This window comes from Elaeis guineensis, chromosome 4, assembly GCF_000442705.2.
Source record: "Elaeis guineensis isolate ETL-2024a chromosome 4, EG11, whole genome shotgun sequence".
In the NCBI taxonomy this organism is placed as follows: domain Eukaryota; kingdom Viridiplantae; phylum Streptophyta; class Magnoliopsida; order Arecales; family Arecaceae; genus Elaeis; species Elaeis guineensis.
The window spans coordinates 16361930-16506108 of NC_025996.2; the positions used below are offsets into that span (position 1 = coordinate 16361930).

The window sequence follows — 144179 nt, forward strand, 5'->3', positions numbered from 1 at the left end:
GAAGAAAAAGATCGAGTATGTCGACCCCCACTGGGCGAAGGGCCACAGGGCGACAATAGGGGTGATTTGGCTGGCTGGTCGGTGTTGTATGTTGGCTTACCTCTGACACGGCTCACACCTCCGAACCAACTCAGCTGCATCCTTCCTCATAGTAGGCCAGTAGTAACCCTACCGTAGGACTTTGTAGGTCAAGGATTTGCCCCCCAAGTAATTTTCGCAGATCCCTTCATGTACTTCTCTGAGTGCATAGTCTGCGTCGGTTGGCCCCAGGCACTTCAGCAAGGGAAGGGAGAACGACCTTTTGTAGAGTCGGCCATCCATTATCACGTATTGGGAGGCCGACCATCGGAGCCATTTGGCCTCCGCGGGGTCTTCAGGGCTAGTTCCGTCGGTCAGGTACTGAACGATCGGATCCATCCAGCTTGGTTCGATCGCTAGTTGTAGCACCTCCTCGGCCCTGTCGATGCTTGGCTGCTCGAGATTCTCCACGAATGTCCGACCCAAAGCGTCGTAAGCTGAAGTCGTAAGCCTGGAGAGTGCATCGGCCCGAGCATTCTCCGACCTAAGAATGTGGGAGATCTCGAAATATTTGAGGCATGACACGAGATCTTTCACCTTCTGGAGATATCTTGCCATAGTCGGGTCTCACGCCTCGAATTCGCCCTTAACTTGCCCCACGATCAGCTGGGAGTCGGAGAAGACTCTGAGGCTGTCGATCCCAAGCTCCTTCACCATCCTCAAGCCAGCGAGGAGCGCCTCATACTTGGCTTGATTGTTGGAGGCTTTAAAATCGAATCGAAGGGCATACTCAGTGACCACCCCCTCTGAGTTGGTGAGCAGGAACCCAGCCCCGCTCCCTCGAGCATTGGAAGCTCCGTCGATGTGCAGCACCCAGGTAGATCCGGGGTCAGGCTCCGAGATTGCAACTTCTTCGGGGCTCCCGCCTTCCGATCCTTGGTCGGTTGTCGGGCACTCCACAATAAAGTCGGTCAGGACCTGGGCCTTCAAGGCAGGTCGCGGTCGGTACTGAATGTCGAACTCACTGAGCCTCATTGCCCATTTCGCCAATCATCCCGATGTGTCGGGGCGTCACAATATCGCCCTCAGGGGCTGGTCGGTGAGGACCACGATGGGGTGCGCTTGAAAATACGGACGGAGTCGTTGTGCAGACACGATCAGGACGAATATCATCTTCTCCGTCTTTGAGTATCGGGCTTCAGCACCATGGAGCACTTTGCTCATATAGTATATAGGTTGATGGATTCGACTCTCGTTTTCTTAAGCGAGCACCGAGCTTACCGCCTCAGGGAAAGTGGCCAAATAGAGGTACAGCGTCTCTCCGATTTTTGGCTTCACAAGCAGTGGCGGGGAGGCCAGGTACCTTTTTAGGTCCTCAAAGGCCCGCCGGCACTCATCCGACCAAGAGAAGTCCTTCACCTGTCTCAGGGTTTTGAAGAACGGGAGGCATCTTTCAGCCGACCGAGAGATGAATCGACTGAGTGCGATGATTCTTCCATTCAACTGCTAGACCTCCTTCTTGGTGTCCGGGTGCCGCATGTTGATGATTGCCTTTATTTTCTCAGGGTTAGCCTCGATTTCTCGTTGAGAAATGAAGAACCCAAGGAACTTCCCCGAAGTCACTCTGAAGGCGCACTTAGTCGGATTCAGCTTCATCTGGTGTTGTCGCAGAGTGCGAAAAGTTTCTTCAAGATCTTGAACATGATATGTAGTCTGCGCGCTCTTTACCAGCATATCATCCACATACACCTCCATGTTGCGCCCGATTTGATCTTTGAAGACCTTATTGACGAGTCGCTGGTAAGTGGCTCCGACGTTCTTCAGTCCGAAGGGCATTACTCTGTAGCAGTAAAGGCCCTTGGCGGCTACGAAGGCTGTGTGCTCCTCATCTTCGGACGCCATCTGGATCTGATTGTATCCGACAAAAGCATCCATGAAGCTGAGCAGTTGATGGCCGGACGTCGCATCTACCAGCTGATCGATTTTTGGGAGTGGGAAGCTGTCCTTCGGACAAGCGCAGTTCAGGTCGGTATAGTCGATGCAGATCCTCCAGCTCTCGTTGGCCTTTTTCACCATGACAACATTGGCGAGCCAATCGGGGTATGCAGTTTCTCTGATGAAGCCTGCCTCGAGTAGCTTATCCACTTCTTCGTCAATAGCCTTCTATCTTTCGGGAGCAAAAGATCGCTTCTTCTACCTCACCGACCTCATTGCTGGGTCGATGTTGAGTCGGTGAGTCATCATCTCCGGAGGGATGTCCGACATATCCGCTGCCGACCAAACGAATACGTCGGCATTGGCCTTCAGCAGCTCCACTAGCTGTCGTTGCTCGGGGTCGGATAATTGAGACCCGACCCAGACCACCCATTCGGGATTCTCCGTTATCGGGATGGGAGCAAGCTGTTTGGCCGGTTCACCCTGTTCTTCCTCTTCCCGTTGGTCCAACTTGTCGACCGTCAGGGAGCCCCTCAGTTCGTTGCTTTGAGCAGAGATCTGAAAGCTTCGTCGAGCGAGCTGTTGATCCCCGTGCATCTCTCCGACTCTATTTTTGGTTGGAAATCGAACCAGCAGATGATACGTCGAGACTATCGCCCTGAGGGCGTTTAGTCCGGGCCTTCCAAGTATGGCATTGCAGGTCGAAGGTACTTGGACGACTGCAAAGGTCAAGTGGACTGTGCTTTGTCGCGGTTCGGTTCCAGCTGTTACGGGCAAAGTAACTTCCCCTTCCACCGTGACAGCATCTCCAGCAAAACCTACCAGGGGTGTAGAGACTCTCTTGAGCCGGTCGGCCGACAGTCGCATTCGGGAGAAGATCGAGTAAAATAAAACATTCGTCGAACTTCCATTATCAACAAAGATCCTTCTTACATCATAATTTGCTATTGTTGCCGAGACAACAATAGCGTCGTCATAGGGAGTTTGGATACCCCGAACATCTTCGTCCATAAAAGTAATTACATCGTCTTGGCGCAGCTTCTTCGTCGGCTCCCCTCCAGCAGTCATCCCTGGACCCAGTCGTTTGGAGATCATGCTGATGACCCCGGCCGTGGGCTGGTTATTCGTCGCTTCTTCAGTCGGCTGGGGCCGTCGGTCGGGGATGGGTCGAGTCGACGGGTTCCTCCAAAATTTGCCGAGATACCCTCGGCGTATGAGGGCCTCGATCTCATCCTTAAGTTGGATGCACTGCTCGGTGTTGTGGCCATGGCCCTGATGAAATCGACAGTACTTTCACCGGTCGAGGCTCTTTGCCTTCAAAGGCGGGGGCCGTCGTAGATATTCTTCTCCTTCGATCTCCATCAAAATCTGCGCACGAGGAGTAGAGAGAGGGGTATAGGAATCATACCTGGGACGCGTTGGCCTCGGGCTCCACCGCCGAGGTGACCTCGGGCTCCGTCGTGGGGGTGAGACCTGTTTGTCGGTTGGGGCCTGCTAGGCTCGGCGGGGGCCCGACCCTTCCTTCGCTTCTCCTTCGGGCCCTTGGCCTCAGTCAGCTGCCGATCGGAAGCTCCTTCGTCCGTGCGTATGTACTTGTACGTGCGCTCCAGCAGTTCAGCGTATGTCCGGGGGAGAGCCTTGTCCAAGGAGTAGGTAGATCGGGACCTCTTTAGCCCCCTCTTCATGGCTGAGATGGTCAAGTCTTCGTTGAGGTCCCGGACCTCGAGCGTGGCCGCGTTGAATCACATCACGAAATGTCAGAGCATCTCATTTTCTCCCTGTTTGAGGAAAAAGAGGCTGTCCGAGGTTCGTGGCGGCTTCCGACTGGTGCTGAAGTGGGCCACGAAAGAGTGCTCAAGCTGCCCAAAGGAGTGAATACTTCCTGGGCGAAGGTCGGAGTACCAGACCCTAGCAGCTTTGCGAAGGGTGGTGGGGAAGCCGATACAGAGAAGAGCATCGGTCGCCCCTTGGATCGTCATGAGAGCCTTGTAGCTCTCTAAATGGTCAACTGGGTCGGTGGAGCCGTCGTAGGGCTCCACATGGGGCATCTTGAACCGACTAGGAATCGATTCGTCGAGGATGAGTCGGGAGAGAGGTTGGGCGGTCTGGAAGTCGACGTTGCTGCCCAAATGGAGGCATCGGCCAGCGCACCGTCCGACTCAGGAGTGGAGGGGGGCAACTATTGGGAGATACCGATCGATCGACCGACCGACCGACCGACCGACCGGACGCCATCACCGGCCGATTAACGGCCCTTTACCGACTGAGGATATGTCAGTCGGGCAGACCTTTCCCACTCTCCCGACCGACAGAACCAGAGAGTCCGATGGTCGACTCTCGCAACATGCCCGGCTGATTATCAGAGGAGCCCGAATCTTCGCCCGACGCCACACAAATGGCCACCGACCTAGGGTCGATCGACGTACAGCTGCCAGAGACTGTCAGCCCTGACAGCGACATGCGACACTGCCACCTAAGGGCATTATCCCGCCTAGGGCATTGTTAACCCTAGTGATTTGACAGCCCCACGGCGATGTGACACTTTCACGGTGACTCTAACAGTCTACAGTGAGTTGACAATTCCTCAATTGTCCGCGCCATTAATGACGGTGCCATACCACGCTCTACTATATATATCGGGGAAGGCAACAGTGCAGAGGCCTCCCGAAAAAGCAACAGGCTTGCTCCCTCTAACTCTCTCTTTCTCTCTCTCGATTACGCTCTCTGTCTTCATTTCACTGTTGCCCAGTCACCTCTCTGACTTGACCGTCGGAGGGTCTCCGCCGGAGTCACCACCGGTCTGTGTGGACTTCCTTTTTTGCAGGCGCTCGTTCCCGACGACCAGGCGACGAGGGGGTTGGTAGCAACAGATTGGCGTGCCAGGTAGGGGGCCAGGCCTAGTAGATACTAATGACAAAGACAAGAGCCCAACGATCGAGGGTCACAGGGTCGGCGAGGCGCTCTTTCTGTCGGGAAGAGGCCTCTCCGTCACCCTCCGCGGTGGAGCCCAGCTCTCCGCACCCCACGGTGACCACGGAGGCGCAGATCGCGGCAATCGTACGGCAGATGACCGTGCTGACGGACGTGGTCAAGAGCCTCCAGCAACAACCGACGGTGCGTCCGGTGCCCTCTAGGAGCAGCCACCGACGTCCGCGTCGATCTCCATCGTCTCCGTGCGAGCGCCTACCGCAGCGCTCCCACGGAGAGGAGGAGGGGCAGCCACGGCGCGATGCCCGTCAGTCCCAGCAGCTCTCTCCTTCCCTGCTGGAACGGGCGAGGAAGGAGAAGCGACCGCGGACGCTGTCCGCCTCCCTCTCAGAATCTTTCGGAGACTCCACTCCTGGGGTCTCCCAGCACCGACGGACGGACGATTACGAACGCAGGTTCGAGAAAATCGACCGTCACCTTGCGCAGTTGCAGGTGGACGGGCAGAAGTCTTCGAATGATGTCGACTTTCAGACCACCTAACCTCTCTCCCGACTCATTCTCGACGAACCGATCCTCGGTCGGTTCAAGATGCCGCACGTGGAGCCCTACGATGGCTCCACCGACTCAATCGACCACCTGGAGAGCTATAAAGCTCTCATGACGATTCAGGGGGCAACCGACGCTCTCTTTTGCATCGGCTTCCCCGCCACACTCCGCAAGGCTGCCAGGGCCTGGTACTCTGGTCTTCGATCGGGAAGTATCCACTCTTTCGGGCAGCTCGAGCACTCTTTCGTGGCTCACTTCAGCACCAGCCGGAAGCCGCCGCGAACGTCGGATAGCCTTTTCTCCCTCAAACAGGGAGAAAACGAGATGCTCCGACACTTCGTGGCATGATTCAATACGGCCACGCTTGAGGTCCGGGACCTCAACGAAGACATGGCTATCTCAGCCATGAAACGGGGGCTGAGGGCGTCCCGATTCACCTACTCCCTGGACAAGACCCTCCCCCGTACATATGCCGAATTGCTGGAGCGTGCGTACAAGTATATGCGCACAGACGAAGGGGCCTCCGACCGACGCTCAACCGAGTTCAAGGGTCCGAAGGAAAAATGAAGGAAGGGTCGGGACCCCGCTGAGCCCAGCAGGCCCCCGACCGATGGTCGGGTCTCGACACCACGACGGAACCAAAAGTTGCCCCGGTGGCAGACTCCAAGGCCGACACGCCCCAGGTATGATTCCTACACTCCTCTCTCCGCCCCCCGTGCACAGATTTTGATGGAGATCGAGGGGAAAGAATACCTACGACGGCCTCCGCCTCTGAAGGCAAAGGGCCTCGACCGACGGAAGTACTGCCGATTCCACCGGGGCCACGGCCACAATACCGAGCAATGCATCCAGCTTAAGGATGAGATCGAAGCTCTCATCCGCCGAGGGTATCTCGATAAATTTCGGAGGAACCCGCCGACTCAACCTGTGGCCGACTGACGACCCCAGCCGACTGAGAAAGCGACCACCAATCAGCCGACGGCCGGGGTCATCAATATGATTTCCAAACGACTTGGCTCGGGGACGTCTGCTAAGGGGGAGCCCACGAAGAAGCCGCGCCCGGACGACGTGATTACTTTTACAGAAGAAGACGCTCAGGGCATCCAAACTCCCCATGACGACGCTGTTGTTGTTTCGGCAACAATAGCAAACTATGATGTAAAAAGAATTTTTGTAGATAATGGAAGTTCGACAAATATTTTATTTTACTCGACCTTCTCCCGGATGCAACTATCAACCGACCGACTCAAGAGGGTCTCCACGCCCTTGATAGGCTTTGCCGGGGATGCCGTCACGATGGAAGGAGAAATTACCCTGCCTCTGACGGCCGGCACCGAACCACGGCAAAGCACGGTTCATTTGACTTTTGCGGTTGTCCAAGTGCCTTCGGCCTACAACGTCATACTTGGATGACCCGGACTTAACGCCCTCAAGGCAATCGTCTCGATGTACCATCTCCTCGTTCGATTTCCGACAAGGAATGGGGTCGGAGAGATGCGCGGAGACCAACAGCTCGCTCGTCGATGCTTCCAGATCTTCGCTCAGAACGACGAGTTGAGGGGTTCCCTGACGATCGACAAACTGGACCAGCGAGAGGAGGAAGAACGGGGCTCGCCGGCCGAGCAACTCGTGTCAATCCCGATTGCGGGAGACCCCGACCGAAAGGTATGGGTCGGGTCTCAATTACCCGACCCAGAACGGTGACGATTGACAAGGCTGCTAACGGCCAACGCCGACATATTTGCTTGATCGACAGCAGATATGTCGGGCATCCCCCCAGAGACAATAACCCACCGACTCAACATCGACCCGACGATGAGGCCGATGAGGCAGAAGAAAAGGTCCTTCGCTCCCGAAAGACAGAGGGCCATCGACGAGGAAGTGGACAAGCTGCTCGAGGCGGGCTTCATCAGAGAAGCCACGTATCCCGATTGGCTCGCCAATGTTGTCATGGTTAAGAAAGCCAACGGGAAGTGGAGGATTTGCATCGACTATACTGACCTAAATCGGACCTGTCTGAAAGATAGTTTTCCACTTCCAAAGATCGATCAGCTGGTGGATGCGACGTCCGGATTTCGACTGCTCAGCTTCATGGACGCCTTTGCCGGGTACAACCTGAAGCGAAAATTTAGTGCAGGGGCAAAATGGTAATTTTAAAACTTTTTCAAAATTACTATTTTACAGCAGAATTATTAATTAATCTCATTAATTAATACTAATTAAACCTACACTAGGATCTAAATATGATACAACAGCATGCATTTAAATTTGAAATTCAAAATTGAATCAGTAAACGTTTTACAGTACTGTGTTCAGAACACATCACCTTTTGTGGGTAGTCGATCACCATAATTTGATCACCGTCGGAGGGCTCTGATCATCACGTCGCAGCCATCCAACTGTCTGGCCTCTGCGGATCATCCACACGAAGCTCCCGTCTGATCAGCTCCTCACGAATGCTAGTTCATGATTTCACCCTTTTGATGGCAGATGTTGATCGAACTCCTTCGATCGATGTGTGCCGACTTCTCGGATGCTCCGGATTGTCTGCACAATTACTTGAGAGGCTGATGGATCTCTCTCTGAAATTTTGTGGACTCACGACACTCGTGGCACACCAATCTCACTTCCCGAACCCTAGGTAGAAATCCTAGGGTACACACCAAAAACCCTGCGCCCAATTTTCTCTCTTTTCTTTCTTTTTCTCTCGGAAGGTTTTGGACCTTCACCTTGCGTAGAAGCCTTCCTCATGCCCCAAAGTTTCTCTTCTAATTTTTCTACGCACGTCCCACCTTTCTCCTCTTTTTAAAACAACATCGAACGTGTCTTATCCGCGTGAGAGGATAAAGACAAGAGGTTACACATTTGAATTCAAATCAAATTTGAATTCAAACGAAAACCAACTTATCCCTATCCTTTTGGGCGTGAGAAGAGAAGGGGCGTGGCTCTTTGTGTGTGGAAAAAGTTTCACGAGAAACCTTTTCTCGTGTAAGTAATGTGGCGCACAAAATGGATAAGGATGAAAGGGCAAGTGATAAGTTATCCATTCAAATTCAAACATGCTTTGAATTTGAATGGCTAACTAATTAATTTATCCATCCATATGGCACACAAATGAGGACGTGGGGAAGGGTTTTACGTGAGAAAAATTTTATGAGAAGTTTTTTCTCGTGAATTCAAATGGGTGCAAGGAAGTTGGGTGACGCAGGAAATTTAAAACAAGGTGGTTTGATTCAAATTGAGCCAACCTAGTTTAAAATAGGTTGAGCACAATTAGACCAAATTAAACCCAACATAATTAGGCTTAATTAGGCTTAATAAAATCCTAATCAAATCAGGAATTAACTAAACCTAACCCCTGATCAAATCAGGGACTAAACCACCTTAGCGATTAGGTCAACATTTAACCTAATCGGGTCAATCCAAACTGAATCCAATTCAATTGGACTTGATCCAAAAATAATTACTCAATCAAATTGAGTTAATTAGTGATTAAATCACTAATTAAACCTCTCATAAATATTGAGTCCAAATCTGATGGGCAATCAGGCATCAGAGACCATCGATATGAAACCCTGATCAAAGAGTTCAAATTTCAAATTCAAAATTTGAAATTCAAAATTTTGACCCCGGTACCCAAAATGTGTGAAACTCATGATTAGAGAATCCTAATTCTCAATCATAGAGCCCCAGATAGATAAGACTCATAATCAGCCATCAGATCAGAAAGGAACCTCTAATGTGTGTGACCCCGCAGGTTCGAACCTAAGCCGGTAGCACAGGAACCAATTTCTGTACTAATCGAAGTGACCATCTAGCAATGGTACCCGACGATCGGATAGGTCGAATAATCGCAATCGCAACATTCAGAACCTACGTGAATATGGTTACCGTATAATTCATCCCTTTTGATCCCTGTGTTTAGGATGACTCAGGATTAAACTGTCAACCCTGATGATATCATCCGAATCGTGCTCAACTCAATTAGTCCTGTGACTCCTCACTAGGACTACCCTGGCCAAGGTTTTGCTAAATTGAAACACGACTGTACACAGCTCCTAAACTGGAGTGGTCAATCCCATCTTGACACACGCACCGACAAGTCAAGTACTTGACTACACCCAGCAACCTTCCATTACTGAATTAAAAATTCAGGTAGTCCAGTGCCTAAGTGCAGTGAGTTGCTTGCAAGTCACCGTGGCGGTCTCAGGTCGGAGGGATATTTATACCCATATCCCATAGGAGCAAATCTTGACAGCAGAAATAGCTCCGGAGTTGGTCACGTTCAGTGCAGATGTACCATTATATCTCACCTGTATGCCATACCAGTGTCTCCACACTCTTTGGTTATGAGGACAACCAACCCATATGGCACACAACGACCTATGCTCGATAAATATTATCGTCCTTGGTAACAACGTATCATTTGGTCGCGAACATGTTTAAGGACTAAACGACAAATCCTCCTTTGTCGAGTCTAAATAGTCCTAAGGACTTTACCACAACACAGGAGTTCATTAGAAGATGAAACATTTGTGATGAAAAAATACCAAAATAACTTTTATTTATTTATAATTCATGTACTAATACAAAAGGAGCACAACCGTCAACAGGCTGACGATTGGCTTTGGGACACTATTCCCAACACAACCAGATCCGGATGGCGCCTGAAGACGAGGAGCACACTGCCTTCGTGACCCCCAAGGGCCTCTACTGTTATCGAGTGATGCCCTTCGGGCTGAAGAATGCCGGCGCCACCTACCAACGACTTGTCAATAAGGTCTTTAAAGATCAGATCGGGCGCAACATGGAGGTATATGTGGACGACATGCTGGTGAAAAGTGCGCAGATTTCAGATCACGTTCAGGACCTCGAAGAGGCCTTCCGCACTCTACGTCAACATCGAATGAAGCTGAATCCGACTAAGTGCGCTTTCGGGGTAACCTCGGGAAAGTTTCTCGGATTCTTCATTTCTCAGCGAGGGATCGAGGCCAACCCTGAGAAAATAAAGGCGATCATCGACATGCGTTATCCGAACACCAAGAGGGAGGTCCAGCAGCTGAACGAAAAAATCGTCGCTCTCAGCCGGTTCATTTCTCGATCAGCTGAGAGGTGCCTCCCGTTTTTTAAAACTTTGCGGCAGGCGAAGGGTTTTTCTTGGTCGGATGAGTGCTAACGGGCCTTCGAAGATCTGAAGAAGTACTTGGCTTCCCCGCCGCTGCTCGTGAAACCGCAGGTCAGGGAGACCTTGTATCTCTATTTGGCCACCTCCTCTGAGGCGGTCAGTTCGGTGCTCGTCCGAGAAAATGAGAGCCGAACCTATTAGCCCATCTACTGTACCAGCAAAGTACTCCGCGGCACTGAAGCCCGATATTCAGAGATGAAAAAGATGATTTTTGCCTTGACCGTCTCCGCGCAACGACTCCGCCCATACTTCCAAGCTCATGCCATAGTGGTTCTCACCAACCAGCCCCTGAGGGCGATCTTGCGCCGACTGGACACATCGGGACGACTGGCGAAGTGGGCGATGAAGCTCAGTGAGTTCGACATACAGTACCGACTGCGGCCTGCCTTGAAGGCTCAGGTCCTGGCCGACTTCATCGTCGAGTGCCCGACCACCGACCAAGGGTCGGGAGCTGCGGACCCGGGAGGAGATGCGGTCTCCGAGCTAGACCCGGTCTCCACCTGGGTACTGCACATCGACGGAGCTTCAAATGCTCAGGAGAGCGGGGCTGGGTTCCTGCTCACCAACTCGGATGGGATGGTCACCGAGTACGCCCTCCGATTCGACTTCAAAGCCTCCAATAACCAAGCCGAGTACGAAGCACTCCTCGTCGGCTTGAGGATGGCGAGGGAACTGGGCGTCGACAGCCTCCAGGCGTTCTCCGATTCTCAGCTGATCGTGGGGCAGGTCAAAGGTGAATTCGAGGCGCGAGATCCGACCATGGCCAAATATCTCCAGAAAGTGAAGGACCTCGTAGCGCGCCTCAGGTATTTTGAAATTTTTCACATCCCTAGGTCGGAGAACGCCCGTGCCGACGCACTCTCCAGACTGGCAACTTCGACTTTCGACTCTTTGGGTCGGACGTTCGTGGAGAACCTCGAGCAGCCGAGTGTCGATCGGATCGAAGAAATACTGCAGCTGGCAGCTGAACCAAGCTGGATGGATCCGATTGTTCGGTTCCTGACTGACAGAATCAGTCCTGAAGATCCCACAGAGGCCAAGCGGCTCCGATGGTCGGCCTCCCAATATGTGATCATGGATGGCCGACTCTACAAAAGGTCGTCCTCCCTTTCCTTGCTTAGGTGCTTGGGACCGACCGATGCAGACTACGCTCTCCGAGAAGTGCACGAAGGGATCTGCGAAAATCACTTGGGAGGCAAGTCTCTGGCCTACAAAGTCCTGCGACAGGGTTACTATTGGCCCACCATGAGGAAGGACGCGGCTGAGTTGGTCCAGAGGTGCGAGCCTTGCCAGAAGTACGCTAACGTGCAACACCGACCGACCAGCCAAATCGCTCCCATTGTCGCTCCATGGCCTTTCGCTCAGTGGGGGGTCGACATTCTCGGTCCTTTCCCTCCAGCAACGGGTCAAAGAAAATTCATAGTTGTCGCCATCGACTACTTCACCAAGTGGGTGGAGGCCGAACCCCTGGCGCAGATTACCGAACGAAAGATGGAGGATTTTGTCCAAAAATTCATCATCTTCAGGTTCGGGTTGCCGCATACCATTATCACCGACAATGGACGGCAATTCGACAACCAAGACTTCAGGGATTTCTGCGCAAAATTTCACATCACGCACCGACTGACTTCAGTCGGGCACCCACAGTCCAACGACGAAGTCGAGGTGACCAACCGGACCATACTACACGGGCTCAAAACCCGATTAAATGAAGCCAAGGGCCTCTGGGTCGACGAGCTAGGCTCCGTTCTGTGGGCTTACCGAACGACCCCCCACGTACCGACAGGGGAGTCGCCTTTCGGTTTGGCCTATGGGACGGAGGCAATGATCCCACTTGAGATTGGACTGCCGTCTACGCTGGTCGAGCGGTATCAAGAGCCGGACAACTCCGATTGTCGGAGGGCCGACTTAGACCTCCTCCCCGAATTGCGAAACGAGGCTCAACTTCGCATGGCTTCATACCGACAGAAGGTGGCCCGGTATTACAACGCCAAAGTCAGACCAAAGCTCTTCAGGCCTGGTGACTTGGTCCTGAGAAGGGCGGAGGTCTCGAAGCCCCTGGACCAAGGGAAGCTGGCTCCGAACTGGGAAGGGCCCTACGTGGTAGCAGACACCTGTGGGCCAAGGGCTTACCGGCTAGAGACTTTGGAAGGAAAATCCATTCCCCAAACTTGGAACGCCGACAACCTGAAGTTGTATCGCCAATGAACTTTGTACTTGTTCATTTGGAATGCAAATCCAGTTTGAAATTTCGGAGTTTTAACTCTTCGACTGACGATCGACGCTCACCAAGGTCGAGCACCGACGTGCCGACTCGGACTTGGTATCCGCCTGAGACCGATGGCACCATCGTCGATGAAACATCAGACTCTTACAAAGATCGATGGACGGGAGTCACACCCCTTCGACGATCGATGAAACATCGGACTCTTACAAAGACCGATGGACGGGAGTCACACTCCCGCGACGATCGACGAAACATCGGACCCTTATAGGGATCGATATATCTATATTGACGGGAGTTGACACTCCTTCTACGGTCGTACTTTCGAGCCAGACGATCGGCTAACCTACCGACTGAGCCCCGACCAAGGAAAGGCGGAATGCCTACGCGACCGCCCTCGCGACCTACCGACCTAGCTACGGCCGGTCGAAGGATATTCGGCTTGCCACCGTCTATCGCACGATGCGACCTCAGTCGCGTCCATGACTCACCGACTGAGCTACAACCGGTCGGGAGATGTTCGGTTTACCACCGTATATCATGAGGCACAGTACGGATACCCGACACAAGGGTATCGGGATCCGACTTATCGGTGCTCCCCCAACTAAATGCGCCCGACGACATTCGACTGAACGCGTCGGAAGAGACCCGACTACCGAACCTTTATCCGGTGGTCGGTCGACTTCCGACTCAACGAATGCGCCCGACTCACGGACGGGGGAAGGACACCCGACTTACGACCTCGACCGTCGAAGGCCGATCCAAAGTCGAGACTTGTTCTACCTTCGTGCGGCGCGAGTTGCCGAACGTCCTAAACAACCTATACGAGTTGGCAACTTACGTGTTCAGATGCATTCTGCAACACATGAAAGAAAGAAAGACAGGCAGAAGGAAAAGAGTTTAAGTCCAAGACTGATTTCATTCAAGATCGAAAGAAGCTTACAAAGCCAGGCCGAAACCCAGTTACAAGTGTTCTAAGAAGAAAAAACAAAAAGGATAAAAGACGACGGGGCCGCGGTCATCCCTCCGAGTCAATCTCCTCGACCGATGGAAGGTCGGGGATGACCGGCGTGTCCACCGCGATCGACACTGGGTCGACGGCCGAAGCAGGATCGTCGGTCGGCAAGGGACTGGCAGTCGACGTCGGGTCACGAGTCGCAGCCGTCTCTCCTTCGGCAGCTTGTTTCTGGACGGCCTCTCCCGCCACGGCGATGCCTCCCGACGACGGGTCGGCCATCTCTTCCGTGACTTGGTCCTCGGTTTTTGGCGGGACGACACTGCTGAGGTCCAGCTCCGGGTGCAGGGCTTGGACCGCGTCCCGACCGTCCTCGTACCCCACCCGGTATGACGCGGAGCCAGACTCCAACATTTCCTCCCAGTACTGGTCGGTGGCGCGGAAGTCGTCCACCGCCCGACTTGCCGACTCCTTCGCCGACCTTGCTTCCTCTTCTGCCCGACCGAGAGAGTCCCTTGCTGACTCTGCTTCTGCCTTCGATATGTCGGCGTCGGCCTGGGCGATTGACAGATCCTCCTCGGCTTTGGCGAGCTTCTCCAGGCTGACCCGGAGCTGCTCGCGCTCGCCCTCGAGTTCGGCGGCGATGCCGTCACGCTCGCACCGTAGACGGTGCACGGTCCGACCCTTGCATTTGGCTTCTTTCCGGGCTGACTTGAGCTCGGACCCGAGACGAGAGACCTCATCCACCAGTTTCGCCTCCCGATCGGTCGACTGCTTCAGATGGTCGACCAGCATTGCCCGATCGGCTTTGGCCGCCGCCGCCCTGTCTTTCCAAGCCGCCCGGACATTCCCGAACCTCCGGTACCCGGCTTCGAGTTCGGACATGGTGTAGATCAGCTGCCGACGTAAGCGTTTCGTTAGGAAAGCAATGAAAATATTAAGGAAGGCAGAGGCGAAGCGGAACTTACCTCGACCATGGTCGGGTAGAACGAAGATAGCATCTCGGTCACTTGTCGAGACCTCAGCGCCTCTACGTCGGCTGGGAGGAGGATCCCCTGGCATAACCTCCTGGCCAGGTTGTGGTCGGCCAGCGCCGACGCACCTTCGGGGAACTGAGCGCTGGGCGGCACAGTGCGACTCCCCGACCTCGAGTCGTCCGCAGGGTCCATCGGGGCTTTCCCCCGATCGGCCACCCCGACCGACGGAACCGGCAGGGAGGGGATGCTCGAGTTTGATGCGGCACCCCCCGTTGCGGCTACGGATGGCGTCGGTTGATGTTCGGGTTCCCGAACATCATCCGGCGCCACACCTGCCGGCGAAACCGCCGATGTTCCTTCCACCGCTTCCTCCGCCGGCCTCTCCTCCGGTTGCGCTGGCCAAGCCGTGAGTGCTATCACCGGCTCCGACTGGTCGGTCGCCGATGCCTCGACGGTCGGCGTCGCTGTGGAAGGCTTCTTCGACGGACGCGAAGGTCCTGCCCCCGATGCCGGCCTCTTCCTCGCTGCGTACTGCCGGATCTCGGCGTCGGTCGGCCGCATCCTCGGAGGTGTCCCTGCGATACCGACAGAAGTATTAATCTCAGAACCGAAATAAAGGCCGAATGAAAAGAGAACCGAGGGATCAGGCGATACCTAGTCGGGGGACCAAGCTCAGGCCAGCGTCATAGAGAGCTTGTTCGGTGACAAGCTCCCTCTGCTTCGGGATTGATATGTCCTTGAGTCGGTGGAAGTCCTCCCGGTCGTCTGCCTCCATCCGACTGTTCTCGTTTGCTTCGGTTCGGAGCACGCCCCAGCGAGAAGGGAAGCCCCAGGGAGAAGAAGATGAGACGAAGAAAAACTGGTTCTTCCACCCGTGGATGGACGATGGAAGACCAGTGATGAAGGAAAGACCCTTCCGGGGGTTGAAGAGCCACCACCCTCGGGCCTTAGGGTGGGGTCGGAGCACAAAAAATGCCCGGAAGAACGAGATGCGAGGGTTGGTCGGCAGAAGCTGACACAACAAAGCGAAACTGATTATTAGTCGGATGGAGTTCGGCGCCAGTTGCGTCGGACAAAGTCCGTAATAATCCAGCAGATTCCGGACGAACTCCAGAATCGGAAGCCGAAGACCCGTGCGGAGATCTTCGACGTACAGCGCCAATTGGCCCGGCGGAGGGTTGTTAACCCGACCGCCGACCCCTGGGGCGGAAAGTTGAAACTGCTCCGGGATGCGATACTGATCCCGAAGCCGATCAACGTTCGGCTCCGAAAGCGAGGAAACCTCAACTTCCGAAGTCGACCGAGGGTCATCGGTCGGATTTTCCGACCGACCCCCCGAGATGGATTTCCGGCCATCGCACCAGAACCAAGGGAAAGGCGAGGCCGGAGAAGAAGAAGAAGAGGAAGAAGGAGAAGAAGAAGAAGAAAGAAGGGAAGGATCACGAACCCCAGGAGACCGGAAGGGGAGGCAACTGCCGGCGCCGACGGAGGAACCACTCGGACAGAGTCTCTGCAGCAAATTGTTTAGGGTGGGGCTTCGAGCGCAGGCGGCCCTATATATATAGGGCCGTTCAATGTCCAAGATGATCTCGCGCCGATCGAGGTCCCCCGAATGGGCGACACGTGGCAGCGTCCGGGCCCTCCATTTAACCCGATGGTCCGGCGCACCCATCTCGGGAAAGCCGCACCACCCTCATTTAATACGGAGGACGCCGGCCCCAACCGCCTCCGACACGTGGCAAGAGGACCGCGGTTCCGAATTTAATCGCCCGCGGCGATTCGCGTTCCCGATGGGACGCTTGGCAGCGCCCCGTGCTCCCAGAATCGGCGCTGGGCGGCGATTTGCGTTCTCCAAAAGGCGCCGGGCACCCGATCGCCTGACGCAAATCATCCGACACTCGACCGCCTGACGTAACATCTGACGCCGACAAGACGGGACGCCTGACACCGACGTAACGTCTGATGCCAGCGAATCGCTCGGCATTCATGAGACACCTGACATCGTATCGACTCGCGGTACGGTCGGGTTGTGGCATACGACGAATCCACTCCTTTTCGCCCAGCATTGCTGCCCAAACGGAGGCATCGGCCAGCGCACCGTCCGACTCAGGAGTGGAGGGGGGCAACTATTGGGAGATACCGACCGATCGACCGACCGACCGACCGACCGATCGATCGACCGTCCGACCGACCGATCGACCGTCCGACCGACCGACCGACCGACCGGACGCCATCACCGGCCGATTAACGGCCCTTTACCGACTGAGGATATGTCGGTCGGGCAGACCTTTCCCACTCTCCCGACCGACAGAACCAGAGAGTCCGATGGTCGACTCTCGCAACATGCCCGGCTGATTATCAGAGGAGCCCGAATCTTCGCCCGACGCCACACAAATGGCCACCGACCTAGGGTCGGTCGACTCCTCCGATCGACGTACAGCTGCCAGAGACTGTCAGCCCTAACAGCGACATGCGGCACTGCCACCTAAGGGCATTATCCCGCCTAGGACATTGTCAACCCTAGTGATTTGACAGCCCCACGGCGATGTGACACTTTCACGGCGACTCTGACAGTCTACAGTGAGTTGACAATTCCTCAATTGTCCGCGCCATTAATGACGGCGCCATACCACGCTCCACTATATATATCGGGAAAGGCAACAGTGCAGAGGCCCCCCGAAAAAGCAACAGGCTTGCTCCCTCTAACTCTCTCTCGATTGCGTTCTCTGTCTTCATTTCACTGTTGCCCAGTCACCTCTTTGACTTGACCGTCGGAGGGTCCCCGTCGGAGTCACCACCGGTCAGTGTGGACTTCTTTTTTTGCAGGCGCTCGTTTTCGGCGACCAGACGACGAGGGGGTTGGTAGCAACACGGAGCTAGAAAAGAAAGATCAAAGCAAGAAGGCAAAGAATTAGAACAGGATAAATCTCACCCAGGTGTTTGAAGTAGAAGTTGCTGTAGATAAAATACTGTAGCCCAACGAAAAAAACAGAGCAATTTCAGCATCAGTGGACCAGATTACAGATTGAAGGGAGTAGCTGCAGTCCAAATGAAGCACCACAGACACCAGCCTGGTATAAGAAAATTCAGAATCCAGATAAGAGAGGTGGATCTCCTTGGATGCTGCACTTGGGATTCTCTTCTTTTTCTCTTACATCTGTGTAACTCATGGCAGACCAGCGTACAGACCCAGTGTTAATACCAAATGTACGTAATAATTCTTCTCTTGGCGACGTGCATCGCAACAGAGGTTTTACAGAAGAGGGTTCACCATATCAAAAATGCTCAAGTAACTCAGATTTGTAACTCTAAAGTCACTCAGCTGGTGTGTTGTATTCTCATTGCTTCCTTTGAATTAGTTCTGCGAATTTTGCCATAAAATGAAACAAAGTGAATGGTAAAAGACAGCTGAGTGATGACCATAAAATCACTGGATGCTTCACCATTGTAAGAAGTGAATTCTGGAAAACAAGTACCTCTTAATTGGCATATCCCTTCAATTTTCCGGCTATAAAACCTTTCTGAGAATCTACTCAAGAGATGAACTGGGAATAGTGATCAAATTCTGTCCGATGTGCGCTGCACGTGCGCTAATGGGAAGCATGTAGAGTGGGTGGTAGATGAGAAATGAAGATGGGCATGTGATTAACATCAGATACAACTCACGAGTTCTTGACATACCGTGCGAGAAATCAAGAGATAATAAGGTTATAATGTAGTTTTGTTCTAGGATCTGGCTGTCCAGCTGACTTATGCCTTTTTAGAATTCATTAGGGCATTTTGTCTATTCTAATTAGAAGTTGCTTTTGACAAACTGGATATCATACTTTGATGTTTATATTGATTCTGGAACAATATTTGACTACTCCCTCACATTTTATGGTTGTTCATGTATGTGCGTCTGATTTTTTTTTTTTTTTTTTTTTTTTTTTTTGTGTGAGAGAGAGAGAGAGAGAGAAATAAGTGCTTTTTATTGTTCAGCTAGGAATTATTAACTAACTGAAATTTAATTAAAGTCCAACAGGACGTGAGTCTACAATGCATATGGCTTGTGATAGACAAGAATACGAGTGGAAGGTGCACTTTTTTTTTTTTTTTTGGTTGGGGGTGGGTGTGGAGGGGTGGTGGTGGGGTAGGGGATACGAAAGATTTGCTGTTAATTTTGCATTCCTTCCATGCATATCTGCAACTAAGGGTTTACTTAGGTCTTTCCACAGGTACACCCTGAAGAAATGGGGTGTGTTTGTCCGTCCAGCATGTAGTCTCCTAAAAGTCATCCAAGTTTTAGCTTAAATCCTGGTCTATAAGCCTATTGGTTTGCAGAAAGAAAAAAACTTAGACCCATTGGATTTGGATTGGGACAATCGAGTTGATACAAGCTCTGCTTATAAGCTGCCCAATCAACGAATCCAATAGAAAATTCAGCCCGGTTATGTTGGATTTTCCAACAGGCCCCAAGTATTTTAGTTACCTTTGGGTGGTTCCTAGGTAGTGGCAGTATGAGAATCACAACAATCATTAGTAACAGTTTTTGCCGATATTTTGGATGGAAATGGCTCGAGAATTTTTTGTTCAGTCTAGACACGGGAGCTTATTGCGGATAATATTACTTAAAGTCCGTTTGATTGAGATATATCAGATTATAGGATAATTTAATAATTTTTTAAAATTATTTATCTAAAAAAATAATTATGAAAAAAATAATTCTTATTATGTTTAATTAGTAAAAAAATTACTCCAAAAAATGACATTGAAAAAAAATTATTACATTTGATTGGAGATAAATTCACATAAAAATATAGCTAAATTTATAAATATATCTTTGAGCATAAAATAATTTTTTAATACTGAAATAGTATTATCATCTTCAATTATTTTTTGTATAATAACTATAATCACATAGTCCTTTACATAATACTATCTTCATCTTTAAGTTATTTATTGAATAAATTTGAAAAGACATCAGAATAAATTTAATAATTACATATGCAAGTTTATTAGAAATATTTTTATTAAATATAGATTAATATCATTTAAAACTTTATCAAGTATCCATCTTCTTATGATATTTATTTTTTTTTTTTTGAAAAATAAGCATGAGGTCAATCAAATTTTTTATTTTTTTATATTAAATATAATAATATGATATGTGGATCATTTTTTTCATATCAAATTACTTCCGATCAAACCAAACGGCTCGGAAACGTAGCAAATTACAAGCAACTTGTTCTTTCTCTGTACAGAAGTTTCTCTGACCAATGCATCAGTTGGTCATCATGAGCACAAAATTCAAGCATGGCTTCACCTGCTTTCATGAAAAGTGAGACCAGGAAACACCCAAGCAAAAATATCAAGTGCCTACTGCTCCTCAAAAAGGTCCCCTTGCAACCTTTCCAGCTTCTGGCTCCCATAAAAGAGTCTGGGAAAAGTAATCCATTGCTTAAGCCCAAGGTCATACATGAATCTATGTCCAGAAACTTGAATACTGATGTTGGTAGCAACTTCTCCCATCCTAAGAAGGTATGAAAATATGTGACATGTTTATGATTCTCGCTATATTGTACCCCACTACTACTTGTATGTATGGTTATTTAGAAAGCAACCACTTTTATTTTAATGATATTTCAGCGCATATATCATTCTTGGCGTGATCAACTGTATCATGTATTATGCTTGCATTGGCCTGCATATTAATCCCTCCAAATTTGGCTCATATTGGTTAAATTTTGCTTATGTTTTGCTTCTTTAATAAATTGTTTCCAACCACTGGATTTTCTCTATCATCACCCTTTTTAAGACATTTTGCTAATGTTGTAGATCGATGAAATATTCTATCATTGATATCAATTTGATGTTAAACTAAGGACTCTTCATGTGATCTTAATCTGTTCTTAACCAAAAGGGTACAGAAAATTTGTAGCTATAAGAGGTATAGTTTCTTTCATAAACATGATGAGACGAAGTTCTTGCAGTTGAACGATTGTTGATTGCCAGCTGATTAATAATATTGTTGCTGAGATATATACCCTGAATTATTGGTATTTTAGCTTCTCGCATTCATGGGTTCATTGTTGTATCTTTCCAAATAAATAGATGTGGCCTTGAATCTTGACATCAACTCAAGCCCTCAAATTATCCTTCAACAGTGGAGCATGGAATTGGCATTCAGCCATCAAGATAGTGTGACATAGCAATTGGAAGCTTTAAAACCATACTGATGTGAGATAGCTTAACATTCAAGATCTTGTATCTAGGGATAATAAATACATACATTCATGCATTTAAAAAAAAAAAGGGGATCACTTTTACATTTCAACAATGATCCTTTGTCTTTTCTGGATCATTACAAACTTGTTCTCCTGACTAATACTGTTGGGGGGTAATGCGTTGGTCACTATAAGCTAATAAAAGTTGGGGTCTCTGACTCTGTCCAATGTAATGTATCTAGAGTACTGTCTGAATTCTATTGATGACTGGTTTGAAAGTTCGCCAACCAGACGTTCCAAAAAAACATCTATAAGAAAAAAAGACTGAGATAATATTAAGATTATTGAAAGGAGGTATCTCACTATAGCCAGAGCTCGCCTTCGCCAACCATTTGGAGGAATCGATCCTCCTAGAGATTCGGCATCGTCTTGTCTGCTTCAGTCTCTGCAGCAAACATATCATCAGGAGATACGAACCCTTGGCTGCCTATTTCGGAGAACGATCAAGGATCGAACGAATGATCTCTGTCTAGAGCTCAGACTGAGGAACACCAAATAATTTTTCATGTGGACTTATTGCGCTCCATTGTCCAATCGCATCACTCCACCTATCAGTCGCATCACCATCCCTTCTACAGCTGCGTGCTGAGAGAATTTATGACCATTGTCAGAGACACTTAAACATCTCACACGATCCCATGTGATAGAATACGATCATAATGACCCTTTGTCTTCTCACCCTTGACTTTAATCTTTCATTTTTTGGAGAAGGGACCCTTGCTAAATTGCGGCACCGATCCCTGACTTGGCCATGAGTTTCGACACCTTGCTGATCCATACGTTAGCCAATCTTCTCCAAGATGGCACTCGGGCGCCAGGCATTGAGCCAAAGAAGACCTGACTATCTTCGAAGATTTTGAGTCAATCCTTATGCCTAATCAGTCTTTGAATCATACGCTATTATAATTTATCGTATATCGGGAGGCTGATCTTTTTTCGAACCTCACGTGATGGGCTAAACTGACCCTTAGGTCACGCCGAGCCCTGCTTGTCTAACCTCCCGCTGACCTTGAATGGTCTGCTCCGGAGGATCTTCTAGCCTTCTTTCTGGCCCCCAACCTCTACCATAGTCAACCAATGGATAGACTGATCCAGGCGAACCGATCGATCCCCTTAGCTAATAGCATCCGATGACAAGGATATTTGTAAGCTCTTAGGCTTCGGCGTGCTGGACAATAATCCTTCATCTAAAATATGGGTTAAGATGCTCCAATTATGGTTTTTGTCTACATGAGTCAAGTCAGAGTATACCCTTTCATGCCATTATCTCATTTGTGACCTATGCATTGAATAAACTCACATCATCTGACCTCCCCAGATTGATTGTATGCCGCACTGCTCTGTGTGATGGGATAGTTAGAATGACTTTCCACTCCTTCTCGTTTGACTTTAGTTTCCTCCATTAATGAAAGAACAGAGAGAACTCTCGGGAAATGTGCGAATAATGAGTCATCTGGGCATCAGGCTCGAGATCAGGAGAAGCTCAATTTTGGCGCTATCCTTGGGGATTCTGAGCCAATCCTTACTCCTAATCGAACTTTGGGTCCTTCACTATTATAACATATCACTCTAAGGGTAGCCCCTATCATACCGACCATTCGAATAGGACCCCCTAAAAAATTCTCCAATACCTACATTCACACTCATAAGCGAGTTCGGATCAACTAGCTAACCCCCCTCTAGGCTGGTGCTCTCCATCTAATAATAAGGACCTCATGACCTCCAGACTTCAACGTCAGAAGAGGGATCAGGCATCAGACAACAGAACTGGCTCAAGGATTAATAATGATTCTTGTCCAAATATGTCAAGTCAGAATATATTATCACTATTTCACTCGCCGCCCACGTGCGTACTAAGCTCATGTTACGTCACCTTCCTTACCAATTGTGCACCGACTAAAGGTCCATTTGTCAACTGACATAATCTGTACGGTCTATCATGTCACCAATTCTTCTATAAGTAAAGGTAAAGAGAAGACCCTAGGTACGCGCGCGTGTGCTTATCATACTTATGCCTTTTTGAGATTTTTCTCTCTTACCTCTGTTGTGTCAGATTCTTGACTTAATCGTCGGAGGATCTTCACCGAAATCAATTCTGGTCAAAACTTATTTTGTAGGAACGCCGCTCCGATAGTCCCCAGCCTACTCCAGTCATATCTGTACATAGTCGAAAATCTTCCGCAATACGTTAAACATTTTTACATATGTCTGAATTTGTATTATGTGTACATATATTACCAATACAAGTGCATTATCATGTAATATTTGCGTTAATTTGACAATAGGTTCATAATAATCTGATAAAGTTCAATAGGAAGATCATCTCTCCCAACCTTCTCGGTATGACACATTCCTTCTCTAGCTTACTGGAGTAGTGGAGCTAGTGTAACGCATGGGGGGTAGAAGGTCACAATCCACTGGGGTTCCTCCAGTGGATAGTGCATTGACCGCTTCTCATGCCAATCAATACATGGGAACTGGAAAAGTTAAAATGAGTTGCAACCTGAGTTAACTCAAGTGTGTATCATCCTAAATATCTCCAAAGCATACCTATTCAAAGCGTACCAAAGAAAAAGGCATAGCCATTGGACCTTCTATTATATTTATATAGGAAAAGACCATCAAGGTGAAAAAAATAAAGGGAAAGGTGTGCTTCTATTGGAGCAGCAAGTGTACTTGATATACCCATGGCATAAGCTGACCCAATCTCTCCACCAAATTATAAAATTTGTCCCAAAACAAACAGAAGTGCCGTAATAAAGCCAAGGAAGGGACTAGGAAGGTCCTAAAACTTCTTGTCGTTCATGATAACATGCCGATAAGGGCCCTGGAGCCACATGCTGACCTCCAGAGTTGCGGCTGCCATACCTACCAAGTCACAGGTTGATCCAATGATGTGGCGGGTCTGCATCCATGAGGAACTTGCTCGGCCCCAGCCAATAAAAATCCACGCCATCCTGAGGTATGCACCACCCAACGCTGTGCCCAAGATGACCAACGGCGCACCTTTTCGAGATATGGGGCCCCCTTATCCACGTAAGGTGTTTGCGTGGGTGTTTTTAACATGCTATTATAGCATGCTGGAGTGACACGAGAAGGTTTCACCCCAAAACCCACTTGTGGCCTTTCTTGCTGGCGGCTCAAAGGCTCCATCTTTTTTTTTTCGAGCTAGAACGTGGCACGCATCAACTAACCATCCGACTTTGCCTCTTCATCTGGCTCCTATGCTTCCATCCATGCCTCGAAGAAGATGGCATCTATTTTTATCAAAAAAAAAAAAAAAAGATGGCATCTATAGATATTGGATATCCTCCTTAATTTATCTTAACATGTACTTGTATCTTATTTATACCCACTTATAATTCTTTTTAATACGAAACGCTCTAAGACAGCCATGGAATTAACAAAATTAGAAAAATGTTTTTCGATTATATGGTCTCTGTTAAATAAGAAATGAAAGAAAACTAAAAAGAATTATCCTCTAACACGTGTATCGATTCTAATCCATTCTCCGGCTTCCGAGTTCCACCAACGTACCAAGTCAAAAAAAAAAACCGCTTCCATCATCTCGCACGTGCGAGGGGCCGTTACGTGGCATTTTCGTAGTTATTGAGTGAACCATGAGCAATTGCGGATGGCCCTCGCTTCAAACTCAGACGCCGTCCATAAATCCTTCCCCAATCTCGCTCCCGTCGCGTCGCTTCGCTAACGCGTGTGAGCGAGAGAGAGGAAAATAAAAAGAAGGGAGTGAGGGAAAGGGCTTTTTGTTTTCGACGTGTTCGCCCCGTAGACGCCCTTCGAACCGCCGGAAAATTCTTGGAGCCCCGCCGGAGGGATTCTTCGCCGCCGTACGTCGCCTGGAAGCCATGTCGGGGGCTCGCGGAGCTAGGGTTTGGTGCCCGGAGGGGAGCCTCCCGATGCCAATCGAGTCCATCGGGAAATGAGCCTGCGAATCGCCGTGGGATTTGGGGTCTGGACGCTCGACGGCCAAGATTTCGTCTCCGGATGGAGGGTGGCGGAAGCCTAGGCACTTTCTCTCCGGTACTTGTGCCTCTTTTTCATTTTTACCGCCTCACACTCTTCACTCCACTTGCTAGCTGTCTCACTATTTTTTCTGATTCGGTCGTTTAGCCCGGAAAGAAACTTAGGGTTTTTGATGTTCTCGATTTGAATGGTATGTGGCGGGAATCTTTACCCTTGCTTTCCTTTGAGGTCATCCGTTCCTGAAAGTTAGGGTTTTTTGTGAGAATTGTGCGATTTTGGCTGTTTATCGAGCTAAGGTGAACGCAGAGATCATCTCGGCTTAGGGTTATTCTGTATTGCTGGCAAATGTTTGGTTTCTGTTTCGTTTCATGAAAGGATTTAACTGATGGCATTACTGCTCTTTCTGTGGCTGCTTTTCCCTTCATTCGATCACTTTTCAGTTAGAAAATAGGGTTTACTAAGATGTGCTGTTAAGAGTTTCATTGTCTTGTGAGTCATAGTTTCCCATGATAAATAAAGTAATTCTGGCCATGCAGCAATCTTATTTTCTTTTATTGCAATGAATTTGTTATCGGATGGCTCCTTTTTTCCTTACCAACGCATGAATAAATTGTTTTTTGATATTTTGCCATTTTATGCAAGCGTATATTATCTGGTTTCGCAGGTTATCAGCATCTTAGTGTATTAGAGTGCGAGTATATTTAGGTCACTATAGTGAATGATTTCTGTTGAATCAAACAGTATACTGCGTGGGTTAATCGTAGATCTAGTTACTGGATGCATTATGGGCGATGATAACTGAGTCGATTGGTCGGTATCCTTTCATTCTATTTTATGTGCCCCTGGTGTATGATAACCATGGAATGATCAGTTACAACTAAGTTTCTGGTCCAAACTAGTCTCAACTATAACTCTAATTGCACTTGCATCCCCCGAGCTGAAAGTTAAAGTCCTCTGGGCTTTTTGTTGCTGAGCTGATCCAGATAATTCAATCTGGATCTGAGAGGGTAGGTTGCTAGGTTTTACAGAGCTTAATTAATTATAGTTGTTAAATGCGAGCAGTAGATGGATTAATGATTAAGCAGTTGTTCATCAGACATTTTGGTTTAAAATCTAGTGTATTTACTAACTAAAATACCAGCTGGTTTAGTCATGTACTGTCTCTTTATGATTAATATTTTACATTTCCTATGTGTGCATACTTTGATCAATTGAACCGTGTTAATATGGATGAGATCAGGTTAACAAGTTAGTTTCGAGGTTTATACAAGTACAACTAGTTGTCAGCAGTTTCACATGAACACATCAGTTCAGGGAGATCTGGGGATAACAATTTTCAATTTTTATCTGTCTAGTAAGTTTGAAATTTTTGTGTTTGAATGGATTCCAGCTGTTCCCCTCCAGTCCTATTTCAACCCCCTTAATACTTTTGTTGATCTTGAAAGTTATTGAAGTGGAAGAGATTTCACCAATCACTAGTTCTTCAGAAAGTGTGGGAACTTTAAGAGAGACTCATTTTCTTAATTCCCAATCACAACTACTTAACAATTTCCAGTGAATTAAAGTGAAATAGACATGATAAGGTTTTAGGGTGTAAACAAGTACCTGATACAACCAAATGTGCCACAACTGTAGGTACTTTTATCTGTAATCTTTTTGAGGACTCATTTGCACCCATATTTGAAAGGTGATGCTTGTATAACTTCGGATGCCTTCACCTTAGAAGCATCATTTCTTCACATTTTCTTTTCAATAATAAGTTATTCTGAGTAAGTGAGTGTAAATTATTGTTGATTGATTAGTTTTACTTGGTCATTGGCTATATATGGTACACACTGAAGTCCAATGTCTATGAACAGGACATGATTACTAAGTAATTACAAGGGTCATGAGGGGTGTCCTTACCATAAGAGGATGGTGATTGAGAAATTAGGGCATTGGTTCTGCATTGCATCAGCATTCTTGCTGGATATTAGCGCAAGGAGGTGGTTCAAATTCATTCATGACTGACTTTGAATTGGGATTTTAACTCTTAAACAAGAATTGAAACTTTAATTTAGGTTGTGTCTTTGTCAGCTGTTGGCCTTCAGCAAATACATTTAGTGGAAGGGATTAACTTCAGTACGAGGCTGATGAGCGATGAATATTTGAAAACCCTGGAAGCAGGAAATTATAAATCTTGAAAAAGAAAACAGATAAGGTAAAATATAACCAAAAAGCATGCATAAAACTAACTAGTTTGGTAGTGTGTGTCTGCTGTTTTAGAAATATCCAGTGCAACATCATAGATGATTCACTAACTTTTTGGAACATGGAACATAGATCTTGGAAAAATAACACTTAATGTTGTTTTTGGGCACCATGATTATAAGAAAAAAAATTTAAAAGGCCAGAAATGGTCTCTGGTAGGGGTGTAAAAATTTTTGATTAAACCGCCTAAACCCCGATCCGAACCAAACCAAATATGACGGTTTGGCGGTTAACTAGTTTGGTTCGGTTGAATAAAATACAAAAATCGATATTTCGGTTTGGTCATTGATTTATTGATTTATGTGATCTGTCGAAATCGAATCGAACCGACAAATCGAAATTAAAATGCCGTGTTATATTTATATATACACCTATATTACATGCTTCATATATTTATATATACACTTATGTTACATGTATATTCAAATTTGGGCTATGTACTTTATATGAATTAAGAATCTAAAATGTTGATTTAGCCCTATTTTAATCCAACTTGGACCAAATTTGACTTGATTATGCACCATAATAAAGAAACAAAAAATAGAATCCAAATCGACCAACCCGTTTAAACCGAAAAATCGTTCAAACCATTTAAATACTTGGAAAAGCGACATAAACAAACCGAATCGATATAAAACCGAACCAAAGAAACCGATTGTGTTTAGTCAAATATTTGATTTTGAGAGTCTCTTAAACTGAAATGTCGGTTTAGTTTGAAAAAATCACTTAAAACTGAATCAACTGAACCGTTTTCAGCTCTAGGCTTTGACAATGAGCCTCGATTGCTAAATTGGGTTGTTTCACTTTATGGAGTTAAAGCTATAACAGTTATAACATAAGGCTGGAAATGGGCTTGGGTCGGCCCAATGGGCTTCGGGCTGGTGCGACTGTGGGTTGGGCTTTGGGCTAGGTCCGAACAAAATCAGGCCGGTTTTGGGCTCAGAAATTGAGCCCATTTCATTTTCGGACCGGGCTTGGGCCTACCATTGGCCCGGCCCGAGCCCAGCCCGGGCTTAGGCCCGATTGCAAGCCCGAAATCAGGTCTGAGCCCAAGATACCCCCGCTCTTCATTTCCTTCGTTTTCCTTCTTCGTTTTTTTCCGAAAAGGGCACATTGCTGGGTTCACTCCGTTGGATGGTGAAGCGTCGGAGGGTGATCACCCATGGGTGGCGATTTTTCTTCGAGAGACTCCGTCGGAAGAGGGATGGCTTTTGGAGCCTCCTCGAGATGCCCCCGCTCTTCTTCTTCATGAGTGGGCCAGAGAAAGGCACAGCATGGAGTGGCCCAAGAGCGCCCGCCGCTCGATTGGCCCGAAAAGGAAGAAACACTACTCGAGCGGCCCTGACGCAGGCCCCCATTGCCATTGGAGAGCTGGAGAGGGAGGGCGGAGAAGGATCTAGAGCTTGTTATAAAAATAAAAAGATCTAGAGTTGCGAAAGTCGGTGACCTGTGATTGGGTGGCGACGGCAGCGGGAGCGTCATATACTGGGAGGGCCGGAGGAATTGGGAGAGACGGAGGAGCCGGAGATGGTCTTGAAGGCGGTCTCGACGGCGGCGGCGGCAAAGGCGGAGGACGAGGCGAATAAAGAGAGAGAGTGGGCGGGCTAGCCCAAACACATTCGTGCCTGGGCGCGGGACGGGCTTGGGCCTAGCTTTTTACACATTTATCGGGCCTAAGCCCGGCCCGAAGGCCAAAAAAAGTTTTTGGGCCTTGCTCGGATAGGGGTAGGGCCTGGCCTAGCCCGGCCCAGTTCCAGCCCTATTATAACATGTTGAAGTTATTGAGTTTCAATTTGTCTTAAAGTTTGTGCAGAATTTCTTTCTGTGGAGTTATGATTATTCAGTGTCAAAACATTTCAACTTTAGAACATATTTAAGAGCTTGTCTAGACTTATATATGGTGTTTTTGCATATGAATAAAACTGACAGGTTTCATCAGAATAATTTCAATTGCTTCTTATCTCAGTTTTATGCAAAGTTGTTTTAGTACCTCCACAGTTGATATGTAAGTATTGGTTTCCCTACCATTTTTAGAAGAATTTTAGCCTATGTTCCAAGTGATCATTGAGATCAACACATACTGGTTGGTTTCTGCAGAATCTAAACCCAACACTCTGTAAAGAGGATCTGGTGGTCCTAGTTCGTATTTCACAATTTTACTATTTACCTTGATTTTCAGCAGCATATCACTTTACAACATTAATTTTCACCACTCTTATGAACATTTATGTCTATGAATCAGTCGCGGACTTGGGAGAGAAATAAAAGGGATAATAAAGAGATGAATTGTGTCTCATGAATAGTCCATTGTCATGGAGCTATGCCTCTCTAGATGGTTGTAGGATAAGGGTGTTGTTGAAACTAATCTGGATGGTCAAATAAATAAGGTATAAAAACAGGTTGACCGTTAATTAAGGCCTCTTTTATGAATTTTGTATGTGCCGGTAAATATTTGCGTACTTAGGTGTTTTTAATGGTTTTACGGTCCTGTTTTGTATTCTCTCAGTTACTTCACTAACTTATACAAGTATATTTTTTAAAATCAAACATTTTGTTATATTGTTTCAGGCACAAAGGATTCCATTTTCTCATAGATTAGTACTGGTATAAATAGCTGGAATTATTTATATCTCTATAACTTCTATTGCAAAACTGTCACTGAATTTTCCAACTAGAAGGTTTTCCATAGCTGGTCAAACTAATTTGTGGAGTTACTCTATGTACTTTACTCAAAATATATACTTTTTAATTTGTTGCAGGGATATATCCATGGATTATGATGATAACGATTTTCAAAGCCAGAATTTTCAGTTAGTTGGAGAAGACAGCAACAAGTTTCCTCCAAGTTTGAGATCATTTGCTCTACCAAAATTTGATTTTGATGAACATCTCCAGGTCCATCTGAGGTTTGACAGTTTAGTTGAACCAGAGGTTTTACTTGGCATACAAGATCAAGAAAACAAGTGGATTGAGCACTTTTCACCAGGAAGTAGTGCAATAGAATTTAGTTCAAGTGCTGCTGAATCTTGCTCCATTTCTAGGCATAACAATGTCTGGTCTGAGGCTACATCGTCTGAATCTGTGGAGATGTTATTGAAATCTGTTGGAGAAGATGAGATGGTAAACAAAAGAGTTGACACTAAAGAGGCAGATGCACATGATCAATTGAATGGGCTAGATGATCAAATGGATCCCTTGATAAGACAAGATGATTCTGGCAATTCTCGCATGGGAGATATTGTACACTCAGATCTCACTATACAGCCTGATAAATCTACTAATATACTTCCAGGGCCAGGTGAGGATGCATTTAGGGGTCAGCCTCAGGTTGAAGGTATGTCTCAAACTTCCAAAGATGAAAAACCTGAAAAAGACTTGGATCTAATTTCATCTGTTGAGAAGTTTAGCTCTGATCGAAAGGTTGTTCCTGAGCAATGCACTGCTGATAAAACTTCTTCTGATGAAGTTATTAATGAGTTTTTTGAGGGTGTTCAGGATGATGATTCCTTGGATAATGCATTCATGAGGAAGAGTACACCTGATGATCATGGTTGTGCTACATGTGTGGGTACGAGAGCAAGTTCTGAATACAGGAATACTCAAGATGACCCTGCAGCGACTTCCATTGATAGATCTGGTATATGTTCTGGGAAGCAATCATTGTCAGAGCAAATAATGGGGGGAAACAAAGAGGTTGGCATGCTTGAGAAATCCAAAGGCTTGCAACCTGATAATCATCAGAAAGTATATGGTCAGATAACATGCAGAGATGGTAAAACGATTGATCAGCATTCTGAAGGCCGTGCACTCAACCATGATTTTTCCAGCATGAAGGATTCTTCATGTTCGGAGCCATCTATGGATTCTTTGGTGTATTTAAATGAAGAGTGCAATGAATCCGTGTTGTCTGAGAACTCTAATGGATTATTGGAAGCTATTGCTTACCAGGGTAAGGCCTTGAACAAAGACAATGGGACAGGTGATAAGGTTGTGAGACACATGAATGAAAAGTCTTCTTTAGCGGTGGTAGGAGATATGATAATTGAGAGGCATTCTCTTGAAGTCAGCAATGAAAATATTGCTAAGGTACCTCCTATAACAGAAGCATCTAAAAATGCAGGTCATGATGATGCTGAATTTCTTGCAAAATATGATGATCTTCATGCGAGTATTCTGCCCATTAACGCAAAAGTAGCTGATTCAGGAGAGGAAAGAGAACTATCTTCTTTCAAGGAAGTTATTGAAGAGAAACAAAACCTTGAATGTCAGTTATCTGACAAACACAACAATGATTCTCATGATTCCAAACCCACTGTTGTACAAAAGAGTGTAGAGGATAAAGATCTTAAAGATACTAATGAGAAATCAAATGTTACATTGAATGCTTCAGAAGATGCTTCTTTGGAAAAATCTCTTTTGCCTATTTTACAGCATGATACGGAAGTAAAGGTATTGTCTTCCACTCATGACAAATCAATTGAGATGAAGAAATCTGGTACTTCAGAGGCCAAGTTCGTTGATGACGATGTGATCCCTCCAGATATTTCTGTTATTGGAAAGGAATTCATAGCGCCATTTGTTGTTTCATGTGGTGCAAGCTCTAATACTGACACTTCTAATGTTACTGGGAGGGTAGAAGAGGCCTCATTTACAGCTCAGAATGCTGGTGGGGCAAAAGATGGTTCATCTGTCACGAAACTAATTCAGGATGAATCTGGTAAATTTTCTCTTAATTTTGAATTCCTTTTCTTTTCAATAATTGGTATGATTTTGGAGGCAAAATCCTTCTTATTGGACTGATATGGATGTTCTTTTGATCAGTCACCAATCCTGCTACGATAGGTGTCAAGTCAACTTCACTCAATGATTCAACTGTTGTCTGCCAGTCACGGCCTGAAGATGCTCTTGCTGTGGATGTGGTTGGAGAACAGAAAGATGCAGCACTGTCACCTTTACATGCATCAGAGCATATGCACTCAGTTGAGAAGGATGTGAACATCTCAGCATCAGTTACAAAGAGTAACTTAGATTCCCAGATATCAAGCGACCCAACTACAGTTGCTGATGCAGTTCTGGATGGCTCGTGCCCAATGAATGTTGTTCTGGATGAGTCAGGTAATCTTAACTGTTAATATTTTAAATATTATTAATCATGGATAATTTAGAAATTCAGTTTCTAAGATGATGGACCTCATTCATATTATTTATGGGGCAATTGCTGGTCTTGTCAATGTTGAAGCGTAACATAAATTTCTTTGTACCGCACGAGCATTTACAGTCTGATCCTGATGAGCCTAATCTGTATGTTCCATTATAAGGTGCTACTTGTTGTATTTAGGCAGTCTGTATTTCCTGTGAAAAGTTCTGTTTATGTAGAATATGAGGTCAAACTTGTGTTCTATAGTTAACCCAATTGCACATGGACATGCTCGCAAGTTTGAACAGGTTTTTGCTTTCCTCTTCTTTCCATATGAGGCAAAAAATGTGTCCAATTCATCGTTTTTTTTTTTTTCCCCTTAAAGAGAATGTGGAAACAATCTTGATTGATAGTGGCAGTGCCATGGGTAGGTAAAAGTAATGATGTTTCTGCTTGAAATCTTTTAAGGTCGGATCTGGTGGGTCTGTGGGAGTTCAGGGTGGATTAGCTGTCTTAGTTACTGTGGCAGGAAGTGTGATTCTGTGCTTCTTTTTCTTTTTCTCTCATTTAAGTGCTTGAATATTTACAATCTTGAAAATTTTGGTTGAATATCTGAATAATGGCTGTTGTTAAAACTATGTCGCTTTCTTTACAGAAGAAACCATTAAAAAAGATGAGAAGCAGCCGTTGCCTGTACCTCCATCTGCAGGAGAGTCCTCTCCTGCTATTTTTCAAAATGGACAGCAAAGTGATGAAGCCAATATAACTCCAGGAGGCGACTGTCATGGGCAGAATCTTGTTGTGGAAACCAACTGTGAGTTGTCTCTTCATTTTAAATGTTTTACAAATTGATAATCCTATTTTAATTGATTTTCCTCAGGTTGATGGGTGCTACTTCTTTGCACACTTTTCTTATCTCTAATACCAGTTTCTTGAAATTTAGGAATCAAAAGATGGCATGCATCGATTAATTTGTATTTATTGGTTGAGGAAAAACTAGAATTTATATCTTTGGGCAAATAATCGATGAAACATATCATGTAGGAAGACCATACATAGATGCGGTCTCTGCATTTCCTTGGGTGTGCTAGATTGCTCTACTTCCTAATTTCACATGACTTTCTGATTTCAAGTTCATATTGAGTGATACATAACAAGTCTGGAATGTAGAGGGCGATGGTTGTGCATGGCTGGGTTGCTGGCAATTTTTTATATTGTTTGGACCAGGTCATCAGCTAATGCTTTCAAACTTTTGGGCATCCTAGGCCAAGGCCTATCCCATGTGCATCCCTTTATGTGGTGCATCAAACGGAGATGCAGCCTATTTAATGAGGCCAATATTTATTGCAGCATATTTATTTACTATTGTATAATGGAAAGTCCTTGTGACTGCTGTGAACTTTGAACTCGTGTAATCATGTTAGAGAGAGTTTGTCAAGGAAAAGAATTTAAAAAAAGGAAAAAAATACTCTTGGGAAACTAAATTGGATCCTAAAATCCTAAAGAAATCCATTCTATGTCTTAATGGACTCTCTCTATAGATGGAAAAGAAACAATTGCGCTTATCTCTGAAGAAACCACCTACCATCTCAAGTGACTGTCCTCTCTCTTATCCTTTTTATTAGCTGTTCATTTTCACTTTCATGTGCATCAGACAGTCCCAATTCTGGTCAAATAAATGATATGTCTGTTTTTCATATGGTGTTTTGCTGGTTCCTTAGTATAGTTCGAGAAGAGCATTAGGATAGTTGGTCCGTTTGCCTTATTGCAGGTGATGCATCTGGTGCCCATGCAAACAAATCTCCCCATTCTACCTTGTCGACAAGCAATGTTGAATCCCGCTTATTGGAACCTGGAAGCAGTATTCAGGGTTCAGTTGAGCCAAGTTGTGGTTCACCCACAGTTATCAGTTGCACTGAACATTCTCAAGATGGAGTGGAATATCGAGAGGGCAGTAGAGGATTGTTGGAGCATACTGGTCCTACTTCAGGAAACCCACCTCATATATCTTCTGATGCAATGGTGAGTGCTGGTAAAGTCAAAGCCGGTGACTGTGATTCCAAGGAGTGTACTGCATCTGAAGATGATAGGAGCTTTAAATTTGAGGTTGGATCAGTAGCAGAGTTGTCTGAAAAGAACACCAGAAATAACTGGAAACCCTTTTCCAGTATGTCTCCTTCTGAACTTCCTCAGGTAACCGATCTCACTCTCTTTTGAGATAGTACAGAATCATTGTCATCATCATCTTCTTCTTCTTCTTCGTCTTCGTAAGTCCCTCAACTAAATGTGGTTTTTTTGCAATCCAATTACAAGGTTTCAAAAGATAATTCTCATCCTGGCCCTAAAGAATCTGAAGAAAAGAGTCCACATGGGACCATGACCAAAACAATTGGTGAAAATAAAAGTAAGCAAGTATCAAGCTCTGGAACCAGAAAAGCAAACACTTCAAAAAGGGCTGCTAAAGAAACGCCATCACCAAAAAAAGCAAAAGAAAGGGAAAGGAAAACATGCAGTACATCTCCTACTGGCAGTACAGGCATAAGCAGCAATATGCGGTTGGAGGAGATGCAACAACACCTCTGTGTTGAGAGCAGTAGTATGAAGGTGTCTTGTCCTCAGACTGTTCAGACATCTAATTTGCCTGACTTGAATACTTCACTTTCTACTGCAGCATTGTTTCACCAGCCTTTCACAGATCTACAACAAGTACAACTGCGTGCACAGATCTTTGTTTATGGATCTTTAATGTGAGTCCTAAGATCTGTTGTTTATTGTTATTATGTTTATCTATTTATTATCAATTTGTATTTTAATATGTTGCTGCAGTCAAGGTATTCCGCCAGATGAGGCTTGTATGATTTCGGCCTTTGGAGGAACTGGTAGGAACTTGGGCACAACCTAATTAATGCAACTTTTTTTGACTTTTTGAATATGTGCCTAAGCCTGTTTTGGATTGTTCTGATGGGTCATTATTGATGAACAAATAGATGGTGGAAGGAGCTTATGGGATGGAGTTTGGCGTGCTGCTGCAGAAAGGCTCCAGAAACAGAAATCACCTCTCAATAATTCTGAAACCCCTTTACATTCTTGTTCAGGTAATTATGTTTGAATTGATATTTGTTTTTGTTAACTAATGTCTAATTACTAGATGATTGGTTGAGGCAATTGACATTTGCAGGTGTCAGGGTTTCTGAGCAAGGGACGAGGTCCAGTCCACTTCAAAGCAAGGCCCTCTATACCCCTGCTAGCCGAAGTGGCACCAAGGTTGTTCCTTCAACTGTAGTAAATTCAACAATGTGTTTGCCATCACCTTTGTGGAGTACTTCTTCTCATGATGCACTACCTTCCAATGTGCAACGAGGCACTCATCTGGACTTCAATCAGGTTTTATCTCCCATGCATTCATACCAATCTTCCCAAATGAGGCACTATACAGGCAACACTACACCTTGGTTTTCTCAGAGTCCTCGTCCCGGTTCCTGGGTTGTTTCATCGCAAAGTTCAACTTTAGGAGCTAGCTCACAACATCCTGCAATACCTCTTGCTGAGACAATTCAAGTAACACCTGTCAAAGACTCATCTACACCCCGTGCCTCCAACATGCAGCTTGTGTCCCCTAATACTTTGCCGCCTACTCAGGCTCCCATTAGTGTTTCTGCGGCATCTGTTGTGCAGGCTGAAACCCAAAAGAAGTCGGCAATTCCTCCAAATACAAGGAACACATCTACTGCACAGAAGTCCAGAAAGAGAAAGAAGGGTTCAGCACTTGAAGAGATGGGCCCAGTCTTTTCAGTTTCTCAACCTCAAACTGAACCTGCTTCTGCTACTGTTGTTACTAAGCATCTACCAACTTCAGCAGGCTACCCTTTATCCACAAATTCTTCAACTAAAGCTGCCCCTGGTGGTCTTGTTTCAGCTACATCTACCATGGCCTATCCTACTCATTTCCAGATGGTTGGCAGTGGCAATGCTGAACAGAGGGTCATTCTGTCAGAGGAGACATGCAGTAGAATCGAGCAGTCAAAGCTGCAAGCAGAAGATGCCGCTGCTCATGCTGCTGCTGCAGTCCGGCACAGCCAAGGAATATGGAGTCAGTTAGCTACCCAAAAGAAATCTGGCTCAGTTTCAGAAGTTGAAGAGAAACTTGCCTCTGCAGCTGTTGCAGCTGCAGCAGCTGCTTCTGTTGCAAAAGCAGCTGCAGAAGCTGCTAAGGTTGCATCAGAGGCTGCTTTACAGGCTAAGATGATGGTAGAGGCAGCTCTGAGTTCTGGTAAAACAGGTCATCCTGGTCAAAATTCTGAGGCTGGCCTTGATGTCAGAAAGGATTTCGTGAAGCTAACTCCTGTTTCGATATTGAAGGGCAAGGACAAGGTCAATGGATCTAGTTCAATCATTTCTGTTGCACGAGAGGCTGCCAGAAGAAGGGTGGAAGCAGCTTCTGCTGCCACAAAGCGAGCAGAGAACCTGGATGCCATATTAAAAGCTGCAGAACTGGCTGCAGAGGCTGTTTCGCAAGCAGGAATAATTGTTGCAATGGGGGATCCCTTACCATTTACTATCAGTGAATTGGTGGAAGCTGGGCCTGAAAGTTATTGGAAAATCCAGCACATGGCTGTTGATAAACATGCAAAAGCAAATGGCTTGCACCAAGAGGAGAATTTGGATGCAGATGCACCTAATGATCATGATGCATCTGTTAAACAATCTACTGAGCAACCGTTAGGCCATAGAGAGACAGAGAGAAATACCAATGAAGAGGTGATTACTTCCCATAGTGAACAGGCCATACAGTTGGAGGAAAATAGCATAGGTATGTTGAACTTGCAGTTCTTTCAAAAAGTTGTGCTTATTGCAGATTGGATATCTGAAAATTTCTGATTTGGTTGGTATTTGGGCTTTTCTACCTGAATTAGGAATCACATCGGTAACTTTTCCAACTGATAGAGTTGAAACAGATTCTCTGGCAAGTAATCTTAAAGGAAATAGCATTCGGAAGGGATCTCTTGTAGAGGTATAAGCTTATTCCTGATGTCATTTTCTCTTCCAAGCTGCATCATTTGAAGTTTATAATGCCTTTATATGGAATGGGAACTTTCCGTCTTTGTAGCTTTTCCTGATTGGTGTTTTTTTCTTTACCTTGAAGGTGATGTTCTAAAAGTTGCTTTCTGCTAGTGGTTGGTGAAGGGACGGCATATATTTTTTGTGAATACATAAGTGGATCATATTAAAAAGGAATAGATCAATGGATATATTTGTGTATAACAAGCAATCAGAAATTTAAATTTCTTAGAAGAAAGAAAGGTAATTTGTTGGAAATACATATACATTTATTTGAGGACTTACGTTACTGTAACATGACATGTTTTTGTAAGAAGTAATAGGTATTTGCAGATGTGTACATATGATGTTTTACTTAATGAAGAAAATTAATTTTTTTGAAAAAAATAATAGACACATGGACTCAAGCCATTCATTTCAATATAATATAGATAAATATTCACCTTTTGTAGTCATCTGTCCAGAAACATGTTAAATAAGTCAAGTAGTTCAACTGGCAATTCTACTAAATGGTTAATAATATCAACGAGAAGCTGGAAATAGGTGATATGACTTTTAACTTGCCAGTTATAATTAAGTTCAGGTTTTAAGACATTTGCATGATAGATGAGGGTGTTATATAGCCTGCAATAGTTGACTAACCCTAGGCAGGTTGCTTTGGTGCATGCTAAGAAGCTAGGCCACTTGGGATGGACACCTAGGTGGTTGTACCCCATGTGGCATGGAGCACCTAAGACTGGGCTGCTTCTTGGTTGCTAGGGTTGTGGCTTCTATTTGTCCTTTCTTGTTTTCTCTTGGCTTTTCTGAACTCTGGTTTTGAGTCTTGCAACCTTTAGGAAAAACTGTTTCCTTGATTACTCTTGGTTCGTGTACTTTAGTCCCTGAAGTTTGAACAAGGACTACCTAATGCTTTTATTTTAATGTTTCAGGTTGTGGCTGATGAGGATGGTCTTAGAGGGGTTTGGTTTTCTGCACGGGTTCTTGATGTGAAAGACGGTAAAGCATTTGTCTGCTACAACGATCTTCTTCCTGATGAAGGTAAACTGCATTTTTTTAAATGGCACCAGATGCATCTTTGTTGAGGAGAAATCTCTTGACTGTCAGAACCCTCTTACTTTCTGACAATTTAATATTGGTTTCTTAATTCAAGCTACTCCATTTTGCATTTTGGTTATATAAGTGGTCTACCTTGACTACGTTCTTAGGGGTTTGTTGTTATGGGCAAACCACTTCTCTTTTATGCAGGCACTGGTCGGCTGGAGGAATGGATACCACTTGAGAGTGAAAACAATAATGCTCCTAGAATACGTGTTACTCATCCTATTGCTGCAGCAAAACCTGGAGGAACAAGGAAGCGGCGTAGGGAGGCTGTAGGAAATTATGCTTGGGCAGTTGGAGATAGGGTAGATGCATGGATACGGGATGGGTAAGATACTTTTTGTCTTTCTTCATTTTGCTTCATTTGATTAACTTAGACTTCAAGAGAGAAATCTTGCTACAAGATTATTGGAAGTTGGTCATCATGTCTTCATGTTCATAATTCTAAATTGTGGTTTCCTTAGCTTTCATTTTTTGAGATTTGAATATTTTTGTTCAGAAGTTACGTTCAGCCTTTTTCTTTAGTATAAATTTTGTGCATCTGACATGGGCCTGCTACCAATATCATATTTTTCTTCATGTTGACTTTTTTCATGTCGAAAGCATCTTGGAGAGTTCAAACGGTTGAATGAACTTATAACTGTGTAACCAATTGCTTAGTTCCCATTACTGCCAATACGATTTATAGTTTCTGTGCCTATCCTTCATCTTCTGCCTGAAGTTGCCTCTTCTAAGATTTTGGTGCCAATTTGAATGAGCTGATTCAGGTCGAATGCTGGTTGTAGAATGTCCTCAAACTTTAGTGTACTATATATTGATCCATGAGGACAACTCATTTAGTTGGAGAAGTCCTATTGTTAAAGTTACACTTTTTCCCCTTTCAAAGTTTGGCAATGCACTCTTCATTGTTTTGCAAAAAAATATCGGGTGACCAGTGCTTTCAATTTTGTTATTCCATCATAGAATCACTCAGACTTTTATTCGTTTTTCTTGTAGTGCCTAATTTGGGTTTGCACTCTTCATCTTGTTGGTGGTTTCTTTTCCTCTATTGAATCAGATAAATGGAAGTCTTCATTTAGTGAAGCAACCACACTGGTATTATATTTTCTAATACCTAATTTTTGTTTAATCGACCAAACAAATGCTACATGTTTTGGGTTGGCATTAAGAACTCTTAGCCATGGTTCACCAAACCATTCCAAATTGGGTAGTTCGGGGCATTCCAAGCCATATTGGCCACAATCGGGATGGTTCGTCCTTCCAAATAGGAAAAGAGGAAGAGAGAAAGTGAGGAAAAGAGAAAGAGAGGGGGGAGGGAAAAGGGGGATGATGTCATCAGAGGGTCGGTGGTGGCATGTCGAGGCTGTCGGAGGGCTGTAGAGGCTGCGGCTGTGTCGCCCGATAGGACGTTTAAGCGAGAGAGATATAGAGAGAGAGGGAGTGAGGGCATCAGAGGAAGACATAGCCGATAGAGGCCGTCGGAGGGTGTTGGGTGGCCGCTGTGGCCATCGGACGGCGGAAAAGGCACTGGCGGAGCCGCGAAATAGGGGCGACTGCCCTTGTACATCGCATTTTTTTTTGAAAACGATGAAGTAAAGTTGGCAAATTCACTGTCGGCTTCACTGGTTTAGGATTTTTTAAAAAAAATCAAAGAAATAGTGATGTTGCCAATGGATGTGCCAGCTTCACCGTGGTTGGGTTTTTTTAAAAAGATTTCAGAAAACAAGGGCGATCGTCCCTGTTCCACACTCACGGAGCCATGGGCTGTGATTTCGTCGTTCGACGGCTAGCCAGAGTCCCATCGATAGCCTTTTTGCTGGCTTTCCCTTTCTCTTTTTCAAGAAGTGGAGGCCTTGGCAGCCTTTCAAGCACACCCGCGTCCCCTCCAGCTGCTTTCTCCCTCCTTCCTCTCTTTCTCTCTTCCTCCTTCCTAGTTCCTTTCTTCGCTTCTATGTCGGTTCGTGCTGGTCTGGTCTAGTTTAGTATAGATCTGTACCGACTTGTACCGTCTGCCGCTGGCCGGCACGGGTGCGGGCACCGGTTCCACGGACCTTGCTCTTAGCCAATCATCTTCATTGATGGTCATTTTTTTGGTAAATCAAAACTTTCCAGTTATTTCTTTTTTCTTGACTATAGATTTTCCTAAATCTTACCTTTCAGTCTAATGTCTTTAAACAGAAATTCGATAATTTTGTTTGAATGCAAGATTCATGTGTATCTGTTTTCTCTGTTCATGTTTGCATGACGTTTATCTAATAAACATGTTATTTCTTATCAGATTATAATTGCCCTGACCTAATTTCTGTGTTTTCTTTTATTCTCAGTTGGTGGGAAGGGATTGTCTCTGAAAAGAGCCCAGGTGATGAAACAAAGTTGACCGTCCATTTTCCAGGTATGCCCCTTGAATGTGTAATCTGGATATCTTAATATGCTGGCATCTGCTTTACTTTTGTGACTAAGTGGGTGTCAGACATTGACATATAACCAATTTTTATATATCTTTTTTATGACTGCACATAAATTTCCGTTGGATAAAAAATATGAAACTTGCATATATGTCCTGCTAAAACCTGAAAAGTGCATCAATGCCCTCTTGTTTAGATGACATCCTCTTGATAAGTAATTTTATCACGCTGTATTATCATCTTATGTCCTCACGGACTTTTTTCTTGAAGTGCTATTTGCACAGTGCTCGGTGACATTATTTGCATGTCCAAAAAAAGGAAGATGCACATACATTATTGACGCAAAATTCTGACTATTCGCCTTGAAATTTTGAAATGAAAATGTATTCAGTTTTCAGATGAGCTAAATGGACCAGCTGAATTAATTTTTATCCTAGCTAAACTGAGGCTATAATGTCAAAACGAATGCAAAATGACAGAAAACGTATGTGTGCAAATTTTAGACCTCAGTGGGATATAGATGCATTATCAACTTCTTGAAGTGTAAACAAGCAAGAAAGTTTTTTGATTATAATTGTGATGCAATGTTTTTTTCCTACGAAAATATTAGTAAGCCATCTATTTAATTAAGTTATATTGATAAGCATCAAGAAATCATAAACTATTGGGTCGAAGGTTGCAAATCCATCAGTGTGGTTTGTTTGCAGAGAATCTAGATCTATCAAACATAATCTTGTACACCAGAAAGCAGCCTTTTTATCTTAGGATCTGATGCATCAGATCTGTTTGGCATTGTTTTTGGGCATTAGTGTGCTGTACATGGTTGTTGTGAAGTTGCCAGCCCAGATTTAGTGGGCCCAGGCAACTTTTCTGGTGCACATAATGGGTACCTTAAAGAATTTTCCTTTTAAGCTTGAAGTCTGACGATGTTAAGCATGAAAGGAATGGTACTATATCTTATCTTAAAAACCATTGAATACTCTTACAGGATATTAGGACATGCTACATCTCAAGATACTGGATTTAACTCAAAACTTTAAGAATTGATAAGCTAATAGTGAATAATATAGGCAATACCTATGATATTTAGAAAATAATTTATGTTAAAATCAGGCAATCCATGATCCTGCTTGTACAAGCAGGACCAGAAATCCTTGATCCTAATTGAGCACTTGGAGTGTTTTTGAAAGGGATTGGATGATCTTATTTCGCATTTACGATGCAAATCGTGGATCACTCTTATTTTGCATTTACGATCCAAATCGTGGATAGCTCTATCCATTGGATCACCCAGTCCACTTAAAGGCTGTTTGTGTAGCTCTATGAACTGACCCCAGAGCACCTTTCGAAATTATTGGTCATTCTTATTTTTAGTTGGATATTGTCCATATTGTAATTAGAATTTATTTCTCTAATTTTGATGACTTAGAGAAGTTTTGGACAGAGTTCTTTAATTATTTTCCTTTTCTTTTCTATTTGAATTAAAATCAGGGTGTAATAATTAGTCAGCTACCTCCTAATATGAAGAATTCTAATCCATATGAATATAAGATCTGGTTCATTCAATATAGACAAGTATTGTTCAGCTAATCATATAGTATCTAGGAGGCCATATAACAGAAGGAAAGGGAGTCCGTGGAACCTATTAAATGAAGAACTATATGTGGCTACAGGGAGTAAGATTGGACTGAGATTTGTTACGAAGAGGAATAGTAAATAACTTGCTGCAGGCCCCTTGTTCCTCTTTCTTATTCTTATATTTTGCTATTACCCCTTCCTCTTCAGCTCTCCCCAATTTTCTCATTTTAAGCAAACCCAACTTTGCTCTTTCTTTCGTGTGGTAGATGCTGTTGTTAAACAGCAGATTTTCATTGAGGACCCGTTTCGATATTTGGCTGAAAATCCTGTAGGATTCGTCGATTGGACTGTTCATTTTAAGCATGGTCTTGTAAAACTAAACACCACCTAGCCTAAATCCTGCAGGGAAAAAAAAAAAAGACCTCTATAAGTCTTTTTTTCTTGCTGCTGTCTGAAGGCTAGGATCTGGTCTGGGTCTGGATGAGCTCTTAGAAAATGCAAGCTAGATGCGCCAATAGGCCTGATTTTCTACAGGATTTTCAGCCTAATCCTGTAGGAATATCCAAACAGGCCAGGATAAACAGATTTATCTGCTTTCTTGTGATTTGTTAGTCACTTTTCAGTTTTTTATATTTTTCTTTTGCTTTTCAAGAAATCTTATAATCCACAAATCCATAATTCAATCTGATCCAAACCCCTCTATGTTGTATGTTCCATCCCAATCTTAACAATGATGATGCCTATGATCAAGTTCATGTGAAGGTTTTGCTCAGCTAATCATCGGAATTACATAAGCTATCTCCTTGATAAAATTTTGGTTCCATTTTTCAAGACATGTATGTAACTGCTGCAGCACCTTTTAATCTTGTTATTTCATGAAGATGTTAACCCGGGATTTATAATTAACTTAACAAGGTTAGTTAATTCGCAAGGTGGATCGAATTAGGAAGAACTTCATGAAAATTCCTCTCCTGCGATCAGCCCTCTGCTCGTCAAGAAATTATCTAGAAGGTTCTTTGATGATAATGTGATATACTAGTCCCTGGAACAGAACTTCAATTACCTATTGCGATCATGGTTACCATGAAGCCAATCTCGCAGCTAATTGGGATGTATGATGAGGGAATTTACAGCATGGAACTGGCTGCTTTCTAACTGATTTCCCGGTAACTTTCCGTGACATTGGAGATGTATAACCTGATTATATGCAATAATGAATCCATGTAATTGGAATGAAAGAAACATTTGGATAAAAGGGCAGAGTTGGATAGAATGCATGAATCTTCAACACAATTTTGCAGACCTTGGGGAAAGAAAGAAGATAAAATTTGTCAAATGGGTTTTCTGATGAATTATCTGCGGATAGAGTATTTTGATTGTTCATTCATGCCATCTAAACTATGGTGTCTGGAAATATGAATATTTGTAATTAAGTTGCTAGTATGGGTCACATGATGTATGGTGATGATTATGACCCATTGTAGGTTCATAGCTTTTAGTATTTTCTTCCATGCAGTTTTTTTAATTATTACAAAACAGCCACTTAGAACAAAGTTAAGCTTGTTTCATTATTGTCATTTTTTAAATAGCCTACCCATGCCTCTATTTTGGAAAACATTTGCAACATTCCCTACCCTGATCCCCCAAGTTGAATTGCATTGTGGCCCTTTTTTCTCCAAAGGAATTATTGATTGCATTTGTTTGCTTATATTGTAGCTGGAGGTGATTCATCAATTGTTAGAGCTTGGAATCTCCGGCCATCTCTCATTTGGAAGAACGGTGGATGGATGTTGTGGTCCCATGTCAGAGAAAGAAATACAGTTGAACCCTATGAGGTTTGCATATAGTTCTTTGATTTTTCTTGGAACTTTTGATGTCACAGGAAATTGTCTATGGGTAGTTATCTTTTTCACTGGTCTGATTTGTGTTATGATGACTATTAGGGTGATACTCCCTTTGAGAAACGGCAAAAGCTTGGCAGGCTTGAAGGCAAGATCGATTCAGGAATTGATGGCAGAGGAGTAGGGAATATGTCAATGGACGTGTGCAGTAATGATTCTAGGAAACCTGAAGATTCAAGATCACTAAATTTATCTGCAAAGGATAAAGTCTTTTCTGTTGGAAAGAATGATAAAGAGGAAAATAATTCTGATGCACTGAAAGTAAAACGGACTGGTCTGCAGAAAGTAGGATCAAGAGTGGTCTTTGGTGTACCTAAGCCCGGAAAGAAAAGAAAATTTATGGAAGTCAGCAAACATTATACTGTGGACAAGACTGAAAAGGCAAGTGAAGGAAATGATTCTATTAAATTTGCTAAGTATTTGATGCCACAAACATCCCGTGTATGGAGAACTACTACAAAAGTGGACAGCAAAGGAAAAAGGGCCAGTAACTCCAAGCCTAAGGGGCTTAAATCTGTAAAATCTCAAATCATTCAGCGTAGAGGTGCAGCTGAGGGGGATAGTTCATCCGTTACCACCATGCCTGCTTCAAATGGTGGAGAAAGTGGTCATGGTTCTATACCAAATGTGAAGGCTTCTTTTAATAATGAAGAGAACAATCTAGGAAAGAAAAACTTACCAGAAGCTGGTTCCTTGTCAGCTAGTATTGGAACAGCAGATGCTGCAGTATCAGAGTCTTCTGTGCCAGCGCCTGGTGTTCCATCATCTAAGAAGTCATCTGCTGCTGTTGAAGCCAGTATCGGAGGAAAAAGAAAGGTTACACCTGCTACAGATAAATTGACTGGAACTGAATTTAAGGTCTCTGGATATCCAGCTAAAATTATCCCAGATGCCACTGGACCTCGGAGATCCAACCGCAGAATCCAACCAACCTCAAGGGTAAGCTCTACTTAAATGATGATATGTTTGTTGAGTTTCTTTTTCTGTTTGTTTGAGAAGGTTTCTGGTAGTAGAATATTCTTATTCTTAATTGTTGCCCCTACCACTGATCGCAGATTGTTGATATTTTTACTGTGACTGTTCTGTTACCTTCTTTTTTCTTGCCCTTTGACTTTATGGGTGCTTAGACAGTTCTACAAGTTGCTGACATTTTTTGACTTATAATAGATGCTGTTTCATGTAATATTTTGTTGGTGTTTTCTCCAAGGAACGCTAAGCTATAGGTGACATTAGAAATGTTCTCTTGTTCAACATTTTCCTTGCAATTTTTAGGAATTACTGTGAATCACTATAGAGGCATTCTCTTCAATAGTGATAGGCTATCTATTTGAGAACAAGTTCCATTTTCTCTCTATTACTAATATGATTTGTTATCATCTTTTTATCCTTCTATTTTATGATTTTTTATAATGATCTTTGGACATACATTTTTTGCATTCTAGTTTATCTTATTTCCCCATTTTAATCTCTGCAACCATTTCAACAAAGCTCAGTGATACTTTTCCATACGTACTCATACAATACTCTTTGCCATTTATATCATTTTAATACAAGTGACTTTATTCTGATTAAATTATTTATCATTATTTGTGAAATATTAGATTAGGAGATTTTTGAACCGTATTAAGTTTACACTCTGAAACCATTCTTCTATTTCATAGCTTGAATTTTATTTGCACAGTAAGCCCATAATTTTTCTCCCTCTTTTGGCTCTGGCCTCTGTCAGTCTCATCCTATTGTCATTTATTTGATGTGATATCTTCTAGATTAATTCCCTTGGTCCATGTTTTGCTTGAATTCTTGCTTTATTGTGAATTATATCCCTAAAAAAAGCTTTGTAAAACAATGCATGAATTTGTTTTTCATCTTCTTGCTTTCTATGTCCAGAATTTTCTATGCTTGAAGTCAACTCGGTTACGAGAGGGTGAATCCAAGCTTTTTCTTTAAAAAAAAAAAAAAAAGGATTAAAAGGGGCTGTTTGTGAATATTGTTTTACATCTTGCTTTCTGTGTCCAGGATTAAAAGGGGCTTTTGTTGGAACTTTTGATTAAGTTGTGAGTTGTATCCAATTAAAACTGAAAGGAGCTTTGCATGAATATTGTTTTATATCTTCTTTTTTTCTATGTTCTGAATTTTTATGCTAGAATTCAACTCAGTTACTAGAGGGTTGTGTCCATTTTTTTCCACTAAGTAGAGCTTTTAATGAAGAATAGTTTATTTCTTGCTGTTTAGGCTCCAGTTGTCTATGCTTAAAATTAAAATTCTATCATGTTCATGTAACAGTTACTAGAGGGATTGCAGAGTTCTCTGATCATATCCAAGATTCCCAGTGTTTCACATGACAGGGGTGCCAGAGCCCAGCATAGAGGTGCATTGTCTTCTAGAGGTGACTGTTTTTCTCTGAATACTTTCTTTCTTCTTTCCCATGGGTTCAGGATTGAGTAATCTTTTAATTACTGAAACAGGGAATGCTCAGGGTTGAGAGGAAGGCTTTTTGATGCTGTTATTTGATCTATATACAAATCTTGTATGTCAGTGAAAGATTCATCAATCAAGATTTTTGTACATAAAATACCATTTTAGGACTGGAACCAGAAAGCTTTGTTCTTATATGTTTAGATGTAAAATGCTATAGTGAGCTTAACTTAACCTTAGCATTTTCTTTACCTTGAGCGGTGGGACTTTTCTGTCTTTTCATATTTGATTTGTCAATAGAACCAAAAGTTTCATGTATTGATCCCTAACACACCTGTTTAGAACCTATTTTATATTGCAGGATTCAGATGATGCAACAGAATAACAAAGTAGAACATTCTTCAGCTGTTTTGCTGATTTGTAGGCATGAATTGCTGGTATGTGCATGTGGCTTCTGCTTGATGTTATTTGTTTTCACTTCTGCTTGATGTTATCAGTTTGAGTAAATTAGAACTTGTTTGCTCGGCTACGCGCTCGTTGTATTCTGAGCTGTCATTACTTGCTTTTTTACTTTATTTTCTAACCTCAAAACTGGTGGTCGCTCTTCTGCTTAGCAACCAAAGATTCTAGGTCTGATTCTTGAGTGATGTAATCTGGATCCGGGTGGTTGTAATGAGGGCGGGCCTCCCACCCTTTCCCCCAAAAAAATGAACCTGATAAAAAATCAATAGTTATATGTGATTGCTTTGGTGTCTAACGCATGTTTTTCCTTTATTTAGTGTTATATTACATTTTCATATAAATCATGCTTTCTGCAGGATTTACATGTGAAGTCAGTGACGCTTGGATGCATGATTAAGGTCATCTCAATGGAATTTTATGGTGAAGAAATAGTAGGCCGACAATTTTTAGATTGAGGTATCACCTAAGAGGCAGAATTGTTGTATGAGGCTGCCTAAGCAATCTGTGGTGATAACAAATTAGTCTGAATAGTAGGTTCAGCGATGAAGATCCAATGTTAGCATAATCAACTGCTCTGTTTTCATGAGGTTAAGACAGGTTTTTTCTTTATGCCTTTGATATATTATTCATGTGGTATTTTTCATGCTGGAAGTATTTTTAACTGGTGGTTACCGCAACAATTGTGTTGACTGTTTCTCTGGATATTATATCGTGTGATGCGTGATTCATGTCATGAAGTTAGCTGGTCGGACTCTTCGCATGGGCTACCCATGTTCTTGTACCAATATACTGTAACAAAGGGAGAAAATGTAGCAGTTTGATGTGAAAAATATTTAGAGGACATTTAGAGGTATAAAATTAATGGAAGGTGCCAGCTTTTTATTTAAAAAAATTACCATCATACTACATTCATCCTGCTCGCTGTAGCAAAGCTTAGACGGAGTCCGGTGGTAGTAATAATCGTTGCCTCCTACCCGCGGTCAAGACGTTTGTACCAGCCAGATTCAAGGTCGGCAAAATAACCGTGTATGATGCTCAAGTGGTTGTAGGAAGCTGTTGAAACCTTCCTTCTCGGAGAATGTTTGTCATGTGAATAGAGATTTAAGAACCCGTTGAAACCTGCAGTCTGTGAGATTGTCCGTCATGCGGATAGAGGTACTTGAATCCATTTAACGTAATTTAGCAAATAAAAATTTGGAGGATATATTTTTGACTGCATCTCGGTTGTTTTCTCGTTTGTGATATTGTTCCCCAAATAAATTTTGATAACCAAGTTTTATTTGCATCAGAAATAATCTAGGTATATCGAGCGTCTGGTATTTGTTGCAATATAGGTTTCATCCTTCATCAATCAAACATAGATCATAACTATTTAATTGAAGTTTCTATTTCCCAGCTAGTTTAGTGGTTGCTCCAACCATGTGAAAGTAGCGGATATGGACATGCATCGATGATCCTTGAGTATCAGGTCGTTGATAGCAAATTTTTATGTTAGCCGTCAAAGCTACCAGGAGGGGAAAAAGGATCTTTATATGCTCTTCAATTTTGTGCGCCTTAATCTTTTGGCAATGAAGTTTGTGCGCTGGTGTGGTCTAAAAACAACGGGCCATGAAAATTGCTGAATGTCGCTACTCAATTCTCTCTTCTGATGAATGCTGATGCAGTGCTGATGAAACGGTAGGAACCAAATCACTTGATAACACCTATTCCTCATGGATTACACCAATCTCTGATCGCCACTAAGAACTTGTGAATCGTGTAATATTCGTCTAAAAACCAATAGAATAACATGCATCTCTTCGTGATTCTGACTAAATCTCCGGTTCATATGGGTCCAACAGGTCTTTGATTCTGCAGTCTTCAGCAAGCTTTGGGGGCTGTAAATCATTGGGGTGTGCATCAATGTGCTTGTGCTGTCAGGATGAAACCTAAGGTTTCAATGTCGATTGCTTGACACCAAAACAACAAAAGAAAAAAAAGAAAAAGAAAAAAAAAACGGGGGTTCATGACTTGGAGGGAATAGATGACATGACAATATGCAAGTTAGGCGACGTGGTCCCTTACCGTGCGGTTATGGGTGACGTGGTCCACCACATACCGGCACATAGATGTACGTGATACAAGTTAGTAATAAAAAAATATATATATAGGTAACATAAGAACAAATAACCATCGGGAATTAGTTACGAGAAAAACATAGGAGAGATTTATTTTGCTTATGCTCGAGGATTTGGCCGATCAAGGTCGGAGTTGCACATCGCCACCCTACTGCTCTCGTCTCCTATCTCTTTGGCACGCATCTCCATCTCCACTCGCCAGTCTTCTCATCCCAACACCACCGGATTACTATTATATAATACTCCACTCTTTCCTCCTCCGCCGCCTCTCGGTGCTGTTGTGAGAGAGACGCTTCCACGATGGCCAAAGACGCTGTCAGGGTTCTCGTCACCGGTGCTGCTGGTAACTGTCACCGATCCCTGCTTCCCCTCGATTATTGAATTCAATCTGTCGGTCCTATCGTTGTTCTCTTCGTTTCTTGGATGCTTGGGTTTCGAATCTGCCTGACTTGATGCCGATAGGGAGGTATCCCATAATGTGTATTCGCAAAACGAATATATATTATGAGTTCGTTCAAGGATTTTAAGGTGCTCCTGTGGTATAGAGATTTTGGCTTAGATTTGATGTCATGGCGTCTCTTTTCTTCTTCCAAAGGATTATTAGATGTGTCGTGAATCTTTTGATGAGTTGCAAGGACGCGGAGAAGCAACCCATCAAAGTATTGATCACCGGTGCCGCAGGCAAACTTCGAACCCTCGACCTTCTTTCGTGATCCTTCCATATCTCTCTTTCTTTCTTTCTGTTGTTGTTGGAAAGAATCGGAAAGAAGAATTCGTAAGCCTGACCCTTGGGATAGATGCGTGTTTTTATGCTGTTAGGCTCTATTTTACACTTTCATGTTTACTTAGATTTAAGGGTTGTAGAGGTCTTGAAAAAAACTGGCCAATTTATTGTGGAGGAATGTCTGGAAATTGCGACTTTGCTGATCCATTCGACTCTGTGTTCGGGTTTTAAAAGGGGTCCTAGTTTGTGGCTTGTATGACTGATTAGAGTCATTTTACAAAGCAGACTTGCAATTCTTTTTCCTATCCATGAAAGCATTTAGAGAGGAGGATTATTTCTGCACTCTCATGTTGGACCAGGTGTCTTTGTACTTCAGATGTAACCACAAACTAACAATATAACTTGTTACTGAGACGGTGAACTACTAACACTATGTATGCCCCCAATACCAAGTATCAATTCAGAATCGGTATAGGATGATATACACCGATATAGCAAATCTTGCTTTTTAAGTTATAAAGTCCCTTTTTTTTATGTAGTTGTTTCTCGTATGGTCTTGCAGCTCTCCGTATAAGATTCTTTGACAGCTTCATGCTAAGTAGCTAGTGTTTTTAAATATCAAATTTGTTGTTAATTTTTCTGATTCTGTTGTGATTGAATATGTTTACAATTCTTTTATAATCTCTTTGAATAGACAGCTCAAATTAGGTGATCTCTGTGTGTGTGGTGGATGTCTTTAATAGATCTTCCACCTTTTTTCTCAACACACTTCCAAACATGGGAAAGAGGCTCTTGGGATCTTGTGTAGATCATGGGCGACATGGAAAATAGTAAGATAGAGAGATAATTTGGGTGATAATGTTCATTGAGAGGAAGAAACTTTTTGTTGCTTTCAACATCATTTTCTAGAAAATGGTCAAAACCGAGTTTCAATTATGCTGTTGAACTGACATTTTGTGGTGCAATTTAAGGTGGGAGAAAATGTTTGTTGTATCTTAAATCTTTGCACTAGAACAGGGTGAAATGTACCGCACAGAGAGCTTCTATCCCAACATTACTCATCAGATGGGTAACTTCCATCATATTTTCTTTCTTTCTTTCCTTTTTTAAGAGCAATCTCTACCTTTTTTTCTTATTTATGCAAAAAGTAAGAAATAAGCAAACCTGTCTTTCCAATTGTAAGGACTAAGTACGACACTCTGCATGTGAATGAGATGAATGATGTCATCAGTTTCATGAATAGAAGCTAACATTTAACCAAGTTATTCTAGTAGGTAAATTGCACAAGTTCAATTTATCAATATGAAGCAACTTTTGTCCAAAAAAATTGAAGGCACTGACATCAGTCAATATCTACTTTGAAAATAATAGCTGATAGGTTGGCCATGATGTGATAAGAAATTGACATTATGTCTTTACATAATACAAAATATATGCCTTTATCTGAGTTTGAAAAGTTTTGATTTAAGAAAAAAATTCTGTCCTCGTTTTGATCATAGCAAGTGAATAGATACAATACTTGCTCGGAAAGACAATTACTAACAAAATAACTCCGGAGAGCATCCCTTTGCCAATAAACTTACAGTTACCACTGTTAAATGTATATCTCCTATTTGGATTCTATTTTACAGGACAGATAGGGTATGCTCTTGTCCCAATGATTGCTAGGGGGGTGATGTTGGGCCCTGATCAACCTGTAATTCTGCACATGCTTGACATTCCCCCTGCTGCGGAGGCTTTAAGTGGTGTGAAAATGGAGTTGATAGATGCTGCATTTCCTCTTCTTAAAGGTATACTATTACATCATTAGCAATTTTAGCTAAACTAAAAACAAATTATCTTGGTCGCGTCAGCAATATATATCTTTTGTTCAACAGGTGTTGTTGCTACCACTAATGTGGTAGAGGCTTGTACTGGTGTCAACATAGCTGTAATGGTAGGCGGGTTTCCTAGGAAAGAGGGGATGGAAAGGAAAGATGTCATGTCAAAAAATGTTTCTATTTACAAAGAACAAGCTTCAGCCTTGGAGAAGCATGCAGCTGCAAATTGCAAGGTGGTAATAATGTTTCAGAAAGTTCTCTCATTGTTCAAATATACTAGTGATAATCTTGTGGTAGAGCTTAAATGCATGGGCTTTTTTCACTCATTTAGTTAATTTTACCATGTCTTGTAAATTTCTTCAAAGTCATAGGATGCAAATGCTGTCATATGTTTTAATTTCATAAACATAGGGAATTCTTAATCATTCATCATGGTAACTCTACCTTGTGATGGAAATATAGAAGACTGTGTGCAATAACATCTATCTAGGTAGCAGGCTTGACCAAATCATCGGTTTTAGCAAAATCACATAGTTGTGTTAATTATAGGATTTTGGTTCATCTTGGTGGATCATGTTATTTGGATTGATGAACTGGCCTTTACGTTAGTGTACATCAAGACATGCAACTGTTTGGGGTATCATGTTTACCAGAGAAAATTTATCCCAAAATGGCTGGCATTTCTTAATGACTGGTCTTATCAGACATTAACGTGTAGGTGTTTCCTGGAAAGAAAACAGACAAGTATTTCCAGATATTAACATGGAAAGATGGGAGACTGCATGTAGATATGCCTTAGAAAACCCAGAAACCAGGCCTATGTATTTTAAATTATGAGTGCATTTTATAGCCTCACAATGTCATATACCCATGTCGCAAACTTGAACTTTTTTATTTTTTAGACTTGTTCTATATAAAAGAAATTCCAGATAAGAATTTGTTAAATACACTAGACAAACCCGTATAACACTAGGAAAAAAGCTACAAAGTTGAATCCTAGGTTGATTTGTATACTTCCCTCCATTATTTGTTGTGCCAATGATGCCATTTAAGTGTTTTTTATTCCTTTGAAGGGGTATGAGGCCATATAAGTTGAAATTACAAATTGTATAAGATGGTTCTTCAAATATCATGTTCACTCTCTGAAATATGCAAGTCATCTTTTCCAATCCTGCATGAAAATTCAACTCCAGGTTTTTTCCTCTTCTATTGTAACTATCAGCAAAGTTCTAAATAGCAAACATAGTATATGGGCAGCTAGGGTTTGCATAGAGTTAGGTCATAAGGCGGCATTTGGGTGAAAGAGGAGGCAAGGACAAGGCAATGAAGGCGGAGGGGAAGGAGGAGAGGTTGGTGTGGAGCATGAGGAGGAAAAGTGGAGGGGAGGGGAAGGAGGATGAGGAGGCAATGGAGAGGAAGGTGAGGAGGCAAGTTACTGCATAATGCATGACTAGCATGATCTGCCTAACCAGCATATCATAGAGGTAGCATATGTTAGCCTCTCAGGCATATTGCAGTTGCTTCAGCGACCTATATATGGGCCCCATGTAATTTCAAGTCCACCTAGGCTCTATGCAGGATAACCAGGGGCAGCATATGAAATATATGGCTGCACATGATGCTGTATAGATTCCTTTTTAAAATAATGGCTGCACATGAGTCAGATCTCAGTGGAAATGAAACAAGCCTATATGATCATTTTAAGATATTCATAGGGATCCTCTATCTCCATGTGTCCGATATGTGCCTGAATCTGTGTATACATACATGTATAAAGAAACAAAGAAATGTAATAACACACACTATCAACACACACACACCCCTGTTATGTTGCTTTCTAATTCTGACATGGATGCATAATTTAAACTCACAGGTGCTGGTTGTTGCTAACCCAGCTAACACCAATGCGCTGATCCTAAAAGAATTCGCACCGTCGATCCCTGCAAAGAATGTCACTTGCCTGACGCGGCTTGATCACAACCGAGCGCTTGGTCAAATCTCAGAGAGGCTAAATATGCAAGTTAGCGATGTGAAAAATGTCATCATATGGGGAAACCACTCTTCAACTCAATATCCTGATGTCAATCATGCAACCGTTACCACTCAAGCTGGAGAAAAATCAGTCAGAGAACTCATTGCCAATGATACATGGTAATACACCCACTTTCCTGGTAAATCAAGATTGAAACCTTTTCTTTGAGAAAAATTGGAAGCAAAAGTTGCCAAATTATCTTGTTATTACTAAAAGGCTTCTTGAATAGTTGAATGAAAAATACCTAATTTAAGTAATTATCAAGGCCATTAAAATCAAATTTACATTTCTACTGTAGCATGTACCATAATCAATTTATGGTAATGGCTATATCTGTTAGTGCTATTGCTGTAGTATTGCATTCACATTCTTGAAAGTGTTCTAATAGCAAAATGAAGTTGTTTTTTCAGAAAAAAAAATATTTTGTGGAAACTATCAACATATTCCGGACATCAGGCTACGTCATTCTTTAATCATTGATGCAATCTATGCTGCTGTAATATGCTGATTATAAGCTTCAATAATTTAAATGGCCTTTCCTATGGTTTCCCATGACTTCAAGAAAATTAATATTACTCCATAGAATGAAGACATAATAAAAATCCATTCTACAAAACCTTTGGACCAATCAAAAGGCAATTTTGGAAAAAAAGAAAAACAAACACTCTATGTCATTTATAAGTTCACTCATTGAGATTTGGTATATGCTCAGTATGTTTCAAATGGTTCAACAATTTTATCCTCAAACTCTATAACTTCTACAACTCTGGTGTTTTCACTTCAAAACCTTATGTATCTCTGAAATTTCTGAATGATTGTCCTGTAATGCTTTCCGTCAATGCCTATACATATAGGTATGATGTGATAATTTAAAGCAGTGCTCATTTTGCCCAGTATAACATAGAAGGTAACATTTATTTCTTTATTACTGCATATGTTTATTCTTGTAATAATTATTTAATGAGGTAGTTTATAAATGACTTGTGAATGTGTTTGGTTTAGAGATGTAGTATTTTTGTTTTGTTTGCTACATTTTTATTACTATTTCAAGCCTAATTTACTCAATTTAACGAATCCTTCTATAGATCAAACTGGCTAGTTGGCCAAGGCATTGATCATGTGAAACAATGAACACAGAAGAATGAAAATATCGGTGAGATGCTGTTGCCTGTAAGCAGGAAGAAAATGATGAACTAATCTTCCAGTTAGTAACTTGGACCTTCTGTAAGGTATAAAGTTTCAAGATTTTGACCAAGAATTATGAAGTGGGAGAGCAGAAAATGAGAGGGAAAAAACACATAGATGAATATATAAAATGTGTATATTTAGAAAATGAATAGGTTAGGCTAAATTATGCTAGAATGGAAGTTCCTGAATATTTGATAGAAAAGGTGCTAGACACGCCAGGTAAGGAGAAATTTACCTTGAACTAGAAATGTAGATAATATAAGTAATAATAAGCAAGCTGGGAAGTAATTGTAAATTTAACTTTTTGCGATAGATACGCATGAAATGTTCATCCATCCATCAAACATTCATCGGTAAACCATATCGTTTTCTCTTGAAATAATTATCACTTAGTAACCTTTTGTGGGAATTTCTCCTTCAATCCGTGTTGGATCTGGCCATCAATCCAATCAACAATTGAGGATATGAATTATGGGGTTTACCATCATGAAGGATTTTATTTCTTGGCATAATGATAAAGCAGATGGTCCATTCAATGCCAAGCTGGAAAATAATATGATGTTGCTGGTAAATCAAGCAAATATTGATATTTTCTTAGCTTTATTTGTGTTCACTACTATTGATGCTGGCAAGATAAACTGGTGTTGTGGCTTGGAAGTGTCTATCTTACAGGTAGACATTAATTTCTTTAAAATTGCATATGTTTTTGTGCTTTAGCATCCTAGTCCTTGTTTCAAACTCCCTTTCATTTTTTTCACATGTTTTATCTAACGCGTGTATCTATTTTATGTACCAGGTTGAATGGCGAGTTCATCACTATTGTGCAGCAGCGAGGCGCAGCTATCATTAAAGCACGTAAGCTGTCAAGTGCACTGTCTGCTGCCAGTGCTGCTTGTGATCACATATGCGATTGGGTTCTTGGTACTCCCAAGGTTTGGTCTGGTTGTAGATTTTTTTTTCTTTTTTTAATTCTATCAACTTTATGGTTGAACATTATAACAAGTTACATTGCTCTCCAGGGCACTTGGGTATCCATGGGAGTGTACTCAGATGGGTCCTATGGTATTCCTGCTGGCCTGATCTACTCCTTTCCTGTTACTTGTGAGAAAGGAGAATGGTCCATAGTGCAGGGTAAGTAGTACCAGATCATTGTCCTTCTGGAAATCTCTTTTCAGGTGCTGAGATATATATATATATATATATATATATATTATGCACATAGGCATCATCTTTATATTACAGTTGAACCAAATGAGTTAGAGCTAAATTTAGTGTTATTCAATGGGTTTTCAAAGCCTTGCATTCTGAATTTGAAATAGATTTGATGTTTTTCAGATCCCCTGAAGCTTATATCTAACATAGGTCAAGTTGTACCGTGTCATGGCTCCACTGATTAATATTATGAGTTGCAAAAATTCTTTCATTCTTTCTTTTCATTTACCTTCGATGGCAGGTCTTAAAATTGATGAATTTTCACGGGCAAAGATGGACGCCACAGCAAACGAGCTTATTGAAGAAAAATCTCTGGCCTACTCATGCCTTTCCTGATGTCTTGCACTCTTTTTGGTAAATGAATTGCAAAAAGAAGTTTTTAATAAAGCAAAATGAGTATGACAATAAGAACCATATTTGTGGTGAGCTATCAGTGAAACAACTGTTTATTTAAGTTTCAAAGATAATCAACAAGTCAGCTCTCTTCTTTTCGCATCATCTTGTTGGGCTAGTTTACTTTGTTGCCCAGCTACTCGTATATCATCAATTCATTGCTCCATATAGCACAAATGAGCAGCAAAAGGGTTCTCAGGTGCACCGTCCAAAAAAGAGCTACCGGAGTTTCTTTTCCTTTTTTTCTTCTTCCCTTTTTCTTTCTTTTTTTTTTTTTTTTAAAAAAAATTAAAGGTAAGGGGGCTTAAGTTTCTTTTTTTTGGTAGTCCTCGTTAGCAGAGTTTGCAATTATATACGTTATCAGAGTTTGCAGGAGATAATTGGTCGGGAAAAGGGGGGGGGGGGGGGGAAAATCAATCACTTGGACGATTGTAACAATCACAAACATAATTATCAGTTTGACGTATGTAACCTCGGAAGTTATCTAGAGCCCTACGGTCATGCCAATCATGTTGCTCAAGATACGTGAGTTGACACTGAAAATGCAAGACTTTCTGACTCTTATTGGTGTCTGTTTTGCACCCAGGCTCCACAGACAGGCTGCTCAAGATATGCAGTTTGTGCCTGACCAAGATATATTACCTAGAATCTCTTTGATGCTTGACGCAAGCTTCAGCAGATTCCAGTGCCTGAAAGAAAGCGGTTGGCCTGCTAGTAAATTCTCTTGGTGGCATGCGACCATCAGATGGAATCCCGGCTACCATCGTGGCAGAACATGGCTTGCCGCTCTGTGTAGTCCAAAATTACCTGAGGACCTCATCTGCTATGAATTTTTTAAAAAAATGACAATTTTCAATGCTATCTGCTTTCTCCAGGTAGATTATCCCACACCATTGTGAAAATCTTCAGAGGCAACACAGGAATCAGGAAAATTAAATCAAAGTTTGAGATCAATACGACACAGGATAGAACGAAAATAACCGTTTACCACACAGGAAGGATGGTAAATTAAGAAGGACGACCCAGATTAACCATTGGTAGGCCCTGTCACTTTAAGCTGGTGCTAACAATCATACAGATGGGCGTTCTTATATTACGGCCTTTCCATCTCCTAAAGACAATGGCAATTCGTGGAGTTGATAAACAGCTAAAGGTCCCATTTAGTTTCTGTACCATGAAGTAATCACGTAAGTGGTAATAATTCGGTGTCTACGTACCTAATAACAGACTGACCTCCTTTGAGGCTTTGACTAAAAGTAAAAGCATAAAGTAGCGAACAAAAGTAATTTCTATATATTACAATCAACCAAGCCAACTGCGGTCAATTCCTTCCCCTTGTGCAGATCTGAGTACAGTTTTATGCCAGTCTTCCTAAATCTGAGTTACCAATACAGCCATAAATTAACAACCCTAGCCTCCATAAAACTAGACAAGATCAGCCTAGGCGTAAGTGCTCCAGTTAGAAAATGATCAATCAATAAACAGGGCGAAGGTTGGTTGACTTAAGTTGACCAAGTCAATGTCAGCTAGGATGCAGGACACTTTAATGCATCCTTTTCCTTTCCCATGACTCACCTGGCCAGGAACTCTTCCATAGTATCCCCTCAAGATGTAACATCTTTAATTTTACCCTCAGCAGGTTGGGCAATTTGTTGTCTAAACTCCACTATTATCTAACTCAGGTACCTGATGAAGTCCTCCAGTGAGCTGTTCGGCAGGCTTCTTCGAATCCTCACCAAAGGGCTCGCCTGTTTTCTGGCAGATGCAAGAAGACGGAAATTCATAGAATTCAACTCGTCCCAGCCTCATCTCATCTGGTTCCCCCAAGAAGCCTCTCTGGCATGCCTCACCTTCTTTGCAAATGTCTCCCAATCCATATGCTTCTGTGCCTTAAACAGAGAACTAAGCTTCCTAGCATTTGGCCGAATAGTTCTTTTATGTCCCATGTACCTCCTGCAAATTCCAGCGTAGATCAATTGGAGATCAGTACTTTCCTGCAAATCTTAGGGAATCTGAGAGCATCTGAGAGAAGAAACGTGGAAAAAAAGGGATCCACAAACAAGTTCCTTTTGCTCCTTTTAGTTCACCATATGCATAGACAGGCAAGGATATCACCATAGGATGAAGCATGGTAGATGGAGATGCTTCCAGCACTTGTCTTTTGAAAGAGCAGTCAACTGCATCACCAGTAAGACCAGCTCAATCTTGTAGATCAAAATGTCGGGCAACGAGTGAGAGTAAAGGAAGCAAAAAGAAAAACATAAATGAAGGCAAGAGTCTTGTAAGGGTGATGTTAGGAGGGTAAGGATAAATGCCTAGAGAAAAGAAATTGAGAGACATGATGTTTGGACATGAACAGCATAGACTAGAGATAGCCCTCATGAGAGGCAGCAGCAAATGGTGATTGATCGAAGAGAGAAGAGAGTTAATAATGAAGAATTGATGGAAGTGTGAATAAATTATTTCAAGTCATGTCTCAAAGATGGAATTTAGGAAGAGGCAAGGGCAAAATAGGACACTTATAGCTAAACAAGTTTGCCAGGGATAATACTTATGCTTATCTTCCAAATGCAGGTTGGTTTCTCACACCGCAGCACAAAATGCAGCATCCTCCATATTATATGGGTTCCCACCATGTTGCTTCAACAGCAGCAGAGCCCATATCATAAGGATCACGATTATAGGTGCGAGAAATCTATGTGAGTAGTTGTATAAGGTGCATCTTTGAACTCTAGCATATCCTACAGGGTAGAAAACGAGTGCGGAATCATGACACCATATGTTGCCAATTTATGCTCTGGGATTTTGAGGTGCCAGAAAGGAAAACATAAAGCCTATGGGATCCAAAGATTCCAAACAAAAGCACAATGGCCAAGGGTTGACCCTCAGGGTTTCATGGAAGCCAGTATGATAGAAATGTTACTCATTATCAAGGAAAAATACACCGTCAAATTTGTGATTATCACTTTTCTTTTATATAAGCCCACTAAAACAACATCTAAAAACCAACTAGGTAAAATACTTGGCAAACCATGCCACATAATCTACGACCAAATTCAATCCAGAAATTGCAAAAAGCATCTTCTGTTTCAACTAATCTCAGGTTTGGTCCCATACCGAAATTTAAGCCGATAACTAACTCCTAAAACCCAAACTAGTTAAAACTCAAAATAGAAAATAGGACTTCAGATCAGCTTTAAAATGAATACTCAGGCACCTCGAATGAACAAAAATTGACAAAATTCTAATTCCAGTAGGAATCTTGATTTGCATCAGTTATCTTTGTACATACAGCATCAAGTGAAATGTACAGATGCAGATATTTCATACCAGGACTGGAGACAGAAGCACCCAAGATTGAGAAAATAAGTTAGCTTGCTGGTGGTACAACAGTAAACGTTAATGACAGAATGCACATCATAGGGCATCAATTACATATAGGACTCACTAATTGAACAAAGACAGTCAGGAACTTGGAGTAGAAATCTTGTGAAGTGGTAGTGAGTCAGCATGCACTTTACATGGATGAATTTTCAGAAACATTTCAAGAACTTTCTATGATTACCAGCAACCAAGGTTTTACTAGCAGTGTTATTCTGTTTTAGCAGACCCCTCCAACAATTCTTTACCATTATAACATTTATAAGAGCTGTGATTTACGCCATCATTGCGACTTGGAGTTTTTGGTCTTAAAATAATAATTATCACGAAAAAAAGTAATAGAAGTAACGGAAAATCGACATTATCGTCAAAATCACTGTTCACTTGTTAGAAATTCAGGTGGTTGAAGCTCCTTTTGGAGGAAAAGTGGTGAAAAATTTGAAAATTGACAATTATTACTTTATTGAGGAAGACAGTGCATGTGTCAAATAATAACCATTATTTCTGTTATATAATGGCAGTTATAATGCGATAGTGGTCACATAACGGCTGTTATTTATATAACCAGTAACCGATGCCCTTCAAAACCATTATAACAGCCATTGTAATGTTATGGTGGTCATTATTTCAAACCATGCCTTCCATGGTTACCAGGCCTCCAGATGAATTTATTTGCCTCTAGAAATATCCAGTACATCTACACAGAACATGGAAAGCAACAGACTTGAACATAAGAAAACCATAAAGCAACAAGAGGGGAAAATTATAGAAGTTACAACGTCATACCTGCGGCCAGCAAGCATCTTGGCCATGTTTCCATTATTGTTTGTGACAAACACATCGCTGTCATCACAGACAATGTAGTCAATGGCAGCAAGACGAGAAGAGAAGGGAAGAAATGGCTTCAAATCATCCCCAGCAGCATCTCCTTTGTGTAGAGGTTTGGAAAAAGATCTTTAAGGGCTGGAGGGTCTGTTCTCCACCATATATATCTCCAGATGCAATATACATGTATGTATCATTTTCAAAACCAAGAGCTCTTAGCATTAAACCAACTTCATGTGGAGTCAAAGGACATTTCCCTCGACTACGCTCATCCTCGGCACTCAGATCCTGCCAAAATGCCAGCTTCAATCATGTCATAAATCAAGAACAGTATCTGATACCTGCATATGTTTAGCAAATTGTGAATGCAGAACAATCAAATATATGCTAGAATTTATTGTTATAGAGCAAACTCAAGATTTCAAAGAGTATACAACAAGGTTCATGTTTTCGGTACCAGAAAACATGCCGGCCGGTGGCCGGTATGGGTCCGTACCGGACCAGACCGGCATGAACCGACACAGAGCAAAAGAATCGAATCGAGAGGAGGCAAAGAGAGAAAGAGAGAGAGATAGAGAGAGGAGGGGAAGAAAGAAAATGAGGGGAAGCCATCGGAGAGCCAGCTGGAGGGCAGAGAAGCCATCGAAGAGGCCGCTGGATGGCGCACCCGATGCCTGCAGCGTCCGAGTGTGAAACAGGGATGATCACCCTTGTTTCACGATTTTTTTTTTTGTAAAAAATATGGATTACGGTGAAGCCGGCAAATCCATTACTTAATTATTTTTAATTTTTTTTTTAAATTCTTAAAAAGTGAAGCCGACAAACCGATTGTCGGCTTCACTATTCATTGACTTTCTTAAAAAAAAACCGACGAGTGAACTGGGGCAGTTGCCCCTGTTCCGCCGCCATGACTCTGTCCGTGCATTTTCCGCCATCTGGTGGCTATGGCAACCATCTGGCGCCCTCCGATAGCTCCTTCCCCTCTCTTTTCCGCTCGTTTAAAAGTCCTATTGGATGACACCGAGCCATAGAGGCTTCCGCAGCCTTTCGACGGCCACAACGGTCGCTCCCCCTCTCTCTTTCTTTCTCACTCGTTTAAAAGTCCTATTGGACGACACCGAACGGCGAAGGCTTTCACGGCCTTTCGGCAGCCACAACAAGCCATCGCCGGCCCCCAGCGGTGTTGCACTCTCTTCCTCTCCTCCTTTCTCTCTCTTTTCCTCTTTTTTTCTCTCCCTCCGATGTACCGTTTTCCTCGACCGAACCATCTTGGTTCCCCGTTGGTCCGACTCGATTGGGGTGTACCAGCGGTTCGGGCTGGTATGAAATTCCATGGCTATACAATGCATATGTTTCGAAAGCACTAGCTTGCAGACTTAGGATGATGTGGACAAGGGGTTCAACATGCTTGGCATGTGTGGGTGCATTGGAAAGTGATTTGAACCAAGGCAGACATGTAATATACATTACCAATTACATTACTAATCGAGAACAATTCAATTGAGTTGTTCGATAGTGTTCTTAGACAATGATCTGCACCAGAATATCATGGCCCTGTGGCTTAAAAAGTAAAGGCATTATACTTGTATGTATTCAAAGAGTAATGCAATCTGCATGTTTCAAAAGCACAGCCTGGCAGCCTTGGGGACCTTGCAGACAAGGGGTTTAACATCCTTAACATATGGGTGAATTGGAAGGTGATTTGAGCCAAGGGACATGCATATACATATGCAATTACATTGCTAATCAAGAACAGTTCAATTGAATTATTCAAAAAAAATAGTGCTCTAAGACCACTAGCTGTAGCAGAATATTGAGGCTCTTTAGGCTTGATAAAAACAAAGGCATATGATGCATTTCAGTAAGCTATTGGCAGTATCATGACACAGATGTTTATCTAGTGACCCAGTATGTGACCAATGTCACTAAGAATTTTCTGATCAAAATCAAAATAAATCAAGATACCGCCAGAGAAATAAACATAACAGAAACCTTGATAGATAAGGAGAGCACAAAGAATAATTTACATGTGCAATAATAAAGTATGGAATCCACCCTTGAAAAATTTAAACAAAATAAATTCCAATCAAATAACTGAACATATAATAATTTTTTTTTACTCTAAGATGATAAGAAATATAACATAAACAGTAGTAAAATTACAGGTATGTTGTCCAACGCTTCCTTATTTCACCTAGCTCATAGCGTTCTTTCTCCCCACCACCATAATAACAACCAGAAAATGCAAGCATGTCTGGTTCAAACCTGCAGTGTCAATTGAAAACAAGACTCAGTGTAGCTAATAAGTGGAAAAAGAAAGACACCGGCATTTAGTCAATACATTAAGTAATAAAACAATTACTTTAATCAGGTCGGGAAGCAGCTACAAGACTCTTTTTATCTTCCATTATTTCAAGAAATAATCATAGCCAATACATGGAGTGTAACATAAGGTCTGGCACATGCACTTCACATAAGCCTTTCTTTCTGAGATGTGGATGCCCTGTGTTAGATAAGCTTATCTGTCAGCCTCTAAGCACTTTCTACAGGTCCAGCCCAGAGAAATGAGGCAAGGCAAGGCTAGAATAGCTTTGTTTAGCATTTTTCCCACAACTAATTGTTGTGGTACCTCAAAACAACAAAATCTACAATATTGGCTTTAATGTAGTCAAAACAGGGAGGGAAAAGTCAGAGTTGTCATAGTAAGAAGTTTGATGATTATTATTAAATTCAGTGAAGAAAATCTTCCAGTTGACTCAGACATATACCGTGGCCACCTTTTTAAACCATTGAGCTTGTCAGTTGTGGCAATTTCAACAAAGGGGACTTTCCAGATATTTGAGGAAACATGACTGCAGATCAAGGTGTCAATTGGACAATTATGTGCAAGGCACTATCTTTCGATTTCAAGAGAGAATGAACGAAAGGAAGAAAGAAAGATTAGAAGTGGCAAAGAGTAGAAATGGGACATACAAATGAAAATATTCTTATTTCATATTGCAGTGATGTTTGACATCAACTAAGAATACAGGGAAAGCCATATGTCCTTAAACATATCTCTAGCAGTTGATAATGCTCCATTTTAGTAGCAAAGAGAGAGTATGTACCTTAAGTGGACAGCAATAAATCGAGAACTCATCTCCCGCATTCTCTTTACCAAACTTTGACCAAGTACTTGGATAGGCCTTGTAAACCTTAGTGCATGATAATTCACACGGCAGCGTAACTTTTGCAGTTCATCATCAAGTCTGTTAGCAAGCCTGTAATCAAACTTCGTCAACTGCACAGCCTGCAATTTTATGAACTCTTTAAAGTTTAAATACGCTCACATTTCCCAATCATGTCAATGAAAAGTGTAGCAAAAAACAACATGCCAATTCTAGTCCAATATCTCATGAATAATATACCTGTTTTAAGCTACTTTGGTTTATAAAAATGACATGCAAGGTAATTTTAAGTCAATCAGCTTGCCCCACCAATTGTTGTAACAGCCACTTTTTATGCATCAATATCACATTAAGTTACTCTTTACAGTTAGCAAAGTCTTCTATAGTCAGGCTTTGGAAGTAAAGATGCAAGTAACTAACATTTTACATCTCTAGTATTAATTCAGTAATGTAGATTTCTAAAATTCCGATTTTATAATTCAGATGTAAAGTCTCAGGTCTCTCGACTAAGCACATAGTTGAGTTACTTGGCCTACTTACATGCCTCCGCAAGAGAATTGGCAGCACTTGGTACAGATAATATTCAGGAACTGATTTCCTTGGAGGGCGCATAGTATAAGGAGGTTTTTCCATTGATCTCATTACTTTATCCGGAATCCTCTTGACTATGGTGACATCTTTTGAAAGTGAGGAAATGAACCAGTCAACATCAAAAATGTTGGCAAAGTCACTGCAAAAGGAATTTTCATTAAATAAATGTAAATCAAATCTAGTAATGGAACCTGAAGCATCTCTTCATTAAATTTTCATGGATCTTAGTTTACCTGTCATCTTTCCAGAAAGAATGATGATCCAGCTCAGGAACCACTAAAGTGGCATTTAGAATCCACGCAACAACAACTGCATCTGTTATCTGAATATCAGAAAAGAAGAAATGAGAACCAATAAAAAGCATTGGCTGATAACCAGGGCTTGTTCCCTTTCCCCTTAGTAAATAAATGTACAAAGCCAAAGAAAAAGTATCATCTGCAAGATTTCATTCTAAATTTTGCCACTCATCCAGGGGTACAAGATGATTTAGATAAGTCCTCAAAGCTGTAAGCAGAACCAAGAAAAAACATTGGCTGACGACCAGGGATTGTTCCTTTTTCCCCTTCACATATAAAATGGCCCAGCCAAAGAAAAAAATGCATAATCTGTAGGATTTCATTCTAAATTTTGCTACTTATCCAGGGGTACAACATGACTTAGATGATTATGTACTTGAAGCATCTGGAAGGCCATTAAAACTATAATATATTAGCTAGCAATTTCTTTTAGGACCTAAGGCGGTAGGTCAATTGAATGAACCATGTCAAAGCAGAACTCCAAGAATCGAAACATATGGTAGCTTCCTTCAGGAAATTATCTCAACGATTTCCAATGTTTCAAAAGGCTGCAGAAGCATGTACCATCAACCAGCAAAGCATCAAAAAAAGGAGACAATATTAACTTGTAAAAGAACATTCTAAAAAGGGAAAAAACAAACCCCTGTCCTTTGTTGATTTAGTCCTCCACTTGTTGCTATTAATAAGTAACCATTAGACTTGCTTTCACGTACTGCAGCTAAAAGACAAGCACAGAAAAATATAATATCAGAATAGGCAGCATTCTTACACTAAAAAAAATGCCAAAAAGAAAGGAAAAAAAAAGTTTTTCCAGGAAGGATCAATATCATACAGTGGCCACAAATATCATAAACAAAGCAGCAGAACAAGAAGAATAATAGAGATATAAAAAGGTAGGGAAAAGATGCCAAGCCATTTGCTTCAAAATACGAGCCACATTGCATATAGTGATCATTAAGCAGAGAAAGGTGTGCTGAGGAGAACACAAAAAAAAGAAAGAAAAAAATGTAGACTTCGCCAAACCTTTCACTTCTTTCATCATTGACAAGAGGCATTCGCTTTATTAGAACATTCTCTTAAAACAAGAATGCTAGTAGCATATGTTTTGCATTAGCTAAATATTAAGACTCCTATAAAGCTAACTTGCATTAAAGTTCAAGTAGGGTTGACAAAATTTGATGACATCATAAACTGAACCAAAACTATCATGATTTGCATTCAGATCACGATACTAAGATATTGAGTTGGGTTTTTATTGGATGTTTTCATTACAGATACATGTGAATTGGATTCAGCTTTGATGCCATGAGTTGTCATGACAACAAAAAAACATGATGATTGAGTTGAACGGGATTTATAAGTTAATCATCTCATTTTTTGAGTTTAACCCTCCTAATTAAGGTTTGAAGTACCAAAATACAGGAGCATACTGGTCACATACCATCACCATACATACCATTGCATGCTCCTGTATTGACTCATGGTTCATTGATATGCCTAGGTATAGCACATGCTACATATCTTGGTATGCCCCTTATATGTCTCGGTAAGGGACATACCATACCACAACACAGTCAGTTCTTCGAACCTTTCTACTAACAGATTCTTTTCAGAGAAAAAAGGACTTTCTTTCAGTCTGCCCATATTGATTTGCTACAAGTCCTCCATGGTCCAGCCCCCTTCTACCAGCAAATGGAAACATTGTTAGCAATCATTCCAATGCTTCAGAACCTCTCTTTCCACTGTGGCCACAAACTTACTGCTCTATACACATCAACAGCTATAGACAGTCCACAAAGTGGTCTAGTAGGCTAAGTGCCTATTATTCACCAGTCATGGAAACAACATCTACAAAGATCCCCTCCGGAGCATTTCTAGTCCTAGCGTAACTAATTCTTTGTACATAGAAGATGAGGTAAGATTTGGTCTCTTTCTTTTATAACAAGTTAAAGAAAAGTGTAATAATTTGCTAGTGAAAAGAGAGTGTTGGGTTGGTTAGCTTGTATCAAGTTAGGCTGAGTTGGCTGATGTTAGGTTGGCTGATTTGGTCAGCTCTGGTCATTTCTCATAATTCTCAAGCTTGTTTTTACATTCTAGGTCAAATGAATTTGACTTCAGCTCAAGTTTGTAGTCTCCAAAGCATTAAATTTATGCAAAACAAATTCAATCTTGCCCAACCTATTGCCGCAGCTAATCTCCGCATCTGTAAGTTACATATTGCATCTAAATACATTAAATGTTATCTATAACAGCCTTAGATACAGCTACTTACAGGCAAGCCCTCAAGATTAATAAGAGGAATTGTTTTACAAATTACAATAACAACAACATTAGGTCTTGGCATTTTTCTTCCAACCCCTCAACATGTCATAATACGAAGGCTTGAAGTTTCAGTCAGAACCAGTCTGTTGCAGATGAGACCAATCCAAATTTGACTGAATTTTTTAGTTTCAGCTGGTTTTCGCAGAAACCAACCGAAACTAATATTTTCAATCTTCTTTCTATTTAACAGGTGTATGTGTTCCATGTTTTCTACTGTTCTCTAAAATTTGTTAGTATTATTAAATATCACATTCATCTAAGGTTCTAATGATCTAAATAATGTTATTTTTTGCTAAGTGTTTTTTAATTCTAGTGGGCAAAATATAAGATTGATGTATGTCTTTATTAATTAGAAAGTTTTATGCGTTTCTATGATTCTTTTTCTACTTAAACGAGTTTTCTGTCTTCTTCTCTTCTTTTAGAATAAAATTATATATTAAATAAAATAATAAAATAAAATGGATTTTTATCTGGGTGGATTTTTTTGTGCTTAAGTGGATCATCAAAATGGAATACAATGAAATATGCTAAATGGCTTCTTTGCTTATATAAGTTATCAAAATGAATAAAACAAAATATGCTTAAACTAGAGTGAAATGTGTGAGATTATAAAAACTAAAAAAGTGCAAAGAAGCTATAAATATCAGAGAAAGTATAGGATAATTATAAAAATTAGAGAAAATTATAACATATTTAATTCATTGAGCTTCAAAATAGTTTAGTATCAACATGAAAGCACCCAAACTACATAAATTATGGTCATAAACAACTTGAAACATCATGAAATGTAGCGAAATAACTTTTTTTGTTTTTTCTTATATTTTTGTTTTTCTATTTTTTGACAAAACTCGGAAACTTGGAGCAAAACTACCATAATAACAGAAATTGCTAATCTCTATCTAGAGGGCCAAAACCAATACTGGGTTTTAAAACCTTGCATAGTACATCACCACTGCATTATTTGAAATACGCAGATCATCTTCTTTTTCCTCAAAGCAAGTTTGTTTCTTTCACTCCATGGAGCCCACAGAACTGCAAATAATACAATTTTCGAACATGGTATCACCCATTAATGCAACAGGTCGTCATGACCCAGCCTCAGAGCTCACAAACTTTTACCACCAATAGAAAGATTCAGCAATTCACTAATTTGCTTCCTATGTTTAACATAAGTATCAAGAAATTATGCAGCTACAGAAACTTCAGAACAGTACATTATAATACAAAATGGAACCTCTTTAAATTGTTATTGTCTTAAAACAAGTCAGCTAATTATTTTGGTGCCTATTTCCCCTTTCAGAATAAAGAAATGATATAACATATACTATCTTCTCTTGCAGAATATGTTATGAATGTGTTAAAGACCTCAAAGGAATAAATTCTTAAGAAGAATTTGGGCAGCCAACCCAAAGAGATATGAAGCAGAGTTTTTAACTACAAAGATGATAAAACATCCAATGGCTACAGCATGTTTAATAACAACTTATGTGTCAGTTTCTAGGTAGCAATCATAAAAGAGCGGAAAGAAGTAGCATGAAAAAACATTGTTCTGGTGGAAATTTGAGAACTATTGGCACATCATATACACCAAAAATGTAGCTAATGCTGAGAACTCCTAAGAACAGATACACAGAAAGTATTTACGTTTGCCTGGAGGTAAAAACTAGGAGATTTGCTTGCAACCGAGTATGTGGGTATGAAGAAAATTGCCAGATGAACCGATAAAGAACTTACATCTGAAATGAGGGCCTCTATCACTACAACCATAGTACAGATCTGAATATTTTGACTTCCATATATCAATTGGCTCATTGCGGCCCTGCAAATAGCTTCAAATTAATGGCACTTAATCAATATGATTTAAATGAATAGAATACTGCAGTTCATCACAATAAGAATGTGCAATGGAATGAGGGCCTCTAGCACTACAACCATAGTAGAGATTTGAATATTTTGACTTCCATATATCAATTGGTTCATTGTGACCCTGCAAACAGATTCAAATTAATGACACAAGTTCAGTACTTGTGGAATGTTTAATTATTTGAATGTACCAACAAAAGTACCCAAAGTCATCTCATGTTCCCCTTCCAATTTATGGCAGGCATAATTATCCTGATCTTTCTTGTTTGTTCTTGAATCTTGAGTGATGAGGGTCAGCTTGATGCAGACCCTAGGTTTAAGTCTTGTTCGTCAAGCACAGTGGAGGATCAATATGATTTAAATGAATGGATATTACGGTTCACCACAATAAAAACTTACAATGGATATTGTTGGGAGCATGATCACCTAGTCTTAATAACCTGTTATGTAGAGGATTTACAACTTTTGGTATCCTCGTTGAACACTCTGGATCATTTCAGCCATCAACAGATTTCACAGAAATATACCAATGTGACCATGCTACAGAGGACTCCTAGGTCATAAGCAATTTTTTCTATAACATATTATAACTTCAATCAAAGTTACAGGAGACTGCCTGACTCTAAAAGCTTATTAGATGTCAGATAATGCAGTGGATTTTTAGTAGCTACGAAATAACTAACACTCATAAGGTTCATTAGATTGAATATAAAAACTAGAAAGGCAAGTCTACATGACATTGATGTATGTAAGCAAACTCTAATATAGATCGAGCTCCACTCAAGATCAGATGATAAAGATGGTGTGACCCAGATATCTCTAGAGTCAAATTTAATGCCAAAAAGAAAAAAAAAAAGCCTAGTTTCAACCAGCATAAGCCTGTATACAGCATATCTGATATAACAACATCATGTCCACTCATTCATGATAATTCTGTAACCACCTATCAGGAAAAAGAACAATTTTCAACAAATGATTGTAAAAATACAAAAAACTCTCTTCCTTTTAACTCCTGCACTCCAAAACTTTTTTCTTTGCTTTTTAGAAGGTAAAAAATATAATGAGCTTGCTAATTTTTTACATGCGCAGAGCTTATTAGTAATAAATAAGTAATTCCATGAGGCATATGGTCAACTAAATAACAAGCAGCAGAATTCCATATGATGTAATATGCATCTGACATGATCAAGTCATATCTTACGATTTAATAGATGACAGTCATTGAGCTTATCAGTGAATTTGCCTAGATCGCTGCCATTGATTACCATTCGTTCTTATCAGTGCACGTTGTTCTAAAATTTCATATATGACATGAGACATAACTAAGAGGACTCAATGACCGTGAACCTATGCCTCCTGAATAATAAATAGATCAATACTAGTAAATGTTTTTTATTAAGATCAAGAATAACAGCAGAAAAGGAAAAATCTAATAAAATTATGCCTGAAGCACTGAATTGTAAAAATAATGAGCAATAAATCTTCAGAAGGTAGTTCCTCATAGTACATATTATCAGATTGATGAATTATCGGAATTTTCCTTCTAAACTTTCATCAAATTTTATCTTGACCATAAACCAGTAAAAATTATCCAATATGAGGTAGCTTTTATAGCATGTTGCATCAAAGTTTAAGAACATTTCATGACCACCTTTCAATGACATGGCATTCTTGTAGGAGCATCATCTCTAGCAAGACCTCCTTTTAAAGAACTTCATTTTCATGTGCCAAAATCACTCAGAGTCTCAGACACTAACCAAGTTCGCACTGTTGTGATCTCATTAAGCTAATTCTCCATATGAGTCATGTCTAGCTATCATGCTTTCATGATCATATGAAGGGCCCTCATGGTGGCTCCATATCATAAAACTCCATTTTTGAAGTGCAAATGATAAATTTTAACATAATAGGGATGACCAGAAAATTTTAGAAGATCGAGGTCTTAACTCAAGAAGCAAGTGGTGGTCCTGTCAGCAATCTTTGGAAGCAAGCAGCACAAGCATATACATGAAAACATGTTTTATGTGAAGACCAATACTGAGTTAAAGACATTCATAAAGATGTTCACAGCCAATACTAGAGGAAGTGGTATCACCAAGCTCCCTTCCCGCAGCTTAGTAACCAATCACATTCACGAACCAAGGAACACCCCAATGCAACAACCTCCTGATTGATGTTACACGTGAAAAACAACAGAAAAGTAAACCGTCTTTATGGAAGAATGATGGTTAACAAGCCTCCAATGGCAAAACTCACCATGTAGGAATAATTGTCATTTAGTCCCCCACCAAGCATCATCATACAACAAAATACTGTATACTCGATGAAGATGGGGGAACATTTTTATTAAAAAAAACAAAAAGTTGCTTTTACTATGAACACCATATCGCAGGAAGTGAATAATCGTGCCCATTCACTCCCAATTAGAGCAAACAATAATAAAAATTTGCTTCTCTCTATAATCAACACAATTCCCTTGTGTCAAACAAGATATTAACACGATTAAGAGAATCTAAGCACACCTTACCATCGGAAGGTTCAACTACCCGAAAGTAACTAGGGCTCCGCTTCACAGTTCACACTCTTTATATCGAAACAAGTTGACGTCTTTTCAGAAAAAAGAAATAAAGTAGAGAAAGGGAAGAAGATATATAGATATAGCTAGTTATCTTTATTTTGTTCTTTCTTTCTTTGTTTTTCCCTCTTTTCCTCTTTTTCGGTATTAAAAAAAAAAAAGAAACAGAAACAAACAAACAAGAAAACAAAGAGCTACGCCTGGTCCTGTGTCAGGATTGACAGAAACTATTATAAGAACGTCGACAACAGTAATCTGGTACTCAATCAAAATCAACGCAGAAGAGCCAAAAATACAAGATGAATCTTTGCGGTTCTGGTGATAAGTACTCGTAAAGACGAATCTTTCCATTTCTGGTGAAAGAACTCGTACCCGCTTGGGTCGCCACCGTCCCCGGAGGCGCGACAACTCGAGGTCGGCCGCGATCTGGCCGATGAAGAGCGAGATGACGCCCAGGCGAAAAGCATCGACCCGCACAGAACCGAGCGGGGAATCGCCCTCTTCTTCCAGGACCAGCTAGCGCGGAGCCGCTTCTTGGGGGAAAACAAGAAGAAGCCACGGGGATCAAACCTTCTCACTGCCACACCCATCGCGATCAAGATCGGGATCGGGATCGCTCCCGGATCTCATAATAGCCCAAACGCAAACCCTAGCATCCTGGTAGCCTCGAAGCCCTCAGCATTAATGGCGCAGGCCAATCATCGATCGCTGGAGGGGAGGAGTGGTCTTATCAGCAATTGGAGATGGATGGGAATGTAATGGCGGACGGGAGCGTAACGGGAACGGCGTTGGGATCGTTGTGGGGCAACGTGGAGAAGAGAAAGAGGGAGGGAGCGGAGGGAAGGTTCTCTTCTCTGGTTTACATGGGGAACAGAGCAAAGTAGGAAAGCGGGCTTTTGGGAGTGCAATCAAACAACAGCGGGATTACGGGGGAGAGGTGACGTGGGGCATGGCATTGATGACGGGAACGGATATATTGTGGTCCCTCCTGGTTTCTTGGTCGTTTTGGGAAGCGAGATACGGCTTTATTTCCTCAAAGTAATATCCGAATGGGCTTTGCGCTTCTACCGGTACCGTCTCTTTTAAAATTTTATAAAGAATTTATTAGTTTCCAATTTACGATGGCCAGATATTGTCTCCTCGCCAACCTTCATACCACCGAAATGAGTTTCCATTTATTTTTTTTATTTATTCTTTACATGCAGATTTTTTACTGTGCATATACAGTGCAGTGCTGCATCAGATTGTATGATGTACGCTGCATATAGCATATAGCCGCATGCATCATCCATCATACGATGAATGATGCATGTGATGTATTGTACCATACGATATATCCTATATACAGCAAAAGATTTGTGGTTAGACATTATAATTAATTTATTTTTTAAAATTAATTATAAATTATTGATAATTAGCAACCAGACTACTCGTACAATAAACACGTCCAACGTTGTATGAATATGTCGATAAATATTCTATAAGAATAGATTTTTGAAATTCATACCAAAATAATAATGATTGTTCTATTGATGAATTTCCTCTAAACCCATCATCGAAATAGAATATGTCTTGATGTTGATTAGATTAGATAGGGTGAAAGAGTTCTATGAAATCCTGTCAAATTTGATAAGAAGTTGCGATAAGAGAAAAGACATATCAAGAAATTGAGAGCGGATAGCTAGGAGGCCCACTCTATTGGAAGTTTTTTTTTAAAATACTGAACTTTAATTTGTTAAAAATAATTTTACTTTTTATACTTTTTAATTTTACTTTTTGTCTGATTTAATTGTTGTATAATTTATTATTTCTCTTATGGAATTAAGTGAAGCTTTTTTTTTGGCAAACAAAAATCATATGGGGTCAGAACCATAAAATATCATATGGGGCAACCTTCGTGACGTGCCATAGTTCTCTTAATACTAATCTAAAAGCTAAAGATTTTTTATTAAGACATTATCTTTCTTCTTTATTTTAAGCCTATAGTGATGTATATTATATGACCATATGATACATGCTAAATATATAAGCAGATGATACATACTACAAGCTTTTTTCATACACATTCAGCAATAATCCAACATACACCTATAGCTAAATTGATACATAATTTATCGAACTTAATTTAACTAGTACAGAATATATGACTAGTTGATATATATCTCGCAAAATATTTATCTAATATCCCAAAACACATCTCTAGGCAAAACAATATACAGTTTTCAAAATATAGCATTTATTAATATACAGCATATGAGCAAATAATACATATTAGACAGCTTATTGATACATACTGTAAGTTTTTTTGATACACACCTAGTAACGATCCAATATATACCTATAGATAAATTGATACATATTTTATCGAACTTAGTATTATTGATATATAGTATATGGTCTGTTGATATGCATCTAACAAAATATTCATCCGATGTCCTAATATATATCTCTGGATAAAATAATATATAGTTTTCGTAAACTTTAAGATGCAAAGATCTTAGAAAAAAAGATATTTGAAAGAAAAAAAGATCTCGAGATGTGTATTAGGTCATTACTAGATGCGTACCAAAAAAACTACAGTATGTATCAATAAGTTATATAATATATATCATTTACTCATGTGTTGTGTGCTGATAAATGGTATATTTTGAAAACTATGTATCGCTTTATCTAGAAATATGTACTAGGATGTTAGATGAATATTTTGTCAAATGTATATGAAATAGTCATATACTGTGTACTAGTGAATATTAAATTTGATAAACTATGTATCAATTTAGTTGTAAGTATGTATTGGATCATTACTGGATATGTATCAAAAAACTTACAATATGTATCATATGATTATACATTTAGTATGTGTCATATGATCATATAGTATGTATCGCTATATGCTGAAAATGAGGAAGAAAAAATGCTTTAATGATTGGACTAATAACTCCATCAGTAGAAAATTTTTGATTTTTGGATTTATTTTTTAAGACTAATATTAAGAGAAATATGGCATATTATGAAGCCCATCCCATATGATATTTTATAGTGCCCACCTATATGATTTTGTTCCTTTTGGTCAACCAACACATAGCAATAGCACTTATATTCTAATAAGAAATTAAATAATCCACTCTCTTCTAACTACCAAAATTGAAAGGAAAACATGAAATTGCAAACTTTTTGCTCTCCTCCTGGTCAAAATATTTTTTTGTGTTTAGTATTAGTAAAATATGATAATTAGAGGTGATATTAGCAAATGTGGCTATTTTCACTGGTCAAAGAAAATTAAATCATGAATAGGAAAAATGGTTCCATTTGAAACCTTGAAAAGAATAAAAACCAGAAGATAAAGAAGGGAGGGGAACTTTAATACCATTATCAAATACCTATATAAATATATGTAAAGATTGTTGAAAGAGGCAAGGTGATGCTTGAAATTTTGTGAAGGGGATAAAGGAGAAAAAAATTGTGGGACTTATCTTTAGATGGTACTAAGCAGTTTAAATAAAACAAGTTGAAATAAGATTGTGCTCTATGCCCAAATATATGAGAAACATATTGGACAGAGGTAGATGAAATCTCAAAGCAAGTCATGAAATGAATGTATTGGGTAAAATTAAATTGATGAGCTATATTGAATATAATGTAAGTTGTATACTTGTTGTTGAGCTTTACGCAAAAACCAAACAAACAATAAATGCATATCAAAAAAGGAAAAGTATTATTTTCATCCTTTTAATATAACATGTTTAGCATCTTCTCTTCTGGACATGATTAGATCAAGGAAAATGGAGTAATTTCCTTAACCCATTAAACTTGAAGCTTTCAAGAAAATTATGGATAAAATAGAAGAGTCGATAAAAATAGGATATATATCCCATTTTGTTTTACTAATGAATAACGAATCGAGAAACATAGCCTATATTTATATTATGGAAATCTATCTCCACATAATTTGGATGATTCCTCCTCTATTTAAAAAAAGACATGGTTTTCCAAAATAAATATGACTAATGAAATAATCATAAAAAGTAAAATTTTTAGGGAGGTAGATCTCGATTTTTATGCTAATTTTATCTATAGGTGATCCACCTCACTCTTTATGGATTGAAAGATATGTATGGTCAAAATCTTTTTCAAAAACAAAAAGCTTTTGGTTTGATCAACTGATTTTGAGGCTCAAATCATTGGTTTGGACCCCGATCACTCTATATATCATATTTTTTAGGAGATAACACCTAGAGCTCAAATAGTTATTCGAAATTTTTTAAAAGCATCTCAATCGGATTATATGGTCAATTTATAATATGGGAAAGTTTAGATGCAATAATTCATTTTCACCATGTGGTGGATCTTGCTTACAGATCCTATCCAATCCTTATTGCAGTGGCCAAAATGGTTTATAGTGATCCTTCTGGATTAGGATTTTGATATCCTTCCATCATTATTTGTCAAAAATGAATTACCTGAATTTTATTAGGTTTGTATATCAAACTTTTATTTGATTTATATATCAATCTCCCAATTCTTTAAAATCACATACTAGTCCTTTTTTTTTGGTAAGAAAATCACATACTAGTCCTTAAAAAGCCAAGATCCATTATATATTTGAGATGTTGAATATAAATTATGTAGACCATTTATCTTTGAAGTGTCCTAGTTTATTGCTTTCTATTTCCTAAAATCTCCATGATCTATATTTTAATCCCTAAATTGTCTAGATTTTCATTTAATCTCTATTAGCATCCTCATAGCTGTAAGTTAAGCGTTTGAGAACAACTCAATTATATGGGATTGATCGAAATTCAGAAACTGCTAAAGAATTTGTCAAAAGTTTTATAGTTTAGATAAAAAAAAAAATCATAACCATAATTATAGTTATTTAGCCTTTCTTTGGTTACTTAAACATTACTTCATGGATTCTCATTGATCAAGTATTCATCTTTAGAATATCTAATGATATCATTCCAAATTTCTTTCATATCCTTTTTTACGGTTTCCATACACTTTAATTAGATCCGTCTCTTTTTACAACTTGCAACATAAATCAAAGCACCCCTCATCATAAGAGAATCCTCGGATCTTAGTTGTACTTATCCGTATCATCATAAACCTTCCAAAAAAAATTAAAATGTTAAAATTAAAATAACATAGATTTTCTAAAATATTTTAATTAGTTTATTCAAAAATAAATAAGGTGAGATAAAAGTAAAAGATGTTAGCGAAAAACATCATCACTAGCAAGGATATGTATTTTGCAACACTTAATTTACTATGAATAATTCACGAATTCATCTTAAAACTTAAGAATAATTGAATAATTCTAAGCCGATTCATTTTAGAGGAATAATTCAGAAAATTATCGGGTCAAGTGAAAAATTGAGATAATTTAACTTTTAAATATTTTAAAGAATATCGTAAATATGAGCATACCACCTAATACATCTCTTAGTCTAAAAAAAAAAATTTCTGGAACAAATCTCGATCGGTAGGTCTCCTTTGTGTTTAAAGCATTTGAATCGGGAGAAAAACCAAGTTCATGCGCTGTAGGTCTCGCTTAGCCCATTGCACAGCCTTGGAGGTTATTTTATAGTTTAGGTTACCTGCGTATGAATTTAAAGAAACAAGTGGTTACTATGCAAATCAATTAGTAGATTCACCCTATTACCGTGGGATTCCGATTCAGGCTTGCGAAACCCATACCGGCTGTTTGGGCTGTGCGGATTTCTATGTTGAAGACACCGCCCAGTATCAATCCATAGGATCAAAGGAAAGTCCTCGTCCTTTTCCTTTCTCCTCGTCGTCGTCTCCGGGGCACACCCATCTCACCCGCGCTCCAGTTCGTCCACCCAAGGTATGGCCTCCCTCCCTCCTCTCTCTCTCTCTCTCTCTCTCTCTCTCTCCGTTTCCCCTCTAGTGCAACCTTGTTTCGTTTATTGGTGTATTTCTTTTCCCGCATCCCGCTATTGTTAATGGTGTTTGAAGTAGTATGTATGGGAATAGGAAGTTGTGGTCAGTCGTTTGATGGAATGTTCTGCAGATGGTGCTTAATGGAATGTCCAGGTCTGGTATGTGTTTGATGAAATGCCTATATGGTTTTTCATGTAAATTTTAGGGAGTGAGTGCTGGATCAATTTCTGATGTATTTTGCCCCTTCTTTTTATATGATGGACCTTTGGCACTCATATGTTGTATTTGATTGCTGTTTACTGTTGACAGTAATATTACAATATCATATTTAAGATTATAGGACTCCTCCCTGTGTCCAAGCAAACGAAAAGGATTAAAATTTTGTAAAATTTTTCTTCCATGGGATATCAGGTGTCATCCCTTGGATTTTGACTTGAGATTGTATAGAAAGGGACAAGAGAAAACTAATGCAACAACCTATTTGAGAAATATGTAATTCATAGGCTAGGGGTCTCCAAATCAAGAGGTCAATTTTTCATGTTATTTATAGGCTAGGGGTCTCCAAGTTACATGATTTTTGGTGTGCAGGTAGTTTATAGGTAGTAACTCACATCCAATGTTCAGATCACTGATGTGGGACCCCCATCAGTCAATTAAAAAAAAAGGTGCAATAGCTGCAACTTGATCATGACCTATATATAATGTGCTCGTGCATTAATGAAACATGGATAGTTAGAATACATTTGTCGAGAGTCAAAAGAGAGTAAGCACAAATATTCTTGATGAATCCTTCTCCCCCTTCTCACCTTCTCGATTTTTTCTTATATTTTCCCTTCTCCAACGACATTCAGATTTATTTGCTTACTTGTTTAAAGGAACCCTACTCAAGAGTCTAAACCCCAATCCTGACACTTGGTTCTCTCGCTCCGGCATATAACCTTGTGTTCCTCCATTTTCGTATCAAAATATCAAAAAATCCTATATCTGAAGTTTCTTTAGACCCAATTAAAATTGCTAACGTTCCAATTCCTTGATTTTGTTGAACCCTTGACCTACTTCTAATGCATCCCTTGCAAATCAGATGACAGTTGTATTATCATCTTTCATGTAGTTCCTCACTGTGCAATTGACATGATAATTTATATATATATTTTTATCTGCAAATCACATATTTAATGTTCTGTGTATTTCATAAACTTCTAGAAGTCTTTTGGAAAAATCTTTAGAACATAAAAATTTTATAGTTTATTAGGTCATCCTCTGTTATCTCCTGCATTGCTTATATTCCTTATCTACATATCATTTTTTTTTAATTTCTTTTTCCCTTTTTTTTTTTTGATATTATGTGATTTCGTTTTTCCACAAATTCAGCAAGAAACAGAAAATATGTGTTTGAAACCGTGCATGTATTCTTATTATGTATGCTGAACAAGGTTTACACCAATCTCTCTGAATCCCTTTAGAGTTTTCTTAATAGAAGTAAATCTTTTTTGGAAGAAGCAGCTGAAATTAGTCCACTGATCTGGTGGCTGTATTTGGTTAGAAGTTGCCAGCTGTCCAAGCTGGTAAATTATCTTGGTTATTGTACCAGAGACTTGAGGTTGAATCTTTCATTCATCAGAGTTTGGGGGATAAGGGTATTTTGGAGGAGGGCTGCTTCGCTGGTTGTGTAGTCCCTTGCCTGTGGGACTCTTCTACAGGGGAAAGGGAAGTGGCTGTATTTAGTTGGTTTGGGCCCCCTCATCTGAACATAGCAGTCCTATCATTTAGCTTCTCATGTTCGATTATAAATATCCATATCATTGGTTTACTACTTCAATACAGATAGTTCCAATGGATCCTAGTATGCAACAACTGCAGCAGGCTCTAGTTGAGATTGAAACTGAAGCTGAGCATCTTCTTTTGGCGCGTAATCAGGTGTGAGCAATTCTTATTCAGGTCATACTGTTAACTCTGAGTGTCTCAGTATATCTAATCTTCTTGTGATTTTCTATGTTAAAACAGCTAGTTGAAAATGACAGATTGAGGAATGGTAACAGAGAAGCCTTAACAGCCCTCCGTAAGAGAGCACGCACAACAAAAAGTAGCGTTCCATCTCCTTTCGAGGCAATAATGAAAGAAATAGAGGGAACTAAATCGAAGGAATTAGTCAAGGAGATATGCCCCACCTGTGGAAATCATGACTCGAAGGAACATACATGGATGATGTTTCCAGGGTCTGATATTTTTGCTCGCATGCCATTTCATGCAGTGCACACCATTTTGGAGAAAGGTACTTCCTACATGGCTATCAATTTTTCAGTTGTAATAAACAGAATGTGTTATTTCATATTGCATTTTCAAATCTAGCTGATGCTGAATCAGATGCTTAGCAACTTATTTTATGTGAGAAGTGTTTAAGTTCACTTACAGGCAAAGGTAAGGAAACCCAGTATACTCCAGAAGACATGATATTTTACACCATCTGGATGGGTGTCTAGACTTGAGAAGATAAGAGGTTTGTTTATCCTAGATTGTTCTCGGTTGTTAGATACTGAAGTAGGGGTTATCTATGATGATGATGTAGTTGTTAGTGTATACACAAGGTGCCATTCTGGAATCTTGCCATTTCTGTAAACTCGTAATGAGAAAAAGTGGTACCCATATCTCACTGACCTTTTGGTGCTGATTTGATTTTTGGTCTCATTGTCCCCCAGCCAAGCTTTGATGCCTATCACCTTGAGTGTTTCCAAGACTGAGTGTACGGTCTAAGCTAATTCATGCATAAGGGGCATGAAATCAGTGCTTCCGGTCTTGAGGTTAGAAGAAAGCCTAGTCTCTGGAATAGGTGTTTTAGCCTATTCCAAGTGTTTCTGAGTCAAGAAAGCATGGTACTATAAATGCGATGACTCAAACAACTCCTTTGAATCTTCAAAACACAAATTTCAAGTTTTGCTTTCATTCTGACAACTGGCAAAAATTGTTGCAATTGCCAAAGCTTTAGTAGCTTTACTTGAGATTGTGACTCCATCGCAAGTTGCATTAGATTCTGTGATTTATTCTTTTACCCATATTTACTTGCTATTAGGTTAGATGTACTGGTAGTATTAACTATTAAGTACCCTTGTCTTAGCTGTTGCACTGGATTTTATTCAGTACAGTATCTGTAGATTAGAATTATGCTTATAATCTTTATGAATATGCAAATTATACTTCTTGTTTGTCTATATGCTGTTATTATAATGGTTCATGGTTTCCTTGAATATGAGCTTTCTTGGCCTGCTGCTTGAGCTTGAGTTCAAAATGCCATTCTTACTTTTCACGACCGCAATTGTCAATTCTGTGATCAGATGGATAACTGAGTGTACCATCTGGTTATTAGAGTTTTTATTTTTGTTTTTTCTTGGGGATTTTAGATCACATCACTCAAGTTATACTGTTATATTTATATATATTTGCTTGTGATGTAGATCAAGAACGACTGGACTATGAGACGAAGAAATTACAGAGCTATGTTAAGGAGAAAACATTCCTGCTTTCAGAAAAAGGAGCTCTTGCTGACAGGATTAGTCCTGGTGTCCTTAGGTCTCTGGTCACCCTGACTGACAAATCTGGATAAATTTTGGGGAAGCATGCATACACGAACGCAATTGTATTTTTTGATGTAATACACTATTGCAATTGTATTCCTGTTTCTTGGACTTTACACTTTATTGTAATTCATCTTTCTTATGAATTAGCTTTGATGGTGGTTATCATTTTGGGAAAAAAGGGTGAAGACTCATTGCAGTTGGCATGAAAGGTTACCCTTCATTCTATGGGCTTACGTACGAAATAGATTGAGTTCATGCTTCTTAGCGTTAAGCTGCCAAAGCTCACTATGTTGTTGTTTTGTCTACTCCCAGTGCTTTAGAAACTGAAATAAAGAATTTTACTTTGCATAGTATGGTACGAAGGGGGACCACAGGCAGTGTCTGATAATTTCGTAAAAATACTTACTTTTCAAATGAGCATGGTTTGTTCCATCCTAATAAGCATGCAGAGAAATATTGTGGTCGTTTGACCGTTGAGCTTTAGAATGCTGTAGATTGGATGAAGCTAAGCATAGCATCACCTGTTCTGTAACAAATCCCAGGCCTTGATTCATTGTGCATGATGGCTATTTCAACTTGCTGAATAAGCTTGCTACAGAATCTTGGCTGAATGATTCTATATTGGCATCTCTTCTGACAAGTGATGCGCATATTGGGGTGGTTGTGAGTTGGGATCAATTTCACTAGAGTACAAGTTGTTTGAAGAATGGAGGATTTGGGGCCTCCTTGCTGTAAGAGTATGGCTAGGGTTTTAAATAATCGCCATTCTAATAGCTTATGGGGATTCTTTATGTCACATTAAACAAGACTAGTAAATTAAATATATACAAGACTAGTAACTAAACATTAAACAGTTATTAAAATCATGAAATAAGAATGAATTTTCAAATAGGGACTAACCATCAAAAAACAATCAAGCAATTGACAAGTATCAATTTCCGGTAAGTTGGGGAAAAGTTCTTTCCCTCCTCCTCCCATATCCAAAAAAAAAAAAAAAAAAAAAGAAAAAAAAAAGAAAAAAAAGAGAGAAAGAAGTATCAGATTTCAAGCAAAGCTTCTTCCTCTTCTCCTTCCAGATATAATTTCTTTCCTTGGCTGCAGGAGGTTCTAATTCCTGCCTGTTCCATTTAGGATATGTTTGGCAATATCTCATCGAATCCGGCAGGATTTAGGATATGTTTGGCAATATCTCATCGAATCCGGCAGGATTGAAGATAAGAGAGCCGTGGGAGGGGGAGAAGGGTGGGAGGCGAAGCGGCAGAGGAGAGGGTATGGGATCGCGGGCCACATTCCTGCCAAATTTAAAAGAAAAATCACGAGAAAATTTTGGGCCATGAGGGACCCACTGCAATCTCGCAAGCCCCCCTTTGGATTTAAGAGGACGATGAAAACGTATGCCCAAGGGATCTCAAAGCCAAGGTTTCTTTTCTAATAAACAACTGCGGTCATATGAGTAAAAAAGTGCTACCACTGAGTAGATTTTTTTTTTTTTAATCTTACCATATTAGCCCAGATAAACTGATATCTTAATTCCTCCAGTCTAACCGCGAAACAGCATGCACAAACGCGCACGTGTCGCGCTCTATCCCTCTCTATGTGTGCTGCTTTATCGTTGGGACTGATCCACCAGGTCGTCGGGGATCTGGTCCAATCAATTACTCCCAACATACCCGAGATCTGGTCCAATCAATTCGTCCTTTGCCGGTCCAACCAAAGATTCTCAAAACTGAACCAAGGGTGAAGTACCCCCGCAGATGAACACACTGCTTTTCATGAGGTGGAATAGAATTTGCAAAAAGAGAAAAGATGATCTACTGATTCAATTGCCTCATCACGTGCATACTTCTTCAAAAATTTGTTTTAAGTCTTTTCCAAGATCATCTCAAGTGTTTAATTTCTTTTTTCCAGCATAGCTAAAGAAAACATTGAACCTTCGAAAACATATTGAACTTCTACAAAACAAATGACTGGTAAATGTATACTTAATACTCTTGGTGTCTCAGAAATTGATATATAGAAGCTGAAGTGAAAGTTTTGTTACGACTCATTTTTCATCTCACTCGATTCTTCTTTGACTAAATGTAATCCTTGCCGGGATGGCCACTTGCATAGGATGCCAAACTCCATAGGTGGCGACATCCGAGATTCAAACTCTATAAATTATTAAAATGCGCATATGAAATTATGCTTTCCAAATATCTAATATCTATTGCCGCAAAGGTTCAAGCATTAATCCACTCTCTTCTTTAACAAAGTCCTTTGATTTGTACTCCACCAAGGCGTCTCCTTTATAGGCGGCCGGAGTCGGAAAATACAAAGATACTATAATAATAATTTTTTAGAAGTTCTAGATATATAATATTAAATAACCAAATACGTAATTTTTATTCAACGTTAGGAATACAAAACTAGCCATAATCAAAGAGGTTCGGGTTGCATGCTTGACACGAAAGATTTTTCTTTCACCATGTCGCCGTACCGGCCGTTGGATCGAGTTCCCCACGATCGCAGGCACTACGGCGTCTCATCGCATGGACCAATGCAACGGTCGATTCGCGCGAAGGAAGGGAAATCATTCTTTCCAGCGAAAGATGCAACCCCAGACCATTACGTTCCGAAAAGATTCCTCTGCATTAAAGAATAAAATATAGAATTTTTTTTTGTTCCGCGGCCACAAAGCTGGGCATAAACAGAGGCCATTAATTTCAGAAAGATTGGGGGTGAGGGTAAGGTCAAGGCAGCAGGTCCAGCTCTCCTCTCTCTCTCGATCGAAAGGTGGAGGGAGCGTAGCGTGGGGTCGTAGTGGAGAAGCGATGGAATCGGTGGGCTCGCTCCCGGTGGCGAAGGTTCAGGCTCTGGCTGCGGCCTCCAATGGCCTGAACGAGGTCCCTCCGAGGTATCTCCGGCCCGAAGCCGAGGCGGATCCCGTCGCCCGGGATGGCGATAGTCTCGAGATCCCGGTCATCGATATGAGTCGACTACTCCAATCCGAGTCGTCCCGGGACGAGTCCACCAAGCTTAATCTGGCCTGCGAACAGTGGGGCTTCTTTCAGGTCAGCAATCTTCTTGTTTACACATCAGGCGAAAAAAAATACTTGGAAGAAATTTAAGCTGAGCTCGTTCATTAATATACGCAGACTAGTTCACAGAGCTTTTCAGTGTTCAAACTGGCTTCTCTGTTTTTTTCCCTCCTTTTTTGAGGAACTGATTTCTGTGATCCATTCTTTAATGTAATTAGTGAATGTTCCTACTGATTTTCCTGCACTTATCTTTTTATAACACAGCAAGATCTTCTTGTGAGTTGGGATCTTCGCAGATCACATTTCAAGAGGAGCCAAACTATCCCTCAAATCCATGATGCTCCTCCAATATATTTTGAAACATTAAATATAACATTTTTTTTTCTTTAAGACTTTAGCAAGAGGCCAAACAGATGGAGCGAGATAAATACGATCGGGTATTTATTTTCTCGACTCTTGAAAAGTTTTCCTTCTTTGTTATATTCCTTCCTACTATTGCCCTAAGTCCTCAAAAATAATAACACCTCCTAATTTTATTATATTTTGCTAAATGAATGGTGCTTGATGTAGGAAAACCTTTTGCTTACATGTGACAATAGCAATCTTGCATTCATTAAATTTATAACAAATTGACAGCTCCTTGATAGTTCAATTTTTTACCACATTAATAAATTAATAACTTATGCTGTTTCTTCCTCTCAACTAAAATCCCGGCTCTGTCACCGAGGCCACGATCAGAGTATTTGAGTTGTTATGACAATGAATCCTCCCAAATACTAGGTTGATTCCGTATACTATTTGGTCCAATTTTCATGTAGAAGTTCAATACATAGGACTACTTTTTTTTTTGGAATGAGAGTACAATGTCCTTTTTTTTTTTTTTGTTTCTTACTTACCTTTTAATAGACCAACTGCTTAATTATTGATTTGCTCTTTGCAGTTGATCAACCATAACATTCCTAATGAACTGATTGAGAGAATGAAGGTTGTTATTGAAGAGTTCTTCAAACTTCCTTTAGAGGTAAAGGAGCAATTTGCTCAGCTGCCGGGCAGTCTTGAAGGTTATGGTCAGTTATTTGTCATTTCTAAGGATCAAAAACTAGATTGGGCAGACATACTTTACTTCAACACCCAACCACTTAACCAGAGAAACACGAGACTTTGGCCCACTCAACCACCCACATTCCGGTATGTATGCAATGCAGTGTTTCCTTTTAGCTAAACTTTTTGTAAGTGGTAAGCACTCTTTTAGGTTGTAACTGAGAAAATGGGGAAACATGATAATAACCCCTCACTTGAAGAATAAATTCCAACTAACCATTCCGCATTGAACTTTTGTATGTTTGGGAAAATATAGATGCGTCATTGGTCAAGGTTTGTGTATTGTGAATGGCAACATTGAATCTCTGTTTTGTGGTTCTCTTGTGTTTTATAAGAAGAATTGCTGAATAAGGATTATCAAAGCCAACCATTAATATTTTGGTCAAGACTGGAGGGTTTTGCTTGTGTTTTTCAATTATTTCATGGGTCATTTTACTTTCTTGTAGTTGTAGGAGAAAGAAAGGCGAAAGGTGAAGTTTAATCTTTGGGAGAGTTTTTCAGCAATAACTGATAAACTTTTTATCTTAGGATAATATATTGCTGGACTTCTAAAGAATCATGTGATCATCACATGCTTGACAGACTTGTAGAAAATATTATAAGATAATGCTTAGAAAAGCTTCAAGGTTCGCAATCACAGCATTGTTTTCTGTCTCCAGAATTTGTGGCAGAATTGCTTGATCATGACAAATTAATTTTTAAAGTGCAAGATTTGATTCACTGAAAATGGAATGTCAAGAATAGCAAGCAAATTCTGTTGATATCAAGATATATAATTCAATGTGTCTAATCTTATGCTCTGATGCTCCAACAAAAGAAGATAAAGACTTTGTAAAGGACAAAATTTGGTGGTTTGTCATTCTGCCTCCACCGACAGCATAGTATTATTATAGTACCTGCACTTTGTTGCATTAAAGTAGAATTGATTTAAATACCTTCTCAACCTGAATCATTCTTCATTCTTCTCTTTAACTTAAGCACTTGTGGATAACTATATTTCGCAAGCCTAAGAAACCACATCCCTCCAGCAGTGTTGAGTGTCCCAAAATTGGGAGGCTAATTAGATTTTATTTATAATACCTTAAAACTGATGTGCTAACTCACCAGAACTTTCAGCATTCACTCTGAATTGATTTTGTAAAAAGTCATTTATCAAAAGTCTGAAAAAGATGTTGTTTCTGATGGTCAATAGATTGTTGTTCTTTGTTAATGGAGGCAATTGTCACTAATAAATGTTTGCTCTTTTTTCTCTGGGTTTTCTTATCCAACATGAGTATTTTCAGGGCTACACTGGATGAGTACTCACAAGAGTTGAACAAGACAGCAGATTGTCTATTGGGTTTAATAGCCAAGAACCTAGGACTTAATTCAGAGATCCTCACCGACAAGACTAAGGAAGGAATACAATCGGTCAGGATAAACTACTACCCACCATGCCTCCAAGCAGACAAGGTGTTGGGCTTCTCCCCACACTCTGATGCTGATCTTTTAACACTGGTCCTTCAAGTAAATCAAGTTCAAGGGTTACAAATCAAGAATAATGGAAAATGGGTCCCTGTCAAGCCCCTTCCTGGTGCTTTCATCGTTAATGTTGGTGATGTCTTTGAGGTAATCCTCTTCCCCTGTTGGAAAAAGTTGCAAATTTGATCATTTTGGTGGGTAATTTGGACAAAATAAGCTATTTATTGAGATCTTGTTGTTTTACTGTGAATATATTTATAAGAGGCTAATTCCAGAAACTATCTTAAATTTTCATTACTGCTAGGTGTTTAAAGGTTATATATCCTTTTCTCATCATGGATCTCATTTCTTCCAAGCAAAGAAATAATGGATCTCCCATTTATATTTCTTCCTTATAGATATTCAGTAATGGAAGGTATAAAAGCATCGAGCATAGGGCTGTTGTAAGCACAGAGAAAGAACGGCTTTCAGTTGCAGCATTTCACAGCCCAAATATTGATGCCATGATAGGTCCCCTTCCAGAGCTTGTAAGGGGAAGTGAGTTAAATTATATGACAGTAGACCATGAGAACTTTATGAAGCTCTTCTTCTCTGCTAGACTTGATGGGAAGAGCTTCTTGGATCGCATGAAGTTAAGAAAGTGATCTTAAGTGAATGAAGAAGTCTGTATGACTGTTTTCTGAACTTGACAATTGTTTCATCGCAAGTGAATTGCACTTCCTTAAGGCTGCTCTTTAATAAAAACGAATTCAGGTTTTACATTAATGAATTCAGTGGACTTGGAAATCATGCTATGTGGGACCTCTAACTCTGTTCGTTGACATAATTTTTTTTTTGTTATACTAGTGAACAAGCAGGTGCAAATACACATGTTGGAGAAAGAAAATGAGGTTTATGTATCATCAATTTGAATGGTTTTATAAAGAACTGAGAAAGAGATAAGATTTGTTAGCAATAAAACATTATTATAAAGTTTATTAAGCAATTGTCCTCTTAACATGATTTTCTTTCCAAAACTACTCATACTATGTATCATGTAATATAGTTTTTCCTGAAAACTAAATAATGTTTCCATTGAAGAGCAAATTTGATAGAGTGAAAGAATCAACTTGCTCTTATTAATAGAATACAGATTTATGCCGTATAAAAAGTTGCTGTTCATTCTCAGGAGTATGTAGTTGGGTGAGATCAGTACAAAGAGAAGTGAAGAGAAGAGAAGGAAACTAGGCACTGTCAAAATGAAGAGAGGGCTGAACATTACTCCCGGTTAGGATGAGAGGTCTGTTCTTACCGTTGACAAGTCCTTGAACAGAGAGAACTACCGATCAAAGTATTGTCTTTAGTTATCTTCTCTAAAAAACTTTGCGTCTTCTTTTGTCCATGGACCAGGGACTGCAAGATAAATGACCACCAAAACAAAATATCAGGAATCATTTTTGATTAATAAGCTTGAATCGTTAAATAAAATAATACAATGTACATTCTAAGGCAAGCGAAGGCCATGCTGTGTGGTTTACATGCAAATTACATACACATGCTATAATTCGTTTGCAGAAGGGTAACTCTTGGATTAGTAGGATAAAGCAGACCCGGCATCTCAAGGCTCCATTCCATGCAGAAGAGCACTGCCACTGATCTTTACTCAATTCCTTGTTCTCTGTCCTGGGTGGCAATAAGTGATTGGTGACATATATAGAGCTGGATGATTGTCACATAAAAGTTGAGCCAATTATTAGGTTGAAGCAAAGAGTAGCATTTCTTTGAAAGAGGTGAGAACCGTTGCACAGTCCAACTCAATTTATTGGAGAAATGAGGTTTTTACCTCCGTTACCTTGTTGCTTGACCACTCCGGAACAGGAGATTCTGGCCTGCTCACCCTGCAACATTCACATTAGAAAATTTTTGGGCAAAATGCTTTAGTTGGATGTTAAATGGTCTAAATCTGAATCCATTCTACTTTCTCAGTAAACTGAGACAAAGGAACATCCCTAGATACGCCAGTCAAGAATTAAGGATGCGTTTGCTTATCTAGTAAAAAAATATATTTTTTTTTATTTTTTGATTTTTAAAAAAATAAAAATTAAAAAATAATATGTGATAACATTATGAAAAATAAAAAATAAAAAATTAAAATTAAAATAATTAAAATAATTATTTTATATGCAAAGCAAAAATTTTTTACTTTCTAAAATTTATTTTTTACTTTTTTTACTTCCACACGTCTAAAATGCTAAATCAAAAGTAAAGAATCTGAATCCTTCTTCCTCGTCGAGCTCTTCACCTCCCCATCCTTTTTTCCTCCCTTTTCATATTTTCCATTCTCATCGAGTCTTCATCTATCGCCTTCAAACGTTATTTTTTTGCTCTATAGCAACTAGTTACTAAATATATTTTTTATTTTTTTAAAAAAATAAAAAATATTTTTTAAAAATTAAAAAAAAATTATTTCATATTCCAAGTTCATTTCGTGCCGTTGATTAGTAGATCTAGTAGTAATTTCTTGGGTTTCGTGAATTCAACAAGTACCAAGGGAAAATATGTTTATCAAAAAACAAAAAAAAAGTACCAAGGGTAAATCTAGGCACAAAATTTTAATGCATGGGGGTACGAATGAAACAAAAAAAAGTTACAGTGGGACATGTGACCCACCATGGAAGTAAATGCTCGTGTGGATTGTACAGTGAGCATCAGATGTGACTCCAATGTGTAACACATTCAGGTATTAGTTGGCTACCAATTACCCTCCCTCTTGATTTACAGCAATCAATTGTCAGGTTGAAAGCGACTCCAGCAAATGTGGTGGAGCAAATTTCTCCCTAGCTATACAATGAACTTTAATTCAAAAAAATGGTTCATTCATGCGAGTAGCAACACCATGTTACTGCTCCCTGGATCACATTTAACCTTATTTGTGAAAATATTTCACTCCTATAGTTTCTAGTTCCCACAACATCACTAAATGAGTGCCAAATCATTTGATCAATTCTTTCTAACTTCTTTCTATTTTCTACTTATTTCCTACACACCACCCTCCTCCCACCTAGGGATGAAAGTGGTATGGATATTATCTGTCCGAATCCATTTTCAAATCAATGCGGATATGAACATAAATTTAAGAATTCGAAAACTAATATCCGTATCTGTATTCATATCCATAAAAAAAAAAAGAAGATATGGACATAGATAGACAACTATCCAATCCGTATCCAAATATTCGAATCTATATATAACCCTATATAATTTTATATGGCACTTATTAATTTAAAAAAAATATATAATTTAGAAACATGTTAATAACTTGATTCATCATCTATTTAGTAATATGTTTCACTTTATAGTCATAAAATTTAATTATCTAAATTATATCTATCATTATATTCATACTTTGAGTATCTAAATTATATCTGTATCTGTTTAAAACAAGTATGAATATTAATTTTTATAGTAGAATAATATTTATATCCATATTTGTATTCGTCAGATAAAATAAATATGGATATGAATAAGTTGATATTAATAGATTCAGGTGGTATTCATGTCAGCTCTTAACATTAAGTCCAGCGTGAATCTTCAGGCTTTCAGCCTTTAATAGTTTACCACATTGGCAATATTCAGGCTTCTAAAGTGGGTGGTGTCCCATAATGATGGATGGCCTTATGGCATTTTTTGAGATATGTTTAGGATCTGTTTGGATAAACCTGCTGGAACCAAGGAATTAGGAACAAGATTTCCAGCATTAACAAAAACAGGCCCAGCCCGGCCAACATCGACTGGATCTCCCCCCAGCCCATGCATTCAAGGATCATAAAATAGGGCCCCACAATTTTTTTGTCTATTTTTTTCCTGCAGTGTTTGGTCCTCTTTGCTCACCCTGCAGTGTTTGGTCCTCTTCTTGAGAATTTATATTCTATGCTGATTTCTACGGATCTCATTCATCAAGCGCTCATTTTAGTGCACCACTTTAGAAGCTAGAAACAAGCAGTGTTGTGTTCCACCATATAATGCACATGATGTAGGATATAATTTCTTCCTCTTATCCGACCCCTTGTTCTTTTCTTTTTGCTTTGTTGTTCTCATTCCCATGTATCCAACTGCATGTCACAGGTTCATCTAATCAAATGGGATACTGTGATATATTTATATATATGATAGTCCTTTCAATATTTTAATCTTACACATATTACGGATCCATCAATTTACAAAAAAAATATATAATTAATTTATATATTAATTTTTTATAAAAAATAATATTTTTTTTAAAAAATAATTATTTATTTATTCTTTAATCCTCTGCTTATTCTTCAACCTTCAATATGAAAAAGATTATTGAAATTTTTATATAATTAAAATCATTTTGTAGATGATATAAGATAATATTTTTTATTTATCTTTATTTATATATAAAATTAAATATTTATTAATATTTTTATAATATTTTTAAATATATATATTTTTTATTATTTATTATATAATATTTTATTTAAAAATTATTAATAAATTATTATTTTGCCCTTCCAACATTTGATGCCAGGCTCCGCTACCGTTCACAGGAAGAATGTTTCCGTTTGCATCCCGTTGGAAAAGGAGGCAGATAAAATGGGAGGTCCATCGATGCGTTATTAATTCCCTTTGCCAAGGTCAGCTGTGGCCTATGGAGGAGCCGGACGCTTTGCATTCTCTACTTACAAGTCTGAGGCCGCTAAGGTGCAAACGTAAACCATTATGGAAGCTCACAGCAGATCAAACCTTCTCTTTTAGACATACCGATTCTTGAACAGTGGTGGAGTTTTATGTCTTTATTACAGGACGCGCGCTATGGAATTCTTTAGAAACATAAGATCTTTCTTTAGCTGGCTCCAAAAAAATATAGGATCCACGCGGCCGATGTTTTGCAAAGGAAAGGTTGGATGGTGCAACAACATGCTCTTTGTGTGGGGCTTCGGTTGATACCAATACTCGCACCTCCCAATCCACTGCTCGATCAGCAGAGCGTGTGGTTTTCAGTGAAAGCGTTTCGGAATGTTAAAGGTAATCCAGGCTTTCTGTGTATTATTATCGCTTTGGACCACTTGGAGTTAAAAGGAAGACCAAGAAAGATCTAAGTTATATATGGTTGGGACCAGCAAGCTTTAGCTATTTGGAGCTTATGGCATGAAAGAAATTGGAGGGATTTCTTAAGAAAGCAGTGCATTGTGAAACAGGTGCTGAGAGGCTGTGAGTACCTTCCCCAATGGTCAGTGTGTTGTTCCAACAATAACCAAGCACAGTCGCCGTAGCTTCGAAGGTTTCTACACTAATCCGGTGATTAGTACGTCAGTGTACTTTTTCCTTGTTCTTTCCTATTTTTGGTTTCTCTTCTTCCCCACTTCCTTTTTTGTAATTTTTCCATCGTTCTTTAATAAATTTTAGATGGTTTTTGTTGGGGTAAATCGGAAAAATTATAAATACATTGGTCGAAACTAGGAAATAAAATACTCAGAAGTTGAGATGGAAAAGTCATTATAGAATCCTACAAAAATAGTTCTGGTGCTTCTTCTTTCAGAAAAGTATTGGGAGAGGATGTTTTACCAACCGACCTTCTCAGACTACTCATCTGCATGAGCAGCATCATGAATTGCTGCCTGAAAACATTAAATGATCAAAACTTTCGATTCAAAAGACTGAAAGCAATTTTTTTCCCACAAGGGACACTCTATAGATGAGACATTTAGAAAGAGCCAAAAGAAAATAATTCTGAAAATTAAAGAGGTAGACATACCGTGTGGAATTGTACGTAGGTGCACCTTAAACTAATAAAACAACTCTCCTAAGCTTTAATGACTGACTCCACTCCTCTTTTCCGCTCCTACTCTCACTATTATCCTCTCATCAAGGCTTAGGATACCGACCTGGCTTTTAGATTGTCATGAATAAATATCAAAACTCCGAGATGTACCATAGAATGAGATCTTATTTTGTTATTTTGGTTCTGCAACTCCAGGCATGCACATAATTAAATTAAGTTGTTCAGAAACACTAGCATTTAAGTTGTGGTCCAACACGTGCTCTAATACCGAATTTTTAATCCTTTTCCTATAAGAACACACCTCACATAGTTTCAATTCATTCTCCAACGTCCCTCTAGTCCATTAAAACTTTTTTTTGTTCTTTTTAACACTCGTCTATCTCCTTGCAGTTATTTAAGTTCCCAGTGCTTGCCTTAGAGAACCGCAATGGAAGTGCCGAAAGAAGTTGCAAGTGTAGAGGACTAGCTAATGCTAAGATGGCCTCCTTGCAGTCTGTATGCATCAAAGTACTTCCACATGGAGTACACCATAGTCATTTAGTGGACGAAATCTGATAGCTTCCATGATTAATCTGCATTATTGGCAAGTGCAATGATCGCCATTCAGTGCTCTCTTGGGTATTTAGCTATTGTTCTTCAAGCACTGTTGAGGAACATTCATACAGAAAAACCTTCAATACGCTTCAGAATAGAAAACAAGATCAGGAAATTAATGGATGGTCAAATTGCAGGTCCGTGGAAATTGGATGTGGGACGGCATCCAATGTAGCTTGAGTGCCACCCCGCACATTGCTTAAAACATTGGTTAATATTGTTGCTGGATGCCAGGTTCTGTTTTGCTTCAAAGTATAGTCAAGGATGGAGCTCCCTGTATCTCTGATCAAGTGGCTTTTCTAGTCGCTTCCGGGTTGATGCATGCAGAAATACTGTTGGACAAACGAAGGTTTAAACGAGAAAGTTATTTGTATGATTTCTCTAACAAACTGACTCTATAGGTTGATAAGAATATACGTCGACTTACCTTGAGTTAAGAGGCTTGAGTTTAAAACACTTACAAGACATTTTTGTCTTGCTGTAATATATGACCAATGGGTTAATTTTGTTTTCTTTGGTGAGCATAAGGAGTGGGCTTACGGCAAAAAAGATCGTTTTTCCATGAATAATGGTGGGAGCATCTTTAGCTTTACATGCTACATTTCATTTTTCTTGTTAATAATTACCTGCTTAATAATAATCTTTCTATCTCTCTTTTTCTGTTGCAAGTGATCTTTGGATAACAACTTTCCAGAATTTTTTTTGTATCTATATCCTTATAAAAAATCTGCAAGTATACGTATACCTCGTAAATTTATTATTTACATGTATATTCTTGTGAATTATTTTCTCTTTCGTATCTATCCTGCATTCAACATGCCATCTAACACTGCAAGAATCTAGTTATATCTAAAAAAAAAATATTTGAAATATTCTTAACTCAACGAGCGTAAATATATAGAGATATTAATTTGTAAAGATATACATAAAAATAATAATTCATTGGCTTAAAACCCGTGCGATGCACGGCATGTATTTTTTTTTTTTAAAATAATATTTTATAAATTAAAATTTAATATAATATAAAAGATATCATGGATGATATCAAATGTTCTAAATAAAAATATAGATATTTAAAATATTTAAAAATATAATATTTAAAAAATATTTTATTTTATTCAACTATTTTATTCTATTTATTTTATATATATTTTAAATTCATGCCAATTTTAAGACATAAAAAGACAGATTAAATTCAAGAAATATATAGAAAAGATGGGATCTTTATCAAAATAACTTCTTGGTAATGAATTTGGGATAGTTGTCTTAAAGAATAGTCCGTGACATGGACCATGGAGCAGAACCCTCTGGGAGTAAAGTCTAATTGGCTCCTGATCCCTTTCTCAGATATTGGATCCTCCACTTGAGGAACCTCTGCCTCTTCTCCTCATCCCAAAGGCTTGGCATAAAGCTCCTTGTTTTGGAACTCCCCATAGATGTTATAGCATATAGGGTGGCCCTTCTTGTTGAACCCGTACATGAAAACATCTTCTCCATCTTTGCAGGCCAAGGTCCTCCTCGAGAAGGGTGTCAATGCCGAACTGCTTCCTCCAGATTATGGTTTCTTGATCATAGCCATGGTCTCCTTCACCTTGAACTCCCTGGCACGATGTCGCTCTTCTCGTTGCCCACGAGGGGACGCCCCAAATGAACATCTCCTGATGCCATCGAGACCATTGGCACTTCACCAGAGACATCCTTTTCCGGCTCTGTAACCGTGTGCTGGAGTCACCCTCATGGCTGGGAGCGATGGGGACCATGATCCCCTCAATCACCTCCACCGTCTTGGCCCTGTCCTCGTCCACCACACGGCCTTCTCCTCTGTTGGTGGCAGCGGAGAAGCTGTCTCCTCGACCAACGTCGTCTTTGGGGGTTCCTCCAATTTTGCTAGCTTCAGGGGCTCCTCCTTTCTTTACTGCTTTGGAGGCTCCTCCGACTCCCGCCCGGCTGGAGCAGGGCGGACAGCTCCTCGGCTTTAGCCTCCTCCTCCTCCGGGGAGGCGGCGGCGATGGGAGGTGGAGGTGGTGGGGAGGGGAGGCTTCGGGTGGAAGGCTTGAAACGAACGCAGAGGAAACACGTGGCTCTCTCTCCTCCCCCTTGCCGCCCCTATAAAATGCCACACGTTAAACGAAGGAGGAAGGGAGAGAGGGAGAAAGGAGTCCTCATCCTCTCGCTTTGTCCAGGCGACACTCCATTGCGATGCGCGACAACCCCAACTCCTTCTTTCGATCCTCTTCCACAGGTGCTTACGACAATGGAGAGAGGGAGGCCGCTACCGACAATGTGCGACGGCCGCCGTGATGACGTATGATGGCCGGCACGTCGAGCTCAGCTGGCACTCCGACGACGACCCTAGTTCCTATTCTGTGCACTTCGATGGCAACGCACGATGGCCTCCGCTCCTTTTTGCGAGTATTTTTTTTTTTTTACGTGGTTACCTAGCCAAAGGAGGCCCTATATTGCTGCCACGTGGCAGACGGAGGCTTCTCCATTGAGAGGTCTTCATTTATATATATATATATATATATATATATATATATATTAGATGTGTATAGACACAACTTTAAATATTTATAAGAATAATATAACTTCAAATATTAATTTATAAGAATATATATGTAAAATATTATTTAACTAAATACTAGTTAAACTAGCATCATCAAGCGAAATGTAACAACAAGGATAGACTTGTAATAATAAATAATTTATATGAGTATGTAAGAGTATATATACTTTTTGATATCTATAAGGATATATACCTACACGATTCATCTCATGTATCCCACAAAATATCTTAATTTTTTTATTGACCATCCATCGGCTCAGCTCGGACTTGATTTTTTTTCACTAATTACCTCTGGTTGCTAATGGTTATGCACGCGAGGTATTGGTAAGAAGTATGGTTTGAAGGTAATTAGTTCAAAAACAAGAGGTCGCTTATGCAATCTTGATGAAACAAAACAAGGAATCCGGTTGTAGTCCTTTCTTTTCACATTTCTCTTGACACTTCTTCTCTCTTCCTCCTCATGAACCATCCATGGCTACTTTGCTTTCCCTCAATCTACCGACTATAATCCTCCCTTTCATTGGATTAGCCAAACCAACTCCCTTTCATTTGCTGGTCCAAGGAGAAGAAGGTGGGGTGTTCGAATGGGAGCCCACTGTAGAGATTCAAGGAATTGCCTGTGGAGTTTCATCAAGGAAATGGATATCTTTTAATTTTTTTAAAAAACTTTTCTAAATATATTTAATCAATAAATCTCAAAATTCATACTTCACTATGTTTTCTAATTTAAATTTATGATGTCGATCATATGAGAATCAATGATCTCGATATGAATCAGTGATATTGTGAAAAATCTTTGCTCTCTTTAATTTAAATGTTCCCACTCATATGAGCACATCTAGGTTTAAAGACCTCTCCTATGATGAAGAAAATAAAAACTTCTATCTCCGGACCATTTGATTAATGTATTCCTATTTCTTTTTTATTCTCTCTTAAACAAAAACTAAAATACTTTTAGCCAGCACATTTTAAGTACGAGGAAAGAACAATCCATCGACCATGGATGAAATTGTCCTGATCATACCAATGTCGTCCATAGATTTCGGATCTTTTATGGTGCAAAACAACAATCCTGAATAGCTGCCACGTTATTCATATCGAAGACAGACTATTGTCGCAACTCTCAAAAATAGAGAGAAATGCATTGGATGCCAAACAAGATGCATCAAGATGGATGATTTGTGCCTCTCCGGGGACGCGCAGCCCTTTGTGGTGCAACGCAGGCACCGCAACCTCCGTGATTCTTTCTGTTCCCTGTTGTAATCTTTCTAGCTAGCTATCCCCCGGAGCACATCCTACTACGCATCCAGGCATTGCTGCCCAGAAATCCATCAGAAACGTGAAACAAACTGAAAAAGAAACAACATGGTAATTATAAGAACATCTGCAAAGCATCCCACTACCATATAAAAACACAGAAATAGCCTCGAATCGGCAGATATATATATATAAAGCTCATTACCAAACAAATACGAACCTACCAGGAAATCTTTACTCCTAGCTATCTCTCCCACACGTTTAACGAGAATCATTACTGATTCTAATTAAACAGACTTCCAGGAAATTAACGAACCAATGAGTTCGCGCATCCAATGAGACGTACCTCTCTGGACCTTTGCCGGTCACCGCACCTCCTCCCGTCTGCCATCCTTGACGATCCGAGGATGGGACGACGATCCTTCCATCGGTAATCTCTACATTTGGTACTTGGATCGCCGGCGGTTACAGGACTCCGGTTGGCTTCTAATGTTTGCCACCTCGACGGCGAGAAATTGTTGATTCTTTGACCGGTCAAAGCAGTGGCGCACTCTTGAAGCAAGCCACGTTCCGATGTTCCCATCCATCGGACGGCACTGATCCCCGTATGTTCCACTGATGGGGCTCGTACACCGTAACATTCTCTCTGGCTTTTTTTGAGCATAAACATTCTCTCTCTCTCTCTGCCGTCCACTCCCACGGGGCTACACCCACGGGCACGAAACGGGGTCGAGTGGGTTCGCGCGTGCCGAACCGCCGGAGGCCCGGCAGGGCCATGGGGGGATGCGTACACGAATCGCGCGGCGGGTAAAACGCGGACCGATCCAACATACGGTCCGGACGTACAAGGATGATGAAGCAGCGGTCGGCATGTAATGGGGGAGATCGTCTCTGCGCGGTCTGATGGGGATCGCACGGGTGGACAGCGATCGGAAACCTCTCTCCCATTCTCCAGCTTCTCTCTCTCCCGACTGAGCATTCCGTGCTGCGTGTCGACGTCAGCGGCAGTGATCTTTATCCGGCATATAGCAGCGGCGCGCACAGGTAATTAATGCGTTGTTGCAGTTGCATGGATTTGCTGTTGAACGGTGAATAGCAGTCGTGTGCCGGTATGCGCCGATAGCGTTGCAACGTGGCACGCTAGCTGTCTCTTGTACACAATCACCCTGTGATATACTCCAACTATTGCGATCTCCCCTGTGGGTACAAGAGGAAGAAGGGTGAAAACTGGTTAATTTTATTGACCATGCTGTGCTAATGCTGGATCATCAACAATTTACTGCATGATAAATAATTGAAAAATGATATGGCAACTCAAAAATTTACTTAAGTGATATATATACTTCAAAATGCCGATTCAAAAGCAGCTAGGAGAAAGATTATCAAGCACAAGTGGTGATTTGTTGCGAAAGATTTTTGAGTTACTAAAGCATTAATGCTTTGTTAATTAAAAAATATTCCTCAAAAGTCACTTAGCTTATATGGTGCATTCTCATTGTTTCCTTTGAATAATATGAAGTGCTACTAGCTTATAAATGTGCATATTAAGCCACGGCAACAACAACAACTACAACTATCAAGTTCTTTCCTAATTATTTATGATTAATTTTATGTATCCTTAAGTTATATGTAATAGTCACAGTACTGTAAATTGACAAATACTGTCAAATGAGTAGATATGCATGTGGTATGTATCACTATTAACGTTGTAAGTTAGAGAATATAAATGAAATTTTGAATTATCGGCAATGATGTTTATTGCGGCCAATCTCCTTATCGTCCGATCGTCGGGTCGCGCACCTACAAGAAAAGTCCTTATTGACCAGAGATACCTCCGGCGGGGACCCTCCGACGATCAAGTTAGAGAGGAGACTAAGCAACAATGGAACTCAACGAGAGGGAGAGAGAGCTAGAGAGCTCAAGAACTTAGAGGCGCTTCAGAGAGTTTACCCATGCTTGAGAAAGCTTACCAAGACTGTTGCCTTACCCCGTTTTATAGTAGAATGCGGTATGGTCCCGCCATTAATGGTGCAGACAACTGGAGAGTTGTCAAATCGTCGGAGGCTGTCAAATCGGCGTGGGTTGTTAGGTCATTAACCCATGTCCTTAACAGGACAACACCCCACGGCGGTCGTACAGCATGTCTTTGGCAAGAAAACAGCCCATAGTGATTGTACGGCATTTGGACGGGCTGGCCGACTCTATGTCCGTATTCGGCTGCCGGGTCGTCGGGTGGAGACTCGGAGACACCGTCGGCTGATCTGGTGCCTTGTGGAAGTTAGACGTTGGCTACCACCCCCGACAGTGAGTCGGTGATATGGGTTCGGTCGCTCGATCGGTCGGAAACAGTATGGGTCTGTTCGGCCGGCATATCTTCGGCCGGATATTGTCAGCAGCCATTGTCGAAGTCGTTGTTGGAGTCGTCCGTCGGTTCGGTCGTTAGAGTCGGGTGTCGGTCGGACCGGTCCGAGGGTAAGTCGGCGTATGGGGGTCAGTCGGTATATCCCAACAGTTGCCCCCTCACTCCTAAGTCGGATGTCGGTTGGCCAGCGTTTCCACAAGGGTGACGGCTTCGGGCAAAAGGAGTGGTTTCCCGTCACGTCTTGCTCCGACTCTGAGACCGTATCAACGAACGATCCGATGTCAGACGTCCCATTGGGAATACAAACCATCGTTTCTTTGGGAATGCGAACCGTCGCCTCTTTAGGAACGCGAACCACCGTCTCCTTGAGAACACGAACCGTCGTCGGTTAATGAATTCCGAGATGCAGTTTTTCCGCCACGTGCAGGAGGCTATTGGGCCGGAACCGCTCATGGGATGGAGACGACGTGGCTCGATCTGGGGGCAGATGCGTCGAACCGTCGGACCGAGGAAGGGCCCAGGTGCTGCCATGTGTTGACATCCAAAAAAACTTCGTTCCTCATGCTTTCATCTCGACCGTCAAAGGGCCTTATATATATGCGGCCATTTACATCCAAAACTTCACTTTTTGCTGCCCTGTTTCTGGCGTTGAGGCTCTGTCGAGTTGTCTCCCAGTTTCAGGTAGTTATTTTCGTCCTCCTTCGAAAGCTCTTCTCGAAGTTTTTTTCATTCTTGTTTCCTTGCATTCTTTCTCCTTTGGCATTTTTCTTTTTGTTCTCCTTTTTGGGGCTAGCATTATGGCTAGAATCTCTCCTCGAGAAAGTCAGTTGGGGAACCCGACCGACGATTTCCGGTTGACCCCGAAAGTGGAGGCTTCTTCACTTTCGGAATCGAATGTCGAATGGCTCAGGGAGCAGTACGGTATCTCGGAGCAGTTCGAACTCTTCGCCCTTGGGGCTGAGGGTCGGGTTAACAACCCGCCTCCGAGCCAGGTGGCTTTTTATGTCGAGGACCTTCGGGCAGGTCTTCACTTTCCGATTCTGATGTTCGTCCGAACGTCTTGGATTATTACGGGCTTTGCCCCGCGCAACTGGCGCCAAACTCAGTCCGGTTGATAATCAGTTTTGCTTTGTTGTGTTGGCTTTTGCCGACCTTTCCCTGCATCTCTCTCTTCCGGGCATTTTTCGTCCTCCGACCCCATCTGAAATCCCGAGGGTGGTGGTTCTTCAATCCTCGGAAGGGTCTTTCGTTCATCATCGATCTTCCATCGTCGATCCATAGGTGGAAGAATCAATTTTTCTTTGCTTCTTCTCCGCTACCTTGGGGGTTCCCTTCTCGTTGGGGCGACCCTCGGACTCAGCCGAACGAAAACAGTCGGGTGGAGGCTGTAGACCAAGAGGACTTTCACCGACTGAAGGATGTGTCGGTGCCAAAGCAGAGAAAGCTCGTCACTGAGCAAGCTCTATACGACGTCGGCCTGAGTTCGATTTTTCGCTTAGGTACTGTTCGGTCATCTTTTGATTTTTTTTATCCGTCTTCGTACTTATGGTAACCTTTTGTTGAACATTGCAGGCATGCCGCCGAGAGTGAGACTGACAGATGCTGACATTCGGCAACATGCGGCGAGGAAGAGACCGACGCCCAAGGTCAGACCTTCGTAGCCTCCCAAGAGGCCTCAGATATCATCTCCGACCGACATTGCGACGGCGGCAGCGCAGCTTGACATCGAACTTGCATCGGGCTATGAGCCGGTCATCGCCCTATCGGCACCGACGGTGCCACCTGCGGCATCGTCTGAGGAAGGGGCGGCAGAGGGGGCAGCCGAAGGAGTGTCGGCTCCTTCGCCCATGGAAGAGGTTCGGACCGAAGCACATGAGCCCGAACGACCAGCGACAGCTCCCGTCGCACCCTCGGGAGGAACTCAGTCGAGTTCAAGTTTCCCGTCCCTTTTTGATCTTCGGGCCTGGGCGACAGGTCGGGGGAAGGCTCCGATGGCGCCGGCAGACGACACAAGGTCGGCGGACCACATCACGTCATCCAACGTTCGGGTTTCTGAAGGAGCGTCGGCTCTGGCCAACCATAATTTGGCTAGGAGGTTGTGTCAGGCAACTATTCTCCCGACCGACCGGGAGCTCTTGAAGGGTCGGCCTGTGTCCGACATGCTTTCTTCCTTTTACCCGACCATGATCCAGGTGAGCTCTTCTTCTTTTTCTTTCCTCTTCATTGTTATTTTTATCATTTCATTTTTCTGATGACCGGCCTTCTACTTGCAGCTGATCTACAACATGTCCGACTGGAGGTCGGGTACCGAAGGTTCGGTGACGTCCGGGTGGCTTGGAAGAATAGGGCCGAAACCGTCGAAGCTGAGAAGGCGACGCTGGTGGACCAGTTGAAGTTGTTGGTCGACCGTGAGGCTCTGCTCGAGGAGGAGATCTCCCGACTCACCAACGGCCTAGCCACCTCGGAGGCCGAACTTCAGTCGGCTCGCGAGCAGATCCAGCGCAAGACCCGCTCCGTTCACCGACTGCGGCGTGAGCGAGACGGCTGCATCAGGGAGCTCGAGGTCGAGCGCGAACAGCTTCGGGTTAGCCTGGAGAACCTGGCTAAGGCCGAGGAGAACTTGTCCTCCGTCCAAGCCGATGCCGACATAGCGAAGGCGGAGGTGGAGTCGGCCAACGAGGCGCTGAGCCGGGCGGTGGAGGATTTCGTGGCTCGGACGAGTACCGGAAGGAGCTTCTTGAGAGTGGCTTCGCCTCCTATCGGGTGGGGTACGAGGATGCCCGGGATGCGATTTAGAGTCTGCACCCAGAGCTCGACCTAAACAGCGTCTTCCCTCCAGGATCGAAAGACCAAGCCACAGAGGAGGAGGCCGACCCACTGCCGACGGGATGAGTTGCCGAAGGTGAGGTGGCTCCAACCTTCGGTTCCTCCCCGACCCGAACGGGCATGCCGAATGCTCCCGAACTCTCCCCGGTGCAAGAAGTCGACTCCAACGAATAGTTGGAGTGTCTGCTCCATCATCTTTGTATTCTTTTGTTTCTGTTTCGTCTTTGATATTTGTAATTGGACTTCGTCTCAATTTTGTAACCGAGCTTCAGTCCAATTTTGTAAGTCACTTCAACTAATTGAAATCAAAGATTTTTTAAACTTTTTTCCGCATGCGGTTCAAAGTGTTTGATTTGCCGAGCCATCCCCGAGAGTATAGGTCGTAGCTCTGACATACCTCATTAGGACGTTGGTAGGATCCAGCGTAGCCGATCAAAGTGGTCAGTGGTGTGCGCCGTGCTAAGGGTAGTGCAAGCCCCGATCGCAGGTCGGCGTCCTGACTGTCGTACAGGTTACATAGGATTTGATGGTCGAGAGTCATCCCGACTGTAGGTCGAGTGTCCGTCGCCCGGACCTTGGTCGGGTGTGCACGTCGGGTCTTGTGTCGGCCAATCCCGAATGTAGCATGTCGATACGATCATTCTGTAGAGTCTGATAGTCGAGTAGCGTCCGACGTATTCGAATAGGATAACGATGACAAGTCGAATATCCATTGTCCGGCTCTTGGTCGGGCGTAGCACGTGACACGATCATTCTGTAGAGTCTGAAAGTCGAGTAGCATCCGACGTATTCGGATAGAATAATGATGACAAGTCGAATATCCGTTGTCCGGTCCTTGGTCGGATGTGCACGTCGGGACATTTGATAAACAGTGACAAGCCGAATATCCTTCGACTGGTCGTGACCAAGTCGGCATGTCACAAGTCGAATACTCGTTGCCCAGACTTTGGTCGGGCGGGTACGTCGCGGTGCATGATAAACGGTGGCAAGCCGAATATCCTTCGATCGGTCGTGACAAAGTCGTTATGTCGCAAGTCGAATTGCGGTCGTCTTGGCGTTTTGCCCTTCTTAGTCGAAGCTAAGTCAGCAAGTTAGCCAGCCGCATTGGTCGAAGCCGTTTGCCTTCAGAGGCGGAGGCCGTCGGTTCGATGATCGGCGATCGAGCCGTAGATTCGACGATCGAGCCGTAGGTTCGGCGATCGAGCCATAGGTTCGACGATCGACGAACGAGCCGTAGATTCGACGATCGATGATCGAGCCGTAGATTCGACGATCGAGCCATCGACTTGACGATCAGCAATCGAGACGTATATTCGGCGTAGATTCGGTGTAGATTCGGCAATCGAGCCATCGATTTGGCAATCGACGATCGAGCCATAGATTCGACGATCGGCTATCGAGCCGTAGATTCAATGATCAAGATAGATTTGGCGTAGATTCGGTGATCGATGATCGAGCCGTAGATTCGACGATCGACGATCGAGATATAGATTTGGCGATCGAGCTGTCAAGCCGTAGATTCGACGATCGACGATCGAGCCATAGATTCGACGATCGAACCGCGTTGGTAGAGGTCCTTTGCCTTCAGAGGCCGAGGCCATCGTAGATATTTCGCTCCTTCGATCTCCATCAGGATCTACACACGAGGAGCGGAGGGAGGGGTGTAGGAGTCATACCTGCGATGCATCGGTCTCAGACTCCGTCGTCAGGGTGAGACCCATCTATCGGTGGTGGGGCCTACTGGGTTCAGCAGGAGCCCGATTTTTCTTTCGCTTCTCCTTCTGGCTCGTGACCTCGATCAGACGTCGGTCGGAAGCTGCTTCGTCTGCGCGAATGTATTTATACGCGCGCTCCAGCAATTCGGCATACGTCCGGGGGAGGGTCTTGTCCAAAGAATATGTGAATCGGGACCCCCTTAGCCCCCTCTTCATGGCCGAGATAGCTATGTCTTCACTGAGGTTCCAAACCTCAAGTCCAGCCGCGTTGAATCGAGCCACAAAATGTCGGAGTGTCTCATTTTCTCCCTGCTTGAGGGAGAAAAGACTGTCCGAGGTTCGTGGCGGCTTCCGACTGGTGCTGAAATGGACCACGAAAGAATGCTCGAACTGCTCGAAGGAGTGGATACTCCCTGAGCGGAGGCCAAAGTACCAAGCTCTGGCAGCTTTACGAAGCGTGGTGGGGAAGTCGATGCAGAAGAGGGCATTGGTTGCCCCTTGAATTGTCATGAGAGCCTTGTAGCTCTCCAGATGGTCAACTGGGTCGGTGGAGCCGTCGTAAGGCTTCACATGAGGTATCTTGAACCGACTAGGGATCGATTCGTCGAGGATAAATCGAGAGAGAGGTTGGGTGGTCCGAAAGTCGACGTCATTCGAAGACTTCTGACCATCCGCCTGGAGCTGGGCAAACCGACGGTCGATTTCTTCGAACTTACATTCGTAGTCGTCCAACCATCGGTGTTGAGAAACTCCAGGGGTCGAACCTCTCGATGAATTTGAGAGTGAGGTGGACGGTGTCCGCGGCCGCTTCTCCTTCCTCGCTCGCTCCAGCTGAGAAGGAGAGGGACGTCGAGATCGGTGGGTGTCGCATCGTGGCCGCATTTTCCTTTCTCGATGGGAGTGCTGAGACGGCTGCTCTTGAGGAGGAGACGGAAGTTGATGCTGACGTCGACGGCTGCTTCTGGACGGCATCGGATGCACCGTCGGTTGTTCCACTGGCGGTTGCAGCAACTGAGCCGGATGTTGCTGGAGGTTTTTGACCGCGTCCGTCAGAACGGTCATTTGCCGCACGATCACCGCGATTTGCGCCTCCGTGGTCACCACCGGATGCAGAGAGCTGGGTTCCGCCATGGAGGGTGAAGGAGGGGCCTCTTCCCGATGGAAGAGTACCTCGCCGATCCGGTAGCTCTCGATCGCTGAGCCCTGATTTTCATCATCTCGAGAGGTTTTTGATGCTTTATGGAGCTCGCTGTCTTACCTCTGTCGACCTCCTTCCTGGCGTGCCAAATCTGTTGCGGCCAATCTCCTCGTCGTTCGATTGCCGGGGTCGCGCACCTGCAAGAAAAGTCTTCACTGACCGGAGATGCCTCTGACGGGATCCTCCGACGGTCAAGTCAGAGAGGAGACTAGGCAACAGTGCAACTCAGCGAGAGGGAGAGAGAGCTAGAGAGCTCAAGAGCTTAGAGGCGCTTCAGAGAGCTTACACATGCTTGAGAAAGCTTACCAAGACTGTTGCCTTACTCTGTTTTATAGTAGAATGTGGTATGGTCCCACCATTAATTGTGCAGACAACTAGAGAGTTGTCAAATCGTTGGGACTGTCAAATCGGCGTGGGTTGTCAGGTCATTAACCCATGTCCTTAGCAGGACAACGCCCCACGACGGTCGTACAGCATGTTCTTGACAGGAGAACAGCCCATAGCGGTTGTACGGTATTTGAACGGATTGGCCGACTGTATGTCGGTATTCGACTGTCGAGTCGTTGGGTGGAGACTCGGAGACACCGTCGGCTGATCTGGTGCCTTATGGAAGTCGGACGTCGGCTGCCACCCCCGACAGTGAGTCGGTGATATGGGTTCGACCGTTCGATCGGTCGGAAACAGTATGGATCTATTCGGTCGGTATACTTTCGGTCGGATATTGTCGGCAGTCATTGTCGGAGCGTCCGTCGGCCTGGTCGGTAGAGTCGGATGTTGGTCGGACCGGTCCGAGAATAAGTTGGCGTACGGAGGTCAGTCAGTATATCCCAATAATATTTTATATTATAAAAAATAGTGGATGTTTAAACCACCACCACGTCGTTCATCTGAAAAATGGTGGGCTCTTGATTAATCTCTTTGCCAAAGAATGTTTGAAATCCTAATGCAACACTCTATTTTTAAGATCGGCTAGGGCTCTTTACTTCCAAAATGGATGAGATGGTGGGGATCCAAGCATCTGCTCGGCTCTGCGGTGCACATAAAAGTTGAAAGAAATTGGTCCTCGCATGTATCGCTGCTAAGGTTGCAAGCGATTGGCCAAACTTTGTTGCACTATCAGTTGCACGCAGGCTGCCCCGGCACAGTGGAAGAAAGAGTTGGTGGAAGAGGGCGACGTGTAAGAAAACGGTTAGCCGAAATCGTTGGGAAATGTACACTTGATTGCAGCCGTCCGACTACCTTATCATGCCAAAGGATATTATATTAATAAGTAAATACAACAACACGTTGTACGTGGATACGGTACCCTCTGAATCCTCCCCCTCTTCCGTCCCCATCCCCTCCGTCGCTTGCCCCCACTTTCTGCCCTGCCTTTTCGACGATATATCGGACATGCCCTTGTCTCCATCTAATCCAGTCCATCGCTTTCGATCGACAGGAGCCAGCGGAGGAGGGTGGAAACCTGCGGACGTAAATTCGCACAAGTCTAGGGGCATCTTAAGGCGCAGCCATAACAAGGGCGTGACACCGAAATCACGAACGAGGAAGGTGCATACAAGCTTCCGGGTGTCAGGCGCCCCTAGTCCCCATTCACACCGTCCCGTCTCCCACTCCCATCCCCAACGCGTTCAGGACGCATCCAAGACGAGAAAAAAAAAGCAAGGGGACATCTCGGACACCCCATCGGAGACGATCTGATGATGATTTGATGGGACTCGTTCCGTCCTCTTCCTCCCTTCCCCCATATATTATTATTCCAATCAAATCCCAAGAACCAAGGTTGGTGCCTTGGTGAACAAAGCTAAACCTTTATCTACCTCCGCCGAGTAAAAGTAATCCTTTTTCTTCTTTGTCCGGTGAAACTCAAAAAATGGCGGGGTTACCTCAGTAAAATCTGCCTATATAAGCCTTAACCGTTCCCCCAGTTCGGAGTAGTGTGAAAGCCAGCCACCTCTCACCGTCTCTCCTCAGTCCTTTCCTTTCTCCCCGTCTGACCACCCTTCTGCCCTCCCCCTGCACTCGGAATCCTTTTTGGTCTCCGCGACGAGCCCTTTTCCTTTTCTGATAGGTAGCTCCCAGAAATGACACCATAATCGACTCGACGTCCGGTGGAGATAAGTATATAAATATATAAAAGAAGAAAGAGAGGAAAGAGAGGGAGCGAGCAAAGATGATGTTGGAGTATGAATGGGGGAATCCGGCGGCGGCGATGCTGCTGTTCGGGGACCAGGAGACCGGCCAGGACACAGGACAGGACCGGCCGGTGTTCGACCACTACGGCTGCCACGGTGGCCTCGGCGGCGTCGACTTCTTCCCAAACCCCCAGCCGCTGACAGCTGCAGCGCTCTTCTCGCCTTCGTCATCATCGCCGTCCTCATGCCACCAGAGATATGGACTGGCGATGCCACCGGCGCCGGCGAGGATCGGGCTGAACCTTGGCGTGCGGACCTACTTCTCCTCCGCCTCGCCGGAGGAGGAGATGGCGGTCGGCAGGGTGTGCCGGCGGCGGACCCGCACCGCCCGGTGCCAGGCGGAGGGCTGCGGAGCGGACCTCACTCATGCCAAGCACTACCACCGCCGCCACAAGGTCTGCGAGTTCCACTCCAAGGCCTCCATCGTCATCACCGCCGGCCTCTCCCAGCGCTTCTGCCAGCAGTGCAGCAGGTCTTCCCACATCTCCATCGATCTCTTCTTCTTGATGATTTCTATTTTCAGAAAAATAAACTACCACACCCTATGTCTTGCTTGTTTTCATTCCTTACTTGTTACGGAAATGAAATGGTGGTGCATACACGCAGGTTTCATGTACTCGCGGAGTTTGATCAAGGGAAGCGGAGCTGCAGGAAGCGGCTGGCGGATCACAACCGTCGCAGGAGGAAGTCTCAAGACCTTACCGCGGCCACCATTAGCATCACCCAAGCCAATAACAGCACCACCAATACTAGTAGCGGCGTGACCAAGAACTCGGTGGCTAATCCAGAGAGGATACTCTTCAATACCAGAAGCAGCCCCAACAACAACAAGAGCAGCAGCAGCAGCAGCAATAATAACTGCAGCAACCTCTCTGCTACTACTGCTGCTATGGCGTTCGCTGCGTGCAAGCCGGAGACCGAGTACTCTTCCGTGACTCATGCCTCGTCTCCTAAGGCGGCGCCGCCGTCGCTGCCGCTGCCACCACCAGCTACGTTGCCAAGGATGGCACTGGGGCTGGGCTGCGGCACTGGAGGCATCATGACAGTTCCTGCTGCAGCAACAGGGCTGTCGGGCTCGTCATCGACGGGGACTTCGCCGCCGAGCGTCGCATTTCTGGCCCACCTTGGAGAGTTCCGCGGGCATGAGAACAGGTTTCCCAGCTGGGATGAGGCGGAGGATGGAAGCAGTATTAGAGGGCTTTATCAGAGCAAGTAGGAGAAGTACGTAGCAGTAGTAGTATGTAGTTCTTTAGTTGCTTTTGGTTGTCGTTTTAAGTTCCTTTCCTCTTCTTCTTCTTCTTCTTAATAAGTGTTATCTCAGTTTTGAAAATATTCGTATGATCGCATCCCTATTTGTTTCTCTTTAAGTTTTGGTAACGGTACATGAGTGCAAAAGGTGGCGGATGATAAAGGAGAGAGCTAAATATAGCTGGAGGAAGCCAACTGCTTCCTCCATTTTACCTCAAAAAAAAAAAAAAAAGATAAAGGAGAGAGCTAGTAAAGCCGGTGGCCTTAGTGTTCTACCTCCACGTACAGAAGAGTAACAGATACTTCTATTAATTTCCATGGCATAAAGCGAGATATAGATGGGAAGAAGCACAAGGCATCTCCGTACCCTGTGGGTGATGAGATTCCTCAGTGCGAAAATGGTGCATGTTTTGTTTGCTCACCCGAAGGAAACTTCCTATATCTTATTAAAAAGAGTTTTAATGGAACTTCAGGTACCCTCGACATTCCAAGCAGTACTTGGAACTACTGGGAAGCCAACAACAAGGATTCACAAATAATCATAAACTTAATTAGACAATGACTGTTACTATACTCCAGCAGATCTTGTACAATATCCTATTAATATACTTATCTTACGGCACGGTTTGATATCCTATGCGGTATCGGTTAGTGAAGGGAAGGTTGTGAAGAAGGCAGAGGTGATGATATATTAATTAGGAAGGAGATCCATCATGGTGGCTCCTCACATAATACTATCAAGCCAGGCAGCGTTCATCAACTAAGAGAAAGCTTTAAAAGGGGAAGGAGGGAAGATATAGGTGGAGGTTTGGAGGAAATTCTACGAATAATGGGTTTGAGGTCACCACCAACTAATTACTCTAGGGAGGTAGAAGAGGGAAAATTTTACCAGTTTGGAAATCCAGGCCCACGACGCTAGTTGATATGGAAGCGGCAACAATGGAATGTATGGCGAAGTGGGGGGCCACAGCCCGTGGGAATTAATGAAGAGAATTTAGGGAAGGTGGTGTAAAGCGGCGAGCTAGACGAGCTGCTCCTACATCCAAGTTTGGAGTAAACTGATATTAAATTTACAAAGGATCTTAAAGTTACTTAAAAAAAAAAAATAATTAATTACTAAAGAAAAAAGGCTTATATATTTGAATGGGATTTGGTAAATTGAAATCACATGGGGGGCAAAGTGTCTGATCCTAAAAGTGCTTGCCAAAACTTTTTACTTCTTGATTTTGGAGTTTTAAAAAGGCTCCACTACTTCTCTAAAACTATGAAAATTATAAGCTTGATTGATTTTTCTTCCGTGGATCCCTCGATTCTTTGCAATTTATAGTATATGGCTCTGTGATTGAAGATTTGTATCAGAAAGATCATGGAACTAGAGAATACCAAATTTATGCTAGCCTCACTTTTTTTGACAATTTATATGAGAAATTATGAGGCAATTTGTGTTTTTGCAAGCATACATGCAAATTTTGGCATAGAAAAGTTGGAGAAGGTGTGGCAGGTAGTCCATATATAAAGCCTTAGCTCCATAGGTGAAGTTGATGGGTGAGAGATTTGGAAGCTTGATAAGCTTTGAGTCACCAACCAGGAAGAAGTTCTATTCTGGAATGTGTAGCTCCCATTTTTAGCATTAGAAGGAAGAGAAAGAAATTAGATGTATGGTATAACTGTACATGAATATTGGATGTTTTCTGAAATAAATGATGCTTCAAATTGGGACATAAGTTCAAACAGAAAAAAACAAAAGAAGAGGTATGAATAGCTGAGATTAGAACTTAAGGCCTAAGGGTTACCCAACTAACCAAACATTGCCGACATCAAACTCATGGAGTACACTGCAAGCAAACAGTTATACCCATCTTAATTTTTTTTTGAATTTAATATATCTCTTCTTTATCAAAATTTAATGAGATCACCTTAACAAACAATTACTGCACACAGCACACTTAAAACTGAAAATGCAACAAAGCTCAGGCTCTCCACAATCCAAATTTTAAAACAAGTGCGGAAAAAAAAAAAAAAAGAAGCCAAAAGGTAGTGAGTGACCTCAAAAAAGCCTAGGATCATAGAACTAACGAAGTGACCTTAAAACTAGGGCATGCTTAAACAGAAAACACAACAAAGTTCAGGTTACTGAATCCAAAGTTTAAAAAAAAAGTGTAAACCAAACCAAGGCAGAAAAAAAGTTCATATTTCCTTATTAAGTGAAAGGGAAGAAAGTAATTGTATGTAAAGCCCGGCAGAGCTTCGTAGTTGGTTTAGTTATCCACAAACAGATTTGTTTAGTGAGACCCACAGCGTATGTTCGATAGTTGTCGTCCATATCCTTGTCACTTTGCCGATTTTGTGGGGCATTGAACTCGGCACTTAATGAAGAAATGTGAGGGTGCAACCATAACTAAAACGCAAAACGATACCGAAACTAACATTTTAAAAACTGAATGCTGATTAGACCCGGGTATCTAGACCTAGAATTTGATGTTTAGTTGGCTTTTGTTGTGTGATGATCCTTGCTTTTACAAGACTGGCGCCACCCAAATCAGAAAGTTTAATTTAGCACACTGTATGAGAAAGCCTTTGCATGGAGGTTGAACATATTTTAATTCAAAATTCAATCAAATTCTAATTTCCAAGTGTTTGTTTTCCCTCATGTTTGTCTGGTTACCGTAACTGTGAGCTTAGTCAAGAGACGGAGAGATAAGATGCAAATGGAAGGCATGATTGGTGTGGGAGCAGAAGGACTGCAGTCCAAACTCAAATCTCATTGGATTCTCTTCTCCCTTTATCTACCTTGACCACTTTAAGTACCACTGCATTCTGCCTTAAACCATTGCTGAAATTTTGAACTACCTAAAGAGTGCGAGAAGGAGAGAGAGGAAAAGAAAAATAAAACTTCCTAGTCTTCCAAAATACCTTGGACCACAAGCAGTTCCCCTTTTTTAGTAGGCCCTTTATACAGATGCTGGTTTTGACCGCACTGGAGGGAGGTGGTTTGCAAGGACTCCAGTTTTAGATTTCATTAAAAGAGAAAAAAAAAGGGGGGGAAAAATAAAAAAGATTCCTGCTTTAGAATCAGTCAATCATGTTCTTTCTCACCTGCTTTCTTTTCACAGATGCATGCAAGGGGATGTGGATTTATTGAAGCTTGGTTTGGTGAAAGGTCTCTTCAAAGAAGGCTTTATGTTTGCAATCATAAACATAAATAATTAAAGGCCTTATCCTGCCTTATCAGGGACAAGAAAAGGCCACAGAGAAACACATGGGATCTGCTGAACCGACCCAGTCCCAGCTCTGATAGAGTTGATACATAGGGCCCATCAACTCCTCATGGGCTTTGGGTGTTCCTGCCGAGCCCTTTCTTCTCTTTGGGTGTTTCCTTCCGAGCCTTTCCTTCTGGAGGGCTTGGTTCTCGGTTGAAAGGGGCGTCGACTTCTCGTGGCTGCGGCTCATTTAGCCCACAGGTGGGGCCTTTTCTGTCCCATTCTGGAGCTACTACACTTGGATGCGTTGAAGAAGACACCTTTAAGCTTTGATCTCCCAGAAGGGAAAAGGCTACAGCATGTACATTATTTTCTCTCCGCTTTCTTTAGCTTTGGACGTGCTTCTTTTTTCTTGCTGGTAAAGGAGACATCAGGAGCTAATCAAAACAAACAACCGAGGAGATATAAAAAAAATTGGAGTCCACCGGCCGCATTGACTACTGTTTGACACCTTGAAACGAAATGAGTTTGGAACTAAATATTCGGCTTTCTAGCAAAGGTTTGTCGCTTATTTTGTTGGGCAGGTCTCGTGGACAGTCCAAAAGGTGCCGAAACAACCATCCTTGTCTACAAGCAGGCAGGGCTGGTTCGGATATCCAGTGAGGTCGATCTGGCGTGTAAGATAAGCCCAGATCTTGGGCCGCTGAGAGGAGCGCGAATCTATGATCTGGTTGTCCCCCACAACGGAGGCTATAATGCATGGTTTTTAATGCAGGGTCGTACGTTGGACGCCTTAGAACAGAGATTTTCAAACTCAAAAAAAATTTGGGATCTTAGTTGGATATCCCACGAAATATCAAGACAGGTATCATCCATGTATTCGAACAAGACTATCCACTAACATCCCATATGTAGAATAAAATTTTTTAAACTAAAAAATTATCAAATAAGTTATAGGTTTGAGAAAAGTTTTTTTTTTTTTTTTTTCAAAATAGAGCTTGGATCTTGGTTGGAAAAGGAAAATAAGATACGTAAATGGCAAACGTATCTTAAGAAAAAAATGATAGGTATAGTGATCAAAAGGAAATTAAATTATATAGAGAGAGACATATGCGTACAAATGGTTTTACTACTTGCAACGTGTCTTTGTGTGCGGCAGTTCACGCGACCCCAACGAAATTCATCCATCTGCGCATATCTGGAAGGGAGCAGTGGATGATCCAATGGTGGATTTGCACGGAGGATATTGCGATGGCCCTTTTTCAGCATGTCTTACCTTGGCTACTCGACGATTAGTACTGTGCTTCCTTCCACCGACGGATATGTTGCTATAGAAAAGGCTGAGCGGATACGTTGGTACAGAAAAGGCTGTGCGGATGCGTTGTAATAGAAAAGACTGGATGGTACGTTCCCATTAGAAAAGGCTTTGGACTGTACTTTCTTACCGTTGGTTACTTATTTTTATCCTCACCTCATTTCACCGCGAGCAACATTAAGACCCCTTCAAAAAAGCTGACAGTTAATTAGGCCCACTCTAGAGTCTAGCAGTCCCTTACTAAAACTGGCACATTATCTCTGGGATGCTATCAGGTCATGGTAGGTCAAGTTTTAGTAAACCTACTCCGAGACCCAGGGCTGTTGAGCTTCCGGCCTAGATTGTATTACTTACCTGTATTACTGAAAGACCACGTTGGTCCGGGTTGGGTAATAAAAATATTATGTGGTTCGGTAACAATTCTAGACTTCACTGAAAACGCCAGCTACAAATATCTGAGACCCACCTAATACATAGCCAAAGTCGCTGAGAATCTAAAAATATATTTAAATTTAAAAGAATCTAAATCTATTTAAATTCAACCACAAATATTCACAAATTTAACCATAGACATCATGATTAATCTATTGTTATACAAACACATTCGAATTATAATATCCAATAACCCATCCGGTCATGGACTTTATTTATTCTGAAACCATTTATAATCAAAGATGTTGACCAAAAAAACTAATTAGAAGGCATTTTTTAACTTCCTTAATTTTTTTGAAATATACAAGATATATCCAGCACATAGTTGCTACGAGACTAAACATAAACCCTTAAATGTTGGGTATAGTTTAGATAGCCATGAGGTTGAATTGGCGATAGAGGTTCACGTTCCCTCAGGTATACCAAAAAATTTAAACTTGAATAATCAATCAATTTAAAACCAAAGCTTGTCAACAAGACATCCAATTACATATTCCAAAACATGAATCATGAACAAGCACTCGGCAATTCATTATAGAATAGTTATTGATTAAAGGTTAGAAAGATATGCTTAATTTAAAGTCAAATGCAAATACTGAAACAACATGTTGTAACAAAAGTTATAAAGTTTCATACGTCAAAAGTTTAGAAAATGAAGGATAACTAGATAATTGGTTGGGATCCAGCTGGCTTGGGGTCTAAAAATCTCACAAACTCCAACTTGTTCTAAGTTTTTGATAGATCCAATTTTGAAACCATACCCAGGTCAATCATCAGATGGTCGAGATTTGGGTCGCGTTAGCTCCACGACCAAGTAGCAAAATTGTGGATACGAAACAGCCGTAGCGATCTATATCCTACTTTCAAATTCCTAATTCTGGTTAAATCTTGGACATTTAATTTCATCAGCCAGATTGAAATATCAGCATTATAAAAAACTTTAAAAAAATTCGTTGGAGACGAGTTCCAGTCGCCCTCTCCGGCTATCATACAATGAACCCTATCAAATACAACGCTGTTCCCATAAACAAATATTTCCAACCGAGAAGACTTGCTACAAAGTAGATTGTTGCGTAGGTCAAGCTAGACATACACAGCTATACATGTTCAAATAGACCAAGAGAGCCTACTACGACGGTTCATTAAGCAAGCATAAATCCAAACAAAAATGACCATCTTTCAGTTTGCTTGACAAATAAAAAATAGCATCCACATTATATATTACAAAATGTGCCATAATGAAGCTCCCCCAAGAAAGTTTCATTGCTTGACAAATACATATATAGCAAATTTTCGAAAACAAATTCAATTGAAATGTAGCAGCTCCGCTCCGGATAAGAACTGGAGATTCATACTACATGCGTTCCTTCTAAAGATTTCCAAATTTCACAGCACTCCTCATCCTCCTTTGACTTGCTCCTTCCTGAGAGGATCTCAAAAGAAGAGCTGGGCACCTGCATGAGGTCCAGCGTCACATGGCTGCCGGCCTCCTGGAATTGGTTCCAGCCATCCGTAAGCTGAGCCTGTGCTTGTGATGGCACTTGATGCTGATGTGGCACATAAGAAAGGGTTGCCTGGTTCGCGGAGACCACATTATGCCAGCCACCGCGGTCGGAGAACAATTGCCTAGCAAGGACAGCAGCTCGGTTCTCCGCGATCAGTTCGCGAAGGGCAGCGCTGGATCGAGAAGAGAGGTCAGATGCTGAAACCCAAGGGGAGGCCTTGGATGACAGAAGAGAGAGAGCACGACCCGAAGAAGTTGGTATATAGGGAAATCTGCTACTCATCATTGTGTTTTCTGCAAGGAAAAAGTGCGCAAGTAATTCATTAAATTAAATTATTTATAAAAATTGAGAAAAAAATAAACATAATTCATTTCTGGTTCTTATAATGTATAGAGATGATATTAATTATCAAGGTCTGCTACCCCTGCTGTTGAAGCCATCATATCAGAAGTTAATCATCTCAAAAGAATTCTTCTGGAAAAACAAAGAGCACAAGAAAATGCTTGTGTTTGCCGAAAAGGGACAGAAATCAAGGTGCACTTGGACAAAGAAACCAAGAATTGAACATACATGCATTTCCTGGTAAACAAGTTGCTCAAGGTGCACTCGAGATAATATCTAGGAACTTGACTGGCCATGCAACTCCATATAGAAATCCTCATTAGCAGTGTCCAACTATTCCAAATGGTTTAGACATGTCCTTATATACCCGTGGGAGAATCCGCAGGTGTTGGAAATGAGAAAATAATGTGAAAAAGTCACTCAGACCCGCCAGTTTGAATTTATATTTGTGCGTTTGAGCACTCCTTTGTTTAAGCATTCCTTTGCTTCCCCGACTTGTTCCCATCATCCCTTGTATTATAAGGGACTTGACCATGTAAAGCGATCAAGCCAGCTATACTTGAGAGAGTGATATTACCCTACACAATTAGTCCCTTTGTGCCAATAAGGCCTTTAAGGTTTCTAATACTACATGCACACGTATGTATGTGCATACATACATACAATACGTACATGCATAAATACATACGCACATACAATACGTACAGGCATACATATATATATGCACGTACATACATTATAACATGTATTAGTGATCATATTTTCTTCCATTTCACTAATTATCCAATTTTGGTTAATTAAGATGCCATTAAAAGTATAGAATATGCGTCTTAGTTGATAAATTTCATATTCCATGAGATACACAGAAAACAGATAGTATGCACTATAACACGTATAAAAGCAAGTTTTTTTATTATTAAATTATATAATCTCTATCACAGAGATAAACCTAATAAACAAGACTATTAAAAAATATCAAAAGGGAGATTTTTCAACATGAATACAAGATATGGGCTAATGCAAGATGGATACCAGAAAGATCAAACAATATGCCAATCTCTGTGATTTGATGAATTGCTAATTAATAAAAGTAGATATATGAATCTTGACGACTTAATGATATGCACTTTAATGGCGTCACCAATCCTGGTCATTATTTTAAAGTCCCTTCCTGTTTACATCTTTATTCTTATTTTCGATTGACCTTTTCAATTTCTAATTAGTATTCTTCTGAAACCAACAAATTATAGCCCTAAATAATTTATTGCATACAAATATGGTGAATAATACCTTTAAGTATTATAGTTTCCCATTTGCCTTTTTTTTAAAAAAAAAAAAAAACTAATGCATTATGCCATTTGTATAGTTTTGTTGCATTTGACATCTTTCAAGTAGTTCTCCCAATTAACTTGCAATACCAGATATAAGGTATCGAAAGGTTTCAGTCTGTGCTTAGAGCAAATGCAATAGACAAATATTCAAGTTCTAAAGCTGATAATGATATACCAATAAACCCAGATAAGAATATAGATTGAATAAATGCCAGTGACAGTTTCCAGGCTTGGTTCACATGTTTGTGCATACAAAGGCACCTCCTAAACTATTTCACTTGAAGGGACAAAATAATGCTTTTAGAACTAAATAATCCTTAAGTTTTGGCTAGTCGTCTTCTCAAAAATCCTTTCATCTCTTTTATAATTTCTCCACAATTATACTTATTATTGTCAAAAGAAGTCATAACATGAAGGCAAAGAAACCCCTGATCTCTCTAGAGTATGATACATTGAATTGACTGCCTGTATAAGGGATTTGACCAATTACAAGCAAAACAAGGCACGAAAATAGAATAACTTCCACTCTCACCATAGGCAATTTGACAACTGGTCCGCACCCAACTCCTAAGCGCAAGCTCAGGAACCAGGTTTGGTTTCGAGCCTGAGTGGTGGCATTCCCCCAACGTTCTTGCAAAAAATGAATAAATAAACAACCCTATTCTCCCATGTCTTAAAAAACATAGGTAAGATCTGGAAAAAAGAAAGACTCCACCCTAATAGGAGACTCTCCCCAAAGGAGGTATGCAGATGGAAAAATGAGCCAATCAAAAATATGAAGGGATCCAATCATAATATAGGAAAAGGTTGATTGCATTCTTGAAGAAGAAAATGTAAGACAAGAAAAAAAAAGAACTATAAAAATTTGGATCAGAATGGAAATCCAAAATGCTAAGGGAAGACAAACCAGATTTATGATTCAAATAATTGTTGTAGCAATATAATGTTACAGCTGTTCTCACCACATTATACCGTGGCTATGACAACTTGATGGTATTTATCAGTTGTCACCAACTCAAAAGTCTTCATAAACACATATGATGACCTCTGACAAAGTGTTTAAAGGAATTACACTGAGCCAATTATTTGGTTGTTTACAGATCAAAATATATCACAACCATTCGAAAATCTGTTGTCAACAGGTTTAGAACTTGTTCAATTCAATCTATAGTACAAGAGGCTCTTACCATATATCTATTAACAATCATGCTTCATGTTGAATGTAAGAAACCTCTTGCAGAAACAATTCAAAAATAACAAGCCAAAACCAAATTCTGATAGTAAGTTAGGTATTGCCAAAGATTCAAATCTGGCACCAATTTAAGATTGTACCAGCCAAAAACAAAAATGTTTTCTGTGAAGTTTCAGAGTTTCAACAAATCTTCAAAGTTTAAACCACATTGAACCATACTTTCATATCAATCTCAACATAATCTAGCTACTAAATAACAAGCAATTAGTGATCCTAGTATTAGTAGGTAATAACCTTTGAACTGGTGTCATTTATACATTGTGTCATTGATTGACTTTATTAAACTGCTATAAAAGTGGCTGTGAGTTTTATTTATGTTGGATTTCACTCATCAGTTATGTTTGAGCTCAAATTTCATCTAAAAGTTTCCCATCTAGACCTCTCAATATGTCACAAGTGTTCATACTTTGTATCTTAAACCAGTTATTTCAGGCTATAGGTTTGGATTCTTTGATCCTCAGCATGCAAAAGCATTTATGTAGGTGAATCTTAATATGTGTGCAGACAAATATACGGGCATACATACTACAACGATATGTTTCCAAGTATGCATGTGTACAACATATAGTCGTAATCGCACTGGCAAGAGAGATTTGATAATTGACAATATTCCAATTAAGATGATTTAAAAGGAAACATGACTGAATTTTCATTTTTTCTAGCACCATCTAGATGATGGTGGGCAAGAGGAAAACACAAGAATTAAAAGCTGTTTTCAAATCTGACTGCAGAGATTACAATCAGAAACATAGAATACCTTTGTTTTGCCCTCATATGCTTTCAACGATACAATAGTAACAAGTTATGTACTTAATGAATGAAGTCACAAATGCAACCATAATTATATGACATTATGATGTGAACAATCCAATATTCAGATTCAAGCCTATTCTAAACAAAGTCATGTTTTGGTTAATTAGACTTTTGCAATTCCATTTCACAGATATGATGCAAAAAGGAATACTAAAGGAGATGACTCGTCCAAAAATAACATAGCCACACGAGCATATGCTTGGACCTCCTCCTTTGCACCAACTAAAGAAACCCCTACAGTACAATGGAGTACCATCTTGCGGAAGGGCAGGATGAAAACACTCGTTAGTCAATCTGTTTTGTCTATTGCATAAAGAATTGATGCACCTCATGGAATAAAAGCTTTTTCATCTGAAAATGTTTATGTTGGCAAAACAGTAAATTTATAGACCGAGACTTGTTTTCATGATCTCAACAGTAGCAATCCAACAAATGCATGTATATATATTCTCCATTACGTGCAGTAACAATCTTCACCCAAAAATAATATCCATTTCTGATTTTCATCCCGAAATAAGTGACAAACCATATAGCCAAGGGATGGCAAGAGGAGGACATCAACAATATTAATTTTATTTGTCCATTAAATATATAATGGTTAGTTCTGAATGATATAAAAAGCATTTCGTTGAAAGATTCTTTTTTTTTTTTTTTTTCCTACAGCAGAACAACAGGAACTAGTGTATTTTATGGACGATTTATTGGTGATGCACATTCCAGAAGAGAAGGGGAACGAGGGTGGGGGTGCAGGGCAGAAAGAAAAGTCAAAAACTATGTTATGCAGAAACATCTGTTCTCCATTCTCCAACTTTCTGCACTAACTTAAATGTATGCCAAAGAAGAAATGGCATTTAACTTCAGCAAAGTAAAAAAAGTGCCATCTTAGGAAAAGTGTATGAAAAGGAGAGACAGATAAAAGAAACTTGTCTGTCGCATAAATAGCCTATGCTCAATGTTAAAAACTTACCCATTTGGAATCTTTTAAGCAGCACAGTGCCAGACTTGCGAACCTGAGGGACCTACTCTTTGGTTCATGAGTTAATCTATACTTACGGCTACATCAATCATACTCAATTCTTGATCATAATAACAATTAAGATACCCCTTTTAGTCATCTAAATCTTCACAAATTTTCATCTCTGGCACATATAAAAGGTGACAAACGAGGATAAAAGATGAAATAAACAACATATACAAACCTGTGCTCTTCATTGTTCAACCCTTACACCATAGTTTTCATAAAGATCCTGGACAAAGATTAGATTGCAGTAATTATTAAGCAGATCTAACAGTAAACATGTGAGCATTTTCTTGTGGAATGACCAAACCTAAACACTGCTATGCTGAAAGATAATAAAATCTTGAACAAATCCTAATACGAAATATAAGCATTCGTATGAAGAACAAATTTCTCATCCCAAACCCCACATCTGTCAAGGCAGCACCAAACCACGCATGAGAAGTAGGAGTCAAGGTTATTTGGAGTGAGTGATTTTGACAGCATAAAATTGATATCTTCCAACTAATAAGGGTTCACCTTCCATCAATAATTAATGCTCCTCCATCCAAGTACCATTAGTTACCACTAACCAACGGTGAAGCAGCAACCAAGACAAGCTGAAGCGTGTGAGTCTCCAGCACACCAACTCCCGACGTAGAGACCTTAAACCACAGAGACCGTGCTGGCTCGGCGTGCTGCCAGCTGCTCGACCTCGATTTGATGAACGGTGATGGAGACATCACCCCATCTTTCTTTTTCGCCCTCATTTTTTTTTAAACGTTTAACTTGTTTTTCGACCAAAACCTAACTCCAATCTAGACACCTACTAAAATATCGTCCACGAGAACCTTTTCCCCACCCATCCGCGTCCCAATCCAGGCGCCTTGACGTTCCATCAAACTCCCGGTTTCCCGGTATCAGACCTCCCTAATCCTTGCTAATTACGCTGCCCCTCTCCTTTTTCATCGAACAAAAGGCCTCAACAGCTTAACTAAAATAAACTAAACCCTCCCAACCACATCCACCTCAATGATCGAATAAAACGAAATATTCTGCAATCAATGTGACAGATTTCCTGATATAGTAGTGAAGATAGCTTTTATGTTTTTAATTGTTTTCCTTGAAAGAAATAATGGAAGGGAATTAAAAAAAGAAGAAGGGAGGGGGGTGGGGGGCGGGGGTGGGCGGGGGAAGAAAAGTTGACTCAGAGGAGGACAGAGAATAATACCTACCTACTAGAGAAGAGTTTCTAATGGAGTCGCTGGTGCTCTTTCTCCTGCGCTCATTGTGGCCGGCCAGCCGTCTACGGCAGCTCCTCTTCGAGTCGTCGAACTCCGAAATCACATGGAACCTATCAAATTGTCCAAGCAAATGGATCATTCGTTTTTCGCACAAAAGAAGAACAAGAAGAGGAAGAAGGAGATTAGAGATGGACAAAAAACAAAAGAAAGGGAATTAAACCTGCTGCACTGCTGGCAGAAGCGCTGCTCGGTGCCGAGGACGACAACCTTAGGGGCCTTGGAGTGCATCTCGCACACCTTATGCCGCTTGTGGTAGTCTTTAGCGTCCACCAGCGCCTTGTTGCATCCTTCCACCTGGCATCTCGGCACCGCAGCCGCCGCCGCCGGCGGATTAGACGACAGCCGCTCCCTCTTGTTCCCTCCACCGGCGACCCCTTCCTCCCCGTAGTACTGCCTCTTGCCGAGCTTGAGACACGTCAGATGGTGGTTGTGGAGGCCGTACTGAGGGCCCTGGGCCTGGCGGTGGTCCCCCGGGGCGGTGGGGACCATGGTGGCAGGGTCGGAGAAGGGGGGGCAGTAGGAGGAGGAGGCAGCGGCGGTAGCGTGGGCGTAGTAGGAGGAGGAAGAGGAGGAGGTGGAGGAGGAGGAGGCGCTGGCGATGCCGGCGGAACTCCAGTTCCCTAGCTCCCAGATATCCCAGGACGACGGTGCCCCCTGCCCGCCACTTTTCGTCGCTACTCCGCCGTTTTCCATTTCCCACCTCCCCTCTCTCTCTCTTTCTCTCTTTTCTTTTCCCTCTCCTTCGTTACAGTTTGCTAACTCTCTCTCTCCTTCTTTCTTCCTTACTCCTCTATTATTTCCTCGCGTCTTATAAGTGATTCCCAATAGGAGGTAGGTAAGGTAGGCCTTCTTCTTTGCTCTTCCTCTTAAAACTAAAAGGAGTAATAATAATAATAATAACAACAACAAGAATGATAAGGAGAACGCACAAGGAGGTAAAGAAGGGAAGGCTTGGAAAGGCTGCAGCTACTGGTGGAGCTCCTGCTGCAGAGTGCGGACTGGTGACTCACCGCGGACGGACGGGCGGTACCGACTCCCCACGGTGACATATAAAGGGGGGGAGGGCGAGGGTAGATCAGAAGGGGTTGGGGGTGGGGGGGGTGTCACGTGCCAGAGCACTGTAGTCTCCGGCGCAGCGCACGTTCTGGGGGTGGGGCCGCGGACACGTGTACCGAGATGATGGAGAGGTTCAATCGGATGACAAGACCGGAGGGGGAGGAGGGGGTGGGGTGGTGCATTAAACGCGGCGCCTCTGACACGCACCAAGAAAAAAGTGAGATCCATCCATGCCGAGGGCACTCCTCAGCCTCACAAACCGAATTTAATTCCCCCCTCTCTCTCCCTCCGTGACCTGAAAGCTAATAAGAAGGAGAGGAGGCAGTAGTTCAATTTGCTAGTTAACTTTTCTTTTTTTTTCTTTTAACTTGAGCATGCGATCGGAACCTTATATATTTAAGAGAATGTCGGAAAGTAAGTAGCAGGGGGAGAATAAATTAAAGTTTGAGAGAGATGCGAAGGGAGGGAGAGTACTTGTGTTATTTGTAAGAATTGGCAGATACCGTATACGGCTGGTGTTACCGTATATAGTAGGGAGAAGTGCGAGGTCCAGTTTGTTTGTTTGTTTGTTGCGTTGCCTTTTTCTCTCTTCGGCGGATTTGTTTTTGGTCATTAGATTGTTTCGGATTGGTTGCACGCAGGAAGCAAGCTTGTGTCCGGATTTTTCGCCTGGGAGAACAAGGAGATCGATTTGGGGTTCTCTACTTGAAGCAAATCCGCAAAATGTGCTCGCACATTTAAGTCATGGGTGGTATCAAGAAAAGCAGAGACGTGTTATTTAGACTGGACCTGATGTTTGATTGGCCTCGTGGTGGGTCCACAACGTAGAAATGACCCTTCGTTGTCGAGCGTAGATTGCTCAATTGCTCATCTGAGATTTAGGTGGGTGTCCATGTGATTGTGGCCCTGTAATTGTTCCATATGCTTTGCTTTCTTACATCTTGGCTAATAAGTCTCCAAGAACATGCGACAAGTAAATACTTCAAAGGACTTGCTAAAGATATGGTTCGGTTCAAATATCCGATTCACATTGAAAGTGGTGACCTGGAGGGTGGCTAACTAGTAACTACTCTCTAACCAGGGGTTTGGTTGTTTCAGTAACCCACCATGACTCCAGCCCATATCTTAAACCAGCACCCAACCAACCCCCTCCCAAATAAGGTAAAAAAAAAAAAAGGGCATTTGGTTGTTTCAGTAGCCCACCATGACTCCCCATGTCATTTTTTTCTTTTTTTTTTGGGTAAAGAACTCCCCATGTCTTAAACAAGCAAGTAATACCTTCTTAAACCCCAAACAAAAGCCCCAACATACAAAGGCCATTATGGTGATAGTCCTGCGCGGTCCAAGATCATGAGACAAACTAAGGCTAAATCTTAATTTTACCATATTTTTTTGCACATAATGACTGCTGTATGACTCAAATCCATCCTGCTGTATGTACCCGTCAGTCCAAGTCTCCTAACTTCCCAGCATGCAAAAATAAATAAATAAATAAGAAAAGTAATCACAATAACACCAATACTACGGTACAGGATTCTTCAATAAATCTTTCCGTTTCATTGTTAATCATGATAGATATACTCATTCTCCTGCGATTTAATTAATCTGATTTACTAAAAAAAGAAAGTAATATAGCCAGAAGCAATTATTGAATTGGTCCCACTCCAGCATAGCACCCGTGGCCAATCCTTGTATGCCTAATTAGATGGATTAGTTTGACCAGACCATGTGGCATTACTTTTCTAAGAAAAAGCCTAGATCACCGGTTGTCTTTTCAACTTCTTGATGGATCTTAGCGGCATATGTATGTAAAGAGGCCCCTGAACGTTAGTACGGATGGTAAGAGATTTTGCAGTATAAGTAGGTGGGAAAGGCTGGAATTCGCTGGGCGTCGACCCAGGATTTCATCCCCGTCTGTTGACCCTAGGCTCCTACCTAGGATGGATAGAATGGATAGAAAGATGGGTTGCTAATTACGCACATAATCAGAACACGAGATGCGTGTTTTGATGGAGAATGAGCATGGGAACAAAGAAATATCATGGATTTTAAGGGACAGGATCTTCTTACTCCCTTGATGTCCCTCTATGTGAACATTTTGTATTTTGTTTTAATGGTATAATAGCTGTTGCTATATTGTGGGTTTCTTTTGTTTTTTCAAAAGTTTTTTTTTTTTTTTTTTTGCTAATTGCCATACATTTCTAGTTTGTGGACACATATCACATGCGCGACAAATATGTGTACATATATATAATTTATCTAAAAAGGTTAGAGAGAAAACCGTCCAAAAAATTAAGATCAGACTATGTCTACAGAAAAAAACACAAAACAAAACAGAAAGGGCACATGAATCTGCAAAAAAGGATAAAATTATATGTAATTTTTACAAAATTCTTTAAAAAAAAAATAGATGTCTAGTTACACCTCATGAATTGACATCCCTTAAATTGTGCAAATATACTGATAGCATATTGAACTAGAGCTAGTTAATTTGATTATTGGGTTAAGGAACATAGTGAAACAATTAGATCCACTTTGAAAATGGAATAAAAGATTATTTTGAATTTTTCTATCCTCAACTGATATTGTTAAGGATGTAATGACTCTTACTTAGATAAAGTATTCTCATTTCCATCTAGTAAATACATAATGCCCTCGTAAAGTTGAAAGATTTTGGATTAAAAGACAGATATTCTTTAATTTTTTTCTTTTTTATAGAAGATATTTTTGGTCATGTTTCCTAATATTGTGGAATAAGATGGCTAGGTTTATTGGGTTCGAAGTATCTGGAGTCTCACTAAGATTGCTTATCGCTGAGGATCGTTACATCTCTTTTGGACCAATCAAGCCGGGCTATTTTAAATAAATTCGGATAACAAAATCTTGCACAGCACAGGATAGCTTTTCTTCATATAATCTCCTTCTTTTTAATTGAAATCAAGTGTCCAACCATCATAACCTTTGCATACACACGAAGTCGGTATATTTGATCATCGGAGGCAGGAAAAAAAAATTCTTTCATCAACTCATTGTATTTGAACATTGCATAGTCGACACACCCCCACAACAAGGAAAAGAAAATAAAACTCATAGAAAATAAAAATAAATAATTAAGTTTTATAAAAAAAAATCATGATGCAATAGATGATGTTGATCAGTTGAGATACCATATCTTTATATATTATAATACAACTGACACCAAGTATCAAACAGTCCGACCTCCAAAAATATAGCATTTGGCACTTATCCTAGAAAACCCTCCTTCTCGGACGCCATTTCACTTCCAAATACTTCCTCACAAGAAAGAACCTAGAGCTATTTGTCCTTTCCAGGTTCCTCGTAGCAAATAGCAGAACCTATTTGTCGACAAAGCACGACATACATGTTCCAATGAGCAATGGGCGCTGAAACAAAGCAACCAATGTGGATGGTTATCTAGAATCCTTTCTCCATGTCTCGCTGCACGATGAATATTTTATATATATATATATATATATATATATGTATCTTTCGAGAATAGTAGTTCATGTCCCTACGGCTGGAAAAATATCTTGGCGTCCAGCAGGCCTATAGCTTCCCATCCACGTTGCTAGATGCACAGATTTCAACTTGAACGTGCACCCGGGGTCAATCCGATTGGCTCAAGAAACTTACTGCAGTTATATTCTCGATGCCCAGCCCGACACACTTTTACTAGAACTGGACCTCATTCTATAGTGGTCCAACGAGTTAGGGGAGGGACTAGCGTTGTTTGGGGTGACGCCAAAAGCTAACGAGGAACAGTGGGAGAGCTCCAGCACTCTCCTGGAGGACCACTTCAACAAGGCCAAGGTGACTAAAAATCATGGCGTGTTTTGACCGGAAGGAGATATTATACCCCACGCTGCATGCAGCAACGTGACCATGCACCAATCGTCGGGAAGAACACATGACGAAGGAAATGAGATGATTGGTATGGTGCACGTGATGTGAATATATAGGATATAATTTATTTATAGAAAGGCTTACTGATCTATATATTTTTTCTATTATTTTTTCTCAAGCCCTGCATACATTAGTTTATGATCAGTTAAAATGATAATAAAATCAAGTTTGCTGCAGATATAAATTAATGGCTAATTAATTTGTAGTCTAACAACTATGGTCATACAATGTCTCGGGTGATGATGCCCCACTGTCAACCCCTCAAGCATGATTTCTTTCTCTCCAGCACAGGTGTAGACATATCCATGCATGGTGTGATTAACCTACAGAGTGTGGAACCATGCAGTGCATGTTGTTCAACGCGAATACCGAGGATGGGATATATATATGCACCAAACGGTCCCTACCATGTGGTTCGATCACGTTCGGGCACAGGTGTGGCTACTGTTGTATGTGGATTCCGTGTCAAAACTCTGCACTTTGATGGAAGACGGCAAGGCATGAGCTGTGGAGATTTGCTTGTAAAAATAATCACGGAGGGAGGCCTTGGTCCCCCGGCAAATGATGGCGGTAGTGTTTTAAACTGGGCAACTTGATTTGCCGGTGTTTTCCATGTTTAGGTCGAAGCATACCGATGCACGGAGGACACTCATGATGGTAGCTTTAGGCTAGGAGACGTGATGAGACGGTATGTTGGGTATTTTAGGCTCGCCGGGAAAGCTTAAAAAATGGCCGAAAGGTTCACCAGCAGGAAAGCTGTTTGCATCGTATCAGTGCCACACTGCCGCTAGATTTTGGCATCCACCACTTGAAAGATTTGGCACATCTCCCAAGGATGCACAGAGAGTTTAGTCTCCAATAACTGGAAATGGAACAAATGGCATGTGCTGGCCTTCCACTATCTTGAAACAGATATATATACCTGCAAATTAAAATATAATATCATATTATATTATGCTTTATCACATCATATCATATGGAGGTAGGTTAGATTCAGATTGATCATGTTGCAGCTAAAGTCTAATCATATTATGATTGCACAATGAAAATTTCGCAATCTACGGCTAAATTGCTCACTGAAAATTATGATCGAAGACTTGCAACTCATGCACCAAGCGATTAAAAAATAATTAATTAAAATAATATATTTTTTTAACTATTTAATATATACGTGAGGGATTTCTATCAAACACCTTTTTGTATATAGATAATATAAAAATAATAGACTATATCCAATACTTAGACGATTAAAGTAGAATATATATCACTTGCTTAACACTAATTAAATATAAGTTGAACTCTCATTGCTAGATTCTAATCCACCTCATATGATATATTGTAATATCATATGTGTGTATATATAATGTGTGCACCTCCAGCGTCTATATATATTTATAGATATCGTCTTCTTACTTGGATTTAATGTGTTCAACATATATACTTGAAAATAATGGAAAATAAAATAAGAATTTGCTTGGAAAAAATTCAAACTTTGTCTTACAATGTAATTTATATTAGAATCAAAATTTAGAATAAGCTTGATATCACATCATTTAAACTTCAATAAGATTTATTTAATCTCAAGTTCATTTTGGTTCAATTTAGAATTATCAAGCTAAGTAGTTCATGTCTGGCTTGACTAGAAATGAAGCTAGGACCGAGCTTGCAATATTAATGACAAGTCAAGCTCAATCTTGCAGTTCAAGCTCAAAAGTTTGAGGCCAAGCTTAAACAAGCTTGGCTAGGTTGCGCTCCTGTTTCCTAGCATAAGAAATGGAATGAAAAGTATGGTGAAACAATATTTAAAGCGATATGTGGTTGTAAAACAGGCTGTTGCTTGGAGTCCGCAACGTATTTTTTCTCAAGTTAAGAGACAGGATGGAAGTCGTAAGAAACAAAAAATATATATTACATTCACTGCGGGCATGTGGAGTTGAAGCGGATTCCTGAAAATTATATTATCTTTGAAGGGGAAGAAATCGTTGGAGAGGAAGTAAGGAATGGAGATGCTTCCTCACTACTCATGGTTTCAATTATATAGGCGCACATATGGAATTAACATGCTAACCGGAGCCTATATTACTTTGGAATTGATGTGGGACCGGATAGTATATATTTTAAAATTATTTATAAAAAGTTTATAGATCTTACTTTTAAAGTAAAGGGCGTGTATATATATATATATATATATATATATATATATATATATATATATATATATTCACATTAGCACACTACATTTTTTTTGATCTATTACATTCTCCTCTAATGAAATTAATGTTCTAAACTCGAAAGGTCAATTAGGTGAATCAGCACTAATGGTAGATCAACCCAGTCGACTTAGATAGGCCATTAAATTAGTTTTTTGTCTATCCATCCATTATATTAAATTATGGGAGCAAATCTTTTTTCAAGACTTTTCTCAACTAAGAAGAGGAGAGATATTAGAATTTGCTACTGCAATGATTAGTAAATGCATGGCAGTTGATCTGGATCTATGGTGAAGTAGCTTATCATCATCCAATTCATTACAAAGAGCTTACCACCATTCAACTAGCTCATCATAATCAGATCTATAGTTAAGGAAGCCAATGGCAAATCTAGAAATTTTGCTTTATGAGATCGATATAATAAAAGAAATGGAAGAGCCATAGAGAGAAAAGAAAAAAAATAAAATATTATTTTTTAAAAAAAATAATATATAAAAAATGATAATATATAATATCTTAAATATTTTTATAATAAAATATTATAAAAGAGCACCATAGTAAAATCTTAGATATTATTAAATATTAAAATTATAATAGCTAACTAAATATTATATTAATTTTATATATTTGATATAAATAAAATAGGAGAAGATAAAGAAAAAATTAAAAGAGTGCTATAAAAAGAGACACAAAAAGAGACATATTCAATTCAGGTTGAGAAGAGAGACAAGAAGAATATATAGTTTTTTTATTATATTAGAATTGATAAGAGTATAAAAAATAAATTGATGTGGGGTTTAAAAGATAAATAGAGAAGTAATGAATAAAAAAAGAGAAAGAATGAGAGATGGAGAAAAGATAAAGTGGCATGAGAGAGGGAGAGAGATAGGATTTGAGAGTTATTAAAGAGAGAATGTATGTCATAATTATTTTTTTCATCTTTTGATGTGGTCCTTCTAGGATATAAAAATAAATCGATATTGGGTTTAAATATAATAGATGGATGAATAGAATTGGGTGGTGGGTATTAAAAGATAAATAAAAAAATAATTAATAAAAAAGAGAAAGAGGTAAAATGATATGAGAGATGGAGAGAGAGATAGGATATGTGAATCATTAAAGAGAGAGATTATAGGTCATAATTATCTTTTGATCGATATGATATTTTTTATTCTTTATTTTTTAAAAATTTTATATGAGATATGGTCAATTCATAAAATTAATGGGTCAATTTTAACTTTTTTTCCTGATATATATCTATATCTATATTTTTTAGTATTTTTTAATTTTTAGTGGGGTTAATTGACCCCACATTGACTTACCTACATCCACCAATGAAGAAAGCTCACAGGTGATGCATCCATGGAGGGGGAATGCATATTATATCTCTGAATTTGTGGAGGATACTGGAATTCACTGAATGTGGAAGGTGACACATTGAAGTAGGTGCTCATCGTTTCAAGCTAGTTGGTGGTTTAAGTTTCTTTGGTTCCCTCCTTCTCACCTTCTCTCTCTCCTTTGCAATTTCTTCCTTGTTTTCCTCTTTTTCTCTTAGTTCATAACTTATGGTAGGAGAACGGTCAAGAGATTCAAATCTCATTGCAATTGATAGGATGGGAGAAGGAAATGAAAAATAAGGATCAGGTCCAACCGCAGTTTAACTCATGGTCGAATCTATAACCCATGACCTGGTTGAGAACATTGGTGAAAACTATAAATATAAATGGAAGGTTTTGATGGTTTAGAATTGTTCAAAATAAACTATTTATTTTGAAAATAAAAATATTTATTGAAATTTATTATATCTTATATTTTTTAACAAATAGATTTTAAGATTAATTCATAAAATCTTTCATATTTGCATTCAAATCCTTGTCTTGTCCATGTTTAAATTTTAATTCCTTAGGTCTTGTAAATTATTGCTCATACATCCTCAAATTAGGCTAATTAGATGAAAACAAATTGTTCTATACCTTTATTCTTTTAACAATGTTAATTTCATATCTTCTGAATATTTTCATCCCTACTCCAATTTAACGTACCGCTTAACATATGCTACTTTACGATTGGTTCCCTAGCGATCAAGTCCCAAGTGACGAGAGGATGAAGTGTGCTGGAAAAGATTAAATCTTGGGCTCCATTTATTGTTAAACTAAAAATGCTTTTATCCTTGCGCAACCTTGGCTAACCTTAACGAGGACTTCAAAAACGAAAACTACTAGGAGGGTCCATTTGTGAAAATTGATAGCTCTATAAGATTTTTTATATAAATATAAAAGATTTTAAGGAATAATCTGTAAACAAAATTCTGAAAAAAGAAAAGAATTAATCATCAATTACTGAGATACGTGCCTTTGAGGGCTCATGTTATGCATCAGGTGGTCTCTTCGTGCTCCACCTCCACTCCCTTCCCAGCGCTAAACGGCAAACCCGGATCACTTATTTGGGCTTCCTAATGGAGTGGGCCTAATAAGCCCAGGACATTCTAGGCCTTTCGGGCCAGTTTCATGCTTGACCTTCGGTGTCGACCTAGCCTTGCAAATTAGAACATGTTAAGACTCTGGAATCTAAATATTAGCTAGGGGGTGCGAGTGGAAACGAAACGAAGGGACTGAGGAAATTTTTATCTCTTGCAGACAATTTGATCCAGATCCTAAGACAATGTCTTGGACCTGATACCATCCTCTAAGCTTGACCTAGTCAACGACACCATAATATTTTGGACTAGTCAATGGACTCAGTGCCCATCTCGTGACTCCTTCGCATAGTTACGCAGCTTCGGTGACATGCAAGACCTGCGAAGGCGGTACACTCCGTCCTGACCTGGCGAACTCCGCCTAACATCCAATGATCCAAGCTCGGCTCAATTAATTTTTCTATTCAGCGCATTGACTAGATGGATTGACTTGCTGCATTTATATATCCCAACCAAGCTGGAGTATGATAGGGTCTGAGGAAATTTTCGATAGAGCGGTGAAAAATATATAGATATCGGAAATAACACCAATAGGAAAACACTGAAATATATAGAGATCGGAAAGAACACTGATCAGAAAAAGCGCTAGAAAATGGTCTACCCACCGCCTGGGTAATTGGAAGCCTTTCTTGAATAATAAGCCTGCAACTTAATTTCCTTCTCTATAAATATATGATTTTGCTGTAAATCTTGATATCTCTATCACTTACACATCAGCAAAAAGGATATTAGAATTTCTTGCGCTGGAGCCAAATCAGGCATTAATTTATCAGTCTAGCCATTATTCTTGCCTCCTTCTAGCCAAAACGAAGTTCTTAAGTATGCATATGAAGCCCTTGTCAAGTGGCTTGCATGATTGACTCCAATTAGTAGGATGGTAAGAGTGATGCCCCTCCGTTTGATGAATATAATTTGGAAGGGTGGCTGCTTTAGAGTAGTAAGGCTTTCCATAACAAATAAACGCAAGCTATTTGTGTGGTTGCAAGAATCTGTACTGCTGGATCAGCCAATGCATAGATCTCAAAATGCCCCACGGTGAGTTCACACATGAATAAAGGTGAAACCCCTCATGTAAAAGATGCAAACATTAGTCCCCCATTTTTTGTTTTCTTTAAAAAAGAAAAAGATCTGAAAAAATAAAGAATCTAAAAAGAAAATATAGTATTATCAAAAAATAATTAAAAAAATAGATGGAACAAAACTAGCCATATTTGTTTCTTCTATGTGCATATACCATGTTGCCGATACTAGCTACCAGCTTCGACTGCAAAATAGGCGACACCATTTGTCACAATTCAAGTCATGTCTTTTAAGCCTGTTTCTTTATGTTTCTTGAAAATTTCTTCCACAGTTGCTTTGTGTATAAACAATAGTACTTCCTCAATCTTGATGACACAAGAGAAAGTTTTCTCCATCCAAGAACAATACAAACCAAGAGTCCCTTTACGGCGGCAACTTTGTTTTCTTCTTCTTCTTCTTCTTCTTCTTCATCAGATGAAACATTAGCTTTGCTTGCTAGGAAGACCTTTGTGTGAATTTCATGCATAACTGGTTGCATTGCGTGAATTAATTTTTTTGATCTTGCAAACAGAATGGGTGATGCTTTGAGATGAAAACGAGATACAATGACTCTAATATCAAGTACATATTGGAATACGCTTTAGTTGCATTAGACATAACGGAAAGCATCTTGCATCGTGATACATTTAAGCACCTTGACATTGATACGAGTTGTCATTGATGTCCTAAACCTGTCCAATCATGATTATGAATAGGCTAATGCAAGCTGGGTGCTGTTGTAGTTCTAATAATATGAAGTATCAATAGTTCTACATTAATTGTGAGTCAAGGAAGACTCACGCTTATAAAAAGAAGATCATTCTTCCCACATGAGACAATATCTTACGTGTCGGGCCGAGTCCCTGTTCGCAAAAATGGCTCACCAAGAAGGGGTCGAGATCTGTCTCAGCTAATTGTGGAGCTCCTCGAACTGTACACATCGAGTCTCCCTTGATTGGGAGGCTCTGTTGTGGTTATAATAATGTAAAGAGTACTAATAGTCCCACATCGATTGTGAATCAAGAAGGACTCGTGCTTATAAGGAAGAAATCGTCCTTCTCATATGAGGTGCCTTTTAAGAGGACGTTTGATGACCTAATTTGGATCACCGCAATGATCAAAGATCACTGGTGATCCAAATCCTGAGGTGATCCAATGTGTAGTGATATAAGATCACTATGTTTGATTTGCCATAGTATAGTGATTAAATATCCTCAAGTACGTACAAGCTACTTGTTTGATATGCTACGGAAATTGATTTCCTTCTTTTCCGTGGAGGAATGCTATGGGAATTTAAGATTGCCGACCATATAATACCAAAAATACTTTGATTTCCTTCTCTTCCGTGGAGAAGACACCTTAACTATCCACCTATATGCGAAAGTCTCTCAATCGTGAGGGTCTTTTAGCTAATATATTTTAATATAAGATTATAGTGATAGAGTGATGTTGGATATTCGTCCTCAACAGTCGATTTTCTATCACCATGTTGGATAGTGATTTGAGGAGTAAGGATGATTTGAAACCACTGCTATGTAGGATCATCATAGTGCAACCATATACGATGATCTCATCATCTCCATCTACATCATCTTTAATTCTAGATGGATCACTCATACCAAACACCCTTTAAAGGGCAAAACCATGAGACTCATGAGCTAGAGTAGATAATACCTCACGTGTCGGCCCGAGTCTTTATCCACAGCAGGTGCCTCCCATGAAAGCATGTATTGTGATCTTTCAAAGTTGGGAGATGACGGAACATTCAAAGTGATTCTTGTTTTACAAATTATAGAGATGGTTTATGATGTATGTAGACGTACTAACAGCTGGAATTTATGTTACTGCAATTTTATGGCAAAAAATTAACCTAATAACATAGCATGATCAGATTGATCTAGCTTAGAATTGATGTAACTCTCCGCATATGATCCAATCAAGAGCCAAAGAAAATTTTTTGTACACCGCACATGGTGTAGAAAAAATGCACTGTCGCACATGATTGGGCAATGTAACCACCGCTTTTTAATGTACATTTAATGCTTGCAATTTTATTTTTCGTTAAAATTTTGAATGACGAAAATATCTCTTTTCTTCAAAAAAGATTATGATATTTTGTGTCGATATTATAACCTCATATATTGAACTTATGACTTCCTGCATACGCTATCATAATTTTTCTATAAAATATCATAATTTTGATAGAAATATTTTTATTATTTAAAAATTTTATAAATTTTTTAATAATAAAAATATTTTTCCTCTCGGTGATATTCTGTGAAAAAATTATGATATCCTATGTAAAAAATCAAAATTTCAACATAAATATCATAATATTTTTAGAAGAAGAGAGATATTTTTATTATTTAAAATTTTAAATAAAAAAATAAAATTATGAGTATTAAATATGTATTAAAAAATGATAGTTATGTGGTTCAATTAGATAAGATGATTTATTTTTTTATGTAACATATGGTGTACAAAAAATTTCTGCGAGAGCTGATATGAGCTGACTGGGAGACCCAAATTCCTGTAGCTTGGACAGGCACTCGTGAAGCTTGGCATCTATCAACCAGAACCCTCTCATCATGGTTTTTGGCCTTCACACTTTACATTAGAGCGCATCCAGTCATCATACCGAGAGTGAGGACTACTATAATAGTCCCAAGTGATTACCTCGTATCCTAAGATGGTTATGACGCGATCTTAGTTGATTATAGCATGACTCAAGCCTATCATGCTGGATCTTCAAGAAGCTTCCAACCCTTTTGTCTATATTTGGGCTTGGAATCCATCCATGAAAGGTATGATGCTAGTAACATAATTGTATTGAGACTTTTATTCGTCTTTCCCACCGTAATATCCTCTCTCTCGCTTAAGCATTTGAGATTTTGGTCGGAGTCAAATGTAACGAGCTTTTTAGCCCTTTAGATGTCTTGCGTATCAACCGAAGCAGCCTACTTCAGTAACTTAAGATCAGAGACAGCAAGCATAAACTAGAAGAAACGAGCATACTCACGAATATACTGGCAATTTAATACTCTAAATACAATGCCATAATTTTTTTCCCCAGTAGGGAAACACCATTGGAGTTGAGGCATTTAGACATCACACCCATGCTCCGATTAGAAATTCCTAGATTACGGTAAGAATTGCTGCTATACTTTTCCAAAAATGTCACCAAGAGGCATAAACCTATTTTTTTGTGCAATATATAGAGTGTTGCCGTGAGATCTTGTTGAAGCAGATGGGGCCGAAGATGGACATCGATTTGGGAATCGGGATGCCAAAAGAAAGCTACAAAAGAAGTTTATCCTCATTGAAAATTTTCCAATGAGGAATCCTCCAATATTTAAGTTAGCCAGAGCTTGAGAACAGTTGAAAAAAGAGAGTATGAAAGAGAGAAAAGAAGACTGCGTATGGGTGCTTTCTTTCTCTATAGCTATGTTTACCTCGAGAGTTCGATCATTATCTCTTTATATAAGAATAGAGTTGTAGGCCACTAGACTAGACCATGATCTGTCGAACGTTGGGATAGAAAATTTACTCACTAATCTATAAATCAAGGTTGTTAGTCATGGGTGATGTCCAAATTTTAAGAGTCTATTGAAAGATTTCAATTAGCTGCTTACGTGGCAGTATAGATTGGTGGCCTAAGGTTGGCACACAACCAAGGCTCCGTTTTGGATGTATTTGTGTTGGTGTTGGTTGTGGGACCTCATCCCAAGTTTGTTGGCAAGATCCTAACTCTGGGATTGATAAGCATCCAAGCCAAGGGTCAAATGGAAGCTAATGAAATCATTTCATCCTGATTCTCCATAGCAATCTTAATAAGTCATTGATTGGAGTCACCAGTGCTAGTTCAACTACTAGGCCAATAGTAGTATATTAATATCCTCAGCATATGATCGAAGATAATATCTGAAGATTAAATCTGATGAAGTCGTTCGCTTTCATATCAGGACATCTAAATGATGTTCATCATTTGAAATCTACCTCGATATTTTAGCCGATCTGAAAAAGATATTCAAAAATGAGTTTTGTTGGTGCAAAAATCCGCTTGCGCCGGAGAAGCTGGAGTCGAGGGAGTCACGGTTGCCGCCGGGACCTGCAAAAGAAGTTTAAACCGGAGGTGGGGTTGCTCCGGCAAGACCCTCCGACGCTCAAGTCAGTTCTCTGCCTCAACAAGAATGAAGTACTCGAACAAAAATTTTAGCAGAGTTTTGAGATAGAAAATGGGGCTTCTCGAATAACGTATCTGGGGTTCCCCTTTTATAGACGAAGGGGGCAACAAATTGATAGCGACGCCTGTAACCGTCTGGCAGTGGGCCACCCAGAGTCAGAAAAAGTTTGTTGCGGAGAGTAGTGGGGTGGACCCGTGGCTGTTACCGAGGCGTGCCACGTGGAGTCTGCCACGAGAAGCGGAGCGACGTCCGTTGTCGCGACGTGCCAGAGGATAGAAGAATCGCATGGTATCCGTCACAGGGAGTGGAGCAGGGCCGTGGCCATTATTACGGCCTGCCAGGGAGTGATGGAGCCGCGTGGAATCCGTCGCAGAGGTGGAGCAGGGTCGTGGGATGATGGGGCCGCGTGGAATCTGCCACGAGAAGCGGAGCGGCGTCCGTTGTCGCGATGTGCCAGAGGATAGAAGAATCGCGCGGTATCCATCACAAGGAGTGGAGCAGGGCCGTGGCCATTATTATGGCCTGCCAGGGAGTGATGGAGCCGCATGAAATCCATCGCAGGAGGTGGAGCAGGGTCGTGGGATGATGGGGCCGCGTGGAATCTGCCGCAGAGAATGGAGCAGAATCGCGGCCGTTACTGCAACGTGCCAGGGGTTGGAGGTCCGCCGACTGGAGTCCGACTGAAGTGTCTGGCGGAGAGAGGTAGTTAGCCATCTGTCCAAGAGGAGCTCGAAATCTAGCTTTCGCAGGAGTTCGGATGGAGTCTTCCTTCAGTCACGGCCGGGGGCGGAGCCCGGCTCCTGTAGGAGTATGGGCGGAGCTTATCAGCAGTTGAAGTTGGCGACGGAGCCCGGCTCCCGTAGGAGTCCGAGCGGAGTCCTCCTTGCGGTTGAAGTCGTGGACGGAGTCCGGCTCCCGTGGGAGTCTGGGCGGAGTTCTCCTGCAATTAAAGTCAGGTGCGAAGTCCGGCTCCCGTAGGAGTCCGGACGGAGCTTACCAGCAGTTGAAGTTGGCGACGGAGCCCGGCTTCCGTAGGAGTCCGAGCGGAGTCCTCCTTGCGGTTGAAGTCGTGGACGGAGTCCGGCTCCCGTGGGAGTCCGGACGGAGTTCTCCTGCAATTAAAGTCAGGTGCGAAGTCCGACTCCCGTAGGAGTCCGACGGAGCTTACCAGCAGTTGAAGTTGGCGACGGAGACCGGCTTCCGTAGGAGTCCCGGCGGAGCTTACCAGCAGTCGAAGTCGGCGACGGAGCCCGGCTCCCGTAGGAGTCCGGGCGAAGCCTGCCAGCAATTGAAGTTGGTGACGGAGCCCGCTCCCGTAGGAGTCCGGGCAGAGTCCTCCTGCAATTAAAGTCAGGTGCGAAGTCCGGCTCCCGTAGGAGTCCGGACGGAGCTTACCAGCGGTTGGAGTTGGCGACGGAGCCCGGCTCCCGTAGGAGTCCGGGCGGAGCTTACCAGCGGTTGAAGTCGGTGACAGAGCCCAGCTCCCGTAGGAGTCCGGGCGGAGCTTGCTAGCGGTTGAAGTTGGTGACGGGGCCCGGCTCCCGTAGGAGTCCGGGCGGAGCTTGCCAGCAGTTGAAGTTGGCGACGGAGCCCGGCTCCCGTAGGAGTCCGGGCGGAGCTTGCCAGCGGTTGAAGTTGGCGACGGAGTCTTCCTGTGGTTGAAGTTGGTGACGGAGTCTTCCTGTGGTTGAAGTCGGGGACGGAGCCTGCAAGGGTCAATCCCACTAAGAACTTTGGCTGTGGGTATTTTATACCCAACACCAGTCTTCCTACTTCCGAGTTTGAATTTCGAATGAAGGAAGTACAGAGAGACCGAAGTTGTCCCCTCGAATCCTGCGCACGACCGCCCCCAGATATTTTGGCATTAAATGTGCGCGTGTTGGAGTCTTTTCGAATCGGGGCGATACGAAGGGACCCTTCAAATTCTCGCTGGTACACTGGCCCAGGTACGGTGCAATAATGCCCTGCCAACCGTCAGCCGCTTTTAGCCGCCTTCCGCGGCGAGTGGGACACGTGTCGAGCACGGGCCGGCCTGGGGGATTCGCGATCATTACGGCGTCGGATCCCAAGATCTATTTAAACCCGTCCTTCCACCTTTAGGGGCCCTATTCCGCCCCAGAAATCTACCAGTGTCTGCCCTTCCTTCGAGAGCCCTGATTCTGTTGGCGCCTTCTCGGGCCATAGGCGCCCTTCGAGTCGTCCCTGTCCTCGCCTTTCTGCATACCTCTGAGCGATCTAGGTTAGTCCCAGGACCCTCATCTTTCTTCCCGCCATTTAGGGGCTTATCTTTGCCATTTTTTTTTCTTTTTTTTGTTGTATTCCTTTGAGTTAGTCTCCTCTGGCCTCCCATCCCCTGTCCTGTCCGTCTTCATCGGGATCTTTAGAGTCTTCATTCGAAGTTATTCGAAATATCTTCCGGCTCTTCCTCTCCCAGCGGTTCTGGGAGTTCTTCCGCCTCAACCCCCCAGGTCCCTCGCTCTGTAGATGCACTCGCATCTGGGGCTGGGCTTCGCCCGATTTTTGCATCGGACGCCATTCCATGCTCTCTGACTCCGGATGAACTCCTTCTGATAAGGGTTCAGTATTGAGTTCCTCCGAAGTACGACCTGGAGCTGCCTGGACCCTCCGACCGGGCTAGCACTCCCCCACCCGATCGTTTTTGCCTGTATCAGGAGGCATTCCGTGCCGGACTCTGGCTTCCGCTTCCGTCCTTTGTTGTCGCCCTCTTCCGCTTCTTAGATATCTCTTTGGCTTCTGTTGCTCCGAATTATTTTAGGTTTTTGATAGGGTTTCTCTCCCTTTGCCATGTAGTCGAGGTCCAACCGTCCCTCTCTCTGTTTAGGCACTTCTATACCTTTAAGCGTCATCCTTCGACGAAGGACTGGTGGTATTTCTCCCCTCAGTTCGGCAAGAAGGGGTTGCTGAAAGGTGCTCCCTCTTCAATCCACAACTGGAAGGAAAAATACCTCTTCGTCCATTGCCCGGCCCTGAGGCTGGGCCTGCCCCCTTGGGGCTCTCTGAGGGATTCTATCCGCCGGACCCCCAGCTTGGGGGAGGATGACCTCCAGGCTGCCCGAAAGCTTCTCGCCTATTCCGCCCCTTCCCTTCCCAACCTTCTGAGGGAGCAATTTTTGTTCAACATTGGCCTGAGCCCCAGGATCCTGCGAGTACTTCATCTTTTCCTTTCTCTTCTTTTTCTCCTGTCCTTCTTCTTTCTCTTTTCTTTCTTTCTTCTTCTTTTTTTTTGGTGCCACTCCTTTTCCATTCTATTACTGATTTCTGATCTCTCTCCTCTTTCTCTTTTTCTTCTTCTTTTTTTTTTTTTTTAAAGAATGGACGCCGAAGCAGTACAGATGCTTGCCAGGGGCCTCAAGGCCCACAAAAGAAAGGGTGCCGCGGCCTCCGGATCGACAAAGAGGGCCAGAGTGGAGGAGTCAAGCTTGCCGCGCCCGTCCAGGCGGCTCCGGCGATCGACATTCCTTCGGACGCCGAACCCACGGCCCCCCGGGCCTCTTCGAGGAGTCCACCGATCGGGGCTCCCATTTCGGGGGTCCGCCCCATGGAGGCGCCCGTAGTTGAGAGGGAGAAGAGAGGAAGTCGGTGGCCCGCAGGGTGAGTAGCCGCCGAGCCACCGCGGACGAGTCCCTCTGCTCCGAAGAGGAGCCGGAGAATTCCTTTAACGACCGGGACTTGATCAGGCGGTTGATCGACGGCTGCATCCTACCTGACGTCGTTGAGAGGATCAACCACGCCGATCCTGAGCAGCGGGTCTGGGACTCCCTAAGGTCCTTCCTCGAGGTAAGCAAATCTTCTTTTAACCGGCTGTTTGGCCCCTGTTCCGATCCCCTTGTCGCCCTTGCAGATTGGGCACCAGCTCCTCGCCAATATCGAGGTGACGAACCGGACGAGGAGGGACGCCGTCTAGGTGGAGAGCGCTGCCGGGCCGAGATCGCTCGCCTCAAAGAAAAGGCAGCCGAAGTAGTCGCCCTCCAAGAGGCCCTGGAAAGAGAGAAACAAGCCTGGGAGGAGGAGAAGCGGACCTTGGAGGAGACGGTGAGAAAGGCGGAGGCCGAGGTCGCCAACTTGGCTGAGCAGATTTCAGTCCTGGTCTCGGAGGCCAGGGTCCTTGCGGTAGAGGAATTCAAGACCTCCGCGGAGATGAGGGACCTGAACGTTCAATTCGGCCAGGAGGCGTTCATCAAGGGGTTCGAGCTCTGCCAGGTGAAGGTGGTCAATAAATTTCTGGAGCTCGACCTCAGCTTCTTGGGTGAGGAGTCCGAAGACGAGGCCGGTCCCTCACCCGTTGCCACCACTGTCGCAGCCCTCCTTCCAAGGACGTCGAGTTCTCCAACCCCTGCCCCTGAGGTCTGAGACCTCCGACCTTGTATTTTTATTTTACCGTAATTTTTCTTTTCCTTTTTGTCTTCAAGAATCATCCAATCAATAAAGTTGAGTTTCTTATCGTGGGCGGCTTCTCCCTCCTCCCTTTCTTCTCTCTGCTTTTCTTTCTGTGATGAGTCGTGTCTTGATGCTTTTGCCTTCCGATGGCAGTGTCCTGCAGATGCACTTCCCCTGCCCCTAGGGATTCCACTGAAGACGACGATCCAACGGCTGAGGAAGGAAGTCCTTCACTTGACAAAAAGGTCAAAGAAGATGGAAGGCGAACTTCACAGATTAAGAGAGGATCATTCTGAAGCCACCGCGGAGGCCACCAGCTTTCGAAATCTTCATGTGAAGGGGATCATGGAGTATAGTCGGAGGAAGGCAGACTTCGCGAAGGAGCTTGAGGAATGCAAAAAGAGCGCCAGCGACCGAATTTGGGCTCAAGCTGCCAAGATCAGCGCCCTTAGGGTGGAACTGTCGGCTGCGATGGAGAAGATCAGCCAGCTGGGAGGAAGTTCGTCCCGGCTCTTGGCTCGGGCCGACGGCGACAGGAGTGGTCGAAGAAGGTCTCCGACCTTCAGCAACAGCTTCAGGACGTCGAGGTGAGCTACGACGTGCATCGGGCCAGTTGGCGCAGGCAGATAGAGGAATGTAAAGGGAGACTCAGGGCGGCGACCGATGAAGTCGCCCGTCTTCAGAGGCAGCTGGCTGACAGGGCCCAGCTGACTTCTGCCCAGGATTCCAATGAACTCCAGTCCCTGAGAGGAACCGTCGAAGGGCTTTCTGTCGCCCTTGGAGAAAAGACGACTGAGCTGCAGCAATTGAAGATCCAGCTGGCATACGAGCAGCAGGTCGTCACGGATGCGGAGGCGGAATCCGAGGTCCTGAGAAAGAGACGTCGAGAGGCGGAGACCGAGAGCCAGCGACTTCATAGGGCACTTCAGGACGCGCTGCTGAAAAGGAGAGAGCTAGAAGAAGAAATTGAAAATCTAAGGCAGTCCTGAATGAGGGGTGGAGCAGATAATTCTAGATCGGAAGGAGCAGAGCCTCCTTAGGGCTCTTTTTGTCCTTCTATCTTTTCATGTACCCACTTTTCCTTTTGTTGTTTTGTCCCGCTTTTGTCGTTTTGCTTTTCTTCCTTTGGCCTTCTGGGCTTTGTAGGATATATTTCACAAATGGAATGAAAAGGAGGTTTTGTGTTACCTCATCCGCATATTGTATTAAATTATCATCCGTCGAACTTCTCTCGCCGTTCGACTTGTCCGATGTTGATGCTGTTGGGAGGCGCCCAGTCGTCGATACGCTGGTTTGCTTTCTCGTCGTTCATGGCCGCGGGCTCGAGCTTGGCGGTCCGAACTCCGCATTACTTTGGAGACGTCGCTGTCTTCTTGACCTGTGTCGAGAGCCTTCTTAGAGGTCGGGGGTGTTTGGTAAGAACTTCCTGTCCTTGTTGAGATGAGGTTTCTTAGGTCTTTGGTGTGGTTTGTCCTTCATCTGTTTCTGACATAGCTCGTCGCTCTTCCTCTTTAATTTCTCTTCTCTTTTCCGAGTGAGGGCCCTCCCCTCACTTTTTGCGGGGTTGCGTAGGAGTGTGAAGGTGCTGCTGAGGGGTCTTTCCCCTTCATTCGATCTTATCGGGCGGTCAGTTTCGTCACCGTTAGGACGAGGTTCTCCTCCTATTCCCAACGGGACCGCAGGGGCACATAAAGGCTATTGCAAGGGTCTCTCCCCCCATCCGGTCTAAAAGAATCGGGCCTCCGACTTTGCTCATGTCAGGACGAGGTTCTTCTCCTGTTCCTGACATGGCTGTGGGGGCACATTAGGGCGTTGTAAGGCCTCTCCCTCCATCCGGTCTGAAAGAATCGGGCCTCCGATTTTGCTAATGTCAGGACGAGGTTCTTCTCCTGTTCCTGACATGGCTGTGGGGGCACATTAGGGCGTTGTAAGGCCTCTCCCCCCATCCGATCTGAAAGAACGGGCCTTCGACTTTGCTCATGTCAGGACGAGGTTCTCCTCCTGTTCCTGACATGGCTGTGGGGGCACATTAGGGCGTTGTAAGGCCTCTTCCCCCATCTAGTCTAAAAGAACCGGGCCTTTGACTTTGCTCATGTCAGGACGAGGTTCTCCTCCTGTTCCTGACATGGCTGTGGGGGCACATTAGGGCATTGTAAGGCCTCTCCCCTCATCCGGTCTAAAAGAACCGGACCTTTGACTTTGCTCATGTCAGGATGAGGTTCTCCTCCTGTTCCTGACATGGCTGTGGGGCACATTAGGGCGTTGTAAGGCCTCTCCCCCCATCCGGTCTAAAAGAACCGGGCCTTTGACTTTGCTCATGTCAGGACGAGGTTCTCCTCCTGTTCCTGACATGGTTGTGGGGGCACATTAGGGCGTTGTAAGGCCTCTTCCCCCATCCGGTCTAAAAGAACCGGCCTTTGACTTTGCTCATGTCAGGACGAGGTTCTCCTCCTATTCCTGACATGGCTGTGGGGGCACATTAGGGCGTTGTAAGGCCTCTCCCCCCATCCGGTCTGAAAGAACCGGGCCTTTGACTTTGCTCATGTCAGGACGAGGTTCTCCTCCTGTTCCTGACATGGCCGTGGGGGCACATTAGGGCGTTGTAAGGCTTCTCCCCCAATCCGATCTCAAGATAATCGGACTTTCATTTTAGTTATGTTAGGATGAGGTTCTCCTCCCGTCCCTAACATAACTTTGTTTTAATTGTTTGAAGGGGTTATACCCAGTCGTGACAAATCCATGCCAAATGGGAGGAGCATGCCAAGTCGAAAGAAATTTAGATTCAAGACGAAATCGTAAGCGATACATTTACAGATTTCCCGAGTTTCATGGTTGTCGAAGGTCTGCTCCTCCTTGAGGCCCTCCGACGATGGAGTCGATGTCTCGATTGGAGGCCGATCTCCGGGCTGCTCCTCCCTCTCTGGCGGTTCAGGTTGCGGCAGGGTCCTTGGCTGATCTTCTCTACTCTCAGACCGCGTCGGATGAACCTGTCGAGTCGACCTCGCCGGATGAGCTCCTCGATCTCGTCTCGGAGCTGGATGCATTCCTCCGTGTCGTGGCCATGGTCATGGTGGTAAAGACAGAACTTGTTGGGGTTGCGCTTCCCGGGATGTGTGCGCATCCTCTCTGGCCTAGGGAGCTGCTTCCTGACCTCCATCAGTACCTGGGTCTTCGAGGCATTGAGGGGGGTGTAGCTGCGGAACCTTCCCAGTGGAGAACCCCGCCGAACCCCGCGATCCGGACTCCTCTGCCTGCATACCCGAGGTGGAGTATGGGCGTGCTTATGCCCAGGAGGGGATCGAGAATGCGACCGAGCTTCTCTCGACCTTTTTTCGACTACGGGCTTACTCGAGTCTCCCGCCTGCCGCTCTCTCGCGGTCTCCTCATCCTTCATTTTGAAGGCTTCTTCCGCTCGGGCGTACCCTTCAGCCCCAGCCAATAAATCAGCAAAATCTCTGGGGTACTTCTTCTCCAGGGAGAACAAAAGATCATTCTTCTAAAGGCCGCCCTTTAGAGAGGCCATTGCGACTGATTGGTACAAGTTCCGGACCTCCAGTGCCGCGACGTTGAAACGGTTGATGTAGGCCCGAATGAATTCTCCTTCCCTTTGCTTGATGTTGATGAGGGACTCCGAACCCTTCCGGGGGCATCGACTGCTGACAAAATGGACCTCGAATTGGTGGCTCATTTGATCGAAGGAAAAGATGATACCCGGCTTCAGAGTCGAGTACCAGTTTCTCGCCGCTCCCTTC

General features: G+C 41.9%; 7 protein-coding genes across 12 annotated transcripts; 5 read left to right on the top strand and 2 right to left on the bottom strand.

Moving 5' to 3' along the window:
- The first annotated feature begins 24752 nt into the window (after positions 1-24752).
- On the top strand, positions 24753-47819 carry LOC105043663 (protein SWOLLEN 1). Of its 5 annotated transcripts, none has more exons than XR_012140681.1 (19): positions 24753-25075; positions 30028-31985; positions 32090-32383; positions 33061-33219; positions 34177-34598; positions 34719-35152; positions 35232-35284; positions 35393-35500; positions 35584-37215; positions 37319-37416; positions 38393-38501; positions 38709-38889; positions 40886-40953; positions 44261-44379; positions 44488-45384; positions 46729-46831; positions 46911-46972; positions 47203-47297; positions 47679-47819. XR_012140681.1 is itself a non-coding variant. In XM_010921299.2 (18 exons), exons 2-18 carry the CDS (start codon positions 30038-30040, stop codon positions 46925-46927), a joined length of 6522 nt encoding a protein of 2173 aa, XP_010919601.2. In that variant the 5' UTR covers positions 24833-25075; positions 30028-30037; the 3' UTR covers positions 46928-47189. The 5 variants fall into 5 exon arrangements, 2 of the variants coding, with proteins under 2 accessions (XP_073111810.1, XP_010919601.2); XR_012140680.1 differs by having other exon boundaries at positions 47222-47297; XR_012140682.1 differs by lacking the exon at positions 46911-46972 and having other exon boundaries at positions 47222-47297.
- Positions 47820-49573: 1754 nt separating this feature from the next.
- On the top strand, positions 49574-56913 carry LOC105043662 (malate dehydrogenase). Of its 2 annotated transcripts, none has more exons than XM_010921294.4 (7): positions 49574-49782; positions 51795-51953; positions 52041-52216; positions 53857-54134; positions 56000-56135; positions 56223-56334; positions 56657-56913. In XM_010921294.4, the coding sequence occupies exons 1-7, from the start codon at positions 49740-49742 to the stop codon at positions 56749-56751; spliced, it is 999 nt and encodes a 332-aa protein (XP_010919596.1). In that variant the 5' UTR covers positions 49574-49739; the 3' UTR covers positions 56752-56913. The 2 variants fall into 2 exon arrangements, with proteins under 2 accessions (XP_010919596.1, XP_019705341.1); XM_019849782.3 differs by lacking the exon at positions 49574-49782 and adding an exon at positions 49872-50120.
- Positions 56914-58022: 1109 nt separating this feature from the next.
- On the bottom strand, positions 58023-72812 carry LOC105043661 (O-fucosyltransferase 29). The gene is given in 12 exon segments (XM_073255710.1): positions 58023-58652; positions 58655-58761; positions 60976-61108; positions 61111-61146; positions 61149-61307; positions 63179-63279; positions 64122-64303; positions 64722-64911; positions 65006-65094; positions 65710-65786; positions 69125-69219; positions 72201-72812. Coding segments are annotated over 12 exon segments (1575 nt in total). The 5' UTR covers positions 72419-72812; the 3' UTR covers positions 58023-58464.
- A 4524-nt stretch (positions 72813-77336) lies between these two features.
- On the top strand, positions 77337-81455 carry LOC105043660 (uncharacterized). Its single transcript, XM_029264135.2, has 4 exons — positions 77337-77676; positions 79557-79649; positions 79737-80004; positions 81182-81455. Exons 2-4 carry the CDS (start codon positions 79566-79568, stop codon positions 81328-81330), a joined length of 501 nt encoding a protein of 166 aa, XP_029119968.2. The 5' UTR covers positions 77337-77676; positions 79557-79565; the 3' UTR covers positions 81331-81455.
- Positions 81456-83994: 2539 nt separating this feature from the next.
- Positions 83995-87655, top strand: LOC105043659 (S-norcoclaurine synthase 1). The gene is made up of 4 exons (XM_010921290.4): positions 83995-84357; positions 85265-85512; positions 86709-87033; positions 87285-87655. Exons 1-4 carry the CDS (start codon positions 84118-84120, stop codon positions 87528-87530), a joined length of 1059 nt encoding a protein of 352 aa, XP_010919592.2. The 5' UTR covers positions 83995-84117; the 3' UTR covers positions 87531-87655.
- A 19504-nt stretch (positions 87656-107159) lies between these two features.
- Positions 107160-108719, top strand: LOC105043658 (uncharacterized). Its single transcript, XM_010921289.4, has 2 exons — positions 107160-107853; positions 107988-108719. The coding sequence occupies exons 1-2, from the start codon at positions 107360-107362 to the stop codon at positions 108595-108597; spliced, it is 1104 nt and encodes a 367-aa protein (XP_010919591.1). The 5' UTR covers positions 107160-107359; the 3' UTR covers positions 108598-108719.
- A 6018-nt stretch (positions 108720-114737) lies between these two features.
- LOC105043657 (squamosa promoter-binding-like protein 7) lies at positions 114738-122170 on the bottom strand. The gene is made up of 3 exons (XM_010921288.4): positions 121281-122170; positions 121052-121170; positions 114738-115374 (listed from the first exon to the last, which is right to left on the bottom strand). The coding sequence occupies exons 1-3, from the start codon at positions 121811-121813 to the stop codon at positions 114926-114928; spliced, it is 1101 nt and encodes a 366-aa protein (XP_010919590.1). The 5' UTR covers positions 121814-122170; the 3' UTR covers positions 114738-114925.
- Positions 122171-144179: the final 22009 nt, after the last annotated feature.

Bases quoted from the DNA above. Each gene is read 5' to 3' on its own strand.
- LOC105043657 (XM_010921288.4), bottom strand. From the start codon at position 121,813: ATGGAAAACGGCGGAGTAGCGACGAAAAGTGGCGGGCAGGGGGCACCG. The intron at 121,171-121,280 runs GTTTAATTCCCT...ACAATTTGATAG, and splicing joins TTCTGCCAGCAGTGCAGCAG to GTTCCATGTGATTTCGGAGT. The intron at 115,375-121,051 runs GTAGGTATTATT...TTTTCCTTGCAG, and splicing joins TAGAAACTCTTCTCTAGTAG to AAAACACAATGATGAGTAGC.
- LOC105043660 (XM_029264135.2), top strand. From the start codon at position 79,566: ATGGATCCTAGTATGCAACAACTGCAGCAGGCTCTAGTTGAGATTGAA. The intron at 79,650-79,736 runs GTGTGAGCAATT...ATGTTAAAACAG, and splicing joins TTCTTTTGGCGCGTAATCAG to CTAGTTGAAAATGACAGATT. The intron at 80,005-81,181 runs GTACTTCCTACA...CTTGTGATGTAG, and splicing joins GCACACCATTTTGGAGAAAG to ATCAAGAACGACTGGACTAT.
- LOC105043658 (XM_010921289.4), top strand. From the start codon at position 107,360: ATGATGTTGGAGTATGAATGGGGGAATCCGGCGGCGGCGATGCTGCTG. The intron at 107,854-107,987 runs GTCTTCCCACAT...GCATACACGCAG, and splicing joins TTCTGCCAGCAGTGCAGCAG to GTTTCATGTACTCGCGGAGT.
- LOC105043663 (XM_073255709.1), top strand. From the start codon at position 30,038: ATGGATTATGATGATAACGATTTTCAAAGCCAGAATTTTCAGTTAGTT. The intron at 34,599-34,718 runs GTAACCGATCTC...TCCAATTACAAG, and splicing joins CTCCTTCTGAACTTCCTCAG to GTTTCAAAAGATAATTCTCA. The intron at 37,417-38,392 runs GTATAAGCTTAT...TTAATGTTTCAG, and splicing joins GGAAGGGATCTCTTGTAGAG to GTTGTGGCTGATGAGGATGG.
- LOC105043659 (XM_010921290.4), top strand. From the start codon at position 84,118: ATGGAATCGGTGGGCTCGCTCCCGGTGGCGAAGGTTCAGGCTCTGGCT. The intron at 84,358-85,264 runs GTCAGCAATCTT...TGCTCTTTGCAG, and splicing joins AACAGTGGGGCTTCTTTCAG to TTGATCAACCATAACATTCC. The intron at 85,513-86,708 runs GTATGTATGCAA...GAGTATTTTCAG, and splicing joins ACTCAACCACCCACATTCCG to GGCTACACTGGATGAGTACT.
- LOC105043662 (XM_019849782.3), top strand. From the start codon at position 50,009: ATGGCGTCTCTTTTCTTCTTCCAAAGGATTATTAGATGTGTCGTGAAT. The intron at 51,954-52,040 runs GTATACTATTAC...TTTGTTCAACAG, and splicing joins TGCATTTCCTCTTCTTAAAG to GTGTTGTTGCTACCACTAAT. The intron at 56,335-56,656 runs GTAAGTAGTACC...CTTCGATGGCAG, and splicing joins AGAATGGTCCATAGTGCAGG to GTCTTAAAATTGATGAATTT.